The following is a 144,179-nucleotide window of genomic DNA, read 5'->3' as shown; positions in this document are numbered from 1 at the left end:
CTTCCAGGAGAAAAGTTACCCTGATTGTGGGGAGTTTGGAATTAATCAGGCTGGAATGGACAAACGATTATGTATATTACAGTTTATTATTTTGAATTTCACTGATTTAAGACATGATCATTCAAGTCTGACTGGGCTCTTGTTTTCCTTGGAATCATCAAGGGAGAAAATGTTTACAAGGCAAATGAGTATCATAGATGAGAATCTCCTAAACAAGAAAACTAATTTTAAACACCAGCGCATTGACTTGCTATGAGGGTCAAATGAGTTTCACTCAAATGAGCCACACCTGCGAGGAAGGAGACAGCACAGCCCTGAGGACTGAACAGCAGATGAGAGGATGTGTGTGGAGTCTACTGCTTTAACTCCTGCAGACAGCTCAGCTCTGGAGATGGGTGGACTGGAGAATCAGCATGGTTGGAACACAGGTCATCTACACACAGAAGGGTCCACCACTGTCAAATAGGCAATGGTTGAGGGTGTTGCAAATATAAGGATAGCACTATATCCTGGTGTCAAGACCAGCCTTCCATGGTTGCATAAATGCATAATATAAATGTGAATTTTAGAACCCTTTTTGAAGGGAGGAAGCAATTTATTTGAGGGTACCTACATCACAGAATCTGTTAACTACATATAGTCATATATTCACTTTAAAAAATGAAAAAGGAACTCTCCTACACTGTTGGTGAGAATGTAAATCGATGCAGCCACTATGGAAAACAGTATGGAGGGAGGTTCCTTAAAAAAACTAAAAATAGAGTTACCATAGATCCAGCAATCCCACTTCAGGGCATATATCTGAAGAAAACTCTAATTCAAAAAGATACATGCACCCCAATGTTCATTGCAGCACTATTTACAATAGCCAGGACATGGAAGCAACCTAAATGTCCATCGAGGATTGAATGTGGTATATATACACAATGGAATATTAGCCATAAAAAAGAATGAAATAATGCCATTTGCAGCAACATGGATGGACCTAGAGATTATCATACTAAGTGAAGTAAGTCAGACAGAGAAAGACAAATATCACATGATATCACTTATATGTGGAATCTAAAAAAATGATACAAATGAACTTATTTACAAAACAGAAATGGCTCACAGACATAGAAAACACACTTATGGTTACCAAAGGGGAAAGGGTGGGGAGGAAGGATAAATTAGGAGTTTGGGATTAACAGATACACACTACCATATATAAAATAGATAAACAACAAGGTGTTATTGTATTGCACAGGGAACTATATTTAATACCTTGTAATAACCTATAATGGAAAAGAAGCTAAAAAAGAATTGAGATATCAGGACTTCCCTGGTGGCACAGTGGTTAGGAATCTGCCTGCCAATGCAGTGGACATGGGTTCAGTCCCTGGTCTGGGAAGATCCCACATGCCGTGGAGCAACTAAGCCTGCACACCACAACTACTGAAGCCCGGGTGCCCTAGAGCTCACATGCTGCAGCTACTGAGCCCACGCACCACAACTACCGCAGCCTGCGCGCTCCAGGGCCCACATGTCACAACTACTGAGCCCACGTGCTGCAACTACTGAAGCCCACGAGCCTAGAGCCCATGCTCCGCAACAGGAGAAGCCACCACAATGAGAAGCCCGCGCACCACAATGAAGAGTAGCCCCCACTCACCGCAACTAGAGAAAGCCTGCGCACAGCAACAAAGACCCAACACAGCCAAATAAATAAACAAACAAATAAATAAATAGACGTGGACTAAATTAATATCGATTTTAAAAAAATAAATAAAAATAAAAAATAGAGATTATATATATGTATAACTGAATAACTTTGCTGTACACCCAGAACTAACACAACATTGTAAAGCAACTATATTTCAATAAAAATAAAAAATTAAAAAATTAAAACTCTACATACGTTCTCTGTGAAATAAGAAATATCCCTAATTGACCTTCTGACCAATGGTGAGATGGCTATTGCTCAGCAAAATATTCTGATAACAAACTGAGGTGACTTTACAAGATGCATTCTTGGCACTTGGGGTGTTTTTTTTGTTTGTTTTTTGTTTGTTTGTTTTTTTAAGTTATTAGCACCTTTTAATTATTATTTATTTATTTTTTTGGCTGTGTTGGGTCTTCGTTTCTGTGCGAGGGCTTTCTCTAGTTGCGGCGAGCGGGGGCCACTCTTCATCGCGGTGCGCAGGCCTCTCACTATCGCGGCCTCTCTTGTTGCGGAGCACAGGATCCAGACGCGCAGGCTCAGCAGTTGTGGCTCACGGGCCCAGCTGCTCCACGGCATGTGGGATCTTCCCAGACCAGGGCTCGAACCCGTGTCCCCTGCATCAGCAGGCAGATTCTCAACCACTGCGCCACCAGGGAAGCCCGGGGTGTTTTTTTAATTTAACTCTTTATTATGAAAATGTTCAAACAGACGGAAAAATAGAGAGACTAGTATAATGAGTCTCCATGTATCTATCACCAAGTGAAAACTATGATCAATATTTTGGTGTCATGGACTTTGATTAGAATTACCACTGCAGGGTGTGTCTCTTTCACCTTATTATCTGGAATACCAAGCATAGTCATGACACATATATAAATGAGTGACTTCATGAACAAATTTTAAACTAAAAGGAAGTAAAAGGGAAATTCCCTGGCAGGCCAGTGGTTAGGACTTTGAGCTTTCACAGCTGTGGGCCTGGGTTCAATCCCTGGTTGGGGAACTAAGATCCCTCAAGCCATGCGGTGTGGCCAAAAAAAATTAAAAAATAAAAGGATTTAGTTCAGAAAATTGTAACAGGAAAAAAGGGCTAAACCACTACTGGAAGAATATTGCACTCTAGCAGACCGATTTGATATAAGAACTGGAGAGATGAAAGTGCGAAATAGAGTAAATCACAATCCAACCATATACCCACCAAAAAAAAAAAAAAGAAAAGTAGGCTGATCCACTTTCCAGGGCCCAGAAGGAAAGAAGAAAAGAAATAAGTCAACATGTACCAACTTTCCTAAGAATAACAGAGAACCTGTTTTGGATCTGTAGAAGAAGGGCAAATCAGGAATGAGGGTTGGGATTGGTACAGTAACGGAGTACTCCAAGTGCAAAAAGGAAGCAAACAGGATGAAAGAATCAGAAATAGGTAGGGATGACTCAGATAAATGGGAGAAGATGGACACTTTTAAGGAAAAGAAACAGGAAGAGTTCTGTCAAGTGAAAGGGCCCTGGAAGCAAAACAACAAGTATAGTGAGTGCCAAGACCTTGTTCTCTCGTGTCATTCCCTACAGAAAGGAAGGAACCAGGGCTTCTAAGAGGAATGACTGATTCCAGGGCTGGCATGCTTTCATACTGAATCATATAGGTGTAGTCTATTCCCCTCGTTTCACAGACTAGTAAATGTGCACCCAGGGAAGTTATGTAAATTTTTAAAAGTCACAAAGTTGTTCAGAGGCAAAAATCAAAATTAAAATCCACATCTCCTGATTACAAGAAAGTTGCCTTTGCATTATGCCATATTATTTATGTGTGTATGTTTATATTTATAATATTGATATTTATTATATTTAGTTAATATTTTATTTTATGTTTTATGTTTATATATTTTATATTTACACTATTATATTTATTTATTAAAAAAACACATTTAAAAATGAATACTATACTCTCAATACAAGCTCCTTGAGAGCAGGGATTTTTTTTTTTTTTTTGATTCATTCACTGACATTTTCCCAGTGCCTATAAAAGTAATGACGTATATTCAGTGCTTATGAACTATTTCCTGAACAAATGAATGTAGGGGAAAACAGTTATAAAATGTCAAAACCATTAGTTATGTGGTATTTTAACTAAGCTGGTACTATATGAAGGCAAGTACTATCTTTTGTTCACTGTCCTATCGTAGGCACCTAGAACTTGGGCTGATATCAAATATTTAATTAACTCTTTGAAATAGCTATGAAATGGTGATTGATTTGTACCACAAACTTTATTTTGACCAGAGGCAGCATGATGTGGTAGACAGCACTAGTCCAGATGGGTGGTCTGGGTTAGGATCTCAACTCTGCAATTAACCGGCTTCATAGCTTTGGATAAGTTCCTTCAGCTCTCTGGACAGTGCTAAAATGAAAGGGTGAACCATATTTCCAGTCTCTAATTCACCTCTAATACACTAAGATTAATCTCCCCACACCTTTGCCACAAAAAATATATTAATAATTTTGCAAGACTCTATATGTAACAGCTTAGTAACTCACTGATTTTCAAATGTATGACATTCTTCTTCTGAAAACTGTCATATCAGATAGGTCACGAGGGAGCCAAGATATAAAAGTTGGGTTACAACTGCTCTGAGCAATTTTCATCATCTAGATCACAGAGGTAAAATGCTGAAAAACAGACACCTTGGCAGTGGCATAAAACAGATCTAGTAGCAAAATCTTCTAGCCCCTGCAGTTAAATGTGAAATGCATCTAAACACAGATGTTTCTTTCAATTTCAGAACATCAGAATACGGAGAGTTACGTAATGTCACTTAAGCATAGAACAGGGTACATAACAAAACAGGTCAACTACTATCACTGGCTAAACCATTTTCTGCATAAAACCGACCATCACCAATAAACTTTACTTAGTCATTGGTTCCCGTTCTACTCAGCTGTGTAAAATCCATCATAGGCCACAGAGTCCATTTTTTCAAGGGTTTCCACTGGTGTGCTTTACTGGTTTCATATACTGCCCACCACCATCGCCACTCCCAATCTGACTGGTCTTGAATGGAAATAATACTAATCATTCACTTATTATTTGCCTGTGAGTTGAAATTTTATCATATTTAGAAAGTGATGACAATAGAAGTCTGAAAGGCAAGGTGTGTCAACTCTAAAAATTGCATTTTCTTACTGTTCTCTTCATGATTTTTAAGACTTCTTCTATCAGCATAGGCAAATGGGTTGGAATTCAAATTTGACATTTAAAAATATAATCTAAGTTCTATTTCAAAAGCTTGACACATGCAAGGTTGAATGGTGGCAATATGAAGAAAAGGCAACATCACGTATTTTCAGAGTAGGTTATGATGTTTACTCCTCCATGGCTTTCAATATAATGCTCCCTCTTTTTGCAATGATTTTCCCTCCTACCTCTCTATCTGTAAAATCCTGTGCATCCAAAACCAAGCTCAGGCATCACCATCTGTCACAGGTTGTTGACAAAATTTCTCTCCTTACACCTGATGATCACCTCCCACACTGACTTTTGGCTTGGCCAAGTAACTTGCTTGACCAATGAGAGTAACAAATGTGACACAAGCAAAGACTTGAAAAGGGTTGTGAATTGAAACTTACTTTCTCTTGCTCTTTTGGGTACACAGCAACGATGTCAAGCCTCAGCTTCCCTGCTACATGTTGGAGACATGTAACCCAATTGTCCCTGTGGCTCCTGCCATCCACCACACACGTGAGTGAGGCCGTTCACAAACAACCAGACCCCAGTGACACACCAGCTGAACGTAATCACATGAGTGAGTCCAGGTGAGACCATCCAGATACGTCCAGCCAAAATCGCTGGTCTACAGATTTGTGAGCTAGTAACCGATGATCCTTTTCAGGGACTATGTTTTGGAGTGATTCATAGTAAGCAAAAATGAGCTGATAGAAAACTTTGTTCCTGTAAGTGAGGTGTTGCTATAACAAATATCTAAAATGTGTGACAGCGGCTTTAGGGGTAGGCAGCCAGCGGAAGCTGGAAAAGCTGTGGACCAAGGCTGTTAGCAAAGACTGGAATAGTAGCAAGAAAGCCATTAGCAAAGGCTGGAAAGAATGCTGAACCAACGATTAGTGAAGACTGGAACAAGAATAAGTAAACTGCTGCAGCAGGCTGAAAAAATGGTGACCCATTAGTACAGTAGTCCAACAATTCACAGCTGTCACCTGTGGTACTTTGGAAGATAGCAAATATACCTAATAAACTTGTGGAGCTTTCATGGAGATTTCCAGGCAGTGCCAACTGGTTTCTGCTAGCTGTCTATTAGAAGGCACTGTAAGTCTGGAAGAGAGTGGATACATGTATATGTATGGCTGATTCACTTTGCTGTACAGCAGAAACTAACACAACATTGTAAGTCCAACGTATATGCTCCAATATAAAATTAATTTAAAAAAAAACTACTGTTAAGAGAGAGATGAGCTAAAGAAGGAACTGCTCAGTTTGTAAATAGAATTTAGAAGACAATGACCCTCATGCCCAGCAGGAGAAACTTCAAGAAAGTAAAAGTGCATTATATTTTATTCAATTTAAAAATTTTTTATTCAATATTAATTTGTACTTCCCGGGAGTTTGCAAATTCTTTTACTAATTCTGCCACGATGCTTTATTAGAAAAAGCGAATCTCTGAGGTTACAGACGAGGTCATGGAAGCTATTTACCCAATTACACAGCACGTAGCAAAGCCAGGATTTGATCTCCAGCTACCTGGATTCAAAATTAGTACTCTTTCCTTCTTCCCTGTTTCCCTAATTCTATCAATCAAGAGAGCCTTCCAATTTATGAGTTATTTAACTTAAAATAAAATGTATCCTATTTTTTTCATTTATAGTGATTCTCAAAAAATACACAAGAGTTTCACAGAACTGAATCTTTTTAATATTCAAGATGGGTGATAGAATAATGATACATTATGTATGAAGGGCTGGAATATGCTTTTTTAATTATAATAGAGAGGAAATTACTACGGTGTCCTGATAGCTTGTGCTGTTGAAGGTGGACTCTCTTTGATATCTGACCCGTAATGCTCCCCTGGTATATCTCCTGCTGTTTCTGGCTCAGCTTCTTCCTCTTTTTCTGGATAAGCTTTTTCTCTGTTTTTTTTTATTTGGAAAATTCCCATTTAGATTAATGAAATGGAATTTTCCCTGTCAGGAGAACAAGGAAGAAATGGATGTTCAACAACAGGAGAATATAATATTAAACCTACTTAGAAAGGGAGGAATACATTCAGTTAAGATGATTGTTCCCTTTTTTTTGCCCTCCACACAGAGAACTCTATTCTTGGAACAATTTATGTGTTATTTTCCCTGGAATCAGGGAACACATAATAAATTTCTTTAAGTCTTTTATTCTTTGAATTTGCTCATAATCTCCGTTCTCCTGGGATTTGGAAATGAGAAAATTCTCCATCTTTTAAAAACATGAATACAATAATAATTAAGCCTCCTACAATGACCTTTATGTGTGGCAGAAGACACTTCAAGAATATAAAACTGCACTGTATTTTATTTAATTTTTAGAATTTTATAATTCAACATTAGTTTGTACTTTCCTTGAGTTTGCAAATTATGTCTTTTACTACTTTTGCCATGATGTTTGATTTCAAAATTAATGCTCATCAAGTGCAGTTGTTTTTGTCATGTATCAAATATCTTAAATATTGTAGAAGAAAGAGAATTAGAGCACAACTCATAGTTTATCATATTATTTGGTATCGTTATAATGCACGGTTTCTCACTAGAGGCACTATTTAGTAGCATTTTGGCCAGAAAGATAATTCCCTGTGTGAGATTGTTCTGAGCATTGCATTAGTTTATCACGTCTGGTCCCAACACACTAAATGGCTACAGGACCCCAGAGTCACTGAGATAAGCAAAAATGCCCACACACATTTACAATTACCCTTTGGGGGTGTCGTATTGTCCCTGAGGAGATTCATTGCTACAGTGCAGATTTGAGACATCCCCAACTCTCTCTTTTTCCTCTCTACATCTCTCCCAATGAATTATAGGAGTCCCTAGGGGGCATCTCACTTGTGCTCATGGAATAGACCTGTCCTCTCCTACATGGCAGCAGCTAACTTCCTTCCTCCTGCTTCAACTTTCTGCAGTGATGTCCATCTCATCATTGCTGGTGCTTTTTCCTGCGACAGCTCTTTCCAGATACACACTGGTACCACTGGCTTCTCAGAACCTGTCTGTTTCCTCCACATTCTGACAGTTAGTTGTGAACTAAAATATCGCCTGCCATATCAGTAAACAAAGGATGTTGCAGCCATCAAGCCTGACGATGAGCCCTGAGGGAACTCAGGGTAGAGGCAGGACGCCCCCCCATCTAGCAGTCAGCTGCTGCAGCCACCCCGAGGGTGCACCCTGAGGACACTCAGGATAAGAAAGCACAGGATACTGGCCGCAGACAGTTGAGGTGCATATCAAAGGAATAATTTCAGTGAGCCCAGACTCTTGCATCTTCCCATACATAGAAAAGTGCTAAGTTCCTTAACTTGAGATGTCTGGTTTTCTTTTATTAATAGGAAGCTTTTAACGTTCCAACTACCTGGTCTTTTGTTGCAAAAACTCTGATGTATCCTGGCTCCCCCTTGCCTCTTCAGGACAGTTTCTCAGCGTTATCTGAGATGCTGTGTCCCGGGCTTCAAGTCCTCAGAGTGTCCACCGAATAAAACATAACTCTCAACTTTTACGTTGTGCATTATTTTTCAGTCGACCTAATATTAAGTGAGATGAACGGTATGCTTTGGTAAGTTTCAGGGGGAGGAGGTTGGAGCTGAGAGCTCTAGCCTTGCATCCCAGAACCTGTATGTAACACTCTCCTGCCTTAGAATGAGTTACTTCCCAAGAGCATCTCAGCCCCTACCGGATTCTGGATTCCATGAGAGCAGGGAGTTCTGAGGAACAATACCTGGCTTATTGCCAGTGTCAAATATTTAGAGCCTGGATTTATCTTGAATTCGCGTATTAAAGTTCCTGAATTAAGCAGCAGCCTCTGCTAGACCTCTAGATATACTCAAAAGTGTCCCATCCAAACAGAGCCCTATTTAAATTTCCAGACTGAGACACTCCTCTATAATTTTAGCTTTTAAAAACTTAGTTGAAATCTTAACTGTGTGCTCATCTTATGCTTCCAAGTGCTTATATTTTTCTGTTGTCCCAAACTCAATATGTCCAGAACAGAAGTATTATCTTTCCCGTCAAACCTGCTAGAAAGTCTCTTTCCAACTTCTTAAATTTGTGGAGGAGGGGAGAGGAATCAGTAGTATAATCATACTTCATGAAAAACTTTGAGGTAATCTTTGACTCTTCCCTTTCTTATTTTTATTAGATACTAATTATTATATGTTAGTAATTCCTTTTTAGTGACCTAATATGTCACTAATTTCAATGATCCCTTTATAAATTAAAAAAAATTTTTTTTAATTAATTTATTTTTGGCTGCATTGGGTCTTCGTTGCTGCGCGTGGGCTTTCTCTAGTTGCAGCGAGCGGGAGCTACTCTTTGTTGCGGTACGTGGGCTTCTCAATGGGTGGCTTCTCTTGTTGCAGAGTACAGGCTCTAGGCGCACGGGCTTCAGTAGTTGTGGCACGTGGGCTCAGTAGTTGTGGCTCATGGGCTCTAGAGCGCAGACTCAGTAGTTGTGGTGCACGGGCTTAGTTGCTCCGCAGCATGTGGAATCTTCCCAGACCAGGGCTCGAACCCATGTCCCCTGCATTGGCAGGCAGATTCTTAACCACTGTGCCACCAGGGAAGTCCCCTCCTTTATTAATATTTTCTTAATTCTCCAATTACATTCTTTCCACATTGCCATGACACTTTTTTTCAGAACTTTATTGCCTTGAACTGGATTAATCAACTACCTTGTGACTCAGTTTCTCCTTGATTTATTCTGCCCTCTACCCTATCAAGTGAATTTTCCATCGGACCATATACAGCTCTGTACCTACTTGGTCAACTATTCCTTGATGTCACTCATTTTACAAATATTTATTGGACGCCTATTATGTACCAGACCTTGCTCTTCCTTTCCTTATTAAAAAAAAAAATCCTACTTATTTAATATGAAATTTATCCTGATTACTTTAATCTACATAACTCTTTTCTCTGAACTCTTATTCCACAATAGCTCATAGTCAGAAGTACAAAGCTCGGAATTTTATTAATAATCAATTGTTTTCACAATAAATTATAAATCCTTGGAAGACATAAATCATACTTTACTCCATTTACATATTTTTATATTATCTGGAACAGGGCTAGGCACATTACAATTGATTATGAATAAATACTTGTTCACAATTTTTATTGAAAGCTTAGATTCTCCCCAAAATGAGCTAGCTGGTATAGAACATATAAAATCTCCATTCATTGATCTTGGCTGGTTTCCTATAGGCTGTGATGTTTCATGTTTTTAAACAAAATAAAGTCTTGCTAATTAAATTTTTTAGGATGGATGTTACTGAGTTAACTCATTCCTTAATCTCTCAGCACTCCTTTAAAATGATTTAACACTTATTTGTGCAGTGTTTAACACTTATTTAAGTATTTAACACTTATTTTCATCCTATGTTATAGAAAAATTATAATTAATGAAAGTACACCTGCAGAAAAAGTTTATTAAATTGCTTTTGTGAAATGTGATAAGTGAATTGAAATTTTACACAAAAGAGCAAAAGAATGAGAATAGCCAAGGAGAAAAAAGAATAGCCAATACACTACTGAAGAAAAAATGTGCACACATGGATGAAGAGAATTTACCTACTAGATTTCGAGGCTTATTTAAAGTTTCACAAGTGTGTTAGTGGTGCAGAGATACACAAATATACCAATGCAACAAAAATAGGAACCAAACCTCAGAGACAGACCTTCACATATGTATGTGAAAGAAGTCAGAGCTGCAATTTTAGAGCAATGTGGAAGGAATGGATGACTTAATAAATAATGCATGGAGAGTTTGCTCTCTATATGGACCCGCGTCATAACCAAAAAATAAATTCCTGATGATTAAATACACATAAATTTCTAAACTTTCTGAAGAAAATATAGATTATCTTTGCAAACTTGTGTCACAAAAGGGACTTCTTAAGACCAAAAAAGGCACCATCCATAAAGTAAAAGAGACAAATACAAGTCTCTTAAAATAAGAACTTCTGTTTATTGGAAGACACCAATTTTAAAATGTAAAAAGACAAGATATAAACCAGGGTAATATATTTCCAACACATTTTAGTTAGAACAAAGTGTTAGAATCATATACATCTATAAAACGTCAGTAAAAAAAAAAAAAGCCATGCAAACTAATAGAAAAATGGACAAAAAACATGGGTACCCATTTCACAGAAGCGGAGAAGCCAATATTAAGTAAACATACAAAACGATGTCCAACTTCACTTGTAATCAGGAAAAGCCTGAAATATCATTTTGCACCCAAAATATTGGCCACAATTTTAAAGCCTGACAGACCAATGTGCTGGTGAAACAGAAATTCTTAAATACTGCTCATGAGAGAGTAAATGCGTCCAACCTCCTCTGAGAACAATTTGACATTATCTAGTAAAGGTGAAGATGTACCCACCTAATAGCTAGCAATTCCAACTCTAGATAAATACCCTAGACTAGAGAAACTCTCATACATATGCAACAGTACACAGGGACTAAAATATTCATTGCAGTACTGGTTTTAATAGTGAAAACTGGAACCAACTCAAAAGATCGTTGACAGGAGACTGGATAAATAAGTTGTGGTAGATACATGAGGTGGAATACTTAATTTATAGCAGTGAAAACAAATGGACTAGAGTTTCATGCAGCCAGATGAATGAAACAAGGCTGATGAAAAAGAAAGTGACAGAAGAATGCACAGACTGCAGTTCCATGTATAAAAAATGGACATAGAAACACATACAAAACCCCACAAACATATTATTTAGTGATACATAAGTTTTTTGGAACTACAAAGAAAAATAAAGAAATAACAACCCATAATTCCAGATAATGGTTACCCAGGGAGCCAGGAGTGGAGTAAGTTGGAAGGCTGGTGATGTTTGGTAATGCTAGGATCAAAAATATGTTACGGTTTTCATTCTTAAGCCGCGTGGCGGGTAGAGGTGTGTTTATTTTCTTTTTCTTATTTATACTGTGCCTATGTATATTATATATTATTTACATATATGAAATAATTAAATGAATTTGTTGTTACCATATGTAATAGGCGTTTAGCTAACTAACTATGCTCCTGGTTTACATCCTGATTCTAAAGTGGGTTTGTTTGCCTAAATTGTCTGGATATGTACCTGCAGCGGTCACGTTAAGCACAATTTCTGCTTTGTGTGCATGGTTCCAATAACTGAACGTAAAGAGGACTCGCTCTGTCTTACTTCCTCGAGAATTCACATCCAAACTCTACAGAGTAAGACTACCCATGGGAACAAGCAGAAAGTCGGGGTGGTTGTGATGAAACTGGGGACTGGGATTATTTCTATTCATTCTGTATATCAATAATTTGGGAGATTTCCACTTTGCTCTATGCTGAGTGGTAATGGTCTACATGCCTACAATTTCAAAATAACATTTTCAAAAATAATTCCCTTCTTTTTTACAACTCTCCCCACACTCCGTATCTTCAGGAACATATGGTAGTTGCCAGAAAAAGCCAAGTGAATATCTGAAACATTAATGCGCCCTGCTGCTATGATCACAAGAATAAAGAAAGCTGGGAATCCAGCAATCTCCTCACACAACCACTGCCGCCTGCCAGCTCTCATAGCAAATAAGAACCATCACTTCGGGGAAGGATGGTTCCACGGTGACTAAGCAGACAGATGGCAGGTGTGAGTCAAAACACTCTGGGGTGCTAGCTCAAAGCATTCTGCATTACTCACTGCTGGAGAAAGAGAGAAGCAAAAAACCATCGCCCAGTGGACGAGGAGTAAAGTGCTAAAAATCCAACCAATAGACACAAATACAAAAGGTAGAGGAGACAGCCAAGGTTTTACGTGTTGTAACTTCTTACCAAATTCTTCAGTCCTGCCCTTTGATCTTTCTCTGCCTTCATCTGATTTAAGCCTCTCCCACCTTCCTGGCTGGTGTCCCCTGTGAGGCACAAAGAGATTATTGTTTCTCCGCTTCACTGCCCCGCCTGGGCTGGGACCACCTGTTAGAGAGGTTAGACTGCTGCATTCCTGGAGGGCACTGTCCCACGGCCACAGGAACGATGGTACACATCCTCGCCTGGTCAGCAACCCCATGACCATCAGAGCCTTAGCTTTCTGTTCCTGGCGTCGGGAGGGACCAAACCTAATTTGTCTGTGCTGGATTCACAGAAGAAAACAAAGATTCAACCACTCTCTCTAATTTGCATAACTGTTTTCCCTATTGCCGTCCCAAAGATTAGCTTTCACGAATATGAATGTAATTACAGAAAAGGGCCCTAGGTGGAGCCTCGGTACTGGTGGCCACAAATGCAAGAGCAAATGAAAAAGAACATACATCAAAGTCCTCTAAAAATGCCACAAAGAATGACAGCATTTTATCCCCAGACTTGTGTGTTGCTGATATTGTGCTTCCGGTATAGGAAAAAGATGAATATAGAAAAATATATGTCTCGCTTAAGAATAACTCTCAAAAGAGTGTGTTCCCTGATAAAGAATGAAAGCACATTATTCTGGGGTTAGCAGATGTAAGCTATCATATATAGGATGGATCCTATATATGATATGATATGACAAGGTCCTACTGTAGAGCACAGGGAGCTATATTCAATATCTTGTGATAAACCGTAATGGAAAAGAATATGAAAAAGAGTGTATGTATGTGTAACTGAATCACTTTGCTGTACAGTAGAAATTAACACAACACTGTAAATAAACTATACTTCAATTTAAAAAACAAAAACAAAAACAAGCACATTAATGCCGCTGTGGGTATTCTGTCTCTGAAGGGGATTCTACGAGGCAGTGTTTGGGCGGGAGGGACTGAGCCTAACCTCTTAGCATGCTCTCCTCACCATTTCTCCTTGCTCCTTAGAGGGACACCACCACTAACTTATTTTGAGAGTAAAAAATCTCACATTATAAGAGAAATAATCAGAATTATTTTTAACGACTTTAATAGGTTACAAACGGAAACCGCAAGACGTCAAAATTACCTTTTTCTGTATTTTTTTTTTTAATCTTTGTCACCATCGCCAAAGAATCCAGACAGACTTACTTGATTTTGAAACCTTATTTTACTCTGAGGAATCTATATAGCACTTAGACAGAAAAACGTATTTGTATTTGTTATCACATGTAGAGATTATTCATGCAAAAGTGAGATTTGGACGATTTTGCCAGCCAATGACAAATAAGTGGCGGAAAAGTGGTAAAGTGAGAATGCCTGCCTATATGAAGGATTTCTGCATTCTGGGTAGAATTCTTTGGGTCTGCAGTTGGAATTCAGGACATACATACTGATCCTCTCTTTATTTAAAAATCTTGATATTTTGCTCATCATGATTCGTTTTGCCTTAATTTTTTAAAATACTTTAAAATATTGTAAATATTTTTGTAAAATTTTGATTTATTAAATATATTAAAATTCTTAAAAATATCTTGATAACCGAGTTTTTTGGTGCTTCTTAAATTTTGCAGTTGAGGTGTTGGCTTTACTCACCTTATCCTGGTCCTGGACATGACCTACAGACAATTATTATTTTCACAAACTTCTAATTGAAACTTAGCATTTCCTTTTTCTTTTCTTTTTTTTTTTAGCATTTTCTTTAACTATAAACTTAGGCAACAAACTATAAGAGTATAAGTATTATCTGTGACTTTGAGGCCAGTAGAAATTATAGATGACTTCATGTGACATTATGATTGTTGCAAATATCACCAAATATCATTTATGTTCATCACTACTTTCAAATTATGATAGCTATATCTGCAGTATATCTTGTTATTCAATGCCTTAATAAGCACACATTAATATACTACAAAATTTTTTAAATAATTTATAACTATATTTTAATATAATTGTTTTCTTTTATAATCTTATGTAATTATTTTATTCATTTAAATGCGCTATTCTGAAAAGGGATCCACAACTTTACCAGACTGTCAAAGGATGCAAAGTACAAGAAAGTTTAAAACCCCATATAGGACAGCTACCTAGCTGGCTAATAATCTCTTGGTCAAGTTATCTCTCAGCTGGGACTACTCATTAATTCAGGTAACCTATAACTCACATATGCATACATTCATCCTCACATAAAGTATACAGATAGATAGATAAAGAGAGAGAGAGAGATTATATAGAGAGAGAGATAGAGATAGATAAATAAGAAGTTTTTTGAAATCATTCATGCTAAAATTAACCAAATCAGTTTAATTACGTAGACATACTCTAAATGGTATAAGAACACTTAGTATGTTAAAAGTCCAAGTTCCTAGGTCTTACTTGAACCCAAATCTCTTGGGGTCTTGGGCCTAGAAGCAAACTTTTATGTGAGCTTTCTTGAGTTTCTGAATCAGATGGCTGTTGTCCTAAATGTGCCTCAAACTCCAATCCTTAAAGGTTACTACGAGAGGTCGTTAAGACTTCCAAACCATTTAGAAAAGAGTATTTTTAAAACTTTCTGTATTTAGTACTGCTTCCCTTCCTTTCCACTTTTCTCTCTCCCTCCATCCTTCCCTTCCTTATTTCCTTCCTTTTAGAGAAACTGGCTTTTAAAAAATTATCAAATATTCTAAATAATTTAAAGGGAGAATTTCATAACAAAATCTGTATGTGTACGCAACATCCAACTTAAGAAATTAAACACTGAAAATAAAGTTTAAATTCTGTCATTAACCTTTCTAATCATATGCCACTCCCTCACCTTCAAGAAGTAATTAATGGGCTTCCCTGGTGGCGAAGTGGTTGAGAATCTGCCTGCCAATGCAGGGGACACGGGTTCGAGCCCTGGTCTGGGAAGATCCCACATGCCGTGGAGCAGCTGGGCCCGTGCGCCACAACTACTGAGCCTGCGCGTCTGGAGCCTGTGCTCCGCAACAAGAGAGGCCGCGATAGTGAGAGGCCCGCGCACCGCGATGAAGAGTGGCCCCCGCTCGCCGCAACTAGAGAAAGCCCTCGCACAGAAACGAAGACCCAACACAGCCATAAATAAATAAATTAATAAATAAAAGGTAAATGACTTTATTAAAAAAAAAAAAAAGAAGTAATATTCAGAACTTGGTGTTTTTTATTCACATACATATGTTTAAAATTATACTACATATGTACGTATCATTAAATAAGACATAATATGCTGAATGCTTTTACATTTGTATACTTGGTACATATTGCATGTGTCATCTTCAATTTGCTATTTTCTCAGCATTATGTTTGTGAGATTTATTCATAATTATATAAGTAGCTCTATTCATTCTTTTTTTCAAAAAAATAAACATTTTATTTTGAAATAATTTTAGACTTACAGAAGAGTTAGAGGGTAAAGAGACCACCCATACATCACCTCCTCAACTTTTCCCAGTGAACATCTCACACAACAATGGTACTCTGTCCAAATGAAGAAATTAGCATTCATACATTACAAATAACTAAACTACAGACTTTATTTAGATATGACCAGTTTTTCCACTAATATCCTTTTTCTGTTCCAGATTCTAATCTGAGATACCATATTGCATTTAGTATTCACTCTTCTTTTTGTACTGTATGATTGTACTAAAATTTATTTCTCCATTCTTATATTTATAGACGATTAAGTTGTTTCCATTTTTTTATTAATACACCTGATATCTTTGTGTACATGTATGATGTCCTTGTGCACATACATGTAACATGTATTCTTCAAAGCAGTTACACCAACATATATCTCACAAATAAGTGAAAGTTCCCACTGCTCCAAATTCTTTCTAACGTTTGGTATCTTCAGCCTACATTGCTAACAATTTTATGGGTATAAGATAGCATCCATTTTTATTTAAATTTACATTTCCTTTACTACTAGGGAGACTGAGTATTTTTCTTCTGTTTCCTATTTTGTGAAGTGCTTGTTCATATCCACTGCTATTTGATTTTTTGGTACTGGTTTATAGATATTTATATTCACACACACATACTCTACAGCTCATGAAAGTGAAAAGTGTAATTTATTAAAACTGACTCATATATAACCGTATAAGAAATAATCTCTAAACATTAAGGAAACTGAAATGGTAATTTAAAATTTTTCCCAGAAAAAAATGCCAAGCCCCATAAAATTTACAGGTGAATTCTATCATATGATCCCAACTTTACACAAACTCTTCTGCTCATGAACATAGCTGTAAAATCTTGGCAAAGTGTTGATGAACTGAATCTAGGTGAGTATTAGATTTATAATATATTATGACCCCAAATCACCTGAAGATGATTAAGTTTGGGGGCTATATGATAAAATTTAAAATGAGTGGTATTGGTAAAGCTACATAAATAGATCAGTGGAACAAAATATACACATTTGAAACACACACATTTAGAGAAACTTGATTTATGGTATAACAGGCATTGCAGGTAAGTGAGTAAAAGAGAGTCTAAGATAATTATCTTAGCCTGGATTCTTGGAAACCAGAGCCTAGGGAAAAGCTTAAGGGCTTTTACTTTACTGGGAGATCTAATCCTAGGGCAGCAAAAAGTGATTAAAAAAAAAAGCTGGCGGGGGGCGGGGGAAGCAGTGAGGCTGTGAAGGAGGGGAAACGAATATATTTCTGAGCCATCCACAGCTTCACATAAACACATGGTTGTTTGCTCACTGCTCAGTCATGCTGGACATTTTAAGACAGGTTGTTCAGATCATCATGGATGGTTCACAGTAGCCTATCAGTGGGAAGACTGGGGAGAGAATTGATCTGCTGGTTCTCTCTTGTCTTCTACTCCTCACTGGTCAAAGTTTGTCTCTGAAACCATGAACCCCAGCACAATTCCAGGCAGTATCACTTGATCTCTTTGGGCCACCTCTAGAACACTCATGCCACGATCTCATACCTTGTAGTGTTGGATTTTGTCCAGAATGGGCAGTGGCAGGAGGAGCCAGAGACTCTATGTGTCCATTTGGTTTGGGCCCATGTTGGGCTGCACCCTGTAGGCCTGCAAGCCCTGTACTTGCCCAGCCTCAAGACCGAAGAAAGAGCCCAGAGTCAGCAACAGAGACATTAATGGTTTAATGGATGGGAGATCTTACATGTCTAAAGCAAGGTCCTGGAGCAACACCCCACCGTGTGCAGCAGACGGCAGGCAGGACGTGGCAGTAGTCTTTGCTATGGGGTGGGGGGGCGGGGGTGTGTACAGGGGGAATTGACATCAGGTTGGCTCATCTATTACCAAGGAAACCAGCCGAGGAGCTTGCCCTTCGCCATCCCTTTGATAAGCTATCGTGGTGGAGATGTTCTGATCTTTGATCAGAACAATCACTAGCTGGGCCAGGGGCAATGTATTAAGAGGGAAGGTCAGTCATGTGAGCAGGGTATGGGTGAAGCAGGGACTGGTCCAGCAGGGGATGTACAGAGAGCAAGAGAACAGCCATCTTGAGTGGCCTGACCATACAGCCCGGGTTCCAGATCTACTGATGTTCCCACAGCAACAGACATGATGGGGGCAATGCTGGAGCTGCCACTCTCCATGGGTAAGGTCAAGACAGCTGCAGTGCTGGTAGATGAGGCATTAGCAACAGCAGCCAAGAAGCTCCCCAAGCACCATCAGCGGGGAACCCTGGGCAGGGCGAGGCTGAGTGAATCCGAGGAGCTCCACGTATTGGCCCAAAACAATTGGACGTCCACATGGGAAAATATGACATCTGATCCTACCTCACACCTAAAAAAAACAAAAAACAATTCTAGGTGGAGTCAAGATCGAACTATCAATAGAAGACAATTCAGGAGAATACACTTATTTCCTGAAGAGACAGATTTCTTTAACAGGTCTCCAAAAGTACAAACCATAGAGATTTTAAAATTGTATAACATTTATGGTTAAGAATCTACTGTCCATCAAAAGACTTCATAAAAAGACAGAAAAGACAAATGACAAATGTGGAGAAAATTTTTGCTACACTTATAACTGATAAAGATATTTAGGCTATATAAAAAAAGTATTAAAATCAGTAAGAAAAGGACAAACAACCCAGTAGAAAAAAGGCAGATGCTATGAATAGTATTTAATAGAAGAACACAGGGCTTCCTTGGTGGCTCAGTGGTTGGGAATCTGCCTGCCAATACAGGGGACACGGGTTCGAGCCCTGGTCTGGGAAGATCCCACATGCCGCGGAGCAACTAGGCCCGTGAGCCACAATTACTGAGCCTGCGCGTCTGGAGCCTGTGCTCCGCAACAAGAGAGGCCGCGATGGTGAGAGGCCCGCGCACCGCGATGAAGAGTGACCCCCGCTTGCCGCAACTAGAAAAAGCCCTCGCACAGAAACGAAGACCCAACACAGCCAAAAATAAATAAATAAATAAATAAATAAATCAGTTAATTAAAAAAAACAATAGAAGAACACAAATGGCCTGTAAACATATTTTAAATACTCAAACTTAACATCTGAAATCAATATAATACATCAAACAATATAGGACAAAAACCACATGATCATCTCAGTAGATGCAGAAAAAGCACTTGACAAAATTTTATCCTTCATGATAAAAACACTCAATAAACTAGAAATAGAAGGAAATTCCTCAATTTGATTAAGGGTATCTATGAAAAGCTTCCATCAGACTTAATGATGAAACACTTAGATGCTCTCTCCTTAAGATCAGGAACAAGAAAAGAATGTCTGCTCTTGCCACTTCTATTCAACATTGTACCAGCTGTTTTAGCCAGGGCAGTTAGGCAAGAAAAACAATAAAAGGTCTCCCAATTGGAAAGAAGAAAAATTATCTCTATTTGCAGATGATATGATCTTTCTTGTATACAGAAAATCCTAAGGATTCTATTAAAAAAACTATTAGAACTAATAAATGAATTCAGCTAGGTTGCAGGACACAAGATTTATATACTACAAAAATCAATTGTATTTCTAGATAGTAGCAATGAACAAACCATAAATGAAATTAAGAAAACAATTCAGTTTACAGTAGCATCAAAAAGCATAATATATTTAAGAACAAATTTAACAGAGGTACAAAAAACATACTCTGAAAATTAAAAATCATTGTTGGAAGAAATTAAAGAAGACCTAAAATACATGGAAAGACATTATGTGCTCACAGATTGGAAGGCTTAATATTGTAATGATGGGAAGTACTCTCCAAATTGGTCTACAGAGTCAATGCAATCCCTATTAGAATCGTGGTTGGTTTCTCTGCAGAAATTGACAAGCTGAACCTAAAATTCATATGGACATGCAGGGAACCCAGAAAAACCAAAGCAATGTTGACAAAGAGTAGAGTTGGAGGGCTCACACTTCCCAATTATAAAACTTACTACAGTCCTGCAGTAAGCAAGACATGTGGCACTCGAACACAGGTCACTGGAATAGAATTGAGAGTCAGAAATAAACTGTCATAGTCAGGTCAATTGATTGTCAACAAGGTGCCAGGACAATTCAATGGGGAAAGAGCAGTCTTTTCAAGAAACAGTGCTGGGACAACTGGGTATCCACAAGCAAAACAATGAATTTGGAGCCCTACCTTATGCCATACACAAAATTTAATTCAAAATGGATCAATCTAAATGTGGGTGCTAAAACTGTAAAACTTTTAGAAGAAAGCATAAACATAAATCTTTATGACCTTGAACAAGTCAATAGTTTCTTAGCTATGATATTAAAAGCTCAAGCAACAATAGAAAAAAATGATAAATTGGACATCATCAAAATTTAAAACTTTGTGCTTCAAAGGACACCGCAAGACAGTGGAAAGACAGCCCACTAAATGGTAGAAAATTTTTGCTAATTCTATATTTGATAAGAGACTTGTATGTAGAATATATAACAAACTCTTACTACTCAATAATAAAAAGACAGTTAACCCATTTTAAAAATAGGCAAAGGCTCTGAATAGACATTTCTCTAAAGAAGATAGATATATATATATATATATATTGCATATATAATACAAATGTCCTATAACCACATGAAAAGATGCTCAACATCACTAGCTATCAGGAAATGCAAATCAAATCAAACTGAGATACCACTTCACATCCAGTAGGATGAATATAATCAAAAGACAGGTAATAAATTGATGAAGATATGGACAAACTGGTGAGAATGTAAAATGGTAATGACAGCCCCCATGGTAAAACAGTCTGGCAGTTCCTCAAAAGGTTAAACATAGAGTGACCATATGACCCAGTAACTCCACTCCTAAGTGTATACCCAAGAAAAATGGAAATATGTATCCACACAAAAATTTGTACATGAATATTTAAAAGTATAAACAGCCCATATAGTGTATTTCTATATAACATTAACTGATCAATGGATAAATAAAATGTTGTATATCCATACAATGGAATATTATTTGACAATAAAAAGGAATGAAGTGCTGATACTGATACATGCTACAATATGGATGAACCTTAAAAACATTACGCTAGTGGAAGAAGCCGGTTTATATGATTCCATTTATAGGAACTGTCCAGTGTAGGCAAATCTATAGAAACACAAAGTTACCAGGGTTTAGGGTCTTGGGAGGAAATGAAAAATGACTGCTAAGGGGTACAGGGTTTCTTTTAGGGGTGATGAAAATATTCTAAAATTGCTTGTGGTAATGGTTGCATAACTGTGAATAAATCAGAAAGTATTGAATTGTACACTTTACATGAGTGAATTGTAAGTTGTGTGAATTACATCCCAAGGAAGTAGTTATAAAAAATGTAAAAGTGCTCAACCTCATTCAATATCAGATAGATGCAAATGAAAACCACAATGATATTTTATTGCAAACAAGTGGGGAAAATTCAAATATTGGAAAGTGCCAAGTGTTAGCATGATCACAGAACAATGAGACTCTCATCCACGGCTTATGGGATGCAAATTAGAAGCACCACTTTGGAAAAAACTTCAGCAGTAACTTGTTACTTATCCTATGACCTAGCAAATCCCCTCTCTTGCAATATAAACACCAGGAGACCTATGCAATAATGTTTATAGTAGCTTCTACCACAACAGCAAATGACTGGTACGACCCAAATGTACACCCACTGGGGAATGGATTCAATTGGCTGGGACAAGGCGACACCTTACCAATTGTCCCATGGGAACTGCCCACAGTAGTAGAGGGGACATTCTGTAAATGGAAATTGGGTGCTATTAGGAAAGGAGAATGGCCAAAAGCAACCATCACCACCACCATGAAACAAATACCCTCTACACACCAGGGTGTCTTTTCTTCAGTTGGTTCAGAACCCACAGGTAATATGGTTATGATTACCTAACTCCCTCAAACTCCTAAAAAGCAATGCACCCTATTATTAGCACAGCATGAGCCCGGAATCATAGAAAGAATTAATGAGGGTAGATAAAATGGGGGCTTTGTTGACTGTTTTCAAAGGTTCAAGATGGGACTCTGTGGGGTGAAGTCCCCTTGCTATGCATAGAGAAGAAGACAAAGCAGGCAGAAGGCAGCTCTCTCTCTACTTGTCCTCTGGCTACACTGCCCTGTCCCGGAGAATCAGAAACAGGAACAGAGGAAGCCACTGGTCCTTCCACTCTTGAGCTGGTTCAAAACCTGCATTACCTACATTAACCACCCATCCCCCCAGGCGAGGGAGAAAACCACACTGGCCCATTCCTATCTCCTCTGGCACAGAAGTAGATGCTGTCTGTCTTCTCACCGCTGAGAAAAGTACTTCCTTCTTTCACCTGAAGTGGGTTCCCAGCTTCTCTTGCCACTGATCATTTGTTTTTTAAGTGTGATATCTTCCCAGTTGTCCTTTCTATTAATAGATCCTCAACTTGTCCCACCATCTTCCCAGGTGACACGGGTGTCACTGATTTGCTCCATCATCACAACTTCCTCTGAAAGCATCTCAGGACTCCAAAGGACCCACGCCTCCCCTCCACCAGATGTAAACAGATCTCAGAGTCAGTTGAAGGTTTTCACGCCCTGAATCTGCAGATTTGGATCATCTGGCAACACTGTTCACCTAAGGTGGTAAAACCCATGAATTGTGACTTTTAGGCAGGTTTTTCTTGCTTAAAAAAAGGTGGCAGGGAACCCAATAAGCCACAGAGAGAAGGAGTTTTAAGTGGGTCTGCAAGAAAAAAAATTATATGTATGTGTGTGTGTGTGTGTGTGTGTGTGTGTGTATATGTCTTGTAGTAAAGTCATGCTTCAGCAATTCAAGTGGATTTTACACTTTAAAAATTCAACTATTTCACAGATAAATGTCATCCGTTGTTGATGAAATATTTACTTATTCTCACTCAATACTCTGTGCCAGCTATGTCACAGGCCTGTAAAAAGGCCTTTTCAATTTTCTACAAATACATTCAAAGTTTCTTTGGTCACCGTTCACATCAATATTTAGAGCTAACCATTCATACTACACAGCGTTCTCTCTGTGAGATTCCTGAAAAATCATTTTACTATGAAGGACCCTATCTTTCTTTCTTTCTTTCTTTCTTTCTTTCTTTCTTTATTATATGGTACTTGCTTTCAAGAAGATTTCTGAGGTGGCTTAAAACATAAAACATAAAAATAATGACTACAATAGTAAAAGAAATTAAAAGCCATGCAAAAGAAAGGAAACAAATATACACAAAAGGAAGCAAATAGAGCTACACTGATTGAGCACCAACTTGAGCTTTCTAGCAGCTAAAGTAAAAAGGGTAACAGAAACCATACTAACACTTGAATTAGAAAGACCGGTTTGGTTTCGTTTTACAACCAAATCTAAAGGGAGTTTATCCAAAAGGAAACATTCATTAACTTATTTGAAAAGTATTTATTTAATACTTACAATAAGTCAAATCCTGCAGAAGATAATGGGAATACAATTTTAAACATTTCAAAATGGTCTCTTCTCTCATAGAATTTAGAGTCTATTGGGAGAGACAGACAATAAACAAGTAATCAAATAAATAAAAATAAATCACAATTGAAGACATGTACAGGGAACTGAGAATAGCCAAGGTTCGGTCAGGAAGTCCTCCCTGAAGGGGTGACATTTAAAAAACAAGTAAGAACAGACTTGTGGTTGCCAAGGGGGAAGGGGCGTAGGGGAGGGAAGGAGTGGGAGTTTGGGATTAGCAGATGTAAACTGTTATATATAGGATGGATAAATAACAAGGTCCTACTGTACAGCACAGGGAACTATATTCAATATCCTGTGATAAACCGTAATGGAAAAGAACATGAAAAAGAATATATATATTTATAACTGAGTCACTTTGTTGTGCAGCAGAAATTAAATACAACGCTGTAGATCAACTATACTTCAATAAAATTTTTTGTAAAAAGTAAGAAGAAAAATGTCATTTCTGCATAGAGGAAAGGCCCTAAAGTACTCTTACAGAAAATAGGATTTTTGAGGGGCAGAAACTCAGAGTGTGATTGTCGGATATATCCTGCTTAGGCACATCGGAAGACAGGCTCTAGATTTTTAATTAACATACCTATTTATTTATTTTAAAATATTTATTTATTTGGCTGCATCAGGTCTTAGTTGCGGCACGCGGGATCTTCGTTGTGGCAAGCAGGCTTCTCTCTAGTTGTGGCGTGCGGGCTCTAGAGCGCACAGGCTTAGTTGCCCTGCAGCACGTGGGATCTTAGTTCCCCGACCAGGGATAGAACCCAGGTCCCCTGCACTGGAAGGTGGATTCTTAATGACTGGACCACCAGGGAAGTCCCCATACCTAAATATTTTAAATTAATATACCTAAAGATATACCTAAATATATTTGGAATATTAATATACCTAAATATTTTAAATTAATATACCTAAATATATTTTAATTAATATACCTAATTTTTCATTAATATTCCTAAATATGGGATTGAGAGTCAAGGGAGACTTTTAATGTGAGGATGGCTGGAAGTTAGATTTACCTAAAGAAGGAGCAGAATCTGTTTGCAAGAGTCCTAAGGGTACATGTTCGCTTACTTAGACTTAGGTGATTTTGCCTGAACTCAAAGGTTAAGAAAAATGGTTTCATTTTGGTAACTTCTCGCTTTATAATTGCTTTCCTTCCCCTATCTCCTCCTTAAGTAAAAGAGAGATAAGTAAGAAATGCAGTTTTACGATGGAAACATTATAATTCAGATTCATATTTAAAGTTTGAATAATTTAGAGACTGAAAAACCAAGAGGAAGTTATATGAAATGTCTTCATTCTTTTTTAGGCTGCTGAGAGAGTAGGGGCAGAGAGGGAGGGTGCAGGGGAGAGGAGAAAAGGGGCAAAAGGGGGAAGAGTAGGAAGAGTATGTGTGAGAGAGCCTCTGCTTTAGAAGGAATATGATGCTGAAAAAAGCTGACAGGCAGAAAACACGCCTAAGTGGTGTTGCTATAGTTACCGTACCATCTGTGTTCCTGCCTACCCCACGCCAAAGAGTTATATAACCTTGCAACTAGATAAATATGAAAATGGACTTCACAGTGAAACCCGTTATTTTTGTTATTTTTCAAAAGGGTGGTTCTAAATCAAAATGAAACACTGCACAAATGCTTTTTAGGTCTACTTCCACGCGAATTACTCTAGGAGGCAAGAACAATTCCCCTTGAGGGCATCAAGGAATCTCTGAAGTATTGCAGTAGTGGCCCTGATTTTCAAATCTTTGAGAGGCTATTGTGCTTATTCAGTTTACAATTAGGTGATGACTCAGCAGTTGATATATTTATGTTTTCAATTGCAATTGATTTACAAATAAACCAAAGGTAAACTAAAACACAAGAACTGTTCTCTACGAGGAAATGAGACTCCATTGACTGCATTTATATATAGTAGTGTATATCTGCTTTTTTTTTTTTGTCACGCACAATATATTAAATGAAAAGTGCACATTATAAGACAGTATGAATAGTATAATCCATTTTTTAAAAAGTTTGTAAATAAGCATACTTATGCATAGAGAAAATCTGAAAAGTATATATGCCAAATATAAAGTGATTATGGCTCATGGGGTAGACTGTGGGAGATTTTTTTCCCTTTCTGCTTCTCTGTGATTTCCTAAGAAGACAGTGGAGCCCCTGGGCTGCTCTAGAGCCCCAGGTCCTAGTGGTGTCCTGCTGTGGAACCATCCGGGCCCTGCTCACCCGAGCCCAAGTCAGGCGGTGGGGACGTCTGAGGCCACCGGGCATGCAGCCCTGGGAGACCCAGGCCAGGGGGCTCCTTACCCCCCTCTGCAGCACCCCTCCCTTTCCTCTCCTAATTTATCCCTCCCGCCCTTTGGTAACCATAAATTTGTTTTCTATGTCTGTGACTCTGTTTCAGTTTTGTAGATAAGTTCATTTGTATCATTTTTTAGATTACACCTGTAAGTGATATCATAACGCTATTTGTCTTTCTCTGACTTACTTCACTTAGTGTGATAATCTCTAGGTCCAACCATGTTGCTGCAAATGGCATTATTTCACTTTTTTTTTTTTAATAAATTTTTATTTATTTATTTATTTATTTATTTATTTATTTATTGTTGGCTGTGTTGGGTCTTCGTTGCTGCGCGCGGGCTTTCTCTAGTTGCCGCGAGCAGGGGCTACTCTTTGTTGTGGTGAGCGGGCTTCTCATTGCAGTGGCTTCTCTTGTTGCGGAGCACGGGCTCTAGGCGCGCGGGCTTCAGTAGTTGTGGCTCCCGGGCTTAGTTGCACCGCGGCATGTGGGATCTTCCTGGACCAGGGCTCGAACCCGTGTCCCCTGCATTGGCAGGCGGATTCTTAACCACTGCACCACCAGGGAAGTCCCTATTTCACTCTTTTTTATGGCTGAGGAATGAGCCATGGAGAAAAGTGGCAACTAGTGTGTTTTGCATGTGGCTGGAATGTGAACTATTAGGAGGTGATGTATAGTAGATGGTTTCCCAGAATGACGGCATCAATATTCCCCATCCCACGAGCTTTTCACAGTGTGACTCTGCCACTTCTCTCCTCAAGAGGTAGTGCCTATTTTCTCTCCTCTTGAATCTGGGCTGGCTTCGTGACTTGCTTTGATCCATAAAATGTGACAGAAGTGACATAAATCTTAGAGTTTCATGTAAAAGATTTTATAGCTGAAATCCTCCCTCTAAGAATGTTGCCTTGAGCCCACCATACCGTAAGCAACGTGGAGAGGCTACCTGCGGTGAAGATCAACGTGCCGTGGCCGACAGCCTCCGCTGAGCCCGGTCCCCAGCCAGTCCGCCATATGGGCACAGCCCAGTGAACGATGCTGGGAGAGATCGGCGGAATCACCCAGGCAACCCACAGAACCGTGAGAAAAAAAATAAGCTGTTGAACGATTAGTCATGTGAATGAATACCTCCATAATCTTGTTCCCATCTTCTTACAGTTTAATTTCCTACCCCTTGCCCCTTGACGTTGCATAAGGAATTATTTAGACAAATATTAAGATTTTAAGTTTCTTCATAGAGTATTATCCGAAACCGCCTTGAATTTTCAATGTTTTGGTAAAGCCGTAATATTCATAGCGAATTTTCAAATGTGGGGAATTGAGACAATGAATACCCAGATGTTACGTGCCAAGATGAAATCTGTGGCGTGGGAATTCAAGCAGCTGAACAAGCAGGCTTATCACCCATTGACTGTGGGCACCCAGGAGAGTCAAAATGGGAAGAAAACTTTGAACATGTGTGGTTGATTATATCAGTTTGATCAAACACACTCAAAAGAGAGATGATTCCTGCTGAGCCAATCAGGAAACGAAAACAAGTGTCTGAAAACATTACAGCAGAGTTGGTCACTAGGAAGCACGTTTCACCTTGAGATGCAATCTTGGTGGAAAATTTTAGTTCGGTTACTTCTTCTCCTGGACATAAAATTGCTGACTTAATCATATTAATCCCCAGTGGAAAGAAACCAAAGGCTTCTCATTTAAAATAAATAATAATGTAATAAATGTTTAGAGTACTGTTGAATTGGTCTTCAAGACCTGACTTTGCAGGTTGGGGAACTGATGCTGAAAGGCCTTTTCAGAGGTGGGAGATGGGCGGGTAGAGAGGCTGGCTGAGGAAAGCACTCACAAATCACCGGGCATCCTATTGATCCTGGGTGAAGGCTGCAGAAAATCCTTCCTGCTGTAGGAGAGGACAAGTGTGCCCTACTGAGATCTCTGCGTATCCAACCCAGAAGCCTCAGGACAATCCTTACACAAGATTTTTAGGTTTTAGCTGGTGGGGCATGTATTTTGTTTTCTCTAACTCTTCTTAGCCACATACATACCTGTAGCTACCTTCTTTCCTATTCTTGGGTCTCTGAAAACTTACTTTCTTCATGTTGGGCATTAGATACCCTTGCTGGAAGAATTCAGACCTTTCTGCTGTCACAATAAGGCTTACGCTGCATTTTCCTCGCCATGCTGAGAGCTGCTGAGTAGTTATAACTGGGATGGACGCTAGTGCATCAGAAAAACAACCTGACCTTCGGTGTCTGGCTGGCTGGCTGACAGACCCTTTAGAAGTCATTTGCTTTTTGGTTAAAATGTCACAAGTTACTGTGTCAAGGAAATTTCATCTTTGGCTTTTTTGAAATCAGAAACCCAGATTCCCCCTTCTTTTTACTAAGTACCATATTTTTTGGTCAGGAAAAAGTTCCTTTTTCAGATGAGTTTATATGAATGAACATCTTTTGTCGTTTACTTACACACCAAAATCTGGCTGGGAAGTTCTGCTAGTAGTAAATGTTAAGTAATGCCATTACTTATTACCACATTCTTTTTTTTAAAAAAAGAAAACTATTTCCGTTTTGGACGTTTATTATTTTCAGAATTAAACTTTGGGCTCCAGTTTTGAGATAAACATAAATATTTTTTTCTAATTGTTTAAAAGGAAAAACACACGTTGCTTCTTTATTGGAATAGAGAGAAACAAGCACCCCTCTATCTTTAGAATTCTTCAGGCCTTTTAAAGAGACTTAGCTGCTAACTTTACTATGAGAATCCCATCCATCCTTCCCCAGCACTCGTTTTATAAGAATGTAAATAACCTTGCTTCCCAACACGCCCTTCTGCACAGAGGCCTGGGTTGTTCCCTGACTCACTCTGATCTCTGTTGATGCAGTTTGGTTCAGCTGGTCTTAAAATCCTCTGCAGTTTGGAGCTTCCTCCCCTTGGCTGATTCCCTGTAGTTTCAAAACCACAGCAGTGGACCTCCAGCCTTGCGACAGAGCACGCATAAACAAAAAACCCAGCAGCCTGACGGACAGATCCAGGGATGGAAAGCAGAGGGCCGGAACCTTAGGCTCAGAATGCACCACTGGACAAACAGCACGTGCTGGGCTCCCAGTGTACCTGGCAGAAGGGAGAATTCCTGGCTCTTCTGATTTCGTTTTCTCTTCATTCGCGTCATCTCCCTCCCTTCTTTAAACCCACAATCCTGTTGAGCACTTCCTCCATGGACCTGTGGCCTGACTGGCTATTCCAGCCTTTCTTCAGTTCTTCCCTCAGAGGCTGGGAGACACTTCCATACAGCTCAACCCTAACCTTACTGAGACAGCTGCACCCAGCACACAGGTACTGCACCCTTGGGCGTTCCATCCATTATGAGAAAAGAAAAGTAGCAGGAGGCTGGAAAAGGGTCCTCCCTGGCCTCCTAGGAAGACAGCAACATCACCTGGATCAAGGTGTGCCAGGATCAGCTCTTCAGTACCTCTCTCAATCTGTAGTTCATCATCTGATTATTCACGTATAAGAGTCTCATTTTCCATAGTCTAGATTCAGTGTCGGCTTCCTGTAAACAGGAAGATTGTCTAACCCACTGAGCTGCCCAAAGGGCCTGGCATATGGTAACTGTTCACGGCATTCTGACTTAACAGGATCCAGAGCTTCCTCCAAAAAGACCACAATGTAAATTGAGGGCAGGGCCGTAATCACATGGCGGCATCACAACAGTGGTTTTTATGAAGATTCCTAAAGTGTCTCAGCAGTTATTACTCAGGGGGAAAATTCTCTTATGACTTACAAAATCTTTACTTTGTTTTTCTTTTTTTGTCTTTATTTTTTTTTTAATTGAAGTACAGTTGATTTACAATGTCATGTTAGTTTCAGGTATACAGCAAAGGGATTTATATACATTCTTTTTCAGATTCTTTTCCGTTATAGGTTATTACAGAATATTGAATATAGTTCCCTGTGCTATACAGCAGGCCCTTGTTCATTATTTATTTTATATAGCTTTCTTCTTTTTCTTCCCCCCCCAGAATTCAACCTAGGAATCTGGCTTCCCATACTGGCTATAGATCAGAACCACCTGGGGTGCTTGCCAGAACTATAGCTGTTCTGCCCCGACCCCCATTCCCTTCACCACCGATTTTGAGGCGTTAGATACGGGATGCAGTTGGAAAATACGTGTTTATTTTAAGTTGCCTAGGTAAGGTAATTGTCTCACGCCTGGCAAGGTTTGGGTCCACTGGCCCCAGAGAACGCTGAAATGCAGAGCCGTGTGCTAAACCTCCCACGGCCTGCAAAATTGCTGGGGAGGCCGAGGGTGTAGCGCTCTTAACAGTAAGCTTCCTATCAGGGTTGGCACAGGGAGGGGTGGAGATTCAGGTTGATCATTTACACTAAACATACATTTACTGTTGGTGCTCGAGGTGCCTCCTCATCGGTAAGCAACAGAATTTTCCCTCCTGAGATAAGCACCTTTCCAATTCATGACATTGTACATTAGGATGTGTATTTGAAGCTGGTGCACTGAGAGTCAAAGGAATGAGTTAGGGTTGGTTGCAAAATAAAAGTTCTATGAGGAGAAAATGTTTATGAAGGGCAGGAAGCATGCACTATTTGAAAAGTCTCTGTCTGCCCACAAGGTAAACTGTTTAGACACATCCAGATGAGTTTGACTAGAAGACAAGCAATGGCCATACCCCCATACTGGCTTTGATTCCACAGTGTGCCTGCCTTTCCAGGCCCAGGGTCCCGACCAGCCACCGGCCCTGGTCTCTCCCGGCTGACAGGCATCTCTCCCAATTAGAGGAGTCTCTTTTTTCATTCCTCATATTTCTGTCCAGCCTCATCCATCCCTCCACAGCACGGTTAAGTCAACAGAGCCATCTGAGTTGGCGCGATGCTTTTTCTATGGTGATTATTAATGATTCATTCACACGCAGTTGATCCAATAGCCATATTGATCTAAGCAGTCACACAGCTGTATGTCCATTAGCTGTTAGGATTCCCAAACACTGGATCAGTCATGTCTCAGCCCGGCAGCCTTTATTATATAGTCTTTATTTTCCACTAATGCAGCAAATACACTTGTGGACGCCAAGTTAAAAGAGACTGGCTAGAATCTTATCCATTTATCCACCCAAAAAAGGCAGGCCAGTTAAGTCTCATTTCTCATGTAGCCCAGCAAATGGAATGATTATTGCATTTCTGCACATAGAAGCCACATTTCCAATGTCAAATTAGAGACTTTTAGAAATGTCATTATGCAACCTGCTATAGTTTTAGAGATATGCTGCCTGAGTTAATGTCTGCCTTTCCATACCCTAACTTTACGTTTGCTTCTGCAAAGACCGCAAGACATTTTGCTGACGTTCTTATTGTGGAGCAAAGGAGGGCACAATATTACTACTCTTTGTTATAGTGTTGAAAGATTCCAAAGAAGCTAATTGGGAGAATGAAATAGAAATTGGATGGAATTTTAAAGTCCAAGTGTTACCAAGTCCAAGCTCGTACTGCTTGCTGTACGACAGGCCAATAAATCAATGTGTCGGGACAAGGAATAGTGATTTTATTTGGAAAGCCGGCAGACTGAGAAGATGAAGAACTAGTGTCCCAAAAAACCGTCTTACCTGAGTTAGAATGCAGGCTTCTTTTATAAGAAAAGGTAGGGAGTAAAGTCAAACATTTCCTGGTTCTGGTCAGCCTTCAGAGGGGATGTGTTCATTTCTTCCTCCCTGCAGTTATTCACAGGTGGGCCTGGTCAGGATGTTTCCTGTACTCTAAGCGAAGGTATTTTAGCTTAATGTTCATTACCTGGGAGGCAGGGTTCCCAACAATGGGCCATTACGTATAATTTAAGCTTATAGGCAACATCCCTCTAGTGATTAACTTGTAATAGGATACAATGGTTCTTCCCTATTACACAAGATTGCTGCTAACGAGTTATTTAACTTTGGATAGTTACTTGACTCATTGTGCTCACCTTTCTCAGTCATGCATTTTTTTCATTCAATATACGTTTCTTAAATTATGTGCAAATATTTAGAGCCAAAAGATCTCATAAATAAAGTGGTTCAGGGACTTCCCTGGTGGTGCAGTGGTTAAGACTCTGCGCTCCCAATGCAGGGGGCCCGGCTTCGATCCCTGGTCAGGGAACTAGATCCCACATGCATGCCGCAACTGAGAGTTCGCATCACACAACTAAGGAGCCCGAGTGCCACAACTAAGGAGCCCACAAGCCACAACTAAGGAGGCAGTGAGCTGCAACTAAGAAGCCTGCGAGCTGCAACTAAGGAGCCCGCCTGCCACAACTAAGACCCAGTGCAACCAAATAAATAAATAAATAAAGATAAAGTGGTTCAGGGGTTCGTGCTTTTGGCATGGAAGGACAGGGGGGGCCTCATGCATTTGAGACCAATGTGGAGGCTGCACCCTGGGCCTGCCTTGTGCCTGGTGAGGTCACTCTTATCTTCAAAAATGTTCCCAGCAGTTCACGACTTGTGAACTTGATGAATATGGCCCTTTGTTATAGAAACAGATGCTTTTCCTTATTCTTATTAATTGCATTGAAATAAATCATCCAATGAGGTTCCAGTCAAAAGGGTTGACTTCATTTTGTGCAGGACAAGTCACTCCAAAAAGTCACTCGGAACGGTATTTTCGACATTCACATTTAGGATCAAGTGATATCTGGTGCTCCAGCGCCTCTCTGGCTTCACAGCAGGTTGAAAACTTTTCTCACTAATTATGTCTCAGTCCCATGACTTAGAGCTCATGTTTTGGCCACGTACAGCCTTCTTATACAATGTCTGACATGTCCTGTCTTCCACACAAGGTCTGATAGTATCCAGGAATGGTGTGCGTATCTGTCATATTTCACAGTTCAACAAAGGACCGGTGCCTGGCACACAAGTAGAGCCCCAACAGTGGTGAAGAGTATGAAGGAGGAGTGAATGAATGGACACAGTTCCTGCTCCATTCCCTGTCACCACCTGTTTCTTTACTCTTCAGGCCACAGGATCCTTTCCTGCAGAAGGAGGGGTGAGCTTCCTGATCTTGGGCCCCATGTCCTGCTTCTACACACAGTCTGACAGAAAATGTTCTGGGTCTGGGAGACGGGAGACCTGGCCATGCATAGCACATAGTAGGCACGCACATGAAAATGGATTCACTGAATGGAGCCTGCATTCTAGTCTTGGATTTGTAACTAACTAGATCTTGTGTGATTTGGGGTGTAAGGTTCTAAATCTAAGTTTTCCCACATGTCAAATAGAGGAGTTAGACAAGGTCACCTTGACTATCTTTTTTGGCTCTAAGAGTCTATCATTTTATGATTTTATATCCTATCTACCCACAGCTTGGATCCACGGCCTGATCTTCCTGTACGGAGCCTGATAGCCAGTGAACTGCTGCATGAGAGGGTACTAGGGAACCTCTCTGAGTCTCATTATTGTGACGTACAAAGGTGGGCAGCAATCCTTCGGCTCTTTTGTGGCTTGAATGAAATAAGGGACATGAGGTTCCTAGAAACATCGGTGACACATAGAAGGTGCCCAACAAATGAGCGTTGTTGCTGTTTTCATTATCAAATAACAGTTTTTCCTCTGCTCTTTTAGCTCATAGAGCTTTGCTAAATCAACTGGCCTTAAATTAACTATAGTATATAGTTCCGGTCTCTACTCTAAAAATATTCAGTCATGGACTCCAATGTTGGGCAAATCCAGATTCTAATAGTAGCTCAGCCACTTACTAGCTGTGGAACCTTAGGCAGCTCGGTTAACCACTCAGAACCTCAGTCTCTTCATCTGTAAAATACGGATTATGATGCTTCTTCTGCTGGTTTTCTGCGAGGATTAATTGTACGTAAAGAATCTGGCATAGGAGTGGCTCAAAAATACCAGCTATAATTGCAAGTCCACAGTGTTCGGCAAGGCTGGGCTCAGGTTCTTTAATAACTTCACCACGCGTGGGGGAAAGCAAGCGTAGGCTATTAAATTCCATTCTTCTCACTGCAGCCTGCCTGCAACGATTCCTTGCCGCGTTCCACACGATGGCTTTATTCCTCTCACACCACCTTATCTGGGAACTTCCAGATTATTGGCAAGGATCCGACAATAAGTAGGTGAGAAAATTTAACCAGTTCCAACAATAAGGATAGTTAGTGTAACCTACTCCCCGTTACAACGCCTAAGTAATCCAAACCAGTTAGTAATACGAAAAATCATTTTGATTTGACTTTGACATGAAGCTTGGATGTTATGGCGACAAACTTCCTCTCTCATCAAGTTGTGCTGGGTATAAAATCAACTGCCATTTCCTGAGCTCACAGCAACTGAAACAAGGAAGCAGCAGTTCAAAAACCTACTTGGTTTCAGAGAAGCCCAGCTTGCTCCATGTTAAATATTTGCTACAGAAATCCTCCATCAACCCACGGAATGCACAGAACCAAAAACTGTTCTCTCATCACGTGGGAAATGCGTGGAGAACTGACTCTGTGAATTCAGCCAGCACTGGCCAGTCCCACTCACGTGCATGTGATCTTCCTGGCCACCTAGAGGCCTGGGGGCAGCCGTCGGGGACATCTACTGCAGCCCCTGCCGTGAGTGGCTTTGCCCAGGGGACCTAAGGCTCCCTGCTGAGAAAGGCCAGATTTACTGGGACTCTCTTTACCTGAGAGGCGGGTGCGGGGACACCTCTGCAGGGCAGTTAACCCAAAGCCAAGCAGCACTCTGTTTAGCCCACAGCTAATAAAAGATCAACCAGGCTGCCCTTTTTTAGAATCAGAAATGAAAAGAATCAAGTACACCTCTCTTCATTCTTATGACTGCCTCAAAACCCACATCAAAACCCAGCTGTTCGAATAAAGATGCAGACATAGAAAATGGACTTGAGGACACGGGGAGGGGGGAAGGGTAAGCTGGGACGAAGTGAGAGAGTGGCATGGACATATATACACTACCAAATGTAAAATAGATAGCTAGTGGGAAGCAGCCGCATAGCACAGGGAGATCAGGTCGGTGCTTTGTGACCACCTAGAGGGGTGGGATAGGGAGGGTGGGATATGGGGATATAAGTATACATATAGCTGATTCACTATGTTATACAGCAGAAACTAACACACCATTGTAAAGCAATTATTCTCCAATAAAGATGTTCAAAAAAAAAAAAAAACCCAGCTGTTCAAGGGCAGGGAGAAAGCCTTTGGCCCCGAAAGTGCCTGAAATAGTTAAGCAAGGACCTAGAGAAGGAAAGAGCCATGTTCCCTTAAGTGAGTGAAACTCTTTTAAAAAATATTGTTTTAGTTTATAGTATATTAAATTATAATTCATAATTTCTGAGAATATTTGGGGGCAATAATGTACAGAAAGAGTCATACTCTTTTTAACCCCCTGACAGTATTTGTACTCTTTTTTTAATTTAGTTTTATTTATTTTTGGCTGCATTGGGTCTTCATTGCTGCACACGGGCTTTCTCTAGTTGTGGCGAGCGGGGGCTACTCTTCCTTGCGGTGGGTGGCTTCTCTTGCTGCAGAGCACGGGCTGTAGGCACGCAGGCTTCAGTAGTTGTGGTGCACACGCTCAGCAGTTGTGGCTCACGGGCTCTAGAGCACAGGCTCAGTAGTTCTGGCACACGGGCTTAGTTGCTCCTCGGCATGTGGGATCTTCCTGGACCAGAGATCGAACCCATGTTCCCTACACTGGCAGGCGGATTCTTTACCACTGCACCACCAGGGAAGTCCAGTATTTGTACTCTAGAGATAAAGCTTTTCTGTAAACTTTAGAAACAATGTTTGCATGAACTTTGGAACCCGCATGGGTCAGACATTCTACTTCAGTTACTCCTGGAAAGCAAATTATTTTGACTTGATTCTTTTCATGACATTATTGTACTTTCCCTCAGGAAGATGGGTTTGGAGCATTAGGTGATGTGAGACAGGGCAGCTGGAACCTGGGTGTCTGGCCCCAGTCCCAAGCCAGGGGACAGTGAGAGGGGAGAGGCCACATCTGCCACCTCAGTTTCCAGAGGACACTCTGTGCACGTATACTGTGGTGGGTGACAGTTTGAACTATTCAGTTATGTTTTTTCTCCATAAACATTCTCTGTTCTCTCCCCCTGCCCACTTCTCCCCAACACAGGGCGAGATGGGAAGCAGAAGGGTCTGCAGGCCCTGCTGGGTTTTGTTTTCCAAAAGCCAAACCCATGGAAGAGGACAGGCTTTGAGGCAGAGGCCGACCCCTGGAGGACCTTGGAAGGAGGTAATTGGTCTTAAATTAGGCGTGAGATAGGACTCTCATGATGGGACTAATGCCCTTTTAAGAAGAGGATGAGAGGCCAGTGTGATCTCTCCTTCCAGCGCACGCAGTGAGGACAGGCCGTGAGCAAGAAGGCGGCTGTCTGTGACTGCAGAAGCGGGGCCTCACCAAGAATTGAACCTGACAGCACTTTGATCTTGGACTTCCCAGCCTGTAGAACTTTGAGAAATAAACATCTGGTGTTTAAGTCACCTAGTCTATGGTATTTTGTTATAGCAGCCCAGGTTGCGTAAGACAGACAGAGAGTTCTTCAAAGACCATTATTCGGAGAACTTTTCATCATTTTTAGCACTCTGTGAGCCTCCCTCCCATACTCGGAGGCAACCATGGAAGGGAGAGGAAGGGCCCCAATACTGACTAAATGAAGCCCAGGTCTGTTTGGGTAGAGGCCTGAAGTAGAGATTAAGTTGATGAATAGATTATAGAAAAAAAGGGACCTCCCTGGTGGTCCAATGGCTAAGACTCAGTGCTCCCAATGCAGGGGTCCTGGGTTCAATCCCTGGTCAGGGAACTAGATCCCACATGCCGCAACTAAGAGTTCGCATGCTGCAACTAAAGATCCCGCAGGGTGCAACGAAGATCCTGCGTACCACAACGAAGACCCGGTGCAGACAAATAAATAAATATTTTTTAAAAGGTTATAGAAAAAAACCAATATTTCTTGCATAAATGCATTTGTGGACAGAATCATTTCAGCAAGTATAGATAGTGCTATTGTCTGAATGTTTGTTTCCCCCTGCCCCAAATCCACATGTTGAAACCCTAATCCCCACTGATGATGGTATTAGAAGGTGGGGCCTTTGGGAGGTAATTAGGTCATGAGGATAAAAGTCTCATAGACAGGATTAATTCTTCTATAAAAGAGACGCCACAGAACTCCCTAGCCCCTTCCACCACGTGAGGACACAGGGAGAAGTCTGTGACCCAGAAGTGGGTCCTCACCTGACCCTGCTGGCATCTGATCTCAGACTCCCAGCCTCCAGAACTGTGAAAAATAAATTTCTGTTGTTTATAAGCTACCCAGTCTATGGTATTTTGTTATAGCAGTCCAAACAGACTAAGACAAGTGGCTATCTATTCTCAAACCATCGTGAATTTTAATTTTGATTTACACTGATCAGAAGTAATAATAAATGGGATTCTACTCTATCCTTTGTATTTTACCAAAAAAATGTCACATTCATCTGGAGCCAGTGTTCTTGGCACCAGAATAAGTGCTTTTCTGCTTTTTGTTCTGCCTTTTAAAAGACATACAAGGGACTTCCCTGGTGGTCCAGTAGGTAAGACTCCACGCTCCCAATGCAGGGGGCCCAGGTTCAATCCCTGGCCAGGGAACTAGATCCCGCATGCATGCCGCAACTAAGAGTCTGCACACTGCAACTAAAAGATCTGCATGCCGCAATGAAGATCCTGTGTGCTGCAACTAAGACCTGGTGCAGCGAGCAGCCAGCATAATTAAATATTTTAAAAAATAAATTTAAAAATTAAAAAAAATATACAAGGTCGGGCAGTTTATTTAACCTCCCTAACTCTGTAGTTTTTCATCTGCAATATTGAGAAGGCACTTATTGAATTGACAAGAACCATGCACAGATGGGGTACTGATAGTCAGTCTCTGGCTGTTTCACTCCTGGTCTCTGTGGCTGTGCCACCATGAATTAGTTTCTTTACCCATGTTTAGTCAATGCTTGAGTGAACAGTGGGTACTTGACAAACAAATGATGGTGAAGAAACTTCTTATTGACATTAATGTCCTTGAACGTTTGTCAAGTGTTCTGTTGTTCGCAAGGCAGGTCCAAATATTTAATGTCGTTTGATACTTTTAGCAATGCTATGAAGTAGGTATTGCTATGCACTTCTGTAACAGGGAAGAACAAATCTGACTCCTTATTAGATCTGTTTCTTTAAGCTTTAAGCTTTGTGCTTTGTGCTTTGCAGCGTGTGCTTAGTCATGCTGGCTCTGCACCTTTTGTAAAAGAATGTTGCCTATAGCCTCATATATACAGAATAGCCTATTCTCAAGTCTCTGACCTTTGAGAGTATAACATTTTTCCATTCATATAAAGATAAAAAGTTGCAGAATGGAGAAAAACATTTCTTTTGTTGGAGGTTTATAGGAGCATGGTGACCTGACATGGTAGACAGCTGCAAGAACAAAGGATTCCGGCACCAAGAAGTCTGCACCAAGTAACCACGCCCCCTCCCTCACCTTGCCTTTAAAAGTGCTTTGCTGAAACCCTTTGGGAATTTTGGGGGGGGGGGTGATGCAGAGTTCGTTTTAGGTCCCATATTTATATTCTGAGTTCTGACTTCTTCCTTGATGATAAAGCCACCTCTTTTAACCAGAAATTGGAAATTGAAATGTTGTAAATGTTGTTTTCCTCATTTTGCTTCGTAATAAACACTACATAATGTATCTGGTTCTTCTAACTCTCTTATGAAGGCTCTTATAGAAAACACTGAAATAAAGAGTATTTGTAGTCGGTAGCCCCGGGCTTCCTTCTCAGACCCATTTCTTACTCTTTGTCCTGTCTTCCTACTTCCTTGTTCCCTTGTGCTGCTTGGCTTCTTTTCTTGCCTGAGGAACAGGTTGCTGCCGGCGGGGACAGTGGAGTCACATTGCCTAGTTCACGGCTCTGCTACTTACTGGCTCCATGACCTCAGCAACTTCCTCAACCTCAGGCTGCTCGCCTTTAAAACGTGGAAATGTGGAGTCCCTTCCTAACGTGATTGCAATGAAATGGGCTCACATAAAGAACCTGGCGTAGCGCCTGGCCATTAGAAACCGTGCTGTACATGTCAGCTGCTGTGGTCTCTCAGGAAAGGCCCCTGATCAGCTCATCTGGACTCAAAGTGTGTGAGACTATTTTTGTTACAGGCGTTTTTACACTTTGTTTAATGCTGTGGTCCTCAAACTTCACCAAAACTGCCTGGGAAGCTGTCCACCAGGCTGGGTTCTGAGTCACTAAGCGTGGGTAGGGCCAGGGCTGCCGCCCTCCAAGCAAGCCTGAGGGGGCCGGTGTTCAAAAACCACAAGTATAACAGGAAGAGCAAAGGCTTTGGAGGCAGAGACCAGAGTCGGTTCCAAGTCATGGGACCTGGGACCTGACACTTAACTCTCCACACTACATCCAAAAACTAGGCATAAAAATACCTCTGTCATGGGGTTATTCGAAAAAAGCAGAAAGTGTATAAAGGCCCTAGCACCATGGGATCTCAATGCATGAGGGTAGTGTATACAGAAGGAACCTCAGAGAAGTTCTAATTAAGTCTCTTTGCATTAGAGAAGGAAAAACAGACTTACATGGTTAAATTAATAGATGCTCAAAAGACACTCACGGAAAGGTGACCAGATCTTGAACAACAGAGCTGGGACTTGAATTTGTCTTTCCTGTGAGAGTCAAACTCAGAACCTTAACAAAACTCCAGGCTCTAGCACTTCACTATAAAGCTCACTCTCATATGTTATGTTATCAGCGTGTAACCCTCTCAGGATCTTTAGAAAGAGGAGTGATCACCACACAGCACTAGATTGGTAATGGTGGAATTTCATGCATCAAGGAGGGAAGTATTACCTAATGCACCGTATGATTCGAGGGAAGGAAGTATTAACCTCCTTCCTCTCCACACCCCTCCTCCTCCTGCCCTTCTCCTCCCTCTCATCCTTTGGCAGATGCTCTGTGTTCAGTATGGAACCGCGGCCAAAGGGCAGCCAGAGGGCTTCCTCCTAATCCCTCAGCATGACGTTCTGAGCTAAATACTATGTAACCCTAGAAATCTGGTACCGTACCTGCCATCGCACTATGATGAACAATTTCTTGAATGGAAGAAGCGGAGGCTAGCTGCCTTGTCAGCACAACCTGAAGTTGCTGGCTATTGTCATGAGTAACTCCTCCTTAAAAATGAAATGTTTCTGTTCATTTCCATCCTCCAAGTTGCAAAGGAAATTTGGAAATACTCCACACATTTTGAATTTTAAAGCTGAGAGGGATCTAAAGAATTGTGTTTTCAATCTTTTTTTGACCATCGTGCATAGTAAGAAATACATTTACATATGACCCGGGTCTCACACACACACAAACACACACAAATACATATTCTATTCTATTTCACATTATTATTTGTATTTATTCTATTTCACATTTTAATATCTGTTAGACCTATGAAATTGGTTTCTTGATCCATTAATGGGTCATGACCTGAAGTTTTAAAAATACTGCTATGGAGATCCCAGTTCGACCTCTCCGTGTTATACGGAGAAAAAAAAAGAAAGTCCAGAAAAATAAAGTAACTTATCCAAGGTCTCATAGCAAATAGATAGAGAGAACCGCAAACTCAAAGGCAAAGAGGGCTGAAAGAGGATGTAGGGGAGGTCAGTAGAGATAAGGAGTGGGGAGGGTAGAGGTGAGTAAGCCAGTGTGCCAACATGAAACTCTGTGTGTGCTCACACAAACTCCACAAGCTGTGGGAGCCCAAGAAGCATTTCAAATAGGCAGCTAACCAACAAAGTCTATGTTTTCAACTTCTGGTGGCCTGGGCCCTGAGGATGTAGTGGGGCTGGAGAGCAGGGGAGAGGCAATCTCTCCTCTTAATGCCATACCTTCTCTCCTCCCTTGTAACAGCATCTTTCCAACCCTTGCCACATTCCCGTCTGAAGCAAGGATCTCATCCCTGGGCTTCCTGTCTTCCTAGGACATCCTTGCACTTCCTGATAGCAGCCCTGGTGATGAAAAAACCCATTTGGATGATCCCTCTAACATCAGGATTCACAGTTCTATGCTCCCTTGACTCTGATGACCCCCATTCTAACTGCATCACCTGAAACAAGGTCATGACTTAGACCATACCAGCACTAGACACTGTTCCCAGGTCTTATCCTATGGAATTGCCCAGATTCATCTCATTTCTCCACTCACCCATCTCCAATTCCAGCCAGAATTAATTAAATGCTACTAATGTGCAAGGAAATTCATGAGGCGTAGAAGATACCAAGGTATATAATACACAATCCTGTGCTCAAGAAGATCCTCATCCTGGGACAGACCGACAAATAAAGAAGTAAAATCCAGGGTGATATATGCCATGCTGCTGGTGGTGGCATAATCATAGTAGTTAATAATAGTTAACATCTGTTTGGTGCTTCTTATGACCAGGCACTATTCTACGTGCTATGTGGGTACGAACTCAGTCCTCTTAAACAGGTAAAGGTAATTTAGCTAGTAGCTGTCAGAGCCAGGAATCACAGCCAGATATCCTGGCTCCAGAAGTCATGCTAATAACCATCAATGATAAAGAGAGACACATGCTGCTGTGGGAGTCTCTTAGGGGGGACCTCATGGAGAACATTCTGGAAACGATGACCCCTGACATGAGTCTTGAAATGTGATTAGATTTAGCTAGTTGGAGACTCTGGATGGGAAGGAGGTGATCCAGGTAAAAAGAGCAAAGAGTTGGAGGTGAAAATTGACAGACAACATTATGGGTAAAGCAAACAGTTTAGCCTGGCAGGAATGTAGGCTGCACGCATGGGTAAGGCAAGAGATAAGGTGGGCGAGATACGAATTTTATTTGTTCTTGTTCCCCGGCACACAATGTTTGGGGCTCCAAGATGCTGTAAAATGCTGTGGCCTCCTTGAAATCTTTCTTCATCCCTGACAGCCAGAGGTTTTTCGTCTTCTATTGTCTTCCAACTCTTGTTCCTACAGCATTTGCACTGGGCCTCACGCTGTTGTGGCCTCTGCCTTGTCTCACCCTCTGCTGGGCGGTAAGCACCCCCCCCTGACCTGAACCTACTGCAGAGCTTTGCACATAGTAGATTACTTACTTCCTCACCCAACTAGTTCCAGGAAGGATTCAGGGGAGCTTCTGAGTACCTAATTGGCACGCTGTATAGAAAAGGCTCTGATTGAAACTGAGACAAGCCCTGAGTCAGGTCTGTTGATGGAAATGAAGTATGCGTTTCCTGGGTCATGGAGGTCAGTGGCCACAGGAGATGGAAAGGGCAGTTTTTAGGAAGGGCTGGGATTGTAACCCAGGAGAGATAGCAGGCAGGTCTGTGCAGCAGAGGAGGGCTAAAACCAATTTCTGATTTGGTGGGACTCTGGCAGCAGAAACAGAAAGAGCCATAGCAGTGACCCAGGGTGGCCTGGAACTTTATTCCCTGGGAGGGGGTTCCGGTCCAAGAAAGCCACTCCTGGTCCCCTCTCAGGGCTCAGCCTAAAGATTGCTTGTACAAGGGACTGACTCGGGCTCTGGCAGACGCAGCCTGGAGGACTCGTTATTAACGTCCACAGGGGATGGTGGCCTCGGCACCAGCACTCAGACGTTCTTGGGTTGCTTGGGTGCCACCCCACTGCTCGGGAGGCCATGAGGCCCATGGATGCTTTAACTTCGGGACCGCCACAGAGGGGATCACGTCCTCCTGGGGTAAGGGCAAGGGGCGCAAATGAGGCTTGGGTTTCAGACAATTAGCAAGAAGGCCTAGACTAACTAGGTCCTGAGTTTACACCTGGACCGTCCTCCCTGGCTGATGCGCTTAGAAAAAATAAAGGTTAGAATCCAGCTGAGTGGACCTTATCGCTACGGTGACCTCCGTGAGGCCCCTTCTGGGCAGGATAACTCTGTAGCTGGTGGAGTGTATCGGTTAATAAAAGTGCAGGCTTTGGCATGGGGCCCAGATGCAAATGAGGCTCCGCAGCTTACTGGACAAATCACTTCATCTCTCTGAGCTTCCATGTCCCCATCTGTAAAAGGGGAATAATATCTCTCTTAAAAGAGTTGCTGGGCTTCCCTGGCGGCGCAGTGGTTGAGAATCTGCCTGCTAATGCAGGGGACGCGGGTTCGAGCCCTGGTCTGGGAAGATCCCACATGCCGCGGAGCAACTAAGCCCGGGAGCCACAACTACTGAAGCCCGCGCGCCTAGAGCCCGTGCTCCGCAACAAGAGAGGCCGCGATAGTGAGAGGCCCGCGCACCGCGATGAGGAGTGGCCCCCACTTGCCGCAACTAGAGAAAGCCCTCGCACAGAAACGAAGACCCAACACAGCCAAAAATAAATAAATGAATAAATTAATAAATTAAAATATTAAAAAAAAAAAAAAGGAGTTGCTATGGGGATTAAGTGTGATCACACCCGCAAAATGCCCAGTGCAGTAACTGATACCTATTAAACACTCCACAAGTTGTGGTTATTTATTTTTACTTCAAGAACCATTGTCTCAATTTAAAAAAAACAACAAACTTAGGGGTTGGGTGATTGTATCATGTGGCAGGTAACTTTACTTTGTCTGCAAAATAAAGTTTGTTGTTTTGTTTTTGTCTTGAAGGGAAGAATTAAGACCTCGGTGGTAGCACAATTTAGCTTCAATGATAACAGCCTTCCTCTTGTGTGGATTTAATTGCTGATACTTCCAAGTATGGTAGTTATCTTGCTAAATAAGAAACAGGAGTGTTACATTCATGTTTCTTCAAAGTGTATACTTACAGGGATGTGCACATGCAAAACATTTCTTAGGATTGATATGGATGTAAATATCATAAGATATCGTTAAGTCAATGTCATAATCATTTCAAAAAGTTTGGCAAGCTCTAGCGTTATATTTATAAATTTATTAAGAGAGATATCAATTTTAATTTTGACTGTGCATATATGTATGTTCTCTTACATAGAGAACTGAATGCTCTATGCTCTGCTCTTTGGGAGAATTATGAATGATATAGGAAAAATAGTATCTTTGTCAAAATATATCTGAAAATAAATTAATGAAGATCAAGATATTAAAAAAAAAAAAAAAGAGCCACTGTTTCCCCCTGTTTGTGAGCTACAGCACACAACAAACTGTACCCATCAAAGGATTTCTGGATTTATATTTTTCTTCACATTTTATATTTCTTTTTACAAAATCTGTTTTAAGCCACCCCTGATTTCTTCACGGTTTTATTTGATAAGAATGTGGGCTGAAGCCACCTTCTTTGGCCGTGTTGGTGAGCAGGAGGCCCAGGGAGCTGTTAAGGACGTTTCCTCGGCACAGTGTCACCGTGCAGCTCAGGACAGATGGCAGGGCACGAACAGCCACAGAGAGACGCAGGAGCCCACTGCAACTGTGATGCTGCGCCCGGCCTTGCTCTTGAAAGCCCAGGTGAGACGGATGCTGAAGGGCGACTGTAGCCAAAGGCAGGGGAAGGAGGGACACGGAGGGTGCTGAGGAGTGGGAGGCAAGAATAGTAAGAACCAGCGTTTCCTGGGATTCTCAGCTCTGCGGCAGTTCTGCCCAAGGTTCTTCGTACACATTTTTCTCACTTCATCCTCGTGATGACTATGTGAGACTAGACTATTAATCCTGTTAGGAGGATGTGGGCGGAAGATACACCGTCAAGTGACTTGCCTGAGGTTACACAAGGGCTTGGCATCCACGCCTTCCTGATTCCAGAGCTCATTCTTTTACTGGGAAGAACGACAAAGCTTCAAGGAGGTGGTCCTAAATCTTCACCAGCCACTGCGCTCAGGGACCAGACCTCGTCTTCCTGATGGTCACATTAGGGGGTTGGACAGGTGATCTCCACGGTCCCGTCCACCTCTCACATGCTGCCTTTGTCACTTTGGGAAGCTCTGTTCAGTGATCCAGGGAAGCAAAAAGAAAATGCATGGAGTATCTGTTTACTAAGGGCCAGATACTGTCTCTTACTCTATTCAATTCAAATATGAATTTTCACCCAACTTTTGATTATGAAAAATATCAAAACCTTGATTCAACAATTACTAAAATTTTGACATATTTGGTTCTTCCATACCTATCTCTCTCTCTACCAAGCTACCTATCTATCATCTATATGAATTTTTGAAATGAAGTAATGGACATCTCAAGATTTCACCCCTAAATATTTCATCCTGCATCTCCTTAAGAATAACAACATTTTCTTACATAAGCATAAACCATTATCACACCTAAGAAAATTAACAATAGTTCCATATTTATATCCAAGTTTAATAGCCAGTCCAGATTAAAATTTCCTTGTCCCCAATTGCGTTTGTAGCTTTTGCCTGTGTTTTTTTTAAAATTTATTTTATTTATTTATTTATTTTTGGCTGTGTTAGGTCTTCGTTGCTGCACGCGGGCTTTCTCTAGTTGCGGCGAGCGGGGGCTACTCTTCGTTGCAGTACGCAGGCTTCTCATTGCAGTGGCTTCTCTCATTGTGGAGCACAGGCTCTAGGCGCGTGGGCTTCAGTAGTTGCGGCACGCGGGCTCAGTAGTTGTGGCTCACGAGCTTAGTTGCTCCGCGGCATGTGGGATCTTCCCGGACCAGGGCTCAAACCTGTGTCCCCTGCATTGGCAGGCGGATTCTCAACCACTGTGCCACCGGGGAAGCCCTTGCCTGTGTTTTTGAACCCAGATCCAATCAGGTTTCACTCATTGTATTTGGTTAAGCAAGTTAGACCAGAACAGCCCCTCAAACTTTGCTATGTTTGTTTTGTTTTATGACATTGATTTTTCTTAGAAGAGTCCAGGCCAAAGTCTGGTAGAATAACCCATATTCTGGATTTCTCTGTTCCCTTGTGGTGTTGCATAACGTTCCCCCCTGATTTTTCCTGTAAACTGGAAGCTGGGTCTAAAGACTGGATTGGAATTATGTTAAACACTTTTGGCAGGGATACTGCATAGGTGATTTGTACTTCGTACCACTTCAATCAGGAGACTCAAGGCCAGTTTGAATATGACGCTAAATATGACCTCTTGGCTAAAGCGATAGCCCACAGGTTCTCCCATTGTAAGGATGGGATTCTCTTGAAAATCTGTTTGGCAGGGTGTGGATCACCTGTTCTGTACTTGATAATATACACATCCATTGATATTTAATTGTATATATTGTTTAATTGATAGTTGCAAATTGGTGATTTTCTAAGTTTTCTTTTCTCCTTCATTTCTTTGCAGGCATACCTCTCTATAAACAAGAGCTTTTCCTTACCTATTGGGGATGAATTAGATTTCCTTTTAAAAAGGAAGGGTAAATGCCTCCTCCTCTTTGCTAACTTTCAGAATAAGGAGTTGCTACAGTCACTTTTGATGGTGGCAAATCGGTTTTTTTCTGTCTGTCTTTGAACAGTGCTACAGACTTGTGGCTTTTTATTAATTCAATTTTTATGATCAATTGCAGTCATTTTTTGTGCTCAAATTGCCCCAAATCTGGCCAGAGGGAGATCCTTCAAGCTGGCTGGCTCCTGTGTCCTTTGAGATGTCCCCATCATTCTTTGAGCGCTTCCCTACTTTTTGGCACAAGAAAAGGTCCTGGGCTCACCTTGTACTTTCCCGCCCCAGGTCCAGAATTAGCCATTTCTCCAAGGAACGCTGGGATCTTTTATTGAAAAACAGCATTTGAAATCCAAGATCTCTGTACTCACTGCCATTGTAATATCATTGCCTGTAAGCTCTTTCAGTGGCTAAAGCTAAGAAATGTATTTAAATCATGAGTTCATACTGATACTGTCAATTCAAATTTAATATTACATGGCTTTTCTTAACTTTTAAAATTTTACATTGTACCTATTTTCTCTTACATAGAAAAATATCAGTTTCAAATAACATTTACATATTTACTAATTTGCTATAGTTTACAATAGACAAAGTAGATTTAAAATGGAAATAGCAGAAAATTACTTGGTGAATTTTAGATTTTTTTTTGAAGGGGTATTTCTCTTTGTCCTTAGAATATATTCAATTAAAGATGGGCAATAAGAATATTGTGTTCCAATGTCACTCCAAAGAACTATTTTTCTGTATATATTATGTCATCCATATGATATATAGATAGAGTAACTTGTTTTGGTTTGATTTCAAATTTGTTTGCTTTTTCTTTGTGAGTAAATTTTAGTTTTGAACAGGTAAAACATGTTTGAGCATTTATGTAGCTCAAATTCAAAATTACATAAAAATATAGTTAAAGAATTCAACTATACTCATCCATATCCCCTCCCAGCTGCCCCTCTTCTTCTCCATCTCTAGGTAACCAACGATTTTATCAATCTGTTGGTTTGATACTTTTTAACTGTACATGTGATTTCCTCTCCCTTTTTACTCTAAAGAAAGCACTCTATATTTACTGCTCTGTGCCTTGTTTTCTTCCTCCCTAATGATATTAACAATATATCCTGAGCGTCCATTTGGTTCCTAAGTACCTTCCGCATTCTTTTTTGTTACTGCATCCTTTATTCAGCAGTCCTACACTTTTGTTGCTATTTAGTCTCAAAACAAGCAGTTTTGCTCGTATTATCTTATTGGTGGCTCTTTTTGCCTTTGTTCATGCCCTTACGGTCCTCGTAGGCATTTTAAGTCCTGACGTCTGCTAAGGTTTTCCAGTGGGGCGGAGGCCAGGAACTCAGGTACGGTTGATTCCCAAAAGAGTCATTACGTCAACACACTTCCCTTTGGTGGAGATGAGAAGAATGAGGAATAGAACTCAGCTGTTTTCCCTCAGATTCAGCCCCAGGCATCCTGGGCTTTTTCCTGTTTAGATGGAGAGCTGGCGTGTAATGAACAAGGGGAGGGTGCAGCTTTAACACAGCTTGGTTTTAACTTCTGGTTTATTCCCTTCCCTTCTTTAGTAGGTACAAATGGGAATCATTTCCCTCTTGTGCTAACTTAAAGGCAATTTAAAAAAGAAAGAAAAAGCAACACAAGATTTTACTAACATTCCAAAGACATACCATTTGGTTGAAGAAAGATTTTACTGCACACTGAAGCTGGAGCTTCCATTTTCAAATTTAATGTTTCAGATTTCTCAGAAGAGCTTTAAATATTTAGTACGTGAGTTTACTTTAGGCTGACTATTTTCCATGCTCATCTCCAAAACTCTTAACACACACATTCTCTCCTTTTCTTTTTCTGCTGTGTTCCATTCGTCAGTCTCACAGGAGCCAGGTTCTGCCCTTTTTTTTTTTTATTTTTTTTAAGATAAACAAATGTTCTTTCTTTCTTGCTGGGTAATTCTTTTGCAAATATATTCTTTCAAAGTTCATTTCTTAAGTTATCGGTCCTACTTCTGCCCTATTCACTAAAAAAAAAAAAAAAAGGTGGATAAACCATTTTGGTTAAATTAAAAGTTTTTTGCCTTTCCCTACAACAATTTTATTCTGACCTTTGAGAGTAATATGGCAAAGAGAAACTAATGCAATGACGTGTGTTTATCATCTAATCCACGCATGCTAGGTGCATGACTGTAGCCTGGCTTGTGAATTACTTAAGCTTCAGCACACGCAGAATAAATTAACCGAGCTCTGAATAGATCACTTATTAGTCCTTGAAGAATAACTGTCTCATAGGAATCTGGAGCCCTATGTGAGGGTCAGCAGCCTTTTCAGCCTTGGAGTCAGGAGCAGGGGCAAAGCAATGATGATTTCCTGGCCTGAAAGGAAGGGAAGGGGCTCATGAGAGAGAAAAGGAGCATGTGTGGGAAAAGAAGACAGAAGAGTAGAAGTGAGAGCAAGTAAGGAAGAGAAGCAAGAAAAGAATGGGAAGAAAGGAGAGGAATGGAACATAGTGCAGGAGACGAGCAGAAAGGGTCTAAACTATGTTACAGACGTATGTCTGGTGGAAAGAACTCTCCTCTCAGGGTTGGAAACCATGTTTTCCACTTCTGTATCTTCTGCACATGGTGCTACCCAAAGAATCTGAGGAATTGGGTTGTAAATCAAGAACTTTGGGAAATACAGTGGCTCTTTTTATTAGTAGCTATTATTTACAAATGCTTACCATGTACCAGGCCCTTATTCAAGCACTTAGCACAGGTTATGCCATTTAATTCTTACCCCAAGCCTAGGAATTGGATTTGATAATTATCTCAGTTTTCCTGCTGTGGAAACTGAGGCAAGGATGCTAATTAACTTACCCAAGGTCACACTGAGCAAATGACAGTTACTGTTTTTTGCCACTCACCCTGTCTTCCTTGCTGGCAGAACCCCAGTAGTTTGGGTTGGCTATACGCCCACCCTCCACCCCAATCCTTGGGGATAAAGACCTAAACCCATCTTGCCTCTGGCACTTTCCTTCCTGATATGTACTTTCCCAGCCTCCCTTGGCCATGTGACCCAGTTCTGATCAAAGAGGTTTAGGGAGAAACCCACTGGGGGGCTTCTGGGAAAGCTTTTCCTCTGTGGTAAGAGGAAAGCATATTTTCTGACTGCCCTCTTCTTTCTTCCTACTTGGGATGATAGTATGACAATGCCATCCTTGTGGCTGAGGCAGCCACCTTGCAACCATGAGGCAACGAGCCCAAGGAAGAACATCACTATGCTGAGGATGGCACACTGGAAAGTGGAAAGTGTCCTGGGCTTTGAGGACATTGCTGAATTGCGGTGATAAACCTGGATTCACCTCCCTATCCTCTTCTTGTTATGTAATATTTCACATCAAATGTCACGATTGCTGCCGGAAATTTGTTAGATTTAGCCAAACCTACAGCTGCATGTATGTCAACTGTTATGGGAACAGAAGTGGATTTTGGACACAGGAAGCCTGTTTCTGTTTTAAGCTGATAGGCCGCTGTTCAGTATCACAGAATTCTGTCTGCTTCAGTACCTCCCACCCTCAACCTTGACTCCACATACACAGTTGTTACACTTGATTGAGGAACAAAGGCAAAATGTAGCAAACTGTAGGAAAATAGACACTGATGAGATTTTTAACTACCAAAAAAATTACTTATTCTACTAAAACCAGAACAAACATGATACATATTGCAAGTAAACTTTAGATTATCCTACAGAGATTCCTTTCCAAGGACCCACACTCCATGTCTCTGCACTGTTCGCACATAACCACTCACTCACTGGCCTTTGTGCTTCTATCCAGGACTTCAGTTTGTGCTAAAACTGTTTTATTCCACCTCTAATGCACACACTCTGTTTTATGAATCTTCATATACCCAACATCTAGTAGAGTGCCTGGTACCTAGTAGGAATTTGATATATACCAGCAGTATGGAATTAAAATTGCATAATATCCCCTCTATTGAACAGCTATCCAATTTACATGCATCTCAGGAACTACAAAGACATATTCATATTTTTATGGTCCTGAGAGATGATTTCTTAGTAATTATTAAACATTTAAAGAAACACACATTGCTTAAGAGAGGAAGTTTGATAAGTTGCTAATAGAGAGCAGGTGCTCAGCAAATAAACTGAACTGAACAGATTGGCTTTTAAAAAGCTACACGTTCGGGGCTTCCCTGGTGGCGCAGTGGTTGAGAATCTGCCTGCCAATGCAGGGGACACGGGTTCGAGCCCTGGCCTGGGAAGATCCCACATGCTGCGGAGCAACTAAGCCCGTGCGCCACAACCAGGGAGCCTGAGCTCCAGAGCCCGCAAGCCACAACTACTGAGCCCACGTGCCACAACTACTGAAGCTCGCACGCCTAGAGCCTGTGCTCCTCAACAAGAGAAGCCACGACAATGAGAAGCCCACGCAACACAACGAAGAGTAGCCCCCACTCACCGCAACTAGAGAAAGACCATGCACAGCAACGAAGCCCCAACTCAGCCAAAAATTAAAAATAAATAAATAAATAAGTAAAATAAATAAATTTAAAAAAATGATTTTAAAAGCTACACGTTCACCATATGATCCAGCAATCCCACTCTTGGGCATATATCCAGAGAAAACCAAAATTAGAAAAGATACAGGCACCCCAATGTTCACTGCAGCACTATTTACAATAGCCAAGACATGGAAGCAACCTAAATGTCCATCGACAGAAGAATGGATAAAGAAGATGAGGTACATATATACAATGGAATATTACTCAGCCATAGAAAAGAATGGAATAATGCCATTTGCAGCAACATGGATGGACCTAGAGATTATCATACTATGTGAAGTAAGTCAGACAAAGACAAATATCAGATGATTCACTTATATGTGGAATCTAATTTTAAAAAATGATACAAATGAACTTATCTACAAAACAGAAACAGACTCACAGATACTGAGAACAAACTTACGGTCACCAAAGGGGAAATGTGGAAGGGGGATAAATCAGGAACTTGGGATGAACATACACACACTACAATATATAAAATAGATAACATGGCCTACTGTATAGCACAGGGAACTCTACTCAATGTCTTGTAATAACCTATAATGGAAAAGAATCTGAAAAAGAACAAATATGTGTATAACTGAATCACTCTGCTGTACATCTGAAACTAACACAACATTGTAAATCAACTATACTCCAATAAAATCTTTAAAAAAATAAAAAGCTACATGTTCTGGGAAATGTAAATTGTGGTTCAAGTAAAATAAGGCATTCCCACTACATTGTTCTCAGGGCAAGAAGAATTTAATGGGTTTTTCAAATATGTCTGGTTTATAACCAGAGAGCAATTAACAATAGAAGGGCTAGAGCTTCATTATTAAGTGCTTCATTTTGGCATAAACTTAGTGATACCTGGGTCAGATCACAGCTTCCCAGTACAGTGAGTGCATTCACAGAGAAGTCTCATTCCCTGACCTTGGTGTTAAATGGGATTCCACTTAATGCAAAAATGCCTTCCCTCTAAAAAGATGCTATTTAAACCCAACAGCTCTCATTGCAGTGGAGAACAACGTAGAGTGATGGCTGCAATTTAAGTTGCTCTGAATAAACTGGCTAGAGATGGATGCAAAACCGAGGAAAAGAAGTGGTAACCTAATAAAGTGCTCTATATTTTTTTCGCCCTTTGATTTTACTTTTTAGGAAAGAGTTGAGAAATTTAAAGGTAAAGAGCTCATTGTTTTTTTCGAAATCATTATAGCTCAAGGTATTTAGAAGTACTAAAAGCAAATGTTCATCATTTCCATTGAGTAGGCCTTCAGAATCATAGGAAAAGCAACAATAAAAAGTAATAACTGCTACAACAACATCACTTTATATTTGCTTAACCTGACTTTTCCATCTACTCTAATTGAAGCTATATATAAACTTCTTCTTATACTTGCTCTCTTGCAATTATTCTAAATGGCTTTATGCCTAGCATAACAAGAAATTATAATGAACTGAAAACTCATTAGCAATGTATTCATGAGGAATCAAAATAATTTCAAAATTCAACAACCTAAATGTAAATTTTTGTTTATTATAATATGGCATTCATTTATAAAGTAATGAACTAATAATCAAAATATTGTAGAGTATTGGGAGTTCCTCTAATTTGCCTAGAACTATTAAAGCAATATCAACTTTTAACCTTTATCTTGTTATGGTGACATCATCTCTTGATCTGGAATGTAATCTCGGAGGGGGTAGGGGGAGATGTGTACACACACACACACACACACACACACACGTGTGTATGTGTGTATATATGTATCTCCAAAAAAATTGATTAGGAGAGTCCTACAAGATTAAAAAACAAAATAAAACAATAAAAATAGTCCTTTCCTTCAAGCACCTAGCATACTCTTGTTCAGTTTTCATCTTCCTGAGCAGCCATAATCTCCATGAGGGTGAGGTAGGAGATAGATGGGCCCCTGGGCCAGACAGCTGGTGTTTGTCAAGCAGAGTAAAACTGAAGCTTTGTTCTCACCCAGACACTCCAAGGACAAAGCTGGATGCAAGAGCTGAGCTCTGCTGAAGTAAAGAGATAAGATGACCACTCCCGAGGCATGCGCAGGAAGGTTCCTTGGGGGTCAAAAAGGGAGGGGGCACTGCCCCGTAATAAGTGTGGACATGCACCCACAGGCCTCTGCGGTGGGATCCATCTTAGCAAAAAGTTGCTCGCCCATCTCAGGGAAGGAGGGTCCTAGGACTGGTCAGGTGTGAAAAAAGAAACAAGATAATTGGCCAAAGGTAAGCAAAGACTCAGAAGGACTGTCCTATATAAGTGACTCAAATCACCACTTTACTGCGCTCCTCCTCATTAGAGAGGATGCCTAGCTTCTGACTTAAATAAACTTAAATAAATAACCTGCTTTTCTGTGTGCTCTCCCATACATTGTGCTGTGTCTCTAATAATAAACTTTGTACCTGTTTTTACAGTTTTTGCCTCCTTGAAACATTCTTGCTTTCAATGGGGGTAAGAGCCAGGGGAACTTTGCTTCTTGCCTCTAAACCCCTGATGGTTTAGTGGCTAGGATTCCTGGTTTTCATCCAGGCTACCCAGGTTCAGCTCCTGGGCAGGGAACTAAGATCTCTCTTCAGGACCGCTCACTGCTGTCTCTCCGAGATCAACGGTAGGGACTATGTTTGATTCAGTGCTGAGTCCTCAGCATCTAGCATAGCACGTGACACACATTGAGTGACTACAGCTGCAAGAAATTAACTGCATGCAAGGGTTTTAGCTCTTCCTGTGGTTACCAGCAGACCTCGAAGCTTCCTTGTTATAGTTCCAATAGCGCTCCAAGATGGTGGCTTGTGCATTCACCTCTCTCCTCCTAACTTTTTTCAGATTCTAGTGGGAATAAGGTATTGGGAAAATGAAAGTGTTTTCTCCTGTCGGAGAGGATAGGGAACCCTATTGATTGGGTTGAATGTGAACTGATTCAAGAATATGTCCTGGTGTGGAGAAAAAGGAACCTTCCTACACTGTTGGTGGGAATGTGAATTGGTACAGCCACTATGGAGACCAGTATGGAGGTTCCTTAAAAAACTAAAAATAGAACCACCATAGGACCCAGCAATCCCACTCCTGAGCATATATCTGGAGAAAACTATAATTCGAAAAGATATATGCACCCCAACATTCACTGCAACACTATCTACAATAGCAAAGGCATGGAAGCAACCTAAATGTCCATCAACAGATAAATGTATAAAGAAGATGTGGTATATATACATACAATGGAATATTACTCAGCCATAAAAAAGAATGAAATAATGCCATTTGCAGCAACATGGATGGACCCAGAGATTGTCATACTAAGTGAAGTAAGCCAGAGAGAGAAAGACAAATATCATACGGTATCACTTATATGTGGAATCTTAAAAAAAAAAAAGATACAAAAGATACAAATGAACTTATTTACAAAACAGAAAGAGACTCACAGACATAGAAAACAAACTTATGGTTACCGAAGGGGAAAGGGGGTGGGGGAAGGACAAATTAGGAGTTTGGGATTAACATATACACACTACTGTATGTAAAATAGATAACCTACTGTATAGCACAGGGAAATCTACTCAACATTTTGTGGTAACCTATGAGAGAAGAAAATCTGAAAAAGAATATACATACATATATATATATATATACACACACATACATATATATATCTGAATCACTGTGCTGTACACCTGAAACTAACACAACATTGTAAATCAACGATACTTCAATTTAAAAAAAAAAAAAGAATATGTCCTGAATGTTGGTTTCAAGCCTAATTCCTTGCTTTACGATTTGCCTCCAGTTCTTAAACATTAGGGCTGAAAGTTCCATCCAATTCAGGGATTGCTTAGTATGGTTCTCTCAATTAAGATTTTATTTTATTAAGAATAGACAGAATGGGCCCGATGAAGCCACATAAAAGCAGCGAACGAATTCTCTTACAGAATTCAAGCTGCCTTACTTGACTTTATTGCTGCTTCATTTCACTAATACTCCTTTTCTCTTAAGTATGGTCTCTAAACTTCATTAACATCAAAAAGATTTTGTTAAGTACTTTAACAGGACATGGCACTGTACAAAGAGGCTCATATGAACCAGATCCTTGTTATTTAGCAAGTTCAAATCACAGACATGAGACAGAAATATTTACAGGATTTATATGCTTTATGCAAATGAAGGCCATTCCTTGATTTACTTTGCGTGACTCGTAACAGCTAATACTTTGTGAGTCCTGTGTCCCAGGCACTGTGTGAAAAGCACTTTACTTACATCTTCTCCACTAAGCCCCCAACAACAACTCGGAAGGGGAGGTATTGGAAAGTTACCTAAACTGTCTAAGGAAACTCATACAGCTGGGACATCAATCCAGGTCTGACACAGAGGTCCGTTCCTTAACCACTCTGACCTATCCCTGCCCTACTCCTGCCCTTTGGCTTATAACCTCCACTCCCACAAATCTGTCGTCTACTAACAGCCAAATGTGCTCACGCAGCTTTCAGGGGAGCTACTGCCTGGAGTAGGGCAGGGATCGTCACACGCGTGGTGTGGTGACCGACATTCTTTAAAAAGTGAAATTCCTGGGACTTCCCTGGTGGTGCAGTGGGTAAGACTCCGCACTCCCAATGCAGGGGACGCAGGTTCAATCCCTGGTCAGGGAACTAGATCCCGCATGCATGCCGCAACTAAAGATCCGGCGCAGCCAAAATACATAAATAAAGTGTGGGTTTTTTTTTTAAGTGAAATCCTTGGGGATCTAGACAGTCTTGGATTAAGTGCTGTTAAGAACAGGCAGCCCTGACAAAACAGAATTATCAATCAGATTCAATGCCACTCTAAAAATAAAATCAGGACAGCTGGGGGACTCCAGACTGTTTCAGAGAGCTCTTCATTTAATCTGTAGATAAACCTGAAAGAGGAATGTTTCTGTTCCCTGACTCCCCCTGCAAGCTTCTGCCCTTGTTCATTCTCTTGTTACTCCTCAACTTCCAATTAGAAAAGACGGGATCGTTCCCTCTACTGCCCATTAGCTATCGTCCCCTTGGGCCGCTGCGATGTGCCTTCTGCCTCTGCCCTCCTGCTGGAAGTGCTCTCACAAAGGTCAGCAATGATAACACACCATTATTATAATAACACCTGGTGCTTCTTGTGGCTTTACTGGGAGCCAAACACCAGAAACCTGGAGAACCCTAGGGCCTGTATGGGACTTGCAGATGGTTTTGGCTGGGCTGGCTCAGTTTTTAAAAAGCGAGTCAATATTGAAAGATGAGAATATTTTAGACAAAAATCTGTATTTTTGAGCAGTGTTCTCCAGTTTGCTACAGTCCTCTCGGCGAATACACGTGCACTTGGACCTACCCCACCTCTCTCACTTATGCCACCTGCCTGACCCCTATAGGAACAGGATTTACTATCTGCGCTTTACATAGATATTCTGGCCGGGATTGTGTAGCTGCCAGGAAAAGAGATGTTATACACCTTAAATTTACACAATGTTATGTATCAATTATATGTCAATAAAACTAAGGAAAAAACCCACTCTCGCCAGATGTTCTATCACGACCTGTAAAAGGGATCGATTTCTAGGCAATGCAGGAGGAGCTTCCGTGATGCCTAATGACCTACTCCATTTTCTGAGTTCTGTCTTAAGTTTCAGCCACCTGCTCTATCTGCAGACTTGACTTGTCAGATCAGCACGGAATCCTCTCTGTGCTATGATACCCTGGTGGTGATCTTGGACTCTTAGCTTATGTTCCAGATTGCTTTCTACTCTCTGTCACTCTCTGGGTCCCAACTCTGTACTGGCTATTGTGGGTTCCCGTACTGCTAACACTTTGTCCTGGATACAAGCTTTAAGGATAAACCTCTTCACCGAGAGTCCAAAAAACAGAGCTAACTATGACCAGAGTAATCTTCTCAAAGTACAGTTCTTTTTTCTTTTTTTTTTAAAGACTTGGTTTAAACAAATTTGTTTAAAAAAAATTTTTTTTGGCTGTGTTGGGTCTTCCTGGTGGTGCACGGGCCTCTCATTGCGGTGGCTTCTCTTGTTGCCAAGCACAGGCTCTAGGCACATGGGCTTCAGTAGTTGTGGCATGAGAGCTCAGTAGTTGTGGCTCACAGGCTCTAGAGCTCAGGCTCAGTAGTTGTGGCGCACGGGCTTAGTTGCTCCGCGGCATGTGGGATCTTCCTGGACCAAGGCTCGAACCCGTGTCCCCTGCATTGGCAGGTGGATTCTTAACCACTGCAGCACCAGGGACATCCTCAAAGTATAGTTCTGATCATATCCTTTTCTTCCTCAGAATGCTTACAAATTAAGTACAACCTTTTTAAGGCACTTCGGGTTGCACAAAACAGAAACCTATTTGGGGTGACTTAGGTTAAGATGAGGAATTTATGATATGAATACAGGACTATGACACAGGCCTCCATAGCAGGGATACAGGAACAGGCTGAGCCATAAACAGGGACTGGCAAACTTCTTCTGTAAAGGGCTACAGAGTAAATGCACTAGGCTTTGCAGGCCATATGGTTTCTGGCATTCTGCCAGAGACAACAGGAAAACTATTGTGTTCTAATAAAACTTTATTTACAAAACAGACAACCAACTGGATTTGACACACAGGCCAGAGTTTTAGGGCCCCTGGGCTAAAGCATTATCAGGACTCTGAAACATCTCCATCGCCCTCCATGCGCCTGCTTTGTTGTTCTCTTCCTGTTGACTACCTTCCTCAGCTTCTCTGGTTCTCACGTTGGAACAGGGCTTCTGAAAACACTGAGCTTCCACGTCACAAGATGAAGTTCAAGCGTTCTCTCTCTCTCTTAGTCCTAATTTTAAATCCTTAGGGAAGAGATGTTGCCTGGCCTTGCTTGGCTCAGACGCTCACCCCTCAACCCATCAGCTGTGGCCAGGGCTCTGGGTCTTGGTCTATGAACCAGGGGCGTGTTAGGAAACCACCCCTACAAGCCCTTGGATCAAAGCCGAGGAAGAGATTCCAGAAAAAGGCAGGGAGTTAGGCAGACAACCCAGTGAGAGCCTCTTGCTGCATTCAACCAAAGGTGTATTTTCAGCATTGTCCCCGGTTAGGACCCTGATTTTCCTTCCTGAAGCAAAACGGACCCCTTGCTGTTCCTATAGACCCTGCATATTCCATCCTGCATCCCTTCTATCTGCCAGCAGAAATTCTACTCACCTTTAAAGTCTCTTCTACAAGGCCACCCTTTCCCTCGCTTTCCTTTATATCCATGCAACACTCTACTGGTACAGTGCATCTCGTTCTGTCGTTATTTCTGTACCTGACTTTTTGTTTTGCAGACAATAGGTGCTCTGCTGACTGAGGAAATGACTTATTCAGCTTTTCACGCACTCTCGTACCTGTTAGAGCACAGGCTCTGAGTTCCCATTTGTTGAGTTTAACCATATCCTCAAAGCTGAATAATTCCAAACCGAAGAAATAGAGACTTTTATAAAGTTGCATTTATACAGGAAATACGGTATCTACCTTTAAGAAAATTATTGTAAAAGTAATAAATATTCATTTCCGCGTTTACGGTGGCCAAATTAAAGTAAATCTGCAGAGAGAGATTATCTACAGCCAGCAAAATTTATAGTTAAAACTGTTGAATACTAAGAAGAAATAAAGTCCCATTAGCATTGTATCTTCTGTCACTGTACTAAATAAAAAATGGAATACTACAGACATGACTTCTGATAAATAGGGACGGTTATACACTTGAAATATTCAAAATCGCTCGAAAAAACAAATGCTCCAAAACGATTAGTGTTTGTGCAAGAATTTTACCAAAGAGCCGGAGACCTCATCATCTAATTTCTGTTTCTAGAACTATTAATTAACATTGTTCCCAGAACTCTGCCAGAACTCCCCTGCTGAAAGGAAGAAAGTAAATACAGTACTGCAGGGAAAACGGGTTCATTTTCACGGAGCTGCGCGAGGCTTGCGCTTTCGTGAAACAGAAAACACTTGCTGAAGAACTATTCCTAAACTCTTAGTAACTACATAAAAGCTTTTTATTTTAACAGCATCCTCCTGGGAGACTGCGCTGGAATGTGCAGCAGGTCTGAAAAAGGCACCGATTTGGCTCAACTTTAAATATTAAGTGCACAGAGGCGAAGCCATTGTGTAGGGGAGGGGGTGGGGCGGCCGGGGTCCTGATTCCCGATGCTGATAGTAGGATTCTAATTTCGCTTGGTATTTATTTTTTCTGATACAATTACAGTTTTGCTAGAAAAATAAAATATCGGCTGTGCTCTCACCGGGGTTTCTAATTTTCAGCGTCTACCGAAAAAGAAAACCTCTTATTTACCCCGCAAAGAATCACCTTTCCGCACCTCCAGAGCCGCTGGGAAAAGAGAGGAGCGCGCGTCCCCACCGCCCTTCCCGTCCCCACCTCCCCGAGCGCCCGGCCCGCCCCACCCCGCCGGCCGCGGGTCGCGGGGGCTTGCTGGGCGGGCAGGAGACCCGGACACGATGGGTCTCCGCGGCACCACTGCGTCTGTGGACGCTTCTGGGAGGGGATGCTCCCACACCAGTAAACCACAACACTGAGACCCCAGCTCGGACTTTGAACCAAGCTCTTCTTGCCTAGTTTTCTTTTTTCCCCCCTCGTCTCGCCAGGATCCTCGCCACCCCCGTCATAGCTTCTTCCCGGCCTCGGGTGGCCTTCCAGCCACCTGCGCGCGTCCGGCATCGACGCGCAGCAAGGAGGCGGTTGGTAGGAGCTCAAGTCCACCGCCATCCCGGGCAGCTGCGGAGACTACAACTCCCATCACGCCCCGCAGCCGGCTCCCTCCCCTCCCCTCTGCCCCTCCTCTCTACCTTGGCCGGCGGTCGGGCAGCTCTCAGCTTTTATCTGCAGACCGGGCGGGAGGGATCCGGCTCCCTGCGGTCTTCCCAGACCGTAGCGCTGTGCCCGGCGGTGGCGGTGGCGGCGGCTCTCAGCCGAGTTCTGCCTCCGCGTCCGCGCCAGCCGGGAGCCTCCGGGGGCCGACGGTCAGTCCCGGCGCGGCGAGAGGATGGTCATCCGCGTGTTCATCGCCTCCTCCTCGGGCTTCGTGGCGGTGAGCACGTAGGGGACCTGCCGCGGGCCGGGTCTGCGTGGTAGGGGCAGCGGGGCGCCGGTCCTGCGGGAGGCGCGCGGCGCTCGCCCCTGTGCGTCTCGGCGCGCTGCGCGTCCGGCGGCGGGAGCCGGCGCCGGGCAGGTGATCCATCAGCCTCGGACAATGAAATAGGGCGGGGAGCCAAGGTTGGTGGGGGACGCCGGACTCACCCACGTGCCCACCCTGCACGGCCTGAGAGGGAGACAGGAAAATGGAGTCGGCGGGAAGCCCCCAGCTCCAGTTGAGTGGCTCGGGGATTTGGGGATGGGTGGTCCGAGAGCTTCGGGGGTCCCGCTTCCCTTGATGTCAGTTCTTTCCGATTTGGGACACTCAGCCCGGTTCTGTGTTGTACGGGAGCTTATCAGGCTGCTTGGTTTGCTAACCTAGCTCCTGAATGGAACAAGTTTAAGTGGAACTTGCTCTCCACTCTCTGTGCCCCGCCACCAAGCACGTTTCTTCAGTTTTATACCTGCTCAGAGAGAACAGTAAACCAGGTTTGTCCTGTCGTGCCAAGGGTTTTTGTTTTGTCTTTTTTCTTTGGCCTCAGGTACTATAAATATTTTTATATCTATATGTACAATGCGGTGCGTTTGGTTTCTTTCCCGCAGTAATGCTGTGCTCAGTTTCATCTTGGGGATATATAAATTGTGGTCTCTTTAATTATTTTAAGCTGTTTTGTTTGGTCGATATTCTTGAATTTTTTTTTAGGAAGAAGTTACATAGCTAGATGTCAGACTTTAGGGAAAAATTCAGTAATATACTTGATAGCCCACTGAATAAGACAGGTAGCAATATGTTCTACACGATTATTAAGATTTGGTTACCTTAGCTAAGAGTTAAACTCTAGATTTAAGAGGCTCTTTGGTGAGATACAGAATCAAATACATCAAAAAGTGCAATGCTGATAGCTTAAAATTTGGTCTGGCCAGTTGGTTGCCTGCCCAGCAACTCAACCAGATTTTCCCCAAATTTGTTTCTGAAGCAGGTGAGATGGAGGATGGAAGAAAATGTTGTCTGCAACACAACACTGAGATTTTTTATTTAAAAAGGAATTAACTTACAATAGAAAAAAAGGCCCCTTTTTGCATTAGTTACAGTAAATGGGAAATTCCAACTTATCTTTGTCTGCAGGCATGCCCTGGTCCCCCAGATTCCGATAGTTTTGGTGTTTCTTGTTATTTGGGGCTGCTTAGTCATACCTGCCTTTTATAGATGTATGCACTGAAGCTGCACTTCATGTGTTTGGAAACCCATACTGTTTCATGGATAGATTTTTTTCCAATTCACTTCTTCATAAGAGTGCTACAAAGCTTTTGGTTTCACCGTTAACTTGCGTGCTCCGATAATTGTTGCAATAGCATTTTATTGATTGAAAAAGGGATGCTTTATGTATTAAGAAGCCTACGCTACCTATGTTGGACAAGTCAAACCTACGGTAATGACTTGGCTTATCCTGTAAGAAGGTTGTATATCAAGAGAGTTCTGGAACCCCACGTCTCTGTTTCCTCAAGTCCATTAACAAATATTTATTGCCTGCCTGCTGTGTGCCTTTTTAACTTTTAAATTTAATGTTGGGTGTTTTGCACATGAAGCTAGACCTAAGAGACCCCAGTTTTGAGGCAGGCTCTGACGAGTGGTGTGAGTTTGGTTGAAGTACCTCATCTCTGCTGGAGTTGCTTGTCCATAGAATGAAGGGTTGTGATGAATAACTCAGCATTGCACTCTGGCTTTAAAGTGCTTTGAATTAATTAGTTGGGTAAATGTGGATACATCCTCATAATGACTTCTTTCACATTGACAATATACATGTTAGTATCAAAGTGAATTTATTCTTTTCCTCTGGTGTTTTACTGGGATGGCTCAGGTCCCCTCACTAACACACCCGGTAGTATGTGTTCCAACAAGATACGGTTTCAGCTGGAAGACATACTCTGTTATCACATACCATATGTACAGCCCATAAATGCTAATTATGTATTTTAAAGTACCTGATGTTTTCGGGTCTCAGACAGTCCTCAGTCATTGAGTCTCTCCAATTGTAAATTTATCTCCTATATCAGTACAGAGTTTGTCTGTAATTATGTAACATCAGTACTTTGGGTGAGGATAAGTTTATGCTTCTGTGCAAGAATGGTGATTTCTAAGAGATAATGAAGTTGTTTAGGTCAGCTCTTGAGCAGAAGAGGCTCACTAGGGCTTATGGCATTATGCCGTATTGAGCTGTGAGGGAACAGCTGTGTTTTCCCTCCAGCGGTGTTGCATTGACCATTGGCTCTGTTTCATTCGGTGACCAACCATGACCAAGTGCACGGGAGAACGAATAATGTGATGCCCAAGTCAGTTTGGTTTTAGCTGGAGTGGATTAAACCACAAGGAAGGAATGTGGCTAGAAGTAGACGTGGCCAAGTAAGTCCCAGGAATTTCCAAAAAAGATGCTCTGCCCCAGTCAACAACAGATTTAAACAATCTATCTGGGGAAAACTCTCATATCTTGTTCTGATTTGCCTGAACTCTCCAGCTTCAACACCTAACAGTGGTAGTTAGAATAATTAACACAAGGGGTGATTGCCCTTTTCTCTTCCGCAGCTCCAAGTAAAATCTGCTTTTATAGGAAATAAAAACAATGCCACATTATTATGCTATGGCTACTTGAAAATCAGATTTCTTATGCAGCTGATCATGCTGCTGTCATTCATATCCTAGAGAAGGGCACTTTATTTCAGTCCTAAGAAAATAGTGTAGTCGTAAAAGTGCCGTTTTAAAATCTAATTTATTCTGGTTGTATACCCAGAAGGGGAGGTCTTGGTAACTTTATCCAGGAAATATATTAATATGACTTTTTAATGTAAAAACATTGAAATCAGTCGATTATTTCATTCGTTCATTGTTTTATTCACTCAACAAGCATTTGCTTAGGGTCTGCTGCTTGCCTAGCTCTGTCCTTGGTCTTGTGGGAATTGGAGGAGGGCAGAGGGTGTGGTTTCTGTCCTCAAGGAATTCAGGTGGGAATCAGGTGGGGAGATAAGATAGGAAAGGTGAAACCACCAGTAGTAAAGTACAACCCAAGGACACATGCTTCTTTCAGGAACATTCTTTACCAGAGATAGAAATAATATAGGCTGTGGAGGGATGCATTGCAGGATGTCAGATAAGGAGGAAATGTGCCAGAAATTATAAAATATGCATGTGGGAGCCTCAGGCAGATGGCAGAGAGAGGGATTGAGTTGGATTTGGAGCCCCGGAGAGAGTGCCTGAGCCCATCTTGTTCAGGCTGGAAAGGGAGGAACCTTAGGTGGGAGCGGGGCAGGCAGCAGGGGTCCCTGTGGACCTCTTTTGAGCGCGGAGTAGACTCTGAGTCCTTGAAAGCAGCCCGTGATAACAAACTCCAGAGTACTCAACATCTCAGAGATGTCTTCAGGATCTGCAGGATCTGGCGTGCTGTCTGGAGCCTTTTGTCCCCAGGGAAAGACCCCTGGTATGTGATTTCAGAAGAATCTTTATCCTCTTGCTTGCCTTGACTAAAATTTCTCAAAAAGGAAGGAAAGTTTCTCACTCTTTGTGAAAAGTTCTTGGGCTCAGTTGTGAGAGCTGGAAGAATACCGAAAGAGATTTTCTAGTGAAGTCCAACCACCTCGTTTCACAGAGAAGGAAATTTGGGCCTAGAGATTAAATGACTTGCCCTGAGGTCATTAATGGCAGTCAGTGCCAAGCTGAGGATTAAATGGAGGCCAGGTCTCCTGACTCCTGAATGTATTCCTTTGTGCATTCATTCAGCCCTGCATTCGTTCATGCCTTGATTGACTCATGCGCTTATCAATCATTGAAAACCTATTAAGTACCAGGCTCTCTGGTAGGTGCTGTTAGGTGTATGATGGTCAGCAGAAGAGGCATAAATCAGTGCGGACGCTCCACAGCCCAAAGACTTGGGGTGCAAACCATTTCATCAAGGAGAATGAAGGGCTGATGCTGGCTTGGGGGATGTTTCCATGGGACAGGGGGAAATGAGTTAGACAGAAGTAGTATATCCCTGGATGTTGGAGGGGACCGTCACAGGGAGCGAAAGGTACAAAGAAAGCAGAATTGGAAGCAGGGTTGGAAGACATGGACCTCTGTCCACGGCTGCAGCTGTGTTTTCAGGTGGGTGTGGGAGTGGAGGGGAAACACCTAGAAACTATGCTCAGAGTCGTTACAGTCTTCTTTTAGCTGCAGAAAGGCGTGCCCATGCTTTGCTTTGTGTGACTTAGGACTGTTTTAAACGTGCAATGATCAGATCCATGAAAATGATCAAAATGCATTGTGAAGCTTTGTTTGTATAAGGGAGCTTCTGAAAGGAGCTCCAGGGTGGTTAAAGTCAGGATGTGACCATATAAAACAGACTGAGCATTAATTCCTAAGTGATTCTAATACCAAAAAAAAGCTAGTGCTGGTAAGCCTGGGCTTGCTAGGATCTTTAACTCAATCCTGAAGTCACATGGCAAGGTTTTTTTTCCCATTTTACAGATGGACAGACTGAAGTTAACTGACCTGATTGAGATCATACACAGTAGATGGTGGGACCCTGAGTCAAAGTCTGGCAGGCAGGTGGCCCCAAAGCTTCTAGAGCAAAATTTCTCCACTGTGGGCCCTTGGCGGAATGAAAGTACCAAGGGTGCGCCACATCCTGCAGTGTACTGGACAGTCCCCTGTAAGAGCTGCCCGATGCAAAATGCCAGTGGTACCCCTGACAAGAAACAGTGCCGAAGGGCGTTGGCAGGGGAGGGGAGGGAGTGAGTTTAGGGAAGTGGCAGGAGCATTATGAGAAATAATTAGGAGAAACAGGAATAAGTTGGCAGTGCAAGGACAAAGTTGTAAGGGAATGTCAGGCTGGGAAGGCTTGTGTATTGGTTTTCTAGGGCTGCCATTAACACAGGACCGAGAACTGTGGGGCTTAAACAACAGAAATCTGTCTCCCAGTTCTGGAAGCTAGAAGGCGAGATCAGGGTGTTGACAGGCTTCCTTCCTTCTGAGGGCTGTGAGGGAGACTCTGTTCTCTGCCTCTCTCCTAACTTCTGACGGTTTGCTGGTAATCTTTGGCACTCCCCCTTGGCGTGTAGATTATGACCCTGATACCTGTCTTCATGTCCACATGGCATTCCCCGTGTGTGTGTGTGTGTGTGTGTCCTCTGTGTCTACATTTCCCCTTTTTATATTGAGCTTCAGCCTACCCTATTGGCCTAATCTTAACTTGATCGTTTGCAAAGGTCCTATTTCCAAATAAGGTCACATTCACAGGTACCGGGGGTTAGGACATCAGCATCTTTTAGGGGGACACAGTTCAGTTCCCATAACAGCATGCAAGTTGACAGTTGAAATAGAAGGACTAATTGATGGCATTTCCCCCCTTTAGTTGGAAAGACTATGGGCGAATTTCCTGAATCTTAAAGTCAGCAGCTGGATATGGAATTATAGTCAATGTATACTAAGGTCCATTGCTAGAAAGGGAGATGTATCGATATCCCAAGTGAAGACCTGACCTCAGTTTTTCTAGTTCATCTTAATATTTCCCAAATTTGATATTTTTTCCATTCTGTGATACTTTAAACTTGTAAATATAATCAAGGGCATGGACTCCTTTACGACATTAGGGACTTTTTAAAATCCATGTGCATTAGGACATTTTAAATAAATATTTCATTTGATTTGAGGAAACTAAATTTTGACATCTGTTTATATAAAAGTATGAGGTGGTTTCCACATCGCAGGAATGTAAGCCTAATTGAGTCTTGTTTATTTCTGTATTTTTCAAATTTTTGATCAAAAGCAGAAAACAGCTATTGTGACAAAAAACCCCAACAATTCTACAGGAAGCAGTGTGAGATACTAACTCTACAGAATATTTCTTCTTCAGATTTTTCATGTTTAATTTATAAAAAGTTCTGAAATGAATTTTTTTTTTCAGTAAAGTTAGAAATGGGTGACAGAATAGAAAAATTCTAGATTCTTAGTGAATGTTTCACTTTTAACAAAAAAGTTAGTATGACTTAACGATCATTATATATGAAAGTTTGAAGCACTGCATTTTGAAATGCAGATTTGAAAAAAACTGGATCAAGAAATTATTAGTTTAGCTGCCAAGGGTTAATCTTTTTAAAATTTGCCCTCCAAACTCTAAACTCAGAAGGAGACCCTTTTAAGTTTCATCAGTTTTTCAGTAGGGACTGCTTTAAGGGGTGTTAGTTTAGCTGCAGAGTTAGTTAGAAACTTAAGTTCTCATTTTTTTTTTTTTTAAATAAATATTTATTTTTGGCTGTGTTGGGTCTTCGTTTCTGTGCGAGGGCTTTCTCTAGTTGCGGCAAGCGGGGGCCACTCTTCATCGCGGTGCGCGGGCCTCTCACCATCACGGCCCCTCCCGTTGCAGAGCACAGGCTCCAGACGTGCAGGCTCAGTAGTTGTGGCTCACGGGCCCAGTTGCTCTGCGGCATGTGGGATCTTCCCAGACCAGGGCTCGAACCCGTGTCCCCTGCACTGGCAGGCGGATTCTCAGCCACTGCGCCGCCAGGGAAGCCCTTAAGTTCTCATTTAAATCACATTATTTTTCTGTGAACAATTTTACATTACTCTTTATCCATTTTGCAGAGCAGGAGCTTAGCTTTCCAGATGAGAAATGTAGTGAAAAGTTATTTTTTCTCGGAAATGGCCAATGCTTTTTAACATGTGAGGGAAATCCTCTACTCCTGATCATGTACAATTCTCTTTTGGGGCCCTCTTTCTCATTGTGGCTTAACAACAAGTCGCTGAAACCTTGTTTGGTGTTTTTTAGACCAATAGGGATCAGCATTTACCGTTGCCGGAGTTTTGATGGGCAGTTGGTGTGGCTGGGAGCGTGGGACAGGGTGGGGGGGGGGTCAGAGGTTGGAAATGGACACCAGCTGCAACTGAGCGTCTAGTTGAAAGCAGTGGTTTCCCTCTGTCCTCTGAAAAGGCTTATCTGAGTTTATCTGCCAGCACAGGCTAGTCCCCCAGGAACTGGGCTGTGGTAATTTAAGGTTAGAGTTGTTATTTCTTTTATGTTTGATTGTTTTGTTCCCAAACGCTAAAAAAGAAATCGACTGAGGAAAAAAGTACCTAATGGAATGTTTCCCTTCTGGACTCAAGACAACTCTGCTGTAGGACTGAAAGCTGAGCTAGATGCTGGCAGAGGGGCCCCCGACCTTATAATCCCAGGGACTTTTAGGCTGGTATGGCCCCTGGGAGACTCTGGAACGGTTTGATTGGTCTCCTAGATCTGATACCTTGGTTTACCATTGACAGCTTATGTATTCCTGAGGGGACCTGACTCTTTGGGGCTGGCTTCATAACTGGCAAAACCCCAAGGGGGGTTTCCTGGAGCTGACCCCTGAGAGTGGAGGGGTGTGTCTGCCTTGTTGTGGCACCTTTGTGTGCACCCTGCCAATATTAGCTCAGAGCTCCCAAAGCCGGAAAGGGAACACTGGCTGTGACTGCGGGCAGAGAGTTCTACTACTTCAGGATGCATTTTCCATTTCCTACTGGTGATGGATAGCCCAGATCTGGAAATGGCTTTTTGTCACCTTGGCTCTAGTGGCTTGGGAGTGGAGGGCTAAGAGTAAGAGGTGACTTGCTTGACAGGTCAGTTCAGTGGTATTTGGTAAATGCAAATATATGTAGTTAAAGTCAGCAGCTATTGCTACACACCAATCCAATATTAAAACAACCAACAAGGACCTATTGTACAGTACAGGGAACTATACTCAATATCTTGTAATAACCTATAAGGGAAAAGAATCTGAAAAAGAATAGATATAGATATATGTATATCTGAATCACTTTGCTGTACACCTGAAACTAACACAACATTGTAAATCAATTATACTTCAATATAAAAAAAGGTAAATAAAAAAATACACCACCTGTATGCAACTTAAGTTGGGAAAAGAGTCTGTGACTGTAATATATGACTTAAATCAGTTTATGAACACCATCCGATTTCAGATAAGTTCAAGTGAAAACAAAACAAAACAAAGCAAAACAAAAAAACCCAAAGCAACACAGCCAACATAGCTTTTGAGTTAGTTTGTTTTCCTTCTGTGGGTTGTACAAGGAGTGGGAGTATGGTCTCCATTCATGACGTTCCCATGTGGATTGAAGCTTCCAGGTTCTCTGCTTTAGTAATCATGTTCATCAAGATAGTTCCTTTGACTGGAAATTGGTCATTTCCATAAGCCTGGATCCCCAGTTGGCAGGAGGTTTGGGCTACACTGTCATTTTATGATAAACTACATACTAGCCAAAGTAGGTCTTTGGATTGAATACCTACTGATTTATTTAATTCTGGAGTCAGTTTACATTCAACCCATGCACCTACTTCTGTCTCATCTTTGGATTGTCTACCATTGGAGAGATGTCACCCAGTGCAGCACATGGGCTACACTGGTGTAGCCTCATGGTTAAGGCGGGGCTTGGTCCAAATCCTAGTCTGCCATTGGTGAGCGACATGACCTTAGGCAAGGAACCTCAGCCCCTTCACTCGTAAAAGTGGGACAGCAGTGGTACCTTCTGTGTAGGATTGCTGTGAGCATTGAAGACCTGAAGTATTCCACATACAGTGCCAGGTACATAGAAAGTACTCGGTGCATTTTATCTATTATTTCTATTATATCATTATTAACAGCAGCAGCAGTAGTAATAGCAGTAATAAAAACATGAAAAAAATTATAACCCTGAATTGTGCAAGATCTTTAATCATCAAAATATTACATACAGTACATAATGCTTACTAAGCCAAGGATGCATGCATGCTGATATAATTTTTGGAGAACTTTTAGTAAATTTAAGTGTAAAGAGTTTTCAACTGAAATTTGAAGAAGAACATTACAATTTGAGGTCGTTCCCCAACAAACCACTTAGAGTTCTTCTGTAATTTTTGAACACTTTATAGGGACACAGCATGCTGTGCACAAGTCACTAAACCATATTTATTCACAGCCTACAAAGTGCTTATTACTGTGATGCAAATGGGCACTATTCCTTTGCTGTGCACGGTACATGATTTTAGAGTCCTCATCTGATTTAAGGCTTCCTAAACTTGGCAAGTAGATTTCATCCCAAATGTCAGCTCTGTCTGATGAATGGTGACTGCTGCAGAGCTGGGAGACGGGTTTTGGAGCCTTGTCTGGGATCAGCTGGAAAACACCCAGTGTGATTTGTTTGTTAGTTTGTTTGTTGTTGTTTTTGACTGCATTGGGTCTTCATTGCTGCGCGTGGGCTTTCTCTAGTTGCGGCGAGCGGGGGCTACTCTTTGTTGCGGTGCGCGGGCTTCTCATTGCGGTGGCTTCTCTTGTCGCGGAGCACGGGCTCTAGGCGCTCAAGCTTCAGTAGTTGTGGCACATGGGCTCAGTAGTTGCGGCTCACGGGCTCTAGAGCACGGGCTCAGTAGTTGTGGCTCCGCGGCACGTGGGATCTTCCCAGACCAGGGCTCAAACCCGTGTCCCCTGCATTGGCAGGCGGATTCTTAACCATTGCGCCACCAGGGAAGCCCCCCTCTTCTCTTTTTGTCAAAGAAATGAATTTGATTTGTGTACCCGCGCTGCCTTTTGTTGTAGACTGGATGATTCCTTTTCCACTGGCGTGCATTTCCTGTCGAGTGAGAGCATGACACATGCATGCTCTATAGTGAGTTCCATAGTGATATTTTAATAGTGAGCTTGGTTCTAAGAATTAACCGAGATGAGATGATTAATAATTCACCTTTTTAAATTCCTTTTCCATTAAAGGAGGGAAAACAGCGTCATCCTTCTAACGAAATTAAGTCTGCATGTTAGGTTCAGAGCGTGTGGGAAAACCTCACTGGCTGCTGAGAGCTTCTACCTTCAGGGCCACACCTTTTGGCCTTGCATCTTGGGCCCTCTGATCTGAATCTGACCTACCTTCGCAGCATTTTCTTTCACTATTCTTTAGACCACTGTATACACACACCAGACTTTTTTTAAACCCCTGCCTTCTGTGCGTTTTCTCATGCTGCTTTCCTTGCCTTGACTGTGCCAACCTTGCATTGAAACTGGTCAGAATCCCCTCCCTTCTTTGAAGCCCATGCCAATAACATTTCCCAATGAAGGCATCCCTCCTTCGCCCTCCAAACTGGGAGGATGCTGTATCCACAGCCCTCCAGGGTGTGGAACTGCTCTCCTGGCACCCAACGCATTTCACCCTTGGTTACAATTATTTTGTACCCAGGTTGGTTTGCATGCCAAGTTCTAAGCTCGTTGCGGTCAGGTCCTTTTCATCTTCTTATCACCCACTGCCCCACGTTTCCTGTTAGAGAGCTTGGCGTGTTGTATTTATTGATCACGTGGAAAAGAAATATTGTTTCTGTAGCTTCCACATCAAAAACAAAAGCTAATAAAAGTTGGTGACCACGCCAGGGCGGGACTGGAGTGGAGTATGTGGTAGACGAAAGTCTGATTGGAAAACAGAAAGGCTGCGAGGGCCATGATTTATTTCGCTGCTTTGTAAATAAGGGGCATGAAGAATCTACATTATTAGGGATAATTTTATTACAGTATTACGTCTCTTATCCAGATATCATAATTCTAGAACCTTCGTTTGGGAGGAAGCAGGGAGACCTCTGAGAGGCCGTCAGCTGTTCTACATTCAGCGGAGCAGGGGTCACGGAGCTGCCCTCAGGGCCTCACCCAGAAGACTGGGAATGCAGTAGGTCCCTGCAGCCTCGGGCCCCGCTGAGGGAGCACCAGGGGAAGCTCTGAGAAGGGACAGTCACCTTCTGAAAGCAGAAATGGAGAATTCCAGAAGCACAGCTTTGGGCTCTGTTCGGCATAAAGTAAAACAGCGGGCTCTTGTAAGTGGGCTCTGAGAATGTCAGTGCACCACATCAAAGGACAAAAATGGGCCAGAAGGATGATGCCTTGTCCAGAACAGATGAGATCAGGTTTGGCGCATTTTGGTTTGATGTACCCTGCTGAACAATGAATGCAGGAACACATGTGGTGCACTTCAGAAAGATTTCTAAAATAAAAGTAGCTTAAAACAAGATAATAATGTATCTGTGCTCAAAGGGCCAAGTTTCAATTATACGGAAAACCCCACTCTCCAGTCCCAGGAGAAAGTAACTTACTTGCTCTTAACTCTGTGCCCGTGTGGCCTGCCACTTCTCTTTCTCTCTACCTTTTGATATCACAGCTGTAGACTCTTTTTCCTCATCATCTTAGGAGCCGTTGATTTTATATTCTTTCTGTATTTCTCATGCTGTGCTTCTCTTCCTTGCTTCCACATGAGCTGCAGCGTTTATAGCCCATCCCGGGCACCTTCCCCACGGAGCACCTGCCTTTGGGCTGCCCTGGCCCTGTGGGCACTCCTGTGTTAGTGCCAGTTTTATATGGAAGTTACTTGTTGACAAGCCCTGTCTCCACCCCCTTCCCCATCGACTATGCACTGCATCACACTGGAGGCCTTGGTTTGTCACTTATGTTCCCCTAGTTACTAGGGCAGCGTTTACAGCCTCGCAAGGTCTCCACAAGGTCTTGTAAAACCTGTTGAGTGAGCCATGCCTCCTTGACCTTTTAGAGACTTCGGTTTTTCTTTGTGCTGCATCTCTCTGCTCTCTCTCTAATTCCTTTTTTTTTTTTCTCAGTTTTAATATTTTTTTCATTGAAGTAGAGTTGCTTTACAATGTTGTGTTAATTTCTCATTCTTTGTTAACTTCTCCACTGACTCTTCGGAGTCAAGACGGAATGCAGAAATGACATGGCTGAAGATAATGAGGAATCTGAGGTGGAGACACCAGAATTTGGAGGCACTCTTCAAGACAGACCTGTCTTATCTGGGCTGCAGGAATCAGGGTCGTCTGTGGGAAGGGTGAGAGCTTGCAGAGATTCGAGCTAGCTTTGAAAGCTCCTAGTGGCGGTTGTGTGGCATCGAAACAGAATGGAGTGTCCAGCTGAATGGGAATTTTCAGCAGACAAGGCGCACTAACCAGCCTGGCTCAGTAGCCCGAGGAGGGAAGAGAAAGCTGATGGGACCGGTCCATGGGATGCGGGTGAGAAGGCCCAGACTTTCTCTGAGGCATCAGTGTGCGCCCACTATGGAAATACTAATTCATTATACGATCCCCCTAAAGTAGTTGTGAGAACAGTCTGCTGTCCCCATATTATTTGTCAAATGTAAATCGATAATAGTTTCTAGATCACCTCTTAGGATCTCTTTTCGCACATCTGAGAATGCACTGACGTAGAACTGGGAGGAACCTATTCCAAACACTCTCTTGCAGGGCAGCACCTCCGGCCGTTGATAAAAGCGTGGCTTTTGGCTGCAGTCCTGTCGTTCTTGGTGGAAAATACCATCCTCAGCAGGATTTCCTCATTACTGCAGAGGATTTGGACTATTACAGCAAGTTTTGCTGGAGCAGGTTTTTTTTTTTACAAACTCTCCTCTAATTAACAGGAAGCATGTGTGTGAACAGTAGTGTATAATTTTCATAGATAGTCTTGCAAAATAGTGGCATTTTAAGTTCATATTTTATACTTGGCTGACTTTTTCCTTTAAGGAAGTAAACATGTAATCTTGACAGGGAATGTGAAAACAGTAACATCAAACCACCCACATCTTTCATTCCAGGTTTTTGCTAATGTTTTTTATGGCTTTCGCATTGCCAAGTACTACAAGTTGTTTTGTTTTCGTTTTTGTTTTTTTCAAAATGCAGAGTAAAAGCAATTTATTGCATGAGCTGATGGAGACATTAGTTAAAGCCATTTACATTGCATCAAGCAGGTGGGGAAGGAGACAAATCAGCTAAGAGGTATGTGACGAGAAGGTCCTCGGAGCCACCCTGCTGAGTCCCCGGGGGGACACAGACGTGACACACACATGGTCTTCATCTGCCAGAGGAATTTACAGTTAAGTTGGGGAAAGAGGCACAGATACACGCCACTGTTATAAACAGCGGCAGGCTGTATATCATTAAATGGTGGTGACCGTGGGTATAATGGGCGTTTGACGAAAAGAGGATCTGGGAGGGCTGTGGTTGGTGTAAGTCAGGGTTTCTCAGCATCAGCACTGTTGACGTTCTGGGGGGCTGTCCTGTCCATCACGGGGTGTCTAGCGGCATCCCTGGTCTCTGCCCACTAGATGCCAGTTGTACCTGCCAACTGTGGCAACCAAAAATGTCTGCAGACATTGACAGCTGTTTCCTGGGGGGAACGAAATTGCCCCAACTGAGAACCACTGGGTAGGCGTAGTTGATCGCAGTGTGGGCTTTGGGGCTGAACCTTGAAGAATAAATAGAACTTGGACAGGAAGTGTGGGCTATATGGAGATGATTTAGTTAACAGAAGCCATTATGTAAAGACCCAGTCAATTTCTTTTTTTTCTTTTTTCTTTATTTACTTGTTTACTTATTTATATATTGGAGTATAGTTAATTTACAATATCGTGTATGTGTCAAGTGTACAGCAAAATGATTCAGTTATACATATACATATTCTTTTTCAGAGTCTTTTCCATTATAAGTTATTACAAGGTATTGAGTATAGTTCCCTGTGCTATACAGTAGGTCTTTGTTAAGGATCCAGTGGATATTTTTGAGGTGGGAGTGACGTTTAGGTGGGTATTTGTCATTTGGCCTGTCTCTGGATTTAGGCTTCAGTCATCTGATTATTCCCACTTAGAAACCTTTTCTTGTTGCTTGCCCTTGGACCATGATTTTGAACTGGTCATTGTCTATTTGAAACTTTCATTTGTACGTTTTACACCTTGTGTTCACATTATGTGTGTCCTTCTCTCTTGGGATTTTTAAACAATTTAATGTCTTTGTCACAGGGTAACTTTTGTCATTATTTGGCAATGCTTAAAGCTGTTCCCTAAAGAAATAAAGGAGAATGCGTTTTGGTTCATTTGCATCTTCTGTGAATGGAAAAAGATCTGTGCCTTGGGCACTGTTTTTATAGTGGTGTTGGTAGGTCTGTGTCTCTCTACTCATAATTTGGATTCCTGTTTGGACCCCTGGATGGCACTGGTGTCAGGTTGTGGAGGCTGATGGCTTAGCCTGTGGCCATGGTCCTTTGTTCATGTCTTTTCTAGAAGCTTTGAAGTACTTTAGTTTGCTGAAATTTCACCTCCCACTTGAACTTTTTAAAAAAAATTTTATTGAAGTGTAGTTGGCTTACAATATTGTGGTAATCCTGCTGTACAGAAAAGTGATTCAGTTATACATATATGTATTCTTTTCCATTATGGTTTATCACAGGATATTGAGTATAGTTTCCTGTGCTATTCAGTAGGACCTTGTTGTTTATCCATTCTGTATATAATAGTTTGCATCTGCTAATCCCAAACTCCCAATCCTTCCTTCCCCCACCCCACCCCCTTCTGCCACTTACTTTTATTTATTTATTTATTTATTTGTAATTTATTTATGTATTTATTTTATCTTTATTTATTTTTGGCTGCTTTGGGTCTTCGTTGCTGTGTGCGGGCTTTCTCTAGTTGAGGCGAGCTGGGGCTACTCTTTGTTGCAGTGCGCGGGCTTCTCATTGTGGTGGCTTCTCTCGTTGTGGAGCATGGGCTCTAGGCGCATGGGCTTCAGTAGTTGTGGCACGCGGGCTCAGTAGTTGTGGCTCGTGGGGCTCTAGAGCGCAGGCTCAGTAGTTGTGGCACACGGGCTTAGTTGCTCCACCTGCCACTTACTTTTTAATTACCCCTCTTTTCTTTCTTTGAACATGTTGCACATACTTATTGTATGTTCCATATCTGATCATTTTAATATCTGAAGTGTTTGTGAGTTTTTTTCTTCCCTTCTGTTTTTGCATCTCTGACTCATGGTGCATTATATGTTTCTGGAATGCTTAATTTTTAAATAGTAACTGCTTCCTTGCTAATATCTTGAAACTAGTTGCTTGAAATAATGCATGGAACTTAAGGCTTTGTATTTTCGTTTGGGATGATATTCTGGGACTAGAATTCTTGGTTTCCCAATTCCTAGACGTAAATCGCTTGGCAGAATGGGGAAGCGGATGTGGGGCTGCTTGTTAGGAGATGTGGATTCTAGTCCTAACTGCTGGGTAAGTTCCTTAACTAATGTCTCGGTGTCTCAGTTCTATCATTTTGTCAAAAGAGTAGGTTGACAGGTCATTGAATAGTTGTAGAATAGATGGCTCATTTCAGGATCACGGTCTAGGCATTGGCAATTTCATGTCCATTGTTTCTGCAAGTTTATCATTTTCCAAGGCAGGGTATAGGGTACTTTAAAGTCAAAGAGGTATAGCATAAGTTCCCTGCCCTCCAGAATTGAAATCACTTGACTCGACAGGAGCTAGTAGCTCTTAGACACACGATGAATATGGGTCGTGTTCTCTGGAAGTTCAAAAGAAGTAAGTGGAGAATATTCTGGACAGGGGTGGTACTGTGTGAGAGGTGGGCTCAAAGCTGGGCGTTGTAGGAGGTAGGACTTCACTGTTGAGAAGTCAAGAGGGCATTCAAGGCGTGGGAAGCAAGGGTTAGTCACTGTGGTGAGGAACTAAGTGTAGCGAGAGGAGAGGTGCGAGGTTACATGCAGAAGCTGGGACCTCAAATGCCAGTCCCACACCCCTTAGCCATACCTGCAGTGCCCCCATCCTCCTCACCCTAGCCCTCGACAGCCACTGATCTACTTTCTGTCTATAGATGAGTCTATTCACTGGACATTTTTATATAAATGGGATTCTACAATGTATGGTCCTTTACGACTAGTTTTTTTCACTTCAGCAAAATGTTTTCAAGGTTCGTCCTTACTGTGCCCTGTATCAGTACCTCGTTCATTGATACGGCCACATAACATTCCATTGGATGGATATGAAATGCAAATTCTTGAACCCCATCCAAGTCTTACCAAATCAGAGTCTGTTGGCTTTGGAGTCAACCTCCTTTCCGCAGTCTGTGTTTTGACAAGCCCTCCAGGTGACCCAGGTGAACTTATGGGTGGAGAGCCACGGCTGCAGGGTGGGTGGGAGAGGGGCATGAGCTGCAGAGGTGGGCCTCGTGGGCCTGGGCATGGTTTCTGCCTTCATTTCAAGGATAATGGGAAGTTTCTGGAAGGTTTTTAAGCAGAGATCTGAAACCGTTATGTTTATGCTTATTTTAAAAATTCATTTTAAAAAGGATATATTGTACAACGCAGGGAATATAGCCAATATTTTGTAATAACTGTAAATGGAAAGTAACCTTTTAAAATTGTATAAGAATTTTAAAAAATTTTTTTAATAAATAAAATTTTTAAAAAATTCATTTTAGCTTCTCTGTGAAAAGTGGCTTTGGGGGAAAGCGGGCCAGAAGAAGATACAGGAAGATACAGGTTGACCAGAGATGATAGCTTGGCATGGGCTAGTGGGAGTGAAACTGGAGAAACATGGGTGGGTTCAAGAAAAAAATTTGAAAGCAGAAACTTGATGATTAATGACTTGATGATTAATTGTATCATCAGGGAGAGTCAAAGATGGAATCCCAGTTTCTGGGTTGGGCAGGTGAGTGGGTGGTGGTGCCATCACTAGATCTTCTGAATTTCCTGGTTTTCTAATATGTGGGTAAATGTTAATCACCTGTTCCTCCCCCTGGAACCTACTCTTTCAAGCAACCCTCGGGGACAACCTATCAGATGACGTTTGAGTACATACTACGTGGAAAATACTCTCGGGAGACACGCCATACACATCTAGAACCATAATATTAATGTTAACGTGTCTAACTATATAAAAATAAAAAAATGTCTGAAAAGGTGAAAAATAAAGAGGTAAGCAAGGTGTTTGGACTCAGGTGTGTGTCTTTCCGAGCACACGGGTGAATTTCCATAGTTTAGAGAAAAGAGATGGAGTGTTTGGTGAGAGGAGAGAAGAGATCTGAGGCTCGCGGCCAATTCTGAAAGGACCGCCGGCATGAGGTGAGGTGCTCGGCTGTAGGGTGTGATCCAGGGTTCTGAAGGTGAGATGGAGACACAGGACACCACTGGTGAGAGGCCTGAGAATCTAGGAGCAGCAGACGGTAGAGCTGTCTTACATTTTTTATTTATTTATTTATGTTTTAAAATCGAGAGCCAATGAGGAATTGTAAAGATCTGAAAACGGCAGTGGTGTGTGCTTGAGAAGAACATTCTCGCCTGCCTTTAGAGGGGAGTGGGCAGGACAGTAAAGTCCCTGCAGGTGTGGCTGGCAGCAGCATAAGACTTGTAGAAATGGGGTGAAATCAGCAAGATAAGGGGAGTGGTAGAAGTTTCAGGGCTTGGCAGCTGAAGGAAAGAGAGAAGAACAAAGAAGAGGAGATGACTTCATGATTTCTAGGAAACTGGAAGACCCTATGCCTGCTGTATGTAGCTCGTGGTGCAGGGCTTGTAGAGAGAGGAAGGCTGTGAAAGACACTGACTGTAGTTTTTTAACATGAATGAGTGATCACATGGGATTAAATATTTAATGGTAGTTTTGAAGAATAAAGTTATTAAATTTGAGATAGCAAATTTTATTGACTCCTTTATCTTTTTCACTTTAATTCTATTCTCTTGAGTCTTACTAGGCTGTCTTTTAAAGTTATACCAAGAATTAGAAGCAAATATTGTTTCAGTAACCTATGATCTGGAGTGTGAAGGGACTTGCCTACGCTATTCTGAAAATACCAGTTCACAATCAGAAAATAACAGGTAGGACTTCGCTGGTGGCACAGTGGTTAAGAATCCGCCTGCCAATGCAGGGCACACGGGTTCGAGCCCTGGTCCGGGAAGATCCCACATGCCGTGGAGCAGCTAAGCCCACGCGCCACAACTGCTAAGCCCATGCGCCACAACTACTGAGCCTGCGCTCTAGAGCCTGTGAGCCACAACTGCTGAGCCCACGTGTCACAACTACTGAAGCCCGTGTGCTACCACTACTGAAGCCTGTGCACCTAGAGCCTGTGCTCCGCTAGCCTGTGCTCCGCAACGAGAGAAGCCACCTCAATGAGAAGCCTGCACACCGCAACGAAGAGTAGCCCCTGCTCGCTGCAACTAGAGAAAGCCCACGCACAGCAACGAAGACCCAATGCAGCTAAAAATAAATAAATAAAATAAATTAAATTTAAAAAAGAAAAGAAAATAACAGGTAACATTTTTGTTAGTGGCAGATTAGATTCGAGTTCACTGGAAGAATCATTCTGCCAGTGGCAGGACAGCTGGAACCTCTCTTTGGTCAGTTCTAAAATATTTCTTTAAACCCAAGAACCGTAGACCATAAACTCTGCTGACACCTGGCTAAGTTTCGGTTAGGGAACTAAATGAAGTGATTGGATTTAATTACATCTTCTTGATCTTAATCTGTGATTCCAAAACTGTGACTCCAAATAAACAGGTGCTTAAATTGATGTTGGTTATCTGCTTAAAAAATTGATGTTGGTTATCAGTTTAAAAATACGCCGGACGGGCTTCCCTGGTGGCGCAGTGGTTGGGAGTCTGCCTGCCAATGCGGGGGACGCGGGTTCGAGCCCTGGTCTGGGAAGATCCCACATGCCGCGGAGCAACTAGGCCCGTGAGCCACAACTACTGAGCCTGCGCGTCTGGAGCCTGTGCCCTGCAACAAGAGAGGCCGCGATAGTGAGAGGCCCGCACACCGCGATGAAGAGTGGCCCCTGCTTGCCGCAACTAGAGAAAGCCCTCGCACAGAAACGAAGACCCAACACAGCCAAAAATAAAATTAATTAATTAATTAATTAAAATACTTAAAAAAAAAAAAATACGCCAGACGGACTTTTAGTCCTAGAGGACAGCCATGGGGACATTTGTTAATTCCTCTTGTCTGACATTTGTGGTTCTCCCTGTTCCACTTTCTAGATTTTTTTTTTAAATTTATTTTATTTAAGTATGGTTGATTTACAATGTTGTGTTAATTTCTGCTGTACAGCAAAGTGATTCAGTTATACGCATATATATACATTCTTTTTCATATTCTTTTCTATTATGGTTTATCACAGGTTACTGAATATAGTTCCCTGTGCTATACATTAGGACCTTGTTGTTTATCCATTCCATATGTAATAGTTTGCATCTACTAACCCCAAACTCCCGGTCCTTCCCTCCCCCCACCGGCACTTTCTAGTTTTAACTCTAGCATTCCTTTTCTCAGTCCCTGTATTGCAGCAGAGACGGGAAAGTCCAAAAGGTTACTCTCGTGAACACACAGCAAGGGACAGCGCCTGTCTGTTCCTGGGTTTGGGGAGTCTGGCCTGGGCAGTTGAGGCGTGTTAGGCTGTGACGAGCTCCGTGCAGCGTGTGCCTGAGGGGACCCCGTCCTGCCCTCGTCCCTTGTAGGCTGCCTCGCAGGATGGGAGGACGACAGGGTTGGCACGAGGGTACAGCCTCGCAGAGTATGTGCCAGCGTGAGAGCAATCATGCTCACTTCTAAAGGGAAACCCATTTTTACCAAAGGGTATGTTCCCAGAGAGTGGGTCCTGTCAATGGAAATACTCAATAAACAATCATTCGTAAGAATAGGAAAGAGTTTTATTTGAGCCAAACTGAGGACTAGCCGGAAGCCCGGCTTGCCAGGTGACTCTGAGAAACTGCCCTGCAGAAGCAGGGTTTCCAGCACAGTGTTACGTCTTGTCAGAACAAAGAACATTAAACTAGTCAGCGTTACATTTCTTCCAGGTTTCAGAAAGAGAACATTCCGGCCAGTACCCAGCAAGTCAGCATGGCCTTGGCCCCTGGGAAGGGAGTCTTATCCTCAAAGGAGGACCAGCATTGGCATCCCAGGAAGAGAGGCATTTCATCTCTATTTTTGACATGGACATTCTTTACTTTTAATCAATGTGTCCTTTTCTCTAATAATTAAAGCAGATGTACAATGTATGTTTGATAGGCCACAGTCTATTTTAGTCAGCATAAAATTCGATGTAACTCACGGGAAAGCCAGAATGACTTCCCCATGTCTCAGTCTGTGAACATTTCTTTTTATCAGTCCTCTCTGCGTTACCTAGTTTTATAGTTTGGGCACGGTCAGTGCTTTGACTCCCTGTAACTCTGTCGACTCCCTGTAACTCCCAGCTTTCCTGGGGGCGAGCTGAAGGAAGGCAGGGGCAGGTGTGTACCCACTAAGCCTAGCACGGTGCCTGGCACCTGCTCGACCCGCAGAATGTCCTTCTGGAGTGAACAAATGAGAGACTCACTGAAGGAATGGCGTTGTACTGGGCCCAGGTGTCCTCAGTGATTGGCAGGAGAGTAAGCTTGCCAAAGAGCAGAATAGCCGATGAGGTCTGTGGCCTTAGAATTAAAACTGTAATAATAGGGCTTCCCTGGTGGCGCAGTGGTTGAGAATCTGCCTGCTAATGCAGGGGACACGGGTTCGAGACCTGGTCTGGGAAGATCCCACATGCCGCGGAGCAACTGGGCCCGTGAGCCACAACTACTGAGCCTGCGCGTCTGGAGCCTGTGCTCCGCAACAAGAGAGGCCACGACAGTGAGAGGCCTGTGCACCGCGATGAAGAGTGGCCCCCACTTGCCGCAACTAAGAGAAAGCCCTTGCACAGAAACGAAGACCCAACACAGCCAAAAATAAATAAATAAATACTTTAAAAAAAAAGTGTAATAATAATAGTGACTAATGTGTGTTGAGCTCTTTCCCTACGTGCTGTGCACTAAGAACATTACGTCATTTAATTTTCGTCACCACCGTCTGCCCTAAATTCTGATCTGCATTTCACCGATGAGGAAGCTGAGGCTTTGATTGAAGAAGTAACTTGCCCGAGGTGACAGATCCATCCCTTGCTGGTTGTCCAGAACTAGAACACAAATCAAAATGAAGTGGCCCCTATGGGGGTCAGGCCACTGCCCTTGACATCATCATCAGATGTTCTAACTGTCATGGAAGAAGTCACAGATGAACCAGGGCCCCTCGAGGACATCAAAGTCACAATTCCAGTACCTTCTCTACACCATTCCTGTTCTAGTGCTACCAGACTGAGATAGGAGAGGCTCTTCGTCTGAAACAGAGTGGGGGAGAGAGGGAGAGTGTGTGTGTGTGTGTGTGTGTGTGTGTGTGTGTGTGTGAAGGCTTTCCTTTAGGTAGGTTATTTTTGGAACAGTGTTAAGTGTTGGACTCACAGGCTGGTCTGTGGTCATGATGAACCATCAACACAGTGATGTATTGTTAACAGAAACAGGGACGTTAGGAGAAGGAGGTAGATTGGTAGGTTGATCTTATGACAACAAAACCTTGTCAAAACCTGGTTTTGTTGTTTTGTTTTAGCAGTGGAGTTTGAGGTGATGGTGGGACGTTTAAGCATACATTTCCAGAAAGGCTTTGGCACTGTGGATTGGCCCTTGTGAAGGAGGCCAATTTTGAAATGCAAATTTTAGATATGTCTCCATAGAGGTGACAGTTGAAGATGTGGAAGTATGTGATGTCTTCAAAGTGTTAGTGTCAAGAGAAAGCAGATTATAAAGGATATGCAAATGGAGGATAGCACCATTAGAATTAAAGGACAGGGATAATCATTTTTCTGGTCTCATTCATCAGTAATGCGAAAGTGGTGAAAATTTCGTAGTTGCAATCCTACTCTCTTCCCTGATGTCAATTAGTTGTTCCTGAAAACGAATTGAAAGACGTTAGATTTTTACATTAAAAAAACTCACTGAAATTTTTCATTTGAAAGACTTTTAGTAGATTAGAAAATAATGTTTCTAGGTTTTCGTAGTGACAGCTTTTATAGACAACAAGCATTGTTTTCAGTAACAAAACAATAATATCAAACATTTCCTAAAATCCATTTTGTGAAATAGTTAACTGATAAAGTATCATCTTTACTTTGAAGGGACAAATCAAGAAAGAAGAGGGGGTGTGTGTGAGCATCTCTGTGTGTTTTATTATCTGTTAGGTAGCTTACTATTGATATCATTTGTCATCATGAAAAATGTCAGCCCGTTTGGAACAGCCGCCTTTTTTTTTTTTTTTTTTAAGTGGGATGAATATCAGGAGTCCCACTTTTTTTTTTTTTAATTAATTAATTTATGGCTGTGTTGGGTCTTCGTTTCTGTGCGAGGGCTCTCTCTAGTTGTGGCAAGCGGAGGCCACTCTTCAAAGCGATGCGCGGGCCTCTCACTATCGCGGCCTCTCTTGTTGCGGAGCACAGGCTCCAGACGCGCAGGCTCAGTAGTTGTGGCTCACGGGCCCAGTTGCTCCGCGGCACGTGGGATCTTCCCAGACCAGGCCTCGAACCCGTGTCCCCCGCATTAGCAGGCAGACTCTCAACCACTGCGCCACCAGGGAAGCCCCAGCCTTCTTTTTTTATAAAAGAAAAATGTATCTAGAATATACTTAAATTTCCAATGGTTGCATAATGTTCTAAACATTAGAGTTAAATACTTAATAGAATCCATGCATGCAATAAGATAACTATGAAGATTATAAAAGCAGAAAATATTTGTAATACAACCAAAACATTCTACCCAAAATGTGTATGTTATTATGGCAACCATATAAAGTCTGTTTCTGAATGTTGAATCCTTGGAAGGTAATATAAAAAATAATTACTTCAGGATGATATTATTTTTTAATTGAAAAGACGACTTAACATTATAAACATGGAAAAAAGAAGCCAATGCAAGTTGGTTAAGAAAACAGGATCCAGAGTATTTACTGGTTAAAAAGAAAATATGTTAAAAGTATTTATTCAAGCTCAATAATGTTTATTTGTTTAATACAAACATATGGAGGGCCTAGTAAGTACCAGTGACTGTGCTAATGATACACAGACCAAAAAGCACAATCTTTTCCATCATTGAAATTTTATTGCTTTAATTTACAACATATAATAATGATTCTTTCAGAAATTGCCCTGTAGTTCACAGTTCCTCTTTCTGACACTCTGATTCCCTAAAACTCAAGTTTCAATCTCTTGCAAGACAGCCTCTCTCATTGTTATCTTCGGCTTGGTAGCCTGGTATTTGCTTTCTAGTAAGACAGACTGAAATAGACACCAGAGGCACAGCACTTTACGTGTAATCTCATGTTGAGTTAAACAGCATTTGAATGTTGCCAGTGAGCCCGTGGCTTGTTGGGGTTTCTTCTACACCCCGTCCTGCTCCCCAGCAAGGAAACATATCGGTGGGTGTTTTAGGGGAGGGTTGTGTCGTTTGCAGGTAAGAGAGAACCTGAGTAACGTGAACTTAAGTGAACAGAGGTGTTTTGGTCTCTCCAGGTAAGTCTGGAGACTGATTTGTTCAGGGCCTGTATTTCTGGGATCCTCTTGGCCTTTTCCTGATGCTTGTTGCCTCGTAGTGGAAATGCGGCCCCTGCACCTCCAGCACTCACACCAAGGTTCCAAGCAGGAAGAGGGAGGGAGGGCAGGGACAGAGGGCCCTGGTATTGATCCATTAGCTTCAGCAGGAGAGCAGAGCCTCGTGCAGAAGCTCCACCCATTGGACTTTGGCCCCCAGCTTAGCAGTGGGCTCTGGGTCAGTGACTTCCCAGCTGCAACGGTGGCTGGGAACACGGGGCTTTCACCGTCTAGTCTTCACAGGAGAGGTAGTGAATAGCTTGGGGTAACTAGTCTATCGCCTGCCATTTGCATCCTCTTTATGAGAATATAATGCCTAGTGAGTCCAACAGTGTGGTATTAGTTAAAGAATTTGCCATGGAACGATAGATCTTCGAGGTACCCTACTCAATTGCTTGGAAGTTCCTGTGTCTTTGCCCCAGAAAAGATCATCAGACCTTTCTTCCCTTTTTATTTGGAAGGAGGAGTTGTCTTCGGGCCCCCTACCCCTCCAGGTCTAGTCCAGCCCCTCCTCTGTAAGTCTTATCAAGTTATAAGAAAATCTGTCCTCTCTGTCCTCTTTCCTCTGACTGCCTTTGACTTTTTCCTTGTGACAGACATAAAAGGCCTTAATCAGCCTTACATCTGCCTCAAGTCAGAAGAAAGAAAACTGTGTATTTGAAGTGTGAAAGGTGAAATGAAGAAGTGTTACATCCAATACCTAAAGCCTTTGAAAGCTCTATGAAGTTACTTTATATTTTTTGCAGAAGGCCACATCTAGGGCAAAGAAAGAAAAGTTAACATGCTTGAACGAATGAAACAATTGAGCAGTGCCTATTACTGTTTAGCTCTTTTCTTATTTAATCCTCCCAATAAACCTGTGAAAAAAGATCGTGGGTCCATTTCACAGATTTGGAAACTAAGGCCAAAAGAGAAGCTTAGTAATATCTCCAAGGCTACTCGACTGACAGGGCCAGGGTTAAAACCAGGACAGTCTAACTCTAAAATACATACTTCTCTTTTTTTCCAGTTTTTCTTGTTGTCTGCCATCTGTGCTTTGTCTTTTTTTTTTTTTTTAATTGAAGTATAGTTGATTTACAATGTTGTGTTAGTTTCAGGTGTACAGCAAAGTGACTCAAGATATACATATGTGTGTGTGTGTGTGTGTGTGTGTATATATATATGTATTATATATATAATATGTATGTATTCTTTTTCAGATTCTTTTCCCATATAGGTTATTACAAAATATTGAGTGGAGTTCCCTGTGCTGTACAGTAGGTCCTTGCTGTTTACGTATTTTACATATAGATGTATGTATATGTTACTTCATAATTTATCCCTCCCCGCCACCTTTTCCTTTCCCCTTTGGCAACTGTAAGTTTTCTATGTCTGAGTCTCTTTCTGTTTTGTATACACATAAGTTCATTTGTATCATTTTTTTTAGATTCCACATATAAATGATATCATAAGATATTTGTCTCTGTTTGACTTACTTCACTTAGTATGATAATCTCTAGATCCATCCATGTTGCTGCAAATGGCATTATTTCATTCTTCTTTTGTGCTTTGTCTTTACACTTGCTTTCCCACAATTGCTCACATTAAATCTCAGTTAGAAAAAAAAACAAGCCCTATCTTATTCAAATTGATAATGTCTTTATTTACTAGTGACTCCCAAGGTCCCAGGGTACAGCCTCCGCTGTGTTCACCCCGGAATTCAAACATGATTAGACACGTCTGGAAGCGTCTGGAAGAATCTGGCAGGGGCTGCTTAATTACATAAGTTAACTGGCAGCCTTCTGGGTAAGAACTAGTCCTACGCGAAGAGAGAGTGGAGAAGTGCAAGTTTACTTGCACTCAGTGCCTGAGAATAGGGGGTAAGTGTAAGTCAAGTGCAGTAGAATTTAGTTAGCCTGGCCTCTGATCCAGTCCCTAGGGATTGCTGGAGTCAGGAGGTTGCCAGTGAAAGCTACCAGCGTCTTCACTAAGATTCGCATGGGTCACTGAGTGTTCATGCTACATCAGCAGATTCAGCAGCACGAGCCCAGACAGCTTATCACCAGGGCCGGTGCGTCAGGGCTTGGGTCTTCAGCAGATCTGGGTCCTGCAGGGCCCTGGAGTTGAAAGGGTTAAGTTTTATTGTCTTAGTCTATTTGGGCTGCTGTAAGAAAATACCACAGGCTGGGTGACTCAGAAACAACAGGGATTTCTCACAGTTCTGGAGGCTGGAAGTCCAAGGTCAGGGTGCCAGCATGGTTGGGTGCTGGGGAAACCCCAATTCTGGGTAGCAGACTGCAGTCTTTCGGCTGTGTCCTCACATTGTGGACGGGAGCAAGAGAGCTCCTGGGCCTCTTTCATAAGAACACTCCACCCTCATCACTTAATTACGTCCCATTAACCTCACCTTCTGATGCCATCACCTTGGGGGGTAGGTTTCAACATAGGGGTTTTGGGGTGACACGTTCAGGCCATAGCACTTAACCAATGCAGTGGCCGAGAAGGCTGCTTCGGAGCACATGTGGGGAGCTCACTTCAGAGCTCCTGGAAATATCGGGGGGAAAGTGGTAGGGGGTGATAGAATTCTATGGTAGCAGTTGGAAGCAGGGTCGGGGAAGTACCAACATAGTTGCTTGATTTTCAGTTATCAATTTGCAAATATATCAACAATCTCATAAAAAAACACTTGGGCAAAACAAAATACTACATTATGCACTTGCAGTTTTAAAAATTAACTGACAATAGCATTTATTTACACATAGAATCACATCCAACTTCCTACTTCAATGTCAGTGTCAATTTTAGAAGGGAAGCCTTTTTCACATTCGGGGTCCAAAGATTCTTCGGAATTATTTAGTGTGTTTACTGTTTCATGTAACATCCTAGACACACTCCTTTTTAAATTCATACAGCTTTAGTATTCACTGAGAAATATTGGTGTTTGATCTACTTTCCTGTTTGCCTAAGCTTCAGTTTTACATTTGTTCCTAAATTAAATTATCAATTTAGTTTGATCTCTCGAATATCACCTGGAAAACTTTGATGTTCAGCACTGGGGTAATAATTCTTGAATCATCCACTCAGTTAATATTTTCTGAGAGCCTCCTGTACGCCAGGCCCCGTGCTTACGGAGCTGACATTCTGGAGCAAGAGGTGAGCATAAAAACAAGTAAACAGATAAATAAAATTGTAATAAATTTAACTAAGAAAACTTCAGCTTAGGTGGCAAGAGAGGGCTCTCCAAGGGGGTGGTACTTGAGGTATCTCATCCTCATGATGGAAGAATCTGCACTGCTGTGACACTAGTCCTCGTACTTGTGAAAATCCTGGCTGTTCATTAACAACCGTTTACTGAGTGTCTGTACCGTGCCAGATACCGTTCTAGACCCGAGGGATCCAGCAGTGAACAGAACAGCAGACAAAAGTCCCCTGCCCTTGTGGAATTTATGTTCTAGTAGGACGAGGTGGACAAACAAATGTGTAAAACAACAGTATGTCAGACGCTAAGTGCTATGGTAAAATAAAGCATTGAAAGGGAATAGGGAGTTTTGGGGGAGAGAGGCTGGTAAAAGTGTAAAATCACATAGGCAGGGAAGGCCTCACTGAGAAAGTGAGCTTTGAGCCGGAAATGAAGATCTGTGATCTAGCGTAGAGTTGGCAAACTTTTTCTGAAAAGGGCAGCTGTTAAATACTTTAGGCTTTGGGAACGGTACAGCCTCTGTTACAATGGCTCAATTATGCTAATTTCTCTGGGACGAAAGCATCCAGGGAGAATATGTAAATGAAAGGATGTAGTTGTCTTCCAATGCAACTTTACTTATGGACACTGAAATTTGTATCTCATAGAATTTTTATATGTCATGAAATACTGTTATTCTTTTGATTTTTTTTTCCCCCCAACCATTTAAAAAGATAAAGACTATATTTGGCTGTGGGCCATAAAAACACAGTTAGTGGGCTAGAATTGGCCTGTGGGCCTCCCTGCGATAGAGCCCAAGAGATTTAACAGTGTCCGTCCCCTTAATTGCTTTGAATGACGTGTAATGGTGTACGTTGGAAAGATAAGGTGGAATGCAACTCATGCTTTTGCAGATATCTGCCTGTTTTAGGTCCAACAACTTTGCTGTTGCTTCACAAAGAAAAGAATGAAAATTCATCTGTTTATCCAGTGACAGATCCTCATTTCACTTATATGAAATGTATGTCTTACAGCTTTTATTTCTAGGCTCTGCTGTGCAATAATAGCTTTTATTTTCAATCCATCATACTACAGTATTGCCGAAGGCATTTTATGTCGCAATTAAGAGTTTTCCAAGTAGCATTGCATTGGGTTGCAAGCTCTAGAAAAGTTGCTAAAAAGTGGCTTAACTAATCAGGGGTCTGTTTGTCTAACACAGAAGGTTTAGAGTGGGCTGCACAAGACTCGTGTGGCAGCTGTAAGATGTCATCAAGAACCCAGGTTCCTGTCATCCTGCTTGACCGCCGCCATTCTTGCATATGGTGTTGGTTTTCACAATTGCCAAATGCGTTCTGCACCTCCGGGCACCACGGGTGCATTTCTGCAAGAGAGAAGGGAGAGAAGAGTGACCAAGTGCAAAATGGGCTTCGTCTTTTCATTCATTAGGTGGAGCCTTCCCAAGGAGCAGCTGCCTCACATCTCACTGGCCAGCACTGTGTTCTGTGATCACCCCTAGCTGCAGAGGAGTTGGGTCAACAAGGTTTTGTAGCTGAGCACATTGCTTTCTAAAACAAAATCAGGCTTCGGTTATTAAGAAAGAAAGGGAGATGGGCTGCTGGATAAATAGCGTTATCTGCCATGGCTTCTAAGTGTGTTTGAAGAAAAAAAAAAAACAGTCACATGAGTTACAGGTGCCGTCACCCATGGCTAAATTGACATGGGTGAAGGCCTTGACTGTCGCCCCACAATTTACTTCTCTTCCACAAATTTCTCTCCCCAAACTTCTTTTGATATTGATTGCAAGGTGCGTTTTGTTTCAGAACGGTTGAAACGTAAATAAAACTCTTTGTGTCAAGGAAGTGACGGTATATGTTATTGTTATCTGAACCCTGGGTTTTTGCCAGCCTGTGTGCAGTGCCCTTGACGGCTTCCTCTTGCCACGAGGGAAGCCCTTCCGTTACCTACGACCCCGGCTTCTCCCAGTCCCACCTCCTGCGCTGGTCTGTCCCTGACGCACATCCCTGGGCTTCCACAGTTCCAGCCGCGTTCACCTGGGAAATCTCAAAACAGCCTTGCTGCCATGACTCATCTTCCTTTCTGAGGCTAATGTCACAAACATCCCCTTGAAACTTCCTTCTCTGGAGTACAGTTTCTCCCCTTTGTTTATTTGGGTGACCTGCTATTGTATTAATTTTCTGTGGCCTTAGCTCTTTTTTTTTTTTTTTTTTAATTTTTAAAAATTTTGAACATGTGCTAAATTTATTTCTAGACTTCAACAAAAGCAAAGCAAAATATGAGAATTTGATTCACCTTGTCTCAAAAAAGTGAACGTTCCCCTGACACTGCATTCTGAAAGATTTTTTTTTTAATGTGATGTCAAATAACAAATTCAGCAATAATAATTAAGACATTATACAGCACTGTTATGTGCCAGGCAATAAATATTGTAAGCTACACATAATTTATCTATAACCCTCACAATAATCCAATGAAGCAGGTAACACTATTATTCCCATTTTAAAGATGGAAAGACTGAGGCATAGAGAGATTAAGTAGCTTGCTCAAACTCACCCAGTAAATAAGTGGGGGGAACAAGGATTTGTAGCTCTTTTTTTTTTTCTTTTCTTTTTAATCATCTGGCCTTTCTTCTAAGTGTAAGCAGTCAGGGAGGCCAGCAAGTAACAAAACGCTCCAAGTCCAGCTTCATGTCCTGCTGATTTATACGAAATGCCCCTGGTCTCTGCGGCCATGGACTACTGCCCCCCTCCAGGTTGTTTTCTATGGGAGGCTTTCTTTCTCTCTTAAATTTCTTCTCTTTAATCTTTTGAATGTTGACACATTCACACTTTTCCAAAAGGTTTACACACACAGAGTGAAAACTCTTGCTCTCACTTTGTCCCCATCCCCCAGTTCCCACCCACCCCCGAGGCAACCGCTTTTGTTAGTTTCTTATATAAACCTTCAAGCATTTTTCTAAAAAATGAAAATACAAGTAAATACAGAAGTGTTCCTATTTTTCTCCATTTTTTTTTTTTTAATGTGCCTAGTCTATATTACAGTTCTGCTCTTTTTTTCCCCCATGTATACGTCTTGGAGACCTTTTCATAGCAGTGTTAACAGTACTTACGGAATTTCTGCTTTTTTCTTCTTAAGCTGCATAGTATTAAAGTGATCTCTTTGAAACACAAAGCTGGTCGTGCCTCTCCTGCTTTCCTCTTAAAATACAGATATAATTACTTACATTTCGCTCCTCACGCTATCATCAGCCATCACCAGTGTTGGTGAGGAACTGTCCTTTGCTTCCTGAGCCTTGATAGGGTATAATGATGCATTTGAATTTTTCTCTTAAAACAGCGACCATTTTTTCCCAGTTTTATTAAGATATCGACATACAACACTTGTATAAGTTTAAGGTGTACAGCATAATGATTTGATGTATGTATATATTGTGAATTGATTACCACAATTAGTTTAGTTAACATCCATCACCTTACGTCATTTGAATTTTAATATTCTACGATGTAACTTTCAAATATTGGCTATATGGAGGAGGGGTGTTGAGACATGGACACTCTGAGACATTGCTAACAGTAATGTAAATTGAGGTGGCCTTGATGAGAGACAGTTTTACCCTGAGTCCTTCAGGAGTCTGAGAAATGTCTCTGCCCTTTCGCCTGGGTTTCATTCACAGGGCTTTGTCCTGAAGTAGTCTTGAGCGATACCATCAGAGATACATGAAGATGTTCACTACGTGATATTATTTCTAGTGGTGAAACCTACAAGCATGCTAAGTATTCAACAATAGAGTAATAGTTAACTGTACATCTACAGGATGGAATTGCCAGGAAGATATTAAAATTCATGCTTCTGAAAAATTTTTAATGACAGAGGGCAGTGCTCATGATATATTTATTGTTCAGTGAAAGGGGCAAGGTGCAGTTTTTTACCAGGTGTGATCGTGTGAAAGGAAAGACCAGGTGAGCTGTAGGGGATTATATAGTCCAGCAATAAATACCCTGTGTGTGTGTGTGTGTGTGTGTGTGTGTGTGTGTGTGTGTGTATGTGTGTCCCTATGTGTTTAGGGCCAGGAGGTGGGGGGGAGTAGAGAAGCTGTGTACGTGTCTTGATTTATCCTCATATTGAGCCTTTAAGTACCCGCATTTTGGGGTCATGGTGGATATTTCTGTACATCATATATGGAAAACCAAGGTTTGACTATGGATAAGTCTCATTTTTGATCATGCTCCTGAACAATTGAAATGTGCTGGGTATGTAGAGCTCCAAATATGGATATTCAATCCAGACCCTTTCCTCTATTTAAATTTTGGCAGTGGCTGTCTGGATAGTAGGATTGTAGGTAACTTTTTGTTTGCTTTACAAAGGCCAGTGGGGACCCACTAAAGAAGGATTTTAGGACACTGACATGATTGTCTTGATAAGAACACACACTAAGACTTGGATCAAAATAGGTGAACGGGGCTTCCCTGGTGGCGCAGTGGTTGAGAATCTGCCTGCCAACGCAGGGGACACGGGTTCGAGCCCTGGTCTGGGAGGATCCCATGTGCCGCGGAGCAACTGGGCCCGTGAGCCACAACTACTGAGCCTGCGCGTCTGGAGCCTGTGCTCCGCAACAAGAGAGGCCGCGATAGTGAGAGGCCCTTGCACCGCGATGAAGAGTGGCCCCCACTTGCCACAACTAGAGAGAGCCCTCGCACAGAAACGAAGACCCAACACAGCCATAAATAAATAAATACAATTTAAAAAAAAAAAAAAAATAGGTGAACGCTTTCAACCTCAGGGTCGATAAACTCTACCTGGTCGAGTTGTAAGGGGAAATTAAGTAGGATGGATGATACTTTTTTGCACACTGAAGTTACAAAATAATATATATATTCTGAAATTCTATGAGTGAGGAGAAAAAGTTAACTTTTTCAGACATGAGAAATGGCTTAATTCAAGAAATGGAGATAATGTCATTTTCAACTTGGATTTACAACCATACAGTAATTCTCTCCTTTTATAATATTATTGAGCTTAAAAGATGTCCTTTCTTGCCAGCCTTTTATTTCTGTCCATACTAACTATGCCATCTCGTCATTAGTCATTCATAGACTTGAACCCAGTGATCAGAGACGCATGTCACTGAGGCTTTTGGGGGGGAGTTGGATTAGGGTGGGGTGGAGGGGATTGGCTGGGGCAATCAGTCTGTGAAAGTTTGTTCTTCAGCATTTTATTTTCTTTGTCCAGAGGTCTTTCTAGCTGCTTCACTTCTCAAAATGATTCTTTTCTTTGGCCATTATAACATTTACTTCACCGCTTAGGTTTGTTTTTTATGCGGGTTTCCCAGGATCGTTTAGAAAAAGCACACTTGTTTTCTCATGTTTTACATGCTGTGGTTAAGATACTGAATACTGTCACCGCATCTCAATGAGTTAATACGTACCTTCAGTTAAGAAGATTGGTAACATTTGGAAAACCTGCACATATGTTTGCAGCTCTTTAAGAGCATACCTGACCCCTAGTGACTGGAGGAGGAAACATGAAACGTCAGGGGAACAAGAAGGGTTAAGAAAGAGAGTTCAGAGTAGGATGGAGCTTGTTGTTTACTCTCACCTTGGAAGTGGAGAACATTTTACTCTTGTGAGTGGATGAAAGGATGCTTTCATGACAGTGGCTACAGCTGTGGAATATCTTCTGAAAGAGGCTGGTGAGGGGAATAAAAATATCACCGCTCCCAGGAATCCATGAAGTGTGGACATCTCGATGGGCTCTCTGTGGTTTGCAATTGGTTGGGGACAGAGAGGGCTTTCGTGACTGTAAATGTCAACTTCTGGGGGGGTGGGAGTGGGTAGTTCTGGCCCCCCTGAGAACGAAGTGCATCTCCCACCTCAGACCTCGTCTGTCCCTCCCAGACCGTCGGAGTTGTGCCCCAGAATCCTTGGAGAAATCACTGTGTCAGCACTTGCTGAGACGTCTGCTGGATCACCAGGGAGTGGGCAGTGCGTGCCGTCTGCAAAAATCACCTCTTTTTTTTTTGGCTCAGCGGCCTCTGGCAATGAGCTGTCAAATCTAGTTCAAATTGGAAATATTTCCACTTGGTTTTGGAGGAGCATTTCTCCTTATGTGTTTGTCTTCTCTCTGCAGATAAAGAAGAAGCAGCAGGATGTGGTTAGATTTCTGGAAGCCAACAAGATAGAGTTTGAGGAGGTGGACATCACGATGTCAGAAGAGCAGAGGCAGTGGATGTACAAGAACATTCCCCCGGAGAAGAAGCCTGCTCAGGGCAACCCTCTGCCGCCTCAGATATTTAACGGTGACCGGTACTGTGGAGTAAGTGTCAAATGATTGTTATCGCATCATTTCCTTGCCTGATTCAAAACAGAGTCAACTGGAGTGCAGTTGGGTTTTTTTCAACGCAGACTAACCTCCTTACCTAGTACCTGGTCAGTTCCACAGGGCTAACAGAGGGTGAATTCGAGAGGGCGTTTGAGTCCAAGGTCACAGACTATGTCTTCCTGTTTGCTTTGGGAAAAGGGGGTGGGAAGGGAAGCGGCGTATGTGTGTGTTTACTGTGTTCTACATTTTAAAACGTATTCTTTTATTAATACATTTGGGGGGGCAGAGGGGAAGAGGTAATTATTCTTTTTTAAAAAAAATTAATTAATTTATTTATTTATTTATTTTTGGCTGTGTTGGGTCTTCGTTTCTGTGCGAGGGCTTTCTCCAGTTGCGGCAAGCGGGGGCCACTCTTCATCGCGGTGCGCGGGCCTCTCACTATCGCGGCCTCTCTTGTTGCGGAGCACAAGCTCCAGATGCGCAGGCTCAGTAGTTGTGGCTCACGGGCCCAGCTGCTCCGCGGCATGTGGGATCTTCCCAGACCAGGGTGCGCGAACCCGCGTTCCCTGCATTAGCAGGCAGACTCTCAACCACTGCGCCACCAGGGAAGCCCCGAGGTAATTATTCTTGCATCTTTATCTCTCTATAGTGTAAAAAACTGCTCATGGCTGATGATAAACCGGAGTTTCACTTTTTTATGATCATGAGCCAGATGGATCATTATGAACAACTAAAATACATCAGATGCCTTCCTGCTGTACATGGCATTGAGAAGATGAAGGCACTTTCGACTAATTGTTTTCCTTCTCACTTCTTAGGTTAAGAAAAAAAAAATTGAGAAATGTCTCTCTAATGAGTAGTTAGGATTTGCTTTCTGCCGTAGCTTTAAGTATGTGAGTCAGTGTTTATCTCGAGACCTGAACTGCGGTTCTTTAAGGATGGCCAGGAGAAGGGGAAGGGGCTACAGGGCGGAGGTGCTCAAGGTGAAATAAATAACTGGGTGGTCGTTAGGGTGGAGAAAAGGGATAACAGTGCTTTTGGAGGCTAGAAAGGAAACAGTTCTCCAAGAACATGAGGGAGAATGAGATACTGAAACATAAAGCCATAAAGATTGTGCCCAGCGTTTTTCCATGTCATGAAGAGAAAACCGAACCTGGCACTGGACACAGATTTGAGTTCTAGTACTACTTTATGTCGGCTTGACACCTTTGGAAAGTCACTTATCTCTTTATATCTCAATGTTCTCACCTTTAGCAAAGGACGATAATATCTATCTTACTTCCCAGGATATCTGTCACTGTTTCTAAAGTACTCCTAAAACTCTATACCCACCCAAACTACCATTCAGCTGTAAGACCAGAATAAAGGCGTTTTCACAGCCGCAAAGTCTGAGGAACAGAGAACCGATGGATTTTTGTTTTAAGTTTTCTAGCACTGTTCGACTCATAGCTTTATTTTGAACCGTACAGTTTACACACATTTTCATCTATTATCTTATTTTGGTCTGCAGGCACAAAAGGACATTTTCTAGACTCTGTAATCATGAATGGGATACATTCTTGGTTACCATATACTTTCCCTGATACGAGATCATGATGTAAAAAAATTCCACAAAAATAATAACCTTTATTCTTACGTAATAATGCAGCTTATTTCTTGTCGATGCTGCCTCTGCAGACACTGAGGTTTGACCAACCTCTGCTCTTGACTTCCCTCTCCATTTCTCTACCCACTTCCTGCATACATGGTTCAGGGCTGTTGACATCTCCTAAGTTTATTTTATTTATTTATTTTTTATTTATGGCTGTGTTGGGTCTTCGTTTCTGTGCGAGGGCTTTCTCTAGTTGTGGCAAGTGGGGGTCACTCCTCATCGCGGTGCGCAGGCCTCTCATTATTGCGGCCTCTCTTGTTGCAGAGCACAGGCTCCAGACGCGCAGGCTCAGTAATTGTGGCTCACGGGCCCACCTGCTCCGCGGCATGTGGAATCCTCCCAGCCCAGGGCTCGAGCCCGTGTCCCCTGCATTGGCAGGCAGATTCTCAACCACTGCGCCACCAGGGAAGCCCTCCTAAGTTTATTTTAAAAGTGGAGTTGTTGCTGGGTTTTTTTTTTAATCCTTGTTGTTTCATAGCCCTCTCAAGAGGAAGGAGGCAGAGACATCTTCACTCTATCACCATAAAAGCAAAAGTCTTCAGAGCCCTTTGAGTAGAGGAATGTATTCAATGAATAAAAAAGAACGTGATGTGAAATAAAGTTAATTCCTTCCCTTTATTTTCACCTCTTTATGACTTTCTACATCTCTGTGTATCTTTGCCCTATAGAGGCTATGGAAGTTTTTTCAGGTAGACTGTCTGGGAGCTGGCTAGAGGCTTCCCTATTGATTAAACTGTGCCAGATAAATGGCTGCTTGAGCAGTGTCAGTCCCATGGCCGTTGCGACAGCAGTGCTGGTGTATTCATTCTGTCTTTATAGTCTGTTCTGGCAGGAGTTCTGAAGACAGCGTCTGCTCTTATCAAGGTCAAATAAATTCGACTTTGACAAAAGCAAAAGCACTTGAGGGCAATGAACCATGACCTCAAGCATCCCACCTTGCATCGCCCGGTAATAGTTTATGAGTGGCCGTATCTGGTTGGATAACCTGTGGAAACCCGCCATATTGCAAGTGACAGGATCCAGTAAGCATGAAGGTTCTCCTGTTTCCCGGAATTGGCTGGAAACTTATGACTTTGTTTTAAACTGGATGAGCTAGGCATGTGAGACATACACAGCTGCCAAGCTGCTTGCTAACCAGTGTGGACAGCTGCCTTCTCTCTCTCCTTTAGCACGTGAAAATCCTGCCTACTGGGAGGAATTCCCCACCGAATGGAAGCTCCCTGGCACGTCCAATCAGTTCTTCCCACCCCAGATTTGGACACTGAGGAAATGATGCCAAAACACAGCGTCAGTTGGAGGTGGCTCAGTGAGTGTCCAGGGGTGATGGGGCCAGGCAGAGCCTGGTGTCTGGACACCATGTGGCTGGTGTCCTAAGGAGGCTGATCCGGGGGTGTGGCCTAGGTGTGTTCTTAGTTTCCCAGACACGGAAGTTCCTCCTGTTTTCTAAACTGGTCCTCCGGGCTTAACGTGGATTCTGTGAGCTCCCCGCTCTACCTTCATACATTCTTTTCCTTTGAAGTTGCCAGTGTCTATTTCAGTTGTTTGTAGGCAAGAACGCTTATTGGGGCACACTGGTTGTTCTTGGTGTTTCCCTGAAGTGTCCTACCATAAGCACGATTCTTCTCTGGAAATGGGTTCCTAGAGGCCAGCATCCCAACGCCTAGGCTCTTCTCATTTTAGAAAGCTCAGATCCTCATGTTCAAGGTTTAAGCTCTGTTCTCTCTCTCTGTGGTACTGGCATGTGTGGAATGCACCAGAAATAAAAACACACATATCTACACAAAAGGAAAACATTTCCTCCCATTTCTTTTCTCCCTCCCCATTCAGAAGAAAAAAAAAAAAATTTGGATTTCTTTATATTTTTTCTTATTTTTTATTGAAATTTTTTTATTGTGGTAAAAATATATATCATAAAATTTATCGTCTTAACCACTATTAAGTGTACGGTTGAGTAATGTTAAGTGTATTCACATTGCTGTAAAACAGGTCCGCAGAACTTTTTCATCTTGCCAGGACTGAGACTCTATACCCATTAAGTAACTCCTGTTTGTCCCCTCCCCCCACCCCCCGATAACCATCGTTCTACTTTCTATATCTATGAATTTGACTACTTTAGAGACCTCATAAAAGTGAAATCATGTAGTATTTGTCCTTTGTTTTCTTTGTTTTGTTTTGTTTTGTTTTTGTTTTTTGGCCACGCCATGAGGCATTCGGGATCTTAGTTCCCCAACCAGGGATCGAACCCGTGCCCCCTGCAGTGGAAGCGTGGAGTCTTAACCACTGGACCGCCAGGGGAGTCCCAGTATTTGTCCTTTGTGACTATCTTACTTCACTTAGTATCATGCCCTCAAGGTTCATCCATCTTGTATGTTTTAGTCCATTAAGGCGCTATAACAAAATACCACAGACTGGGTAGCTTACAAACAATAGAAATTTATTTCTCAGAGTTAAGTCCAAGATCAGGGTTACACTAGGATTGGGTTCTGATGAAGGCCCTCTTCTAGGTTGCAGACTGCCAACTTCCTGTAGTATCCTCACGTGGTGAAGGGGGCAAGGGAGCTCTCTCAGACCTCTTTTTGTTTTTTTTGGCTGCGTTGGGTCTTCATTGCTGTGCACGGGGTTTCTCTAGTTGCAGCGAGCAGGGGCTACTCACTGTGGTGGCTTCTCTTGTTGCAGAGCACGGGCTCTAGGCACATGGGCTTCAGTAGTTGTGGCTCACGGGCTCAGTAGTTGTGGCGCACTGGCTTAGTTGCTCCGCGGCATGTGGGATCTTCCTGGACCAGGGATCGAACCCGTGTCCCCTGCATTGGCAGGTGGATTCTTAATCACGGTGCCACCAGGGAAGTCCCAGACCTCTTTTATAAAAGACATTAATCTCATCCATGAGGACTCTGCTATCATGACCTCCTCCCCTCCCAAAGGTCTTTGGGCATCAGCATTTCAATGTATGAATTTTGGGGGGATACAAACATCTAGCGTATAGCATTGAAGCATGTGACAAGATTTCCTTCCTTTTTAAGATCTCCATTGTATGTATATATCACATTTTGTTTTTCTACTCATCCATTGATGGACTCTGGGTTGCTTCTACCCCTTGGCAATTGTGAATAGTGCTACTATGAACGTGAGTTTGCAAATATCTCTTCAAGATCCTGTTTTCAGTTCTTGGGGATATGTACATATTAGTGGGATTGCTACATCATATGCTAGTTCTACTGTTAATTTTTTGAGGAACTGCTGTACTGTTTTCCATAGTGGTTACACCATTTTATAATCCCATCAATAGTGTACAAGAGTTCTAACTTCTCCACATCCCTGCCAACACTTGTTATTTTCTGTTTTTGTTTTGTTTTGAGAGTAGCCATGCTAATGGGCGTGAGGTGATATCTCACTGTGGCTTTGATTTGCATTTCTTTGATGATTAGCGTTGTTGAGCTTGTATATGATCTTTGGAGAAATGTCTGTTCAAGTCCTTTGCCCAGTTTTCAATTGGGTTATTTGGCTTTTTGCTGTTGAGTTGTAAGAGTTCTTTGTATATTCTGAATACTAATCTCTTATCAGATACGTATTTTGCAGGTATTTTCTCCCATTCTTAGGTTGCCTTTCACTCTGTTGATTATATCTTTTGATGAACAAGAGTTTTTAAGTTTAATGTAGTCCCATTTGTCTGTCTTTGTTTTTGTTGCCTGTGCTTTTGAAGTCATATCCAGGAAATCATTACTTGCCAAATACAGTGTCATGAAGCTTTTCCCCTATGTTTTCTTATAGCAATTTTGTAGTTTGGGGTGTTAGGTTTAGGTCTTTAGTTCATTTTTAGTTAATTTTTGTGTATGGTATAAGATAAGGGTCCAACTTCATTCTTTTGAGTGTGGATATCTAGGTTTCCTGTTACCGTTTGTTGATGAGACGGTGCTTTCCCCATTGAGTGGTCTTGGCACCTTTGTTCAAGATCATTTGACCATATATGTGAGGGTTTATATTTTTTTGGACTCTCTATTCTGTTACACTGGTCTGTGCCAGTACCACAGTTTTTATTACTGTCGCTTTGTAATATGTTTTGAAATTAGGAAGTATGATTTCTTTAACTTTGTCCTTCTTCAAACTTGTTTTGGCTGTTTGAGGTCCCTTGAGATTCTGTATGAATTTTAGGAGTTTTTTTTTTTTTTCTCTTTCTGCAAAAAATGCCATTAGGATTTTGATAGGGAATATGTTGTATCTTTAGATTGCTTTGGGTAGCATTGACATCATAACAATATTAAGTCTTCCAATCTATGAACATGGGTGTCTTTTCATTTTTTGTGTCCCCGTTCATTTCTTTCAGCAATGTTCTGTAGTTTTTAGTGTACAAGTCTTTTACCACCTTGGTTAGGTTTATTCCTAAGTTTTGTGGGCGTTTTTGGTGCTTTCGTAAATAGAATTATTTTCCTAATTTCCTTTTCCAATTGTGTATTATTAGTGTATACAGACACAAGTGATTTTTTTTTTTAATTTATTTATTTTTGGCTGTGTTGGGTCTTCGTTTCTGTGCGAGGGCTCTCTCTAGTTGCGGCAAGCGGGGGCCACTCTTCATCGCGGTGCGCGGGCCTCTCACTGTCGCGGCCTCTCTTGTTGCGGAGCACAGGCTCCAGACGCGCAGGCTCAGTAATTGTGGCTCACGGGCTTAGTTGCTCCGCGGCATGTGGGATCTTCCCAGACCAGGGCTCGAACCCGTGTCCCCTGCATTGGCAGGCAGATTCTCAACCACTGCGCCCCCAGGGAAGCCCCCACAAGTGATTTTTATGTGTTGTTTTTTTGTCCTGCAACTTTGCTGAATGAATTTATTAATTCTTTCATTTTATTAAAAAAAAAAAAAACTTGTAGTTAGAAATGGGAATGCAGCCAAATTTTATTTGACTGGGGTCACACTAACCAGTTTGTGTATTTGCCATCAAGGGGGAAGAACACAATGACCATTCAGATAATCAAGATGATCTGGTGCATGTTTGGCCAAGGATGCCGATACTTAGAAGTGGGCTCTGGGTGAAGGTGGGGCGAGAGGTGAAGTGAGGTAGCATGTGTGGCTGGAGCTACTCATGTAAAGTCCTGTCTAATGAAGAGAGGACAGTTCAGCTGAGAGACAGAGGGCAGACTTTTATAGAAAAATAACCATTTGATTATTTTCCATGAGGCAACTTATAAAATTACTTATGTTTTAAAACTATTGAATTACTTTTTTTTGCACTTTTAGATGATACTTGTAGAATGTTAAATTTGTACCCAAGCATTGGGTGTATTGCTAGCCAAATAAGATTCCATTAAAGCTATTGACTCGTTTTGTTTAAGTAATGATTTGGGGGCCAGCTATGACAGCCTTTCCCCATATTACCTCGGTTAATGGAGCCTGAAAGTAGACGGCAGACAGGTTAAGACTAATCTTCACGAGGCACAGAAAAGCTAAATGACCAGCAGTGGTTCTTTGTGGAGTATCCTCTCCTTTTCTTTCTTAGGTATGAAAGGAAACAAGGAGGTGTGTTAGCATTTTCTAACCATTGGTAGAGGTTCAGAAGCACACCACAAGTATACCTAAATGTATGCAATTGTATTGTTCCCAAGTGCAGTGTTTATGTAAGACTCTTGAGAAGATTGTCTCTGGATAATATATTTTAAGTGTGTTTGGGAATCTTTTGTGAAGCTGAAGAACCACCTCCCTTAATTATTAGTTTTACAGATCCCTGCCTCATACATATAATTTTATTTTTAACAAGATTACACACACAACACACACACACATACGTACACATACCCTTGGTATCTGCAGGGGATTGGTTCCAGGACTCTCCACGGCTACCAAAATTCACAAATGATCATACTGTATATACCATTCTGTGCCCTGCTTTGTTCTCCCAACAAAAATAGCTTCCATGTCATTGTAAACTAATTTTGTAGAGGTTGCCTCTTATTTCCCTGGGTGGATTATTAGAACTAACTTAATCATCACCCACCTATGTTGAAGTCCAACTGTCTGCAGTAATTAATAGAACTTTGTTTAGAGTCCATAAGAAAAATAAAAAGGAAAGTTAAAGTCCAAAATTTTCATTATCCACAGGAGATGTGGTCTGTCTCTAAAGTAGGGATGTTATTTATGTAGGTTCAAGGCAAAGTCCTGAAAGTCACCCCACACCCATTCTCCTCATCTCAATACTCCCCTGGTTACCAAATCCTGTAATTTTTACCTCCTACGTAATTCTGCCCTGTTTCTCTTTCAAAGCTCAATTCAAACGAGCCTTGCTATTGACTCTCTCTAATTAACTAGGACTCTGGTTATTCCTCCCCCTCCCCCATGCCCGGCAAACCTGTGTGTCCTTACTCCTATTATGACCTTTAGTTCACAGAATTTTTTTTCATGTCTTTGTCTTCAGCTGGTCTCTGAGTTCCTTGCACTCACCCTCAGCAGGCTACGTGGCATATTTATCTTACTATCTGGTGCCTATCAGAAAGCTGGGAACACAGAACATAGTTAACAAAAATCGGTTCTAGAAGTGGGTGAATAGCTCCACATATTTTCAGCCAAGCAGGTAGCTAACCCATTCTGTTGGGTCTCGCCTTGTCAAGGTTCTGAGCGTTTCCATTCAGGTTTATTAATAACACTCAAAGCCAGATCTCTCAAAAGCAAGCTTATTGAACCTTCTTCTAAATTTTACAATGAAATCTCTTTGGTAAATCACCTCTATTAGAAGCTTGCCTACCCCACAGGTAGAATTTTCTCAGGAAACTTGTGATCTGAATTTGAAAATGTGTATTCCAAGGTTTTCTGTCTAAAAGATCAGTTATCTAATCAAGGAGAATCTTCTCCTTCAGATGTTTTACTGTACGTGATCTCATGCGGCATCCTCACAGATACTAGGAAAGGGTGGTGGGGAAGGGAGATATCACTTCTCTTTATCGCTGATTGCCGGATGCCGAGAAGCATAGCAATTTAATTAGATATTCTTTGCAGTCTTATCTCTTCTATATAACCCTAGTTTTTATTCTTCTGTCTATAAATGTTTCATCTCCCATTTTCACCTTACTGAGATGTTTGTCTCAGTATTCTACAGTGATGAATCCCTGGGACATGTCTTTCATGAAAGCTGTGGTTTGTGCTCTGAATATTGAAATATTCAATATTTCAGCATTCGTCCAGACAATTTCAGGGCACCACCCCAATTGCGTGTTTAGCAGTGTATCTTAACTAATATCCAAACTGGCGGTTCCCCTTTTGTTAAAATTTTCCTCTTTTCTGAGCCTTACACAGTTTTACGTTAATGAAAAGAAAACAAAACTGTTAAAACACTAAGGCCATGTTAATATCAGTGTTAAGACAATAAAGTCTGTTGACTGGGAGGGTCCAAAGTAAACAGTCAGTCTCCCCCAGATTCCCAAGATGTAGCCTCTTTCATGAGTTTCTGCTTTGTGGTTTTAAGTTATCACCACTCTGTGTTTCATAGACCAATATCTATATTCCTTGATTTTAAATTAGACAGTATTTACTTTTTTCTTTGGAAGATGGGAAATTTGCATTCTTATAGCTTCTCTCATTTCTCCCCCGTTTTGACTTACACACATGTGCACCCACACACTGCGTTGCTAAAGTTTGTAACAGTCACATACGCATCTGTAATTATAATAACTATTGTATACTATGTAAATATACCACATTTATGTTGTTATAAACATATAAATATTCTCTACAGAACTGTTCAGTTGTGTGAGCGGTCACGGAGGAAAGTGTATAATCCTATTTTAGTAAATTCCTGTGGCTTGAAGAGCGACACAAATATTTATGAGATTTTCTTAATTGGTTGTAGCCTTTTCACTTACTCTCCTCTGAGTATTTCTTAAACTTTTATTGCTGGTTGCTTTTCCTGTGTTTAGCACAACATTTTTTCCATCCAATTTCAGTGGGTGGCTTGGGTAGATGTGTTTGCTTGCATCTGCCATCTTGTATCAGAATGGTCAGAAATGTTAAACATGTTCGGAATTTTAAATCTTCAGCTTTGGACTTATTCGTATTCTTGGTATTTGGCCTAAAAATTGCTGAATGAAGCTGTTTTAGACAACTACATCTTATATATCCTACCGGGATTGGAGCTGTCAAATATTTTTTCCTTCTCTATCAAGATTTCACAAAATGGAATATAACATTAATGGTCCTTAACCACTGAATCAAAAAATTCTGCTCAGAGGCTACCCTCAGGCTTGAAAGAAATTTCAGGCAGAAGGAGTCTCTGCCCATTTGCAGCAGCAGCAGTAACTCTTGCAGTCTTAGGAAGAATTTTTTTTTTTTTTTTTTAATTTCTCCTTTGGGGTAAACCAAATTTGCTTTGGCTCATTTCGAAGTGATTGCTGCCACCATTTCCTTGTGGGCCACGTGTTGTTTTTTGTTCCCTGCAACCTTCTGTTTGCAAAGGGCCTTGGCATGTAGAAATGATATGGGTCTGTCACTTAATTGTTACCGACTTCGCGTGGGAAGCGATACAGCTTTTCAGAGCGGCTACTGTGGGTTTTCCTCGCTGTCCTCTTAGGGAACGCTAAAAGGGCAGAGAACTTTAAGGCCTTTGTCTCAGATGCTTGTCCAGTCCATAATAGTCTAACCGTAGTGAACGGGTAATGTCCTTAAGTAAGCTCAGAAGAATGCGATTACTGTGAGCTCTGCCTGTTGTAGATTTTATCACGAGCTTATAAATGTCTCTAACATTGGTTTTCACTTAAACGCAAACAGAAGTATAGGTAATGGAAGCTTTTTTTTTTTTCCTTTTTCTTTCTTTATTCTTCTTAAAATTGTAGCATTTAGATAAATATTCCATTAGTAACAGTGCTCAGTTATGCTGATATCTTTATAACCCAGAATTTTTTTCTTTTCATTTGGCACTAGAAACAAAGAGAAGTTTTCAGCCTTTGTTTTAAATGTAGTTAAAAATGTTCCAGCTTCTGAAACTGAATGATTTTTTTTCTTGGATATGCTTTATGTGTTTGTACTCTCCTCCAAAGGTGATGTTAACTGATCGTTATATTTTATAGTCACAGGAGGTTGATTGTCTTACAGTGTGCAATTTGCAGACGTGTATTTGCAAACACTTCAGAGAGAGTGTCTTTGACTATAAGGAATTCAGCAAGCCCATTTAGAAACTTTATAGTGAGTTTTAAAAATACATTGCTTTTGGGCTTCCCTGGTGGCGCAGTGGTTGAGAGTCTGCCTGCCAGTGCAGGGGACACGGGTTCGAGCCCTGGTCTGGGAGGATCCCACATGCCGCGGAGCAACTAGGCCCGTGAGCCACAACTACTGAGCCCGTGCTCCGCAACAAGAGAGGCCGCAACAGTGAGAGGCCCGCGCACCGCGATGAAGAGTGGCCCCCACTTGCCGCAACTAGAGAAAGCCCTCGCACTGAAATGAAGACCCAACACAGCCAAAAATAAAAATATAAATAAATAAATAAATTAATTAATTAAAAAAAATACATTGCTTTTAACTTTTGCAGTATGAGCCCTAGTGTGGTTTGTTTCTTTTACAATATAAGCCTGATAAGTGAAATGAATTTGATAAGAAAGCAGATCTTTCTCTTTTATTGGGGAATGTCTAAGGCCAGAATATGAAAGAACTTCTATCTTAATAGGTTAAGTGATTTTAAGATTTCTAATACTATTTTACTCATATTATTTCACATCATAGTGTTTAGTTTATTACCTCTAAAAGAGGGTATTCAGAACTTCTAGATTTTAAATTATCAATCATCTACTCTTTGCCTCAACATGACAAAGAAGATGATTTAACTTCTTACAATTTGAGGTTCATCAGGCCATTCAAAAGCTTTTGTATGTCAGAAAGTAAATTTTTTACATAATTCTTTAAATCAGTAAGTAATAGAGTAGAAATAGGATTTACTCAGATTACATTATTAGCATGAGATTACCTAAAACATGGCATGTCGGTCATTAATTAGCAGACACAACCTATCACCCAGTTTGCCTGGTGTGTGTCAGGTACTATTCTCACATTGACTTTTAAAAATGATTTCCTTTAAATTATTCTGATTTTAAAGTTAATTACCAAATTTTATGTTTGTCACCTTGGAGTTAAGTACCTTGGGCGACAATTTCTAAACTGTTGGGAGCATCCAATTTAATATTTGGTAAGAAGTTCCCCAGCCATGGTGATGTGGCCCTGAGTTAAAGTTCATAAACTAAAAATAATGGTTATAACTTTTATGACAGAAGTACAGTTCAAGAATTTTTTATATAAATAAGAAATGTTGCCATTCGGAGATTTCTGAATATCTGACATTTCTAAATAACCTTTGTTGGTGACCAACATTTATGAGAACAGTTTTGGTTCAGTGTGGTTAAATAGATTGTTTACATATTTTCTCTACACGTATGTATTCTCCGTTTTGTTTTATATGTTTGAAGCTCGCTTGTGAAAGTTGACCTTATTTCTAGTTTTGTGATTTGGAGAATTGTAATCATTTTAAGATTAAGGTTTTTAATATAAACACTGAAACCTGAATTATACATATTAAGTCTCGTAACTTGCCTCTTGATCTTTTGCATGCACTGTATTTTCACGTTAGCACTTCCTTTTTTGTTGTTTTGTTCTTGTTTTTGTTTCTGGCCTCGCCGCGCAGCATGCAGGATCTTAGTTCCCGCACCAGGGTTCGAACCCACGCCCCCTGCATTGGGAGTGCGGAGTCTTAACCACTGGACCGTCAGGGAAGTCCCAGCACTTCCGTCTTTAAAGTAAAATTCACACTGCATTTATAGAGATTGAGTCAGGCACTGTTTCTCGTTTTTTATTTCTTATATTATTAGTTTTCTCATTCTTGCGTTTTCACACTGACATCAGAGATTATTTATCAGGTAGAAACAGGTAAAGGCCTTTCAGAATTCAAGAACAGGGACGGCATTTTGTTGACTAGTCCTCAGGTTTTTTTCCCTCACTTTTGCCCTTTCCCTTTCCTATTTGGTTAAACCTGTTTCCTGTTCAGAGAGAGGTAAACTGTTCAAACAGGTGTCACTAGGAACTGGAATACGTAGGCTGGACTTCACATCTGGACACAGCTAACAGCCCGTTTAAGAGCAACTCCACTGAATGCTCCAGTATTTTTTAGAATTCTGGAGCTTCAGGGGACTTTGGTCGTATCTGATACAGAAAGGAAGAAGCAGCCTGAGGAGGTTAAAGGAGCTGGTCAAGGTCATGACTCAGCTAGCAGATTGCTGGACATCTCATCTATAGTTGACTGAGTGTATATACCACTCAGTTTCCCAGAAGTGAAGCTGTGACCCAGACAGTGGTTGGTGCAGGTAGAAGTTCAAGACCCATCTTCTCCCCAAGGAGCAATGAGAAGTCTTGAAGGAAAGGTCTTAAGCAGAGGATGATATGATCAAATTTGCATTTTTAAAGGATCAGTCTGTCCTCACTTGAGCATGATTTGGGGGGGCGGGGATATAGGGTAGACTGGAGAGGGGTTGGTATGTTGAGGTGCTATTGCAGATATCTAGCTTGAATTAGGGCAGTGAGACTGATGTAGAAAAACAGAGAGGTTGAAGGGATATGTAAGACAGTTATTGGTTGAGGGAAGAGAGGAGTCCTATGATGCCTTGATTTCTGCCTGGTAGAGCCCGTTAGATGGTGGTGGCAGTCTTCTGAGAGGTCCAGCTTGTGGGGTGGAAGGAAGAGCATGAATTGCGATTTAGACCCATTATGTTTAATAGTCTATTATGAACAGTTAGTTGCTTACATGGAACCAGAATTGAGAGGAGAACCAGAGCTAGGGATCTGAGTTTAATTAGAGCCGTGGCTGCAATTGAGAATCTGTAGGGAAAGAATTTAGACCGAGTAGTTGCAGAATATGGTGTAGAGAGAAACAGGTACACCAGTTTTCATATGGTGGATATCTAAAAGGGTGAGATAAGCTGGCTGTAATTTAGCTCTCTTCCTCTTGTTACCACATTGAATATAAGCAACAAACGATCAATAGAGAAAGTGTGCGTCAAACCAGGGTTATTTCTTGAGCCCAGGTCAATGAAATGCTACTCAATTATTTGGAACTGTCTTTGTTACAAAGAATATTGGTAACAACATTTTCAGTTCATGGGATTTTGCCTAAAATTCTACATCAAATTGAGACATAGTTTTTCTTATTAAAAGTTGTACAATTTTCCATAAATTTCTATGAAACCTGTAATACCTAGAGTCAGTCGGAACCTCCAACTGCCCCATTGAGATCGTCTTCACTCAGTGTCTCATATAATTTCTCAAACTTAACATGTTAAAACTCAACTCCAGCCTTACCCTCAAACCTGCTTTTTCTCTGGTCTTTCCCATCAAGTCACAAAGCTCAGAGCTGCTTTAAATTTTTTTTCCAAAAAATTTTTAATTGAGGTATAGTTTTTACAATATTATATGTTTCAGGTATACAATGTAGTGATTCACAATTTTTAAAGGTTATACTCCATTGATAGCTATTATAAAATATTGTCTATATTCCCTGTGCTGTACAACATATCCTTGTAGCTTATTTATTTTATAATACGTAGTAGTTTGTACCTCTTTATCCCCTACCCCTACTTTACCCCTCTCCCCACTGGTAACAACTAGTTTTTTTCTCTATATCTGTGAGTCTGTTTCTTTTTTTCTATAATCACTAGTTTGTTTTATTTTTTAGATTCCACGTATAAGTGATATCATACAGTATTTGTCTTTCTCTGTCTTATTTCATTAAGCATAATACCGTGCAAATCCAATGGAAAAAATGTCATTCTTTTTTTATGGCTGAGTAGTATTCCATTGTGTATACATACCACATCTTCTTTATCCATTCATCTGTTGATATGGACACTTAAGTTGCTGCCATATCTTGGCTATTGTAAATAATGCTGCAATGAACATTGGGGTGCATAAATCTTTTTGAATTAATGTTTTTGTTTTCTTCGGATATATACCCAGGAGTGGAATTGCTGGATGATATGGTAGTTCTATTTTTAGTTTTTTGAGGAATCTTCATACTGTTCTGCACAGTGGTTGCACTAATAGTTTACATTCCCACAACAGCGCACGAGGGCTCCCTTTTCTCCACACCCTCGACCACATTTGTTATTTGTGGTCTTTTAAATGATAGCCATTCTGACAGGTGTGAGGTGACCTCTCATTGTGGTTTCCATTTGCATTTCCCTGATGATTAGCGCCTTTGGACGTCTTTTCCTGTGTCTGTTGGCTGTCTGTATGTCTCCTTTGGAAAAAGTTTTATTCAGGTCTTCTGACCATTTTTTAATTGGGTTGTTTGTTTTTTGATGATGAGTTGTACGAGAGCCGCTTTAGTTCTTAATTCTCCGTAACCTTCTACACCAATTCCACAATTGAGTATGATCAATCCTCCTTAAAAATATATCTCCAGTCTGTCCTATCCTGTATTTATTACAATTGCTCTGGTTCAGGCTGCCTCCGTCTCGTACCTGAATTCCCCCAGTGCACTCCTGACCTTTGTCCCTGCTTCTCTTCTCGCTGCCCTCTCTCTGGGCCATTCTCCACGCAGTCAACGCGGAGATTTTCTTAAAGGAAATAGGTCATTCTGCTCCCTTGCTCGGAACCCGTCCGTGATTTCCTTTTGTACTTACGATAAAATTCAAAATCGTTTTTGTGGTTTACAGAGTCTGGTACATGCTGATCCCGGTCACATCTGCCAGCTTCGCTCTTCCCCGGCGCTGTTTCCTGTCTCACAGGCTCCTATCCCAACCCTTTACTTGGCCAATTCTATTCATTCTTCACATTTCAGCCTACAATGCCGTTTTCCAAGGAGGTGTTTGCTGAGCCTCCCCCTTCAGATGTGTTTCTCCTTCCCGGCATGGTCAAGGAAGGCCTCCCTTTGCAGGTGACTGGCCTCAGGGCTGATCCAAAATGACAGCAGGAGTGACTGCTTCAAGATCTACAGAAGGAGCAGTGCCTGCAAGGCCTGAGGCTGAGATGACCGGGAACTGCAATCAAGCTGCCTTCAAACCACACGAGGCTCAACTTGCTAAAGCACTTGGACAAGAGAGTCTCTACACAGAGTCAAATAATTCAAAGATTTTTCTTCAGCTGAGGCCTGCTTTGCAAGAAGCAGATCTCCACTCGAAGTCATCAACTCGCGTTTAGATTCCTAAACAGGTTTCAAAAGTATTTGTAATGACATTGACCCAGCTCAGCAGTGGGTTCATGAGGGCTCAGTGACTCTGATATACAGGGTGCCCCATACCTGGTTTCCTCTTGGGCAGGAAGCATCATAGCATACAGAAAGCATTGATTTCAACACCAGTGAAACTTGGGCCCAAATCTCAGCTTTGTTACATACCGGCTGTCAAACTTGGGTACCATGTTTCTTTGCTCTGAGCCAGCCTCTAACCTGGTGGGCGGTCGTTGGGATTAAATGATGTGCTGATCATCTGGCACTAAGCACAGAGCAGTTGCCTACAGATGATTCTGATCATTGTCTGCCTGTGATATTTACCCTCTGCCTAAAGTTATCCAAGGGATTTCTCTCAAATTTTAAGACTGCTTCACATCAACTTAGCAACTGTGTACAATAGTATTACACGTGCAAGCTTTTGAAAAGAAAACAATGGATGAACACATTGGCCAGAATTCCTTAATGGCTCCTCTCGTGAAAGAAGGAAGAGAAAAATGATTCTGTGTCTGAGGTAAAGATAAATGTTATAGAGAATATAGTTTCCTCTAGTTTTTTATTTGATCTTTTTATTCTCTCTGAAGACAGTCTCAAGGAATGTGGAAAACTTCAAAAGCAGAATAGAAGCACTCACTTTGACACACGGAGACCTTTATGGCTTTTCTGTTTACACAGTGATTTTTTTTTTTTTTTTAAGCCCTAGATAACAAAGCATCAAGAGTGGAATTGGGAGGCAGCCTTCCAGATTGAAATGCTTTAAGTAAAACCTTAGGTCAGAGTGATTCCACACAAATGTTAGTTTGACACTCAAGGGAGCATATTCTGATTTGATTTCTGTCCTCAATGTTTTACATTTTAATCCTGTCACAGACTTTGGATTAAAAAGTTGTTACCTTCATCATCACGCTCAAATGTTGAGGCTCAAACAGAGCAAATCCAGTCGATTTATGTAGCTTTTCCCTGGCCTGGATGGAGTAGTGGTACATTTTTTATTTACATAAGAGACTTTGTCAACAGCACCAAATACAAAGACAATTGTTTGCTTTTTTTTATTTTCTCCTCTTTTTTCTAGGATTATGACAGTTTCTTTGAATCCAAGGAAAGCAACACAGTCTTTTCATTTTTAGGCCTGAAATCACAGTTGGCATCAAAGGTAGGTCAATCATTTCTTGTTTCAAAATGTATCTTTCTTGAGTTGTTCTTAGGGATTGAGGTTGAAGAAGGGCATCTCTAGTCTCCTAAATTTTCAGCTTTTGCTTTCTCAAATGCACAGTTAGGACTGCCCAGGGTAAAGACACACAAGGAAGCCAGTTTTTTTTCTTTCCCATTTTCAATTGTTGCTGTATATTAGAGTTTATCTTTATTTAAAATTCAGTTTATTTATAATTTATATCTCCTTCTTCCAAGAAAAATTTAAGGTAGCAAAAAATAGTAGGTGCTTTTTATTTTAAAGTGCAAGTTCACATTACTTTACATTTTTTGAAATAGAATCAAAGCCATGTTTTTAAGGTCGTCTGCAATTTAAGTCATTTACATTGGAAGGGGCATGGTTTGCAATAACAAATGGTCAACCTTGAAAAAAAGGGCAATTCCTAAACTAATCAGAGTGTTTTTGAAGCCACTTTATTACATCATATGTCTTTTAGAAAATGTAAAAGGCTCAAACTTTTCTAATATTTAGAGCTATAGATGATACATATTATGGTAACTTTGTGAAGCACATGGATTCACTTTCAAAATAAAAAATAACATTTCTTTATTAAATACGGCAGTATTTTGATTGTTATTTCTGCTTCAGAAATACTATTTTTTTCTGATTATGAAAGTAGCCTAGGCTCATTTAGAAAAATTGGGAAAATGCAAAAAAGTATAAAGTAGAAAATAAAAAGTCACCAGAGAAAACCACATAAACATTTTTGGTGTATTTCCTTGCAATCTTTATATACATAGCAATTGAGGTTTTGACTGTATTTCAAATGGAGACTGAATTCTAAAGCTTCTGTTTGTAACACTGAATTGAAATGAAAGTACATTGCTGGGAACTTTGGTATCTGTAAGTAATAGGTCTTTTGAGGCTACCTAGGATTTGTGCCATTTCTGGAACACTTGTGGGAGGAAGGCAGAGACTATCAATAATGAAAATTATACAGCAGCACCTGTAGTTCCTCGCCGATGTGAAATCATGCTTTGTTATACATCAGTAAGACCACAGATGCTTGTGGGTGGTTTCTGTGCACATGTTTTAAACAGAGACAAAACCCACACAGAAAATCCTTAAAGGCTCTTAAAACTATCTTTATAAAGATGGAACATTGGAATACTTAGGAAAATGAAAGTATTTTTGTAACATGTTTCATGCAAAGACATGTAAACCATCCAGATTTATCTTCAAAGAACTGGAAAAAACTGGGGTAGGAGCAGTCTAACGGATGCATAAATCCAGCGGACACCAGCGTCTGTGCAAAAACCTTTGAAAAATACTGCGTGTTTGCCATCTTTGTTCTCATTTTCCCCGAAGATGTAGGTTCCTTTGAGAGGCTTCGGGCTGACTTTTTTACTCTTTGAAAATATTTATTCTCTTAGAAATTTCTCAGGAAACCTATGACCTGTAGAATATGCATTCTCACATGACTTAACGGTCATGGGATTGGAGTTGGTCTTGATGCCATTGAGGTTTGCTTGATTGCAGGAGACCATTCCATGGTCAGTGAGAGCGCTAGGCACCTCCACCCATTCAGCCCCCTGCTTTCAGGCACCTGAGTCAGTCAGACATGAGCAGGAGCCCACGGAACCAGAGTGGAAGGCCACAGTGCCAGTGTGTGTGCCATCCCCTCTTGTGAGCCATTCAGGCCTAAAGGGTTAATAGCAACTCATACTTCACTTCCATAGGAAAGAAGTGCAAATATCTTTAAGAGCAAGTCAGCATTTTCCCCTTTCTAGTTATTCATTTTGTACCTTGGTAGTAATTCATTATACAGTCTACCCTCTAAGGCCTAGACGGAGCATTCACGGGTATAATGTACCAAAAGATGGAGCCCCCTTTCCTGTCTCCTTTCCTACCCTCTCTGCGGTACAGGCACGAAAGACCAGGCGAGCAAGCCCACCAGGGGACATATAAAGCCTCCATTAGCATCTAATTGCTCTCACACAGTGAGGGGAGAGAAGGTCCATAGGAAAAGAACATTCACAGACCCAACTCTAGACCCTGGGCAGTTCTCCAAAGTGGATGGGGCAGAGGAAGGTAGGAGGTCACAGAATGGTGGCCTGCAGGCCACATTGGCTCTGGATGTGTTTGTCCTGCACGGACTTTATTTTAAAGACTTCAGGTGGGTTGCTGATATTTAAAATACAGATTTCCCACTTTTCTCCAGAATTTGAATTGTTGCAACCCTGGTGGGGGGTGGAGGGGGTCCCACATCCTCCTGTGGCCGGCTGGAGCCCACCGTGGTACCTACCGAAAAGAAAAGAAGGCCTTTTCACCAATACTTTTCAGGTAGAAAATCATCAATTTTCTTATCGTAATAGATTCAAAGCAGAGCCTGAAATGGAAGTTTCTGCTTTCGGATCCCTGCCATTCAGGGGTGATATTGAAAATACGCAACCACCAGTAAACCCTGAGCACTGACCAGCCGGGGAGCAGGTCTCAGAGGCCCACTCCCAGCCGATGCCAGGGGTCAGCCATCCAGTGGCTGGATCATGGTAGCACTTGGGGGACAGTGGTATCAGCTATTTACCAATAGGTATGGCCATTCCAGTGCCGTTCTTCCCCTCAGGTCACCCTCCACAGGGCCCCTGAGTAAGGTCACCCCCGGCCACGCCACTCACCCAAGTGTGAGTGGAACAGTACCTCAGAGGAGTTTCCTCAGTTGTCGAAAACATGCGGCTTTCTTTCCACTTTTATGTTTGGCAGGTCAGGTGGGTGTGACTTAACTCTGGGCTCTGATCCCTAAACCCAGGATTTATTTGCTCTTATCCATCACATGGCGGTGATTTATTGTGATTTCGACATCTCTCTTCCTGACATTTAAAATATCACCGCCAGGGTGAATTTTCTTGCCCGCACAATGCAATAACTGGCTTTTTTTTTTTTTTTTTTTTAAATAAATAGGCAGAACCTTAGCGAAGACAAGCGGAAGAGGACGGAGATGCATTTTGGAGCGCCCCTGGTACTCAGCACACACCTGCTTACCTAATGCATCACTGTGACAGAAGCCACATGCATTATCAGTAACTTTGCTTGCCATGGAAAAGGTGTTTTGGGAAGACATGGGTCTAATGGGATCGCATGAGTGCTTTAAACCAAATCAGGACCGTGGTGGGTTTTTTCCTTGTTTTCAGAATTGCCTGCAGTTGCCTCACTCACCCGGAGGTACTGTCACCTGTTACAGGTGTGCCTCCTGAATAACTGAGTGATAAGCAGGTGGCACCATCAGAGAGAAAATACTGGATCTGCCCTGGGTTGTAGTTGATGCCAGGATTGCTCAGACCTGCTTCTCTTCAGGCTGCCTAGGTGGTGTCCTTGAAATTAGTCTGCCAGGCTATTAGAATATTTTGATGAGAAAGAAAAAAAGCAATGTTGGTTGACAAAGGGCTAAAGATCTTTGCTGCAGATTCACAAGCATCACTATTCCAGTGCTTTGTCATAACTGAAGAAAAAATTAGATGTTCCAGCCTCCTTTTGGTAATGGAAATTCTTACCCCCATAAATCCTCCAAGCCCCTACAGATGTTTCCAGAAAACACTGTGGCAACAATGTGTGATCAGAACCAAGCGACAGGGATGAAAAGAATTGCTATTTTGAAAAACACATGCTTCTTTATCTCTTACAAAGGAAAAGTTTCACTTAATGTGTAAGATGACTTAAAAGATATATTTAAAGAGGTGCACTTATAGTTAATTTATAGGGACATTATCTGACTCGTACCTGAAGGCATTTCAGCTCTAGCAACTTATCATGCGTAAGTGCACATATATTTTTAAACGCAGCTCCCCTAACGAATAGCTGCTTATATATTTTGCAAAGGGATTATATTTTTTGAGAAAGGAAGATCTCGGTTAGATGTGTTTTGTGAACCCTTGATGAGGCATATTAAGAGATACTAATATTGCTGCACACTTTAAATTTTTTTCCTGTGTTACTTTTCATTGGTCCTCTGACTCTTCCAGCTCGTATTTCTGGCCAATGCACAGTTCCGGATTTTCAGAGTAACATAGATACATGTTCTCATTCCATATATGAAGATCAGTGATTTTTCAGAACAGAGTACATACAAGAAAGGGGCTGTCAGAGACTCACTCTGAATTGTACTTGGCATGTGAAATCTCTCCTTCCTTTGGAGTGGATGCTGACAAACACGGAACCTGTCTACTTCATTAGGGCAAAGGCTCCTTTTCTGTATCCTTGTCCCTGCTCATGTTTTTTTAGAGTTTTTAGTTGCCACACCTGGGAATAGTCTTGAACACAATAAATTCAGAGGGCTGCCTAAGATATTCTGCTATTCTCAGTGTCCTGATGGACCTGAGACCTGCCCTTTAGATTCTGAGCAGCAAGTTTGTAAGAAATGGAAAGAACAGAAGAATTTAGACCCTGTCACCTGTGTTCTCTCTCCCTCTAACTTGCTAAATGTGGACTATTCTAAAGAACTTGTTGAATGCTAAAGCTGACATCCCAGCCTGAGATTTGCGTCCCAGGACTACAAACAGAAGAAAAGCAGGCCACTGATTACTACATGACTGGAACAGATACATAATCCACAATTTTCTCTGCAAGGAAAGCTGCTGTAAAATCATGGCTATGACTGCTTAGTTGGCATTAAATACGATCCAGGTCAAATTCCACTTGATAATTGCCAGGGACTATCCAGGAAATTTTTTTGGAACTGGATATTGTGTTAAAGTCTAAGAAGACTTAGAATTTCTTTTTAAGATACAGCAATTTTTAAAAAGTTAATGTTGCAATGGTCTAACTTATATTTTGTCTACTCTTGCCAGTGAGTACCAAGAAGCAACTTGGTAAGGCTGAGTCTTGGGGTTGTAGGATCAATATAATACCTGCTAGACCAAGAAAGCTACTCAGAATTGTTTGTCTCAAAACTTCTGAATTACTCTGGTTGTAGCAGGCCCAGTATGGTTGTCCTAAACAGAATAGATGAATAGGAGTGCTAAATTATTTACCACAGTTACAGATCATCTACCCCACCCCACATTTTTTTTTTTTTTTTTTTGGAGCAGCAAAGAAATAGAGACCAGCTTCACCTGGTATTGTACTTGTTATGAGCGAGCTAGAAACACACTGTGTGGCATTTCTCTCAGTACCCAGGCTCTGCAGAGTCCTAAGGTATTGCCCTCTGGGACCATACTGTGTCCTTACTTGTGTTTTACCAGCTGAATTCCAAACCTGTAATGGTTTTCTTCATCCCTTCTTTAACTAGCTGCCTTTAGATCTGGATAATCACAGTCTTAAAAATCTAGGAAAGAAGTGGATGGGAGTTGCAGACATAGATGTAATATCAAAAGCATTTTAAGACAGAATTTTTATTTCCTATAGTAGGCTTGTTGGGGCAAAGAAAACGTGCTGCTAAAAATCAATTTATGCCATTTTAAAATGAGATAAAATACAGAGTGCCATCCTGCTAGGTACATGCAGACCAGAAGAAAATTTAGTTGGGGAAATACTTGTTTTTCCAGATTCTGGTATTCTAGTAAAATCAAAGAGGAGAAAAGGAAGATTTTTTTTCTCTCAGGCTCTAATATATTTTAGATTTGTTTCTGTTTTATAGATTTATTCAACACTCCCACATAGATGTTTTTATATTACATGAATTTAATAATGAACTAAACTTATTTTTGTCCTTTGTTGTTGAAAGATACCAAAGCCTCTTTCTGGTTTGTGTTGTTTTGTTTTTTAATTTGATTTTGCTGTATAGGGTTTTGCTTTTTCTAGAAATGCTTATTACATCTTTTCTAAAGTGTCAGAGCCCACTTTGATCTGCAAAATTATTGTGTTTAGATTTCAGTTTGTATGCATTTGTCTCTAAAGGCATTGGTGAAACCTCAGATTTTATATTCAGCATTAAAGAGGAATAAATTCCAGAAAACACATGTTCTGAAAATGGAGTGCTTGTTCCCGACCATTTCTTACACCTTTTCTAATTTTGCTTCTGTGTTTGGTTGAAACCTTCCTGTTTAGTTGGGATGCTGTATTTCTGCTCCCATCTTGAACCCCATACCTGAAAGCTGCAGATTCGTTGTAAAAATGCAGATGGGTCATTTGAGCACTTGAGGAGACACACTTGTGGTTGTGTGTGTGTGTGCGTGTGTGTGCGTGTATGTGTATGCGTGTGTGTTGGAGGTGACTGCAGAATCATCTCAGACAGTGACCAGGACCAAGGATGGCGTTAAATCACTCATCCCCTGGTTGGTTCAAATAGATGACGGTGGCTTCCTGAGTACAATGAAGCGATGGGCTGTGGATTCCCTTCCCTAATTTCATGGAGGAGAAAAGTACAGTGTAGCCACAACCCTTAATAGCAGGGCTGCCTTTGCTGCAGGCCACCTCTGAAGGCAGAAGACGTTTCTGAAGGCAGAGTCTGAGGTTAATAAGCCCATTGCTGAACTGTTTCTAACTTAAACACCAAGATGAGGGAGGGTGAAGGAGGAGATAAAGAGAACAGGCTGTCAGTTTCCAGAAATGCACTATATTGTGAAGCCAAAGAAGCCAAGTAATCCCCGCCCACCTGTAACCCAGATTTTCAAAGTTTTCCTAGCTTTCTAGAAATGCAGGCCAGGTTAGTTTGGTCATCCCATTAATCAGCATGTGTTGAACCCCTAGAATGTGACAGGGGCTGTCTGAGCAGGACAATAGTCTCCACCCTCAAGGAGGAGAGAAACGGAGAAGGCTTAGCAGCAGTGACAGTGGCAGTGACTTGAGAAACAGGTGAGTTCACAGTGTTCCAAGCGGTGGTTCGTCATCTGAAACGTAACGTATAGTCTTTTTCTTTGTATGTTTCAACCAGTCCAATTTTTAAAATTATTTCATACATGCAACGGAATAAACATGTACGCACACACATATATAATATACACACTGACATATAAAGAAAAATAAACAAACCCCCGTGTGTCTGCCACCAGCTGCCTGCCTTTCCTTTGGGGGCTCTGTGGGCTCCTCCCTGACCCTGTCTCGTCCCTGTTTGATAGCGGGAGCCCGTCCTGAACGCCGTGTTGATCGTAGCCCTCCTGTCTTATTATTTTACCTTTGTGTACATATCCTTAAAAACTAATAAATGGAATTAAACTCTATTCTTCTGTCACCTTCTTTTTACGGTCATTGCATTTGGGCATAATCGTTTTGAAACAAGTGCCCTAGCTTGTTTATTTTCACTGCTAAGTATTATTTTGTTGTATATCACAGTTTTTCCCTTCTCCTGTTGCTGAATGTGGAAATACATCTTTCTTTGAAATAGAGAAAGGAAATGTTGCTACAGACATTCTTTTATGTGATTTCTGGCGCACATACACAAGTAGACGTATACCTTGAGTAGAATTGCTGTATCACACGTGCAATAAAGCACATCATCAACCTGAACAGGTAAGGCCAAATTGTTTTCCAAAGCAATGGTACCAACTGACACTCCACTGGTGTACTAGAATTTCTGGTGCTGTCAACGTTCACCAGCATTTAAGATCATCAGACTCAAAGTTTTGTCAAGCTGAGGTGTGTATGTCGTCGTGGTTTCATTTTGCATATATTTGATTACTAATAAGATGAACATGTTTTTACTATGGGAATTACTCTTTCTTCCTGGAAATCCCCCTTCATGTCTTTTACCATTTTTTCCTATGGTGGTGTGTTTTCAATTATTAATTTTTAAAAGTTCTTTATACTTAACCTTTTCCTGGTTAATGCTCACCTATTAGAGAGAAACCATATTTGGAGTGGAAATCTTCTGAAACTATTTCCAGAAATATGAAAAAAAGCATGTGAAACTTTATTCTATTTGGAGAAAATAAAATTAAACACAGATATTGTGTGTTTTTATTGTATGCTAATTTTCACCTTGTCACCGTATCAGCCAAGAGAAGATATACCTTGGAAACCTCTCTATGCTCTCAAAGGGTTCCTTCTTTGAAGAGATTTCAAGGCTGATCAATTCCAGTTATTTGGTAGGAAATTAATGTCATGATATGGTTTTCTGCTACAGAATTAAACCGGAAGGAAATCTTTATATAGACTGCATGTTTATATATGCACGTTTCCTTACTATGTTAACATAGAATAGGCTTACAACAATAGGCCAAAATGATGTTATACTTAAAAGGACATTTAAAAAATGATTAATTTGCAGGACACACAGTTTTGAGAGCATTAGCCCGCTGTGGCCCCCCTTTGCCTGGCAAAGCAATAAAGCTGTTCTTTTCTACTTCACCACCCGCCCCCCGCATAATGATTTATTTGAGTTATAGGAGATTGGATTGAACCTCTACTCATAATTAACTAATTCTGAATCTGAATGAAATATGACCATCATGTGACTATAACCCAGTATGTTGTGGTAGTAACATGTTTTCATGTGTGTAAACTGGTTGGCAGGTATAAGAACAAGAAACTACAGTGCAGTCTTCTTTTCTGAAGCCCCTGCTAATCAGGGGACAGCATTTTTAATAGACCAAGGACCCTGGCATTTGAAAGCATGTTAACTGAAAACTTGGTACTGCTTACAATGAATGGCACAAAGATTTAGACCTTTGTATTAAAACAGCGCTCCACACTCTTGCCATATACATCCTTTTGGGTTCTATAATGATAAAACTCACTGTAACCAAACTTTCCACTGGAAAAGCTCTAGTGCAAATATCTATCATCATTAATGTAATGGAAATAAATGAAAGCTCTATAGTGCAGAACAGCGCTGCTTAGCGTGGTACCAGCAAGCCACATAGAATTATTGGACACTTGAAACGTGGCTCATTGACTTTGTGATGTGCTGTGACTGAAATATGTTCCAGATTTTGAAGACTTAGTATGAAAACTGTAAACTATTAATTTTTATATTGGTTATGTTTTAAGTGATAATATTTTGGATATATTGGGTTAAATTAAATATTAAAAACTAATTCTGTCAGGCTTCCCTGGTGGCTCAGTGGTTAAGAATCCGCCTGCCAATGCAGGGGGCACGGGTTTGGCCCCTGCTCCGGGAAGATTCCACATGCTGCGGAGCAACTAAGCCCGTGCGTCACAACTACTGAGCCTGCACTCTAGAGCCCGCAAGCCACAACTACTGAGCCCGAATGCCACAACTGCTGAAGCCCGTGCACCTAGAGCCCGTGCTCTGCAACAAGGGAAGCCGCCCAATGAGAAGCCCGCGCACCGCAATGAAGAATAGCCCCCGCTCGCCGCAACTAGAGAAAAGGCCGCGCGCAGCAACAAAGACCGAATGCAGCCAAACGTAAAAAAATAAATTAATTAAAAAAAAAATCAAAAACTAATTTTGTCTTTTTTTAATGTGGCCACTAGAAAATTTTCAATTACGTATATGGCTTGCATTATAGTTCTTTTGGACAGTCCTGTTCTGTTCCAGCCTCTTTGCCTGAATTTCCAGTAGAGGAAGAAATACCTTTCAATGCTTTTTTGGATTTTGGCAAAATATCTCCTTTTTTATCTGTTATATGAAAGGAAATGTGAACCTCTTCTGGAGTATAATTTTCGAATACTGATGCCAAGGATAAATGCTTTTCTCATTTTGCTTTTTTGTCCCCCTAGCTTGAAGCATTTTTGTTGTGAAGGGGGAGAGTTTTTTTCCTGGAATAAAAAGAGTAATGTGTGTGCCTTGTAACATGGGACGTCTCTCTGTGTCCAGCCTCTTGTTCCTTTATTGTCACGTAAAGTTGATGTCCCCTGTTGCATCGGTCCACACCTGTGAACTAAGTCATGGTGGCCTTTCTCTGTTTTTTCTTTTTAAAAAAAAAGAGGGACTTTAATGAATCACAGATACCATCTATAATCTGCAGAACAGTGATGAATATTAATAGGATTTTGTCCTAGATTTCCTAAAATGTTAGTTCTCTGTATCTGTAAAACTCATTTGAGCTCGAAAGAATATATGGATAATATGGTCTTAAAAGTTTCATTCTGGTCTCATTGCCAAAGATTAAAACAGAATGTGAATATTAAGGGAAAATAGATTCCTTTCCCTGCCCAGGGTTTTTAACCATTTTCTTTTTGCTACTCTCTTAGCAAAATAGTTTGGGGGGAAAGCCTGTATTATTTTTATCATGCAAACAATTGGTGGCAACAGTACTCATTAAGTAGTAGAATGTTTCTTTTGAATTATTTAGTTTGGGACCCTTCCCTGAAATAAAAGAGTGATTGTAGTATAGCCTTTGCCAACCAAGAGATGCCAGCCATCTGTGTTTCCTGTAGCTGCTTTTGCATGCTGCTTTGGGGCTCTTTATTTGTCATTCTAATGAGCTACCACACCTAGGAAGGATTTAGCCTTTGGGAATGGGTGGAACAACTTGAGATAAATGATAGACACATTTTTCATGCTAATTTGATTTAGCTTATTGATATTATTTTCCCATCTGTTCAGTTGGGATGATATTTTTCTCTTAATTTTCTCCCTGTCAGTCCATTTCATGTCATGTGCTAATATTATCAGTAGGTTAAAATACATGGGCTCTAGGACAGCCCACAGCTAGGCTCAGAGATGACTCTGAGATCAAGAACTGGGGCAGAAACACCAGCAATTCAACATTGACACTGTTTCCCTAGGCCAGACTCGTCCCTTTTCTCTCTCCCTGCCTGTCTTTTGGGATAAACCACTCTTACACAAACTACTCCTAGCCACATCCTAACCAACATGTACAGGGGGAACAGAGTGATGACAGCAGCAATATTACTCTCCAGACTGGTGACCAGAAGGAAGGACTCTGGCTGCTTCTTCCCTTCCTGTACTGTTTTACAGGCGTAAGAAATATTTATTCTACTGGATCCCAGTCATAAATGAGAAACCGAATACTGACAGGTTTCCCATCCTAGTCAAAAGGTGACTGGGCAAACAACTTGAGCGGTTACATATTTAGCAGGTAAAATGACCACAGCATTCAGACTTGTGGGCAGTTTCTGAACGACGACAGCAAGAAACCAGTTCCTTATCGTTGACTCATTTAGGCACCAGGCTGCCTCTTAGACCATTCCAGAGTGACCCAGGTCTCTAGGGACAGCTTTACCCCAGCCCCGAAATGTAAACACTTACATCTGCAGTGAGGACAGACAGATATTACTGGAATCAGGTAGTGCAGACAAAATGACAAGTGGATGAAAGGGGAATTTGGGTGATAGTAGTGCCCACCCAGGGAGACAGCTATCTTCCTAAAAATGGGTCATTTTAACAGAGAATGGATTTTAAGTTTTCTCCAGTGTTACTGAAAACTCTATTAGTCATTCTCATTGCACATGGCCCTTTACTGGGTGGTATTTTCAATATGCTATTGTTCTAGTTTACATTTTAATTTTCTGCTGGTTGGAACAGCATCCTTTGTGTGGTGACATAAGTCACCGAATAAGCTGTCCAACCAAAGCCCAAGAACTCTATGCTAATAAGTCGTGTTTTTTTTTGTTTGTTTGTTTTGTTCTTTGTACACTGGTTTGTATCTTTTACCTTGTAAACCTCTGAGAAAGGACAGAATAAACCCTTTCCTATTTCAGAAATGGCATAATCACCAATCACCAGTTAAACCCAAATATGATGTTATAAAAACCAGATCCGGGGCTTCCCTGGTGGCGCAGTGGTTGAGAATCTGCCTGCCAATGCAGGGGACACGGGTTCGAGCCCTGGTCTGGGAAGATCCCACATGCCGCGGAGCAACTGGGCCCGTGAGCCACAATTACTGAGCCTGCGCGTCTGGAGCCTGTGCTCCGCAACAGGAGAGGCCGCGATAGTGAGAGGCCCGCGCACCGCGATGAAGAGTGGCCCCCGCTTGCCGCAACTAGAGAAAGCCCTCGCACAGAAACGAAGACCCAACACAGACAAAAATAAATATAAAAATAAATAGATAAATTAAAAAAAAGAGATTACTATAAAAAAAAAAAAACAGATCCGTATCTCTTATCTTGTGTTAAGACCATCGTGTGGAGTTTTTTGATAACTACATTGGTACCTGTATTGATATTTACGTTTGTGTGATGTAGTATTCTTTGTAGCTTACCCGTGAGCATAAATGTGTACTGTTTAGTATCTCAGAAGCTGCTTTTTTGGGGTGTTTCTTATCTTATACTATTTGGTCTGGGTCAGCTTTGTATTAAGAGAGAGGAATTACGTATATGTCCTCTTTTTACTTCGATACAGTAAATTTGTTAGATAAAAGCTGACCCTGCAGTCAAATGAAATACATGATTTGTTAGTGTGTGTTCAATAGTCTTTTTGATAATTAATTATATGGCCATGTACTGAAAAGTCTAGTTTTTTTCTTATGGTATCACTGGTAACTTTGATGCCTTATGTCTTTTCTGCTGACAACTACTGGTTGCTAACTGGGAAACGTGTTGTATTAGACTGTGACCAATCAGGAGATACACACCCCATGGTGATTTAAACAGGGGAAGTTAAATATCAAGAATTATTAAACTTTGATGAAAGGGTAACTCACAGACATAAGAACTCACATACATTTTACCCTGGGGCTGAAGGAGAATACCCAAGGAAGGACAAACTTGGGAGGAAGGGCGGCCGGGCTTCAGAGCTTGTAGTTACAGCCTACTGGCTGGCTGAGAGGTTCACGGTTCCCCCTGGGCAGGGCTGCTCTACGGTTGCTTGGCAACAGGAAGCAAACACCACCCCCACCCTCCCGACCCCCACCCCGGAGTGTAGGCGGGGCCAGGTGAGCCCTGGCCAGCAGGTGCTTGCTGATGGAGATGAGGTGCCAGTGCCGGCAGGAGGCCTGAAGCATGTGTGTCTATGTCAAGGGCGCTTGCAGGGAGGTTGGCCATCACCAGGCCAGGCCAGAGCCACAAGGTCGCCGAGGCACCGGGTGTTCCGGGAGCCCGAGTTAAAGCAGCACCATCGGACCGACACCACTGACCCACCTCGCAGCAGCCCTGCAGGAGCATCCCCTGGGTCCTGCAGTGTCCCTCCAGCACCCTCTACTGAGAACGTGAAGGAAAGATGCTTAAAGGAGTTCTGTCCATCCTTACAGAACATGTGTTCGCGCATGAATTTGGAGCTAAGAGACAATAAAGTGATAGCTGCCACATACCATAACAGGATTCTCTTGGTGACTTTTCATCTGGAATTAACCATGTTCATTAAGAGCAAAGGACGATCCACGTGTTCTGAAGGGTAGGTCGCTGAAGTGAAAATTTGCATTACAAGCAGTACTGATGGCTGGGTAACAAGTATCCCTTGTGGGAAGCTAGTAACTAAGTTGCTAACTTAGCTGGTGGGTGTCTTGTCACAAATACAAACATTAGGGGAAGACGCAACGCTCAGGATGTAACCTCGACTTCCGGTCAGCCTGCCTTCCTCTGTGGTTCTCAGTTTTATAAAGCTGTTGAAATTTAAAGGAAAAAGCACGATGCTGAGGAATATATTTAAAGGTTCTAGAAATGACTCTTCATGTAATCTGTTCCTTAGAGGATATTCACCAACCTATTTTTAGAGCATTGGTCTTAGCCTAGCACTAGAGTTTCTCTTGAATGCCCAAACAATAAATACCAAGAACCAAATACTTCCATAGAGAACAGAGCTATTAGCTCTTTTTGTTTTTAATTTACTCCTGTGGCAAACAGAAAATTGAAAAAAACCGCTGTGAAGTCTGACCTATTTACTCACCCTAAAAGATCTACATCTAATGGAAGACAAGGCAGAAAAGGTTATTAGGAAACGGTAGGCGCCAGATCCAATTAAATCCAATGATTAGGTGCTTTCCCAGACTCTCGGTCTATGGTGGCCAGTGATTAAACGGATGGGTAAATGAAGAGATAGATGATCCTGCCAGCGAGCCTTCTTTATTAACTTTTAAGTGAGCTTGAAGTGAAAGAAAAATTAATTTTACTGAGAAAGTAATTGGCTTCACAAGATGACTAGTCCAGGATTCCCTGTTCCTTCCCAATGCCTTTACTCGGCTTGCTGCTGGAATGCTTGTTTTCTGTTTTGATTTCTCAAGGGCTTCTGAGGCGTTTGTGTGCCATCGAGACATGTTTACTAAATCAAGAGTAACAAATAGATATTCAGAGTACCAGCACCCTTCTGGACTTTGTTGGGAATAGAAAAGTAACTTCTAGGGTGGCTCTGTCATTTTAGGAGCTTATGGTATGGATGTCACTGTGGTGTCACCAAGCCCACTTGTAGAAAAGGTTTCTGTGGCACTGAGGAGCGGCCCAGGACAGCCTCTGCACCCTTTTAATTCTTAGTTTCTATGGTGTAGATTTCACAGGTGTCTGTAAATCAGTGGTAACATTGGTGTTAGTTCCTGTAATTAATTGCCCTTACCCACAAGCCCAGACTTGTCAACTGTTAATATGCATGCCAGGGAGGTTGGGGACTTTATTATTTTACAAAAGTATTAGTTAAGGAAACATTCTAATTTCCCCAGTAGCCAAGTGGAAGGGTCACTGCTGGCTGACAATGGAAGCAGACCAAAATTTGATACTTACTTTTATTGTGTAACTACCCACTTTCTCAACTTTTTAAAAATTTATTTTATTGAAGTATAGTTGGCTTACAATGCTGTGTTAATTTCTGCTGTACAGCAAAGTGATTCAGATATATATATATATACACACACACATATATATATATATATATATATATATATATATATTCACATTCTTTTTCATATTCTTTTCCATTATGGTTTATCACAGGATATGGAATATAGTTCCCTGTGCTATACAGTGGGACTTTGTTATTTATCCATCCTATACATAATAGTTTGCCCTACTTTTTCAATTTGATTGCTATTATTTTATATACATACTTAAAAAAAACAACAGCAACAACCCTTCATTAGCACAGCCAATTCATTCACTAACATAGCCTTTGGGTTGCTTCTCTGTTCAAGGAAAAACCATGGCCTTCCTGGGCTCCTTATTAATTTTAGCTCCAAAGTCAAAAAATCAATGCGAATTGTTTTTAGAAGCCTGACAGAAACCTGCCAGTTTAGCAGTAACTAGATATAGCCCTTAATACAAGCTCACTGCTGTTCAGTATTTTTCTTGGGTAGAGCAAGGGGGTGGATGATAAAAACAGCATATGTTCTCTTGTCTTACAATAACCTTGATTACAGTCAAAGTTCTTTGCCTAACAATAGCTTTGGTTATATTCAAAGCTGTCAGAAAATGACTATCTAAATTTGAAATGTAAGACTTAGAAAGTTCCCATTTATTTATGTGTATGTGTATGTGTGTATATGCAAACACATGCATACATATATATCTTAGTGGAGATTTGTCTCAATTTTTAGCTCTACCAAATCTTAGTTTAAAAAAAAAAAAAAGAGAGGCAAGGAATATCTTTAAACAGAATACTCTTTCCAGTTATTCAATTTAAGTCTTGGCCTAGCCTATGAAATGTGACCTATGGCAGACATAAGAAGTAAAATGCAATAACTACAAAGTCAGGAGCAAGAAGAATCGTGGGGAGAGAGTGACAAGTAGAACTGCAGAAGCCGTAGCCATGCCATGGCATATATAAGGACACAGGAACAAAGGAGGCAATTCTAGCATAAAGAGAAAAAGTTGAACAACTGAACTGATGATTTTTGTAAAAGTTTGTCATATGTTTTAAAATCAAGACAGACATATCTTCTGAACAGGCAGCTTAGAGAAAAACTTCGTAAGATCACAAAGGAGCAGAATTGGAGGGCACTTTTGACCCTTCTGAACCCTTCTGAATTCTCCCACCCAGAATTCTTATTTCAGATTCCAAATACCATATATGTACATTTATAAGTTGTAAAAGTTCAGAATGGGGAAGAACCAAATGTTAGTGATTAGTGAAATTTCAGCGTATTTCCAGAACTCTAAATGCCTCCACACTTCCATGTTTGCTGCTTTCCACTTTCTTTGAAAACCAACTCACAGTAGTCTCCAAAACTGCATGCGAATCCAGAGGAAAACACTGACACCATGTTGTATGAGAAGAATTTTTTGTGTGTGTCTGTGGAACTCGGTGCATCTTTAATGAATATTCTGGTAGCCAAACAACGTCCAGGATTTTCCAGTGCTGATGTGGAAAACAGAATAAAAGAATAAAATTTAAAAGTAGCCAGGTACATCATTTACTCTCTTAGCTTGAATTTTGCACAGAGAACTAGAGCTGGAATGGAATGGAGGAAAAAGCCAATGTTCTTTACCTATATGTAAAATCTAGGCCAAGAAAATATATATTATATATATAATATAGGAACAAATATATACATTGTGTATATAATATATAAAATGTATATTATATGCATATTTTTTTCCTGGATAATTTGAAACAATACTGAACGCCTAACACGTAGGTGCAGGGCCGGCCCCCCTGTGATAACAGGACTTGGGTGGTGGCGACACCTAGAGGCCCGACGGCTGATTGCAAGTTACAGAGTGGACTTCGTGTTGCATCTTAACCGTCGCCATAGCAATTCAAAGACCTGTGAAGATAACTGTGAAAAGGAAATCTACCTTTCCAAAAAGGTCTTTTTCAGTATATATTTACATACGTTACACTGGAAATGAAGGCTTTGGGAGGGGAAAATTTTGCAGTATCTCAGAAGGTTACCGAAGTGGGTCGGGGAACCTGGGTTCTCCAAGGAGGTAGGCGGTCCCGTCTTCCTGGAGGAGAAGGGGAGCGTGGAGAGACCCGGTGGAGGGCGGAGGATCGCCAGAGGTGTTTTGCTTGAATTTACCTTGTTGCAGTACTCGTTCTCAAGGAGTTCTCGAGAATCTTAAAGTAAACTATAGATCGAATAAGATTCCCCACGGCACCAGCCGCTGGGCCTCGCACCAGTAGGTGATAGAAAATACTTCGTGATGCAGGACTTTGAGTTTTGGTGGAGTGATAGCTTAGGTAGCCCCTTCCATATCCCCTCCCAGCCCTGACCCAGCTGTGCCAACAGAATGCCATGGGGGTGGGGGTGGGGAGGTGCGGAACACCTATGGGTGTGAAATGTATCTTGGTCAGGTCCTAGCGCCATCACCTGCAGATTCCCCTGCAGCTCAGGGAGAAAGAGGAGGTGGAAACAGCACCAGCAGAGGAGGTGAGCCCCGAGGCGTTTTTCTCTTCCTGTATTCTGTAAAAGAGCATTGGTTGAGCACTGTATTAGTTTCCTTTTGCTGCTGTAGCAAATCGCCCAAACGTAGTGGCTTAGAACAACACAAATATATCTTAGAGTTCAGGAGGTCAGAAGTCCTAAATGGGTCTCAGCCGCCAAAATCAAGGTGTTGGCAGGGATGCATTCCTTTCTGTTGGCTCTTGGAGAAAATCCATTTCCTTGCCTTTCTCCGCCTCCAGAGGCCTTAGCTCCAGACTGCACCACTCAACCTGTTTTCACCTCACATCTCCCTCTCCAACTCTGACCCTACATCCTTCCTCTGAGAAGGATCCTTGTGATTACATTGGACCCACCCAGATAATAATCTAGGATAAACTCCATTCCAAGATCATGAGTTCCATCTGCAAAATCCCTTTTACCAATGGAAAGCAGGTGCGGGGGATTAGGACGTGTACATCTTTGAGAGGAGAGGGCATTCTTCTGCCCACCACAAACACCATGTAATTCAACACTCTTACAGCCGGGCACAGGAGATATAAGGTCCCTGCCTCTAATGGGGTGGGAACGGGGGTCATGCAAATAAATCAGATTTTCCACATTACAAATGGCGGTTCTCGTAGGTAACTCAGTAAGAAGCGATCTCAGCTGAGGCCATCAGCAGCTCAGGCTTCCTGATCCAGGTGACGTTTGACCTAGTTCTGAAAGATCAAGATGAGTTAGCTACACAGGTGAGAAGGGGAATTTTAAGCAGAGCAAATAGCATATGCAAAAGTACAGGAATGTGTAAAAATAGCTCAGCAGTTTTCATGACTAATAATATGTTGGGTTGTGTTGCTGGACATGGTGAGAGAGGAGGCTGAACCTAACAGCTCAACTATGTATGTGGTGAGAGGTGGTTCTTCTACAGTAGGTTCTGTACTGGCTCAAGGAACAAGGAGGTTGATTTTCTCTCACATAAATTAGGAGATTGGGATGAACATATACACACTACTATATATATAAAATAGATAACTAATAAAGACCTACTGTAAAGCACAGGGAACTCTACTCAATATCTTGTAATAACCTATAACGGAAAAGAATCTGAAAAAAATATATATCTGAATCATTTTGCTGTACACTTAAAACTAACACAACATTGTAAATCAACTATATTCCAATAAATATTTTAAAAAAACAAACATTTCTTCTCAGTATTCATGGTGTTAGGAAATTTTGTTCAACTCTGGTCAAACAGCCAAATGTATTTTAATCTACCTTTTTATTAGCCACTTCTAACGATAAAAGAAAAAGAAGCTATAAAGCTAGACTGAAGATAAGCAATTGATAATCTCATGAAAATATTAAAAGACAGTATCTAGAGGAAGATGTGTAATATATTTTTCATAAGACTCAATATAGTTTTGTTCCTTACCACTGGCCTCATGAAAATTTTAGTGAGATTTTCATTAAGAAAAAAAGATGACCATGGTAAAGACCCAAAGGTGAATTGTTAAGAAATTTGAAACAAATGTGATATTATTGAACCATTTCACACTAAAGAGCCTGTAAAACACATATTGCCTTGCTATTATGGAAATTTGATTTTATCTTTTGAATATGGACTAATCCTCAGCTGGTGCTTATTTCACTGGCTGGCAAAAGAAATGGGAAATGTGGCTAGAAAACCGTGAGGGTCCCTAGATTGAGGTGGAATGAAGGTTTGGAGCCACAGAGGTTTGACAGGTAATTCCTGGGCAATGTCAGGAATTGCAGATGTAATGTTAAGCAGAAACCAGACTGTCAGGGGCTATGGGATTTGGACATGGACTTGGAACTCTTGCTACTCAAAGTGTGGTCCAAAAGGCTGCAGCAGCAAGGGGAACCAGCTACACACCCACCCCATCAAAATCACGTTTTAACAAGTTGAAGTTTGAGAAGCGCTGCTGTAGAGATTAGAAGGCACTGAAGGGTCGAAAGCGAGAGTGTCAAAGAATCATATTTGCATTTTCAGAAAATTACAGAGTTGGCAGTAAGAGGAGAAGACTGGGTGTGGGGAAGGGTGATGTTGGGAAGAATAGAGGCTGAGAGACCAATTAGAAAGTTAATTCTGGGATGATGAGGGCTTGGACTAGGGTCATGGCCATGGAGATGTCTTATTAGCAGTTGGGGAGAGGGAGGGTGACACCCACATTTTCTGGCTTGGTTGATGGATGCAGTTTAACAAAACAGGGGAGATAATGAGGCTGCTTTTGGATACTGTGAGTCTGAGAAGCAGGTGAAACACCCAGGTGCTTAAATTCACCATCGGACAGCTCAGTGGCTGTGATGAGATAGTGTAGGAAAGTCCTGGAGAACAGAAAATGAAGGACCACCCGGAGAAGTAGGAAAGCCAGGAGAAAGCATTGAATGGAAAGCTGTAAGAGAGAAGAGTCTCAAAGAAATGTCAGATCAAACAAACACTCAAGTATATCCTATGGCTTTGATATTTTGGAAATTTGGGGTGAGCTCCTTAATTATTTGTATGCTGAAAAAATAAGAAAGAATTGCTGAAGTTGGGAGATAGTCACTAGAAATGGAACAGGACCCGTGAATGCTTGCAGGGAGTCACTAAAGAAAAGAAATCTAAGTTGGGGCAAGTGGACTTGTAGTAGCAGGTGTGATTTTAAGGACTCTCCTGGAAGCAGGTAAGCCACTTGAAAAGAAGAATCCTTCAGCAAAAATCTTATAAGAGCCAACTGAAGCACAGGGAGCCCAGGAATAAGAAGAAAACGAGAAAATGGGGATCAGAGGTGTTAGAGGCTCTATGAAGATTTTTACAGAAGGAAAGCAGAGAAGAAAGTTGCAAATAAGTGATGGAGACAGGGTGACTCTTTTTCAAACTGTGATCATTAAGAGTGTCTTCAATTTAGTGCTATCATCTCATTAACAGCAAGTATATGGAGTTAAACCTACCCATTATCTTACATCACTAATAGCTTCTCAGTTGGCCGTTCATGCTACACAACGTGTTGGAAACTCTCTGTGCCCCAGGCCTCCTGTTACCTCTCCATATTTCACTCCCAGGTGTAGTTCTTTAGTGCATTAGAAACCGGGGGTGGAAGTGGGAGTGGGGCTCCGTCAGGTTCTTGTACTTTCTTAGTGCTTCTCAGTCCATGAGCTACAGAGAGATGGGTTTTTTTTTATCATGGTAATTTATTTTTTACTGTCTTCAAAAAATATATGTTTCTAGGAATCTGTTCTACTCAGGAAGCAAAGCCCACAGGAAGGATTCCGTATAGAAGAACAGTAAAACGTCACTTGAGTTTTGGACACTTGGGTAACTAGCTGTGTCTAATTTGATCTTTCCCTATTCTAGAATAACTCACTGAAACTTGTTTGAAGGTATCCTTTTCTTCCTATAATTGTTGTGCTCCTTTTTTGGAGGATGGGGGAGCAAATACGGATGATCTAGCCTTCATTCTTTTTTCTTCCTTTCTTTAAATTGAACTATAATTGATTTACAATTGTCCATTTCTTCTAGGTGGTCCAATTTGTTTGCATATAACTGTTCATAGTATTCTCTTATGATTTTTTGTATCTCTGTGGTATTGGTTGTTATTCCTCCTCTTTCATTTCTTATTTTGTTTATTTGGGTTTTCTCTCTTTTCTTCTTGGTGCCTGGCTAAAAGTTTATCAATTTTGCTTATCTTTTCAAAAAACCACCTCTTGGTTTCATTGATCTTTTCTATTGGGTTTTTTTTTTTTTTTTTGGTCTCTTTTTATTTCCTCTCTGATCTTTATTATTTCCTTCCTTCTGCCAACCTTGGGCTTTGTTCTTCTTTTTCTAACCTCCTGTAAGTGTTAGGCTAGTCTATTTATTTGAGATTTTTCTTGTTTTTTGAGGAAGGCCTGTATTGCTATAAAATTCCCTCTTAGAATTGCTTTTGCTACGTCCCATGGATTTTGGAGTGTCGTGTTTCCGTTTTCATTCGTCTCAAGGTATTTTCTGATTTCCCTTTGATTTCTTCACTGACCCATTGGTTTTTTAGTAGCATGTTATTTATTCTCCACATGTTTGTGCTTTTCCCATTTTTCTTTCTGTAATTGATTTCTAGTTTCATACTATCGTGGTCAGAAAAAATGCTTGATGTAATTTCTATTCTCTAAAATTTGTTGTCACTTGCTTTGTGAACTAACATGTGATCCATCCAGGAGAACATTCCACATGCATGGAAAAGAATGTGTGTTCTGCTGTTTTTAAGTGTCATGTCCTGTAGATATCTATTAATTCTAACTGGTCTGTTGTGTCATTTAAGACTACTGTTGCTTTATTGATTTTCTGATCAGATGATCTGTCCATTTATGTAAGCGGGGTGTTAAAGACTCCTACTATTATTGTATTCCTGTCAATTTCTCCCTTTATGTCTGTTAGTATTTGCTTTACATAGTTAGGTGACCCTGTATTGGGTGCATATATGTTAATGAGTGTGATATCCTCTTCTTGTATTGATCTCTTCATCATTGTATAATGCCCTACTTTGTCTTTGTTATAGCCTTTGTTTTAAAGTTGATTCTGTCTGATCTGAGTATTGCTACACCTGCTTTCTTGGCACTTCCGTTTGCATGAAATATCTTTTTCCATCCCCTCACTTTCAGTCTGTGTGTGTCTTTAGCTCTGAAGTGAGTCTCTTGTAGACAGCAAATAGGAGAGTCTTTTTTTTTTAAATCCAATCAGCCACCCTATGTCTTTTGATTGGAGCATTTAGTCCATTAACATTTTTTTTTTTTTTTTTTTTTTTTTTTTTTATAGCTACTTTATTTATTTATTTAATTTATTTATTTATTTATTTTTGGCTGTGTTGGGTCTTCGGTTCGTGCGAGGGCTTTCTCCAGTTACGGCAAGTGGGGGCCACTCTTCATCGCGGTGCGGGGACCGCTCTTCATCGCGTTGCGCGGGCCTTTCACCATCGCGGCCCCTCCCGTTGCGGGGCACAGGCTCCAGACGCGCAGGCTCAGCAGTTGTGGCTCACGGGCCCAGCCGCTCCGCGGCATGCGGGATCTTCCCAGACCAGGGCTCGAACCCGTGTCCCCTGCATTAGCAGGCAGATTCTCAACTACTGCGCCACCAGGGAAGCCCAGTCCATTAACATTTAAAGTAATTATTGATAGGTAATAGGTATTAACGGCTTATTGCCACTTTGTTACTTGTTTTCCGGTTGTTTTTGTAGTCTTCTCTGTTCATTTTTCTTTTTGTTCTCTTCCTTTGTGGTTTGATGATTTTCTTTAGTAGTATTCCTGTGTTCCTTTCTTTCTAGTCTTTGTGTGTATATTGTAGGTTTTTGATATATGATTACCATGGGGTTCATATATGTTGACCTATAACTGTATCTACTTGTTTTAAATTGGTAGTCATTTAAGTTCAAACACATTTTAAGGGCTTCCCTGGTGGCACAGTGGTTAAGAGTCCGCCTGCCAATGCAGGGGACACAGGTTCGAGCCCTGGTCCGGGAAGATCCCACATGCCATGGAGCAACTAAGCCCGTGTGCCACAACTACTGAAGCCCGTGCGCCTAGAGCCCGTGTTCTGCAACAAGAGAAGCCACTGCAATGAGAAGCCCACGCACTGCAATGAAGAGTAGCCCCCACTCACCGCAATTAGAGGAAGCCTGTGCACAGCAAAGAAGACCCAACGCAGCCAAAAATTAAAAAAAAAAAGACACACATTTTAAAAGATCTACATTTTTTACTCTGTTCCCCCACATTTCATGGTTTTGATGTTATATATTATATGTTCATGTTTATTGTTAATTGTTTATTGTAGTTGCTTTTACAATTTTTTGTCTTTTAAGCTTCATATTGGCTTATTTAAGTGGTTGGTCCCCAGTCTTTACTATATTTTTGTCTTTCCTGTTGAGATTTTCCCTTTCCTATAGATTCTTAATTCTTTTCCATTTAGAGAAGACCCTTTAACATTTCTTTTAGGGTAGGTTTACTATTAATGAACTCTTTTAGTTTTTGCTTGTCTGCAAAGTTCTTTATCTCTCCTCTACTCTAAATGATACTCTTACTGGGTATAGTATCCTAGGTTGCAGGTTTTTCTGCAGAGAAAGCAGCTTATAGGCTTACAGGGATTCCCTTGTATAAGACTCCTTGTTTTTCTCTTGCTTCTTTTAGAATTCTCTCTTTATCTTTAACTTTTGATATTTTAATTATGATATGTCTTGGTGTGGGTCTATTTGTGTTCATCTTGTTTGGGACCCTCTGTGCTTCCTGTACCTGGATATCTGTTTCCTTCTTCAGGTTTGGGAATTTTTCAGCCATAATTTCCTCAAATACATTTTCAATCCCCTTCTCTCTCTTCTCCTTCTGAGACCCCTATAATGTGAATGTTGATACACTTAATATTATTCCAGATATCTCTTAAACTGTTTTCATCTTTTAAAATTTCTTTTTCTCCTTGCTGTTCTTATTGCCGTCACTCTGTCTTCTAGATCAGTTATGCATTTTTCTGTATCACTTAGTCTGTTAATCATCCTTCTAGTGTTTTTAAATTTCAGCTATTGAATTCTTCATTTTTGATTGGGTCTTTTTTTATATTTTCTAGTTCCTTGTTACAATTTTCACTGTGTATATCTATTCTTTTCCCTAATTGAGTTAATATTTTTATTACCAATGCTCTGAATTCTTTCTCTGGTAAATTGTTTATTTCTGTATCATTTGTTTTTTCAGGGTTTTTTTCTTGGCTCTTTCAGTTCAGCGTAGTTCCTCTGCCTTTTCATCTTGCTTAGCTTTCTTTGCCTCTTTGAATGTAGGTGAAACAGTTACTTATTGTAGTTACTTACTTATTGAGAGGGTGTTCTTATGTGGGAGCATCCCTATGCAGACTGCGTGTGCCCATTCCCTTTGGTGGGAGAGCAGGATTTGACACGGATGCCAGTCACGTCTTTTGTCAAGGTGCGCTGGCAGCTATCATCTTAGTAGGGGGTGAGGTTGGAGATGGATGCACTAGAGCTGGAGTTGGATATGAGGTGGGACTTCCCCTTTGCTCAGTGGCCATCACTGCCCTCTTAAGGGTGGGGTCTGATCCCAAGAGCAGAAGCCCTGAGGGTCAGGTGCAAGCTGGCTTTGTTCCCTTTTAAGTGTGTGTGTTTTCCCCTCTCCCCACACTGGGACCCCTGCCCCAGAGCAGGAGAGTGCTGAAGCAAGTGGGGCCTGAGTGAGCTCTTAGCTCGTGTTGGCCACAGAGAGAGGTCCAAGCTATCTCTGATGAGCTGCTGGTGCAGGCACCTGCAACTGTGTCCCTCGATCTGCTCAGACGCAGCCTTGGGCCAAAGTCCCCTTTATTCCTCACAGTCAGTCACTGTCCCCAGCCTTCCCAGCCCTCACCCTGTTGTGGAGCCTCACCACAGGACAGCTGGGGCCAGCATGGCCTCTCAGCACGTAAGGGGGATGAACTGTGGCTGGAGTGGCCACCGTCAGAGATCTGGGCTTCTCCTGAGGCACTGCTTGAGTCACTGCCAGCAGTGGACACCACTGCCCCACCCAGGCTCTGCCCTGGGACCAGGTTGCCTCTGCATCCCATGGTTGAGTTTTCTCCTGGTCGTGGCTGCCCCAGCACCAGCGCGACGCTGTGACACAGAGTGAGCAGGGCTGGAACATGTGTTTGGCTTGGGCTGGGGCATGTGTGGGGGTGCTCATGGGAAGCCAGCAGCCACTAGAGCAGACCTCTCTCCGCCCTGCCTGGGAGCAGGCCAGCGCACTTGTGCTCCTCGCTAGTGGAGTCCAGACTCCCCACAGCCGTCCTGTTGGTCCCAGTGGTCCTCTGACCAGCCAAGGAGGCTCATCTCCTCCATGGAGGACCTGAGGACTGGGTGCCCAACCTGTGGCTCTCACCGCTCACTCCTCAGGGCTGTGTTAAACAATATCTACTCTTTCAATATACAGTGTTTCCTGACATTTTCCATTCGGTCTATTGCATATACCTAAAATTCTCTATGTTTGTTTGCCAGGGATGCCATAGCAAAGTATCACAGACTGGGTGGCTGGAACAACAGAAATGTATTTTCTCATAGTTTTGAAGGCTGAAAGTCCAAGATCAAGGTGTCAGCAGGGTTGGTTTCTTCTGAGGCTTCTCTCCTCGGCTTATAGATGACGTCCTCACATCGTATTTTCTCTGTATGTGTCTGTGGCCAAATTTCCTCTTTTTGTAAGGACACCAGTCATATTAGATTGAGACCCACCGTAATGGCCTCATTTAAACTTAATTACCTCTCTAAAGGGCCTATCTCCAAACACAGTCACATTCTGAGGTACTGGGGATTAGGAACTCAACATATAAATTTGGAGGACACAATTCAGTCCATAACAATTCAACCCGGATTTCTACCCAGTAACTTAATTTCATAGCCCACTATTGGGTTGTGACATGCAGTTCCTAAACTCTGTTCTAGGAGAAACAGAGAGTCCCTTCTGTCAAATAATTGTCTAGCTCAGGGCTTGGTACACTTTTTCTGTAAAGAGCCAAAAAAAAAAATATATATCTTAAGCTTTGCTAGTCACTTATGGTCTCTGTTGTATTTTTGTCTTTGTTTTTCTGCATAACTCTTTCTTAGTTCAAAGTTCATACACAAACAGACCACAGATTGGATTTAACCAGTGGAGGTCTAGCCAATTGCCCAATTGGCAGGCACTTCCTTCAAGTCTTATAGAAGTGGACATCATATTAAGATAATCAAATTCCTCCATTCTTTTTTTTTTTTTTTTTTTTCTGTCTGCGCTGTGCAGCTTGCGGGATCTTACTTCCCTGACCAGGGATTGAACCTGGGCCACTGCAGTGAAAGCGCCAAGTCCTAACTAATGGACCACCAGGGTTCCCTAATTCCTCCATTCTGATTTCAGTTCTCCTTATGCAATCTCTGGAAGGAGTTTGTCTTTTCAATTAGATTGTCCAACTTCTAAGAAAAAAATGTACTGATCAGAAAACACAATATTCTGGATTACTTAGCAGCTATTTTCTAATTTCAAATTAATATATTGATAATTTGATTTTTACAACGTGTGTGTGTGTGTAGTTGTGTGTGATGTATTTGTTTCAGTGAATCAGATCAGTCCAGCATATACTGAAAAACTTCAGTTTGGAGCTGGACCTTGGATAAATGGTCACTATTGGTTGCTCTATCCTGGGTGGCCCGTCTAGGAAAGCAGGCAGCATCCTTTTTTCAAGCACTATCCGTTTTCTGTAGGGGCAAGTGATCGATAGTTGAAGTGACTGAATAGGAAAAATGGCTGAAATCTGACAGAGACATTGCATTCTTGGTACCAAAATGATGGGTTCCACTCCACCCTACTTTTTGGTCCTTTTAGGGATCATTTTACTTCTCTACCCATCTCTTCGCACGTAGGCTGTCTACAAAGATGGCTGCTAACACATTTTCCACTCTTGTACCTGCAGACCACTTGCCCCACCAAGAGGTGGAGCCTATTTCCCCAGCCTTGGGATCTGGACTAGCCTAGTGACTTGCTTTTGACCAGCACAATGTAGTGGGAGTGATGCTGCACTAATCCCAGACTTTACAAGGCCTGGCAATACTGCTTTTGCTCTTGTGGGCTCTAGCTCCTGTGTGAAGACGCTTAGTCTAGAATACTGAATAATGGCAGACGAAGTGGTGAGACCCAGCCAGCCCCGGCTGAGGTCCAGACAGGAGTGGAAACATCTTAGGTGTTCCAGTCCCAGCTGAGGGCCTGGTTGAATGCATCCACCTACGTAATCACTGTGTAGGCAGAACCTCCCAGTCTAGTTGATCCATCCCACACCATCACGGGAAATAAGAAATTGTTGTTTTAATCCACTAAGCTTTAATGTGGCCTGTTTTAGTAGACAACTGAAACACATCATCTTCTCTCTCCTTACCCCTCTCCCCAGCAGAAGACTTCATGCTCTGCCCCTCGCTGCATCAGAGGACAGCAGAATGGAAGAGCAGGTAACTCAGGAAACCTCCCCAGGTGATCCTGATACTCCCCTCTCTCACTTAAGGATAGTATGGGCTGCAACTAGTAGGCAAAGCCCTGGTTACAGTGGCTTAAATGACATGGAAGTTTATCTGTCTCTCATGTGAAAACGAGAGATACTTTGTGAAATAACTGCTGAGAAACAGTGTAGAGTGTCACAACGTTTTCTACTTTGGTTGAGAACATGCCTTTTCCAACATAGTAATTCCATAACTTTATCTGCCCCCCAACTGGCATTTTTTATTTCAAATAGTATTTAAGATTAGTCACTGCATTAAAAAGACCTTGAAATGCCCTGAAATCTTACAACACATATATGGAAGAAATTTGCTAGAAATTTCCTAAAAATATACAAGCCATTACCAATAATGAGGTGTGAGATTTGAAAAAACTTTTCTAAGGTATCAACAATTTTCTAAAAGTTCAATCAAGTATGCCAGAGGAAAGAATGAATTATTTCTAATTTCTCTCCAGAAAATTGGATTTTAAAATAATTTTCATATGAAGTGATCAAAGAATATACAATAAAAAATGTAGGAAAATTTATGATAGAGATGTGTTAGGCACTTAATCATAAGAACCATCCTTTTATTTTGCATTTGGGAATGTTGGTATTAGTCAAATTCTTTTTTATTTATAATTTTATGTGTTATCTTTTCTCATTCTAACCAATGTTTATTTTCATACCTAATTTTGTGTTCCTAATTTTGTGTAAGTTCCAGGTCCCATAAAATTTGAATGCACCCCTGAACACTAGAAGAAAAATCTCCATCAGTTTAGCTAACTAAGAATAGCCTGTTGTCCCAGAAGAACAAGGCTTCCTGTTACGTTGTGTCGCTGTGATGCTGGCAGTCCAAGATGGCGCCCTGGACCTGCAGACACATCTTCCCCAGAGCTGTAGGAGGCGAGGCCCTGGGCTGTGTGGAAAGTGTATTGTCTGGGGAGGGTCTATCTACTGGAAAACATTCCTTTGTTAATATTCTGGGAATTGTTGTCGCCTCTGATAGGGACAGTTCTAGTCTGTTGAATTCCACATTCTGTTAGAGTGAAGGGAACCTCCCTAAGACACATCCACAGTCAGCCGTCTCAGTGGCTACCACTGCTTGCCAAAGAGCTACATGCTCTGCCCTGACGTGGGTTCTGTCAGCCCGCTGTGCCATGTGCCCTCGTTTCTACCTCTGGACTCCTTAATTTGTGTTCGAAACACCGGTTACTTGATATCAAAGATGGTACTTCTTTTTTCTTTCTTTTTTTTCTAGCCAAAAAGTATTAGATAACTTATCTGTGTTTTACATTTAAATTCCATCTATAAGTATATCTTTACCCCATAAACAGTGAACTTGGTTGTATTTACCTTCATTTTCCTGATTTGCTGCTTTAAAATAAACACTTCTTTAAAATAAACATGTATAACAGAATCATTTTGCTGTACACCTGAAACTAACACAGCATGGTAAATCAACTATACTCCAATATAAATAAAAAATTAAAAAATAAAAATAAAAATAAGTATTTCTCTCAGAGCGATTCAATTTTGAGCAGAGAAGAGAGAGACATTTAATAATCAAGATTAATGATTACCCAAAATAAGTTCTCCTTTTCATTTGAATATGTATGCCCTGGGCAGTATCTTGGCTCCAAATATGTTAGCAAAAAATGTTTTATGCATCACCCTCTAATTAGGGTTCAGGAGGTGGTGCCCCCAGTAGATGAGTAAAATATTCTTTTAATTTGACATTGCACCATTGTTGAATTTATGGAGTTGGAGAAAGCACCAGAATAACTATTCACCATTCATTAGTATTCACTGCAGGAACTGACCTGCACTTCATGATTTTTAAAATAACCTTTTAAAGAAACCAGACATTTAAATGTTTTATTTTCATTTGAAAGGTACACAAACAATTTTTTCTGAGCTGGCAATTTGTCTTTCCTTTTGAAGTTTTGTTTTTTCTTTACTTTTGGAAGAGTTTCCTAGAGCTTTATAATCAATTCTAAATTGCCTGAAGAATCACATTAAAATGTAACAGGAAGAATTTAATCTGGAAGTTATTTTTTAAATAGAAAATGTAAAAGCTTTTACCATAAACCAGTTACATTTTATTTTCAGGTTTAACCATTTATCTTCCCTCTCTGTTGTTAGAAATAAATCATGTGAAATTAGATCATTATATCCCTTTATTTTTCATAGAATTTAGTTCATTTAGCAGTATAATCACCTTATTTTACAGAAATCAGTCTAGAAACAGGTTTCAATTTCAGGGCTGTCAATTCCTGTTGATTCTAGTTAGTCATGTAGTTGTAGATTAATTAGCAGGAGGTTTAGATGTTTTGGACACTTTCTTAAATATAAAACTATATAGTCTATGTTTTCTCACCATCACACTAAATCTACTTATACATAGAGACAATTAATTCTGGTCATCAGAAAATAGTGGTTTAAAGTTTTTGCTAATTTTTTAAGCAAGCTTGTTTCCTCAAGTGTGCCAGGTCAATCTGATAATTGATTATCTTCTATTTCATACCTACAAGAAGCCATCTTAATTGTAGAATAATTTTTATTTATTTATTTTTTCCAGTCATTTTGTTCTCTTGCAAACAATAAGTGCATTTACGTTCAGTGTTGACAAGAACCTCCATATTAGATGAACCTGGCCTTTGGGTCATTCATCCCAAGCCAGTCTGATCTGCTCAAATCAGGGCTCACTGATGGGGCACCCAAGGTCTTCTTTAGTACAGCACCACTGGGACTCCATGACTCCTAGTAAAAACCATATACAATGCTAAATCTGTTGATAAAACTAACAAAATTATTAGCCTTCCATCTATATAAGATAATTTTGTTTTATTGTATGAACCAAGATTTTTAGGTTTGGTCACCAAACGAAATGGTACAAATCTTGGTTCTTAAGGGCAGTATAAAAACAGTAACATCTGCTACTAGCCATTTTAGTGAAATCTCTGAAATGGAAGTCCCCAGGCTCTTTTTATCATTTTCATAGACAGGGGGTCATGGGCCTTCATATGTGTACTAAGCATCCCTTAGGATGGTCTTCTCCAAGTTTCATGGCTCTGATTACTGTTTCTCAACATTACCAATGAGAATTTGGCCACCTAACAGCCACTGAGGTCGGTGTCATAGCCATGATTTCACTCTAATTGTTGCCACACTAAAATGGTCAAGAAAAAAGATAGAAAAAAAAAAAAAAAAAAGATGGTGACTATGCCGTGTGTTTTCAACAGCTTCCCTAATAGTAGAGATTTTTTTTTTTTTTTTTTTTGACTCACTCTTGAGCATTACACTTTCTCCACTCTTTTCTCTCCAGGAATTTGGAGAGAAGCTCTGTGAAGGCTGTGTCAGGAGATAATACAAATATTACTCAGGGCTACACTCAGAATGTCTCTCCTTTCCCCCATTCGGGGTTGATGGTTTTACCAAGTGTCTTCTGAATCTCTCCCGTCTTGAGTCACTTTCCCTTTTTATTCTAATCCTTTGTTCAAGAGGGTAAGAGGCACTTCTGTTTCCCCAGTTGATTAGGACACCTTCTAAGGAGCCCGTTGTTTATGCCAATGCTTCTACTCATAATCTTTTTTAGAAGCTCATCAGATCCTTGTGCAAATAAAGCCATTGGCTACGTGGCCAGCAGTTGGCCCTGCCATGACGTGCCTGAATTCACAGTGCTTCCATCTTTATTCCTGGACTCTTGTTGTATTTTGTCTTCAGAAGCTCTAGATGATGTGTCTGTCAGGACTCTTTCCCAGCTTGTAAAATCTAAGGTGCACAGTCTTACTTCTCATCTCTCTCCTACTAGAATATCATCAGACTTGTCTGTTTTCTTCGTGCTTATAACTCTTCTCTATGCTATAGCTTTGAAAAATACCAATTTCTTATCCTTTCTCTCTACATAGACACACTATGTTTCTCCATTGTCAATCTGGCAAACCCTTCATCCTGGCTTTCAAAAACCTTCCCAAACCCCTGTCCCTGCCCTATTCCTCTCTGTCTGCAGCTTCTCCCCATCAGACCCACCTGCTTCAGCCTGGCGGATCTCCGCATTTTCTGGAGGGTACCTTTCTCCCACTCAATGCCAAGCCATTGCTTGTCCATTACCCCATCCAGAATGCCTTTCTTCCCCTCCACTTCCACCCAAACAGCTTTCAAGCTCCAACCCAACTCCTTCCTTCCTTCTTTAGGAGGACTTTCTTGACTACTTCTGCTGATTTGTAGCTCATTCCTTTCTGAATGGTTTCATAACTTGTTTCCAGAGTTTCCCATTTGCCACTTGATTATCACCAATAATCTAATATGTTTTATCTCCCCAAGGAGGTTACATATTTTTTGGAGAATAAGGGCCAACATTTAGGCTTCCCATCCTTCCCTCCCATTGACTTTAGCACAAGGCCTTCCCATGGGAGGCACTAAGTAGGCATTTGTTGACCGAATGAGCTACAGATCTGGTGCTGGACTTTGCTGTATCACAGATGGACATTTGCCTGACGTTGAACTGATCCTCAGAAAGGTTAGCTGATTAATTGGTCACACAGTCTTCTGTTTATCTGTCCAATTTCCTGCTATCATTATGAATAAAACTCTAGCAGTTTACATTTGATGGGGAGGTCTTCTTTTCCAGTTAAGTAATTCTCTACTCCTCTCACCATCTCTAATCTTTTAAAAACTTCTCATGTTCTGGTTTCCCATGAGGCAACCATGTTTTAGTGCAACCCATTCCTGGACTCAGTGTTTTGTGATATCTGGTAGATCCCTTATCTCACTATTGATCAGACAGTACAGGGGTTGGCAAACGTTTTCCATAAAGGGCCAGAGCATAAGTATTTTAAGCATTGCAAGCCCTGCGGTCTCTATTGCAACCACTCGACTCTGCCATTGGAGCACGAAATCAGCAATAGACAATACATATGTAAACAAATGACATGGCTGTGTTTCAACAAAACTTTTTATGAACATTGAAATTTGAACTACATATTATTCTCATATGTCATGAAAAATTCTTTTTATTTTTACAATCACTGAAAAGTGTTTAAAAAAAAATTCTTAGCTGGTAGGCTTCACAGATACAGATGGTGGGCCAGATTTGGCCTGACAACCACTGATGTAGTATATTAAAGGGCAGTTTAGACATCAGCCAGGGTAATTTAATTAGAGGCAAAATTGGCTTGAGCCCAGTTTCTGGTCTGTGGAATTTCAAAACTGTCCCTAAGGTTCCTGTCTGTTCTGGGTGGATATATGACCCCCTCAACTTCCTGGCTCCTCCTTCCGTATGTCTGCCTTCTGTTCTATATCCTGCTCACCCTCCTATGAATTACAGCCCCTTCACTGAGCAACTCGGAGAAGTCCCTACCCACACAAGCCTTCCTGAATAAAACAGACTTTACCGAAGATTTCAGAGGAGGCATTTGTTGCAAGTCTAAGCCATGTCTAATGGAATCATGACATTATACTCTTAAAAGGTGGTTCTATCACTTCACCACTGGGTTGTTTTCCTCCCAAATAAATATTATATCTTCTTTAAGAGGACTGGTTCAACTTTTTACAAAAGTGGTACCTTTTATCCCCTTTCAAATTTGGGGCATTCATTTGTTCATTCAATTTATTTATTGAATTTTATTTATTTATTGAATGTCTAATACAGTGCTTTCTAAAGAAACTCTCTGCCATGAGGGAAATATTCCGTATCTGCACTATTCAACACAGTGGCCACCTGTGACTACTGAGCACTTGAAATGTGCCTAGAAAGACCAAGGGAGTGAATTTTAAACTTTTTTTCATTTAAACTAATTTAAATGTAAACAGCCATACATGGCTAGTGCTATCACCCTGGACAGCACAAATCTACTATGTACAGGCCACTTAGATACCCTTAGAGGTTCCATTAATACTCAGTTCCTAAAACTTAGCACCAAGTTGGGACTGGGCTTTCACTGCCAGTGTGCAGGATTTAATTAAAATTTCATGGTTTATCATGGCTGCCTTGTAATCAATAACATTTAAAGCTTTCACTCTTCACTTCTGTCGTGTAACTGAAGATAGTCCCTGGCTTTCAAGGTTCCCTTCTATTTTCCACTTCAGCTGCACACAAATGCAAAGGTTTTTTTCCCCCAAGGGCATATTCCTCACACAAAGCACATCTTCAGCCATGTGTCCAAATGCTATATTGATTCCAGCTGTTTCTTTACCAAGTTCATAGACACAGCAGCTGGTCTTTGTTTTTAACACCTCTCCATTTAGGCTAAATATTTCATTTTAAATTCTGTTTTAATATGTTAAGGTGGGGGTGATCCATATGGAAACTATCCTGTGGAAATATTGATGGTTTGCACACAAGAGGATTGATCTATCTGGATTAGGAAGGTTTTGAAATAGTGCTGGGACATTTTTCAAAAATATCAATGAATACTTAATTTAATCACTGTAGATAAACACAGTCCCTTTGGAAATGAAGCCAAACTTTGGCACAGTCCCAAGGATGTAATTAACCTGTGTATTATAGCAAAGCTGGAATCATTGTTACCAAGCCACTTTGAACATTCTGCCAGAAAGTGTAGTGTCCAAATCCACATGGGTCTAGGAGAAGCTTGGATAGACACCCCTAGAGGCTAAATTAGTGGAATTCACTCCAAAATTATGGCTCAAAACAAGGTGGTATTTAAGAGGGCCAGCATATTCAGGAGACCAGTTATCTCTAGTGTTCCCTAGTTGTTTGAGTCACTTAGCAAGTGGTAGGAGTGCAGGGGTCAAGATGTGAGATATTGATAACTACTTTCCAGATTAAAAGATAAGATTACATATAAAACACCCAATTTGGACCTTGTCATATTATAATCACCTGACAAATGTTAATTCCCTTTTCCCCGACTTTGCTACCTGGCCTTTGAGATTTCAGTCACCAGGGAAGTGCCACATTGAAAGCTGCCCTCTCCCAGGGATGCTGTGACCAGACAACCTTCCTCCATGGAATAGAGGTGCCCTGGAAGGATTGTGAGACAGTACAGAGGTGAGAACTAGCTCTGACCAACTGCTCCAAACAAGGTCACAACAGCAGGAAACGGTATTGTTCTCTACTCTAAGTGATGCAAACCCAGAACACAAAAAATTCTTACAGAAGATGTTCTGGGAAACATGAGCTCAAATTAAAAACCATTTAAATGCAAGAGGAAATAAACTACCATAACCAAGAGAGCAGAAACAGCAAACTGCAGAATTAGAGATTTCATACTGGAGATATTTGATACCAGAATGTAAAATAAAGTATTACTATGCTTAAAGAAGTATAAAAAGTATTGAAAATATGAGTGGAACAAAGATACTTACAAAATGACCAGGCAG

The 144,179-nt window shown here is 41.4% G+C and overlaps 1 protein-coding gene across 1 annotated transcript; it reads left to right on the top strand.

Annotated features, from left to right (window-relative positions):
* Positions 1 to 59,745: 59,745 nt before the first annotated feature.
* SH3BGRL2 (SH3 domain binding glutamate rich protein like 2) lies at positions 59,746 to 115,710 on the top strand. Its single transcript, XM_059941751.1, has 4 exons — positions 59,746 to 59,982; positions 92,594 to 92,779; positions 109,683 to 109,763; positions 112,719 to 115,710. Exons 1-4 carry the CDS (start codon positions 59,938 to 59,940, stop codon positions 112,728 to 112,730), a joined length of 324 nt encoding a protein of 107 aa, XP_059797734.1. The 5' UTR covers positions 59,746 to 59,937; the 3' UTR covers positions 112,731 to 115,710.
* Positions 115,711 to 144,179: the final 28,469 nt, after the last annotated feature.

This window comes from Balaenoptera ricei, chromosome 12, assembly GCF_028023285.1.
Source record: "Balaenoptera ricei isolate mBalRic1 chromosome 12, mBalRic1.hap2, whole genome shotgun sequence".
Lineage (NCBI taxonomy): Eukaryota > Metazoa > Chordata > Mammalia > Artiodactyla > Balaenopteridae > Balaenoptera > Balaenoptera ricei.
The sequence above is the reverse complement of the archived record's forward strand: the minus strand, read 5'-3'. Positions and strand labels throughout refer to the sequence as shown.

Excerpts from the sequence above, each read along its gene's own strand:
- SH3BGRL2 (XM_059941751.1), top strand. The coding sequence starts at position 59,938 with ATGGTCATCCGCGTGTTCATCGCCTCCTCCTCGGGCTTCGTGGCG. Across the intron at positions 59,983-92,593 it reads CCTCCTCGGGCTTCGTGGCG|ATAAAGAAGAAGCAGCAGGA; the intron begins GTGAGCACGTAG and ends TTCTCTCTGCAG. Across the intron at positions 92,780-109,682 it reads ACGGTGACCGGTACTGTGGA|GATTATGACAGTTTCTTTGA; the intron begins GTAAGTGTCAAA and ends TCTTTTTTCTAG.